Source organism: Pantherophis guttatus, chromosome 2 (genome assembly GCF_059756535.1).
Source record: "Pantherophis guttatus breed Tessera chromosome 2, ASM5975653v1, whole genome shotgun sequence".
In the NCBI taxonomy this organism is placed as follows: Eukaryota; Metazoa; Chordata; class Lepidosauria; order Squamata; family Colubridae; genus Pantherophis; species Pantherophis guttatus.
In genome coordinates this window covers 192,647,356-192,791,534 of record NC_142064.1, presented here as the reverse complement: position 1 = coordinate 192,791,534, position 144,179 = coordinate 192,647,356, and the positions used below count along the sequence as shown (strand labels likewise).

General features: G+C 38.7%; 4 protein-coding genes across 9 annotated transcripts; all 4 read right to left on the bottom strand.

Moving 5' to 3' along the window:
• Nucleotides 1–53,434: 53,434 nt before the first annotated feature.
• CATSPER3 (cation channel sperm associated 3) lies at nucleotides 53,435–69,047 on the bottom strand. 2 transcript variants are annotated; one of them, XM_060688547.2, is made up of 8 exons: nucleotides 68,886–69,047; nucleotides 65,688–65,841; nucleotides 61,443–61,682; nucleotides 58,740–58,922; nucleotides 56,903–57,043; nucleotides 54,884–55,003; nucleotides 53,882–54,039; nucleotides 53,435–53,638 (listed from the first exon to the last, which is right to left on the bottom strand). In XM_060688547.2, the coding sequence occupies exons 1-8, from the start codon at nucleotides 68,993–68,995 to the stop codon at nucleotides 53,530–53,532; spliced, it is 1,215 nt and encodes a 404-aa protein (XP_060544530.1). In that variant the 5' UTR covers nucleotides 68,996–69,047; the 3' UTR covers nucleotides 53,435–53,529. The 2 variants fall into 2 exon arrangements, with proteins under 2 accessions (XP_060544530.1, XP_060544531.1); XM_060688548.2 differs by lacking the exon at nucleotides 68,886–69,047 and adding an exon at nucleotides 68,306–68,509.
• Nucleotides 69,048–72,174: 3,127 nt separating this feature from the next.
• PCBD2 (pterin-4 alpha-carbinolamine dehydratase 2) lies at nucleotides 72,175–108,021 on the bottom strand. Its single transcript, XM_034403789.2, has 4 exons — nucleotides 107,849–108,021; nucleotides 100,536–100,667; nucleotides 76,855–76,935; nucleotides 72,175–74,567 (listed from the first exon to the last, which is right to left on the bottom strand). The coding sequence occupies exons 1-4, from the start codon at nucleotides 107,960–107,962 to the stop codon at nucleotides 74,457–74,459; spliced, it is 438 nt and encodes a 145-aa protein (XP_034259680.1). The 5' UTR covers nucleotides 107,963–108,021; the 3' UTR covers nucleotides 72,175–74,456.
• A 755-nt stretch (nucleotides 108,022–108,776) lies between these two features.
• TXNDC15 (thioredoxin domain containing 15) lies at nucleotides 108,777–113,743 on the bottom strand. 2 transcript variants are annotated; one of them, XM_034403780.3, is made up of 5 exons: nucleotides 113,548–113,743; nucleotides 112,469–112,950; nucleotides 111,198–111,361; nucleotides 110,794–110,924; nucleotides 108,777–109,755 (listed from the first exon to the last, which is right to left on the bottom strand). In XM_034403780.3, the coding sequence occupies exons 1-5, from the start codon at nucleotides 113,615–113,617 to the stop codon at nucleotides 109,559–109,561; spliced, it is 1,044 nt and encodes a 347-aa protein (XP_034259671.2). In that variant the 5' UTR covers nucleotides 113,618–113,743; the 3' UTR covers nucleotides 108,777–109,558. The 2 variants fall into 2 exon arrangements, with proteins under 2 accessions (XP_034259671.2, XP_087743577.1); XM_087887451.1 differs by lacking the exon at nucleotides 113,548–113,743 and adding an exon at nucleotides 113,341–113,514.
• A 9,175-nt stretch (nucleotides 113,744–122,918) lies between these two features.
• On the bottom strand, nucleotides 122,919–138,092 carry C2H5orf24 (chromosome 2 C5orf24 homolog). Of its 4 annotated transcripts, none has more exons than XM_034403812.2 (3): nucleotides 136,688–138,092; nucleotides 136,106–136,208; nucleotides 122,919–127,327 (listed from the first exon to the last, which is right to left on the bottom strand). In XM_034403812.2, exons 1-3 carry the CDS (start codon nucleotides 136,771–136,773, stop codon nucleotides 126,758–126,760), a joined length of 759 nt encoding a protein of 252 aa, XP_034259703.2. In that variant the 5' UTR covers nucleotides 136,774–138,092; the 3' UTR covers nucleotides 122,919–126,757. The 4 variants fall into 4 exon arrangements, with proteins under 4 accessions (XP_034259703.2, XP_034259708.2, XP_034259719.2 ...); XM_034403817.2 differs by having other exon boundaries at nucleotides 137,616–137,966; XM_034403828.2 differs by having other exon boundaries at nucleotides 136,106–136,149; nucleotides 137,616–137,890.
• Nucleotides 138,093–144,179: the final 6,087 nt, after the last annotated feature.

Here is a 144,179-nt window from a genome sequence, read left to right as displayed (position 1 = left end):
TGGAGGAGATAATTTAGGACCCTCCTGCTGTTGTGGGAGGACAGTTGAGACACCAACAGCACATCGATGAACAATTGGCTGTGTTACATCTTTTGTGAAGTCCCCTGTCTGAGCTTTGGGCCTCCATCGCTGCATTTTGGAGATGTATACGACTGCAGATCTTCTTGCGCTGCGAGATTCCCCCTTCTCGCAGATGTGGCCCTCCTCACTATCGAGGGCCCACCTCAAGGAAGGGTTTTGGGACCCAGAGAGGTGGCATGTGAAAACGAGGGGATTGAGGGGTTTTTTAACAAAATTTTTAGTCAAATTTTTAAGGGGTCCTAGGGAGGGGGAGGGTCAGATTGGAATTCGGGCTGTGGGTATGGGGGATAACCCACAAGGGGGAGGGTCGGGTCTGGCAGTGAAGCGTGGTGTGGGGGATGGAGGGCCCGGGATCGAGGGGGGGTTAGAGCTTGTCCGGATAGTTTTTTGAACATCAGTACTGTAGGTGGGAGGGGTAGATATGGCGGGAGCAGGGGGCCATATCGTGTTAGGGGAGTGCGCACTCGCTGTCTACGAGCGGTGGCGTGCTCCGGCCCCCAAGGCTCTACTCGCTCCTCAGGTTGCATAGACCCTCAGGACCCAGGCCTTCGGCTGATGCTGTGCAATGCCAGGTCCGTAGTAAATAAAGCCCCCCTCATCTGTGATCTTGTTCAGGAGGGGGGTGCGGACCTGGCAGGTATTACGGAGACCTGGTTGGGTCAGGAGGGGGGGGTTCCCCTCGTTGAAATGTGCCCGCCAGGTTTCCAAGCATTCCATCAGCCGAGGTCACAGGGGAGGGGCGGGGGGGTAGCGGTTATCATTAAAGAAGGTCTGAGACCGAGGGAGGCCACTGTTCCTCAGACGGCCGGCTGTGAATCCCTTTTTGTGAAATGGGGTCATGGGGTTCAGATGGGTTTGCTGATCACGTACCTGGCTCCCTGCCACGTGGCAACAGCCCTGCCCGAGCTACTCAACGTCATCGCCGCGGTGGCGGTTGATACCCCTAAGCTTATGGTTATGGGGGATTTCAACCTGCCGTCCGTGGGTGAGACGTCAGAGATGGCTCGGGAGTTCATGGCTTCCATGACAGCTATGGACCTGACCCAGTTAATTCATGGCCCTACCCACACAGGGGGAAACATGCTGGATCTGGTTTTTGTCTCTGGACAGTGGTTGAGGGATCTTGATATAGGGGATATAGTTACTGAACCCTTGTCATGGTCAGATCACTCTCTCCTTCGTCTCGACTTTCAAACCGCTGCACCCCGCCGCAGGGAGGCGGAGCCGGTCAGATGGTTCCGCCCCAGGCGCCTGATGGAACCTGACAGATTCCAGACGGAGCTTGGGCCATTTCCTGAGGTTCTGGCACACGCCTCGACTGGAGACCTGGTGGCCGCCTGGGATAGGGCGGCTGCTGGTGCTCTGGATCGGGTCGTGCCTTTGCGGCCTCTGACCCGGCGCCGATCTCAATTGGCTCCTTGGTTTACCGAGGAGCTGAGGGAGTTGAAGCGCCGGAAAAGACGCCTAGAGAGTAGTTGGAGGGCCAGTCTTCTTGAATCTGACCGGACACTAGTAAGATCCCACATTAGGAATTACTTAGTGGCGATAAAAGCAGCGAAATGTAGTTATTTTGCTGCTCTTATTGCGTCATCAGATAATCGCCCGGCCGCCCTCTTTAGGGTGACCCGCTCCCTGCTCCACCAGGAAGCGCGGGAGGACCCCTTGGAGGGTAGAGCCGAGGATTTTGTTCAGTATCTGTATGACAAAATCACTCAGATTCGGGAAGATTTGGACTCCGACTGGGTAGTCTCAGGGGGAGACAGGGGCAGGTCTTGAGAATGTTATCTGGGATGAGTTTGATCCTGTGACCCCTGAGGACGTGGACAGGATTCTGGGTAGACTGAACGCGACCACTTGTTTATTGGACCCGTGTCCTTCCTGGTTAGTACTGGCTTCCCGGGAAGTGACACGAGGCTGGCTCCAGGGGATTATAAACGCTTCGCTGAGTGAGGGTGACTTTCCCGCCGCCTTGAAAGAGGCGGTGGTGAGGCCTCTCCTCAAGAAGCCTTCCCTGGACCCGGCAATGTTGGTAAATTATCGTCCGGTCTCCAATCTTCGCTTTGTTGCGAAGGTTGTTGAGAGTGTGGTCGCACAACAGCTCCCCCAGCACCTGGATGAAACGACGTATCTGGATCCGTTCCAGTCGGGCTTCAGGCCCGGGTACAGCACGGAAACGGCATTGGTCGCGTTGGTTGATGATCTCTGGAGGGCTCGGGACAGGGGGTGCTCCTCTGTCCTGGTCCTGTTAGATCTCTCAGCGGCTTTTGATACCATCGGCCATGGTATCATGCTGCACCGGTTGGAAGAGTTGGGGGTGGGAGGCACTGTGTTGCGGTGGTTCTCCTCCTTTCTCTCTGACCGGTCGCAGTCTGTGTTGACAGGGGGACAGAGGTCGACCCCGAGGCCCCTCATATGTGGGGTGCCGCAAGGGTCGGTCCTCTCGCCTCTCCTGTTCAACATTTATGTGAAACCGCTGGGCGAGATCATCCGTGGTTTCGGGGTGGAGTACCATCAGTACGCTGACGACACCCAGCTGTACATCTCCACCCCGGATCACCCCAACGATGCCCTTGAAGTGATGTCCCGGTGCCTGGAGGCCGTACGGATCTGGATGGGGAGGAACAGGCTCAGGCTCAACCCATCCAAGACTGAGTGGCTGTGGTTTCCGACGTCCCGATATAGTCAGTTGACGCCATCACTGACTATTGGGGGCGAATCATTGGCCCCCACGGAGAGGGCTCGCAACTTGGGCGTCCTCCTGGACTCACGGCTGTCTTTAGAAGAGCACTTGACGGCCGTGACCGGGAGGATTTTTCATCAGGTTCGCCTGATTCGCCAGTTGCGTCCCTTTCTGGATCGGGACTCTTTACGCACGGTCACTCATGCCCTTGTCACCTCCCGCCTGGACTATTGCAACGCTCTCTACATGGGGCTCCCCTTGAGGAGCACCCGGAGGCTCCAACTGGCGCAGAGTGCGGCCGCGCGGGTGGTAATGGGAGCGACATGGCGTTCCCATGTAACACCTTTCCTGCGCGAGCTGCACTGGCTCCCGGTGGTCTTCCGGGTGCGCTTCAAGGTTTTGGTTACCACCTTTAAAGCGCTCCATGGCTTAGGACCCGGGTACTTGCGGGACCGCCTACTACCACCAATAGCCTCCCACCGGCCGGTACGCTCCCATAGAGAGGGGCTCCTCCGGGTGCCGTCAGCCAAACAATGCCGACTGGCGGCCCCCAGGGGGAGAGCCTTCTCTGTGGGGGCACCTACTATCTGGAACGAGCTCCCCCCAGAGATACGGAGGATCCCGGATCTGCGCACCTTCCGCCGCGCCTTAAAGACCTTACTATTTCACCAGGCCGGCCTGGCCTAATTTTCCCCCTCTTTTATAAAAGATTTTTAAAATTTTAAATATTTTTTAGTATTTATATATTCAATTTTAAATTGGTTTTAAAAGTTTGGGGTTTTAAATTTGTCGGGGCCAAAATTATTTAATTTGATTTTATTCTATTTTTTAAATTTTGTATTGTATGTGTTTTTATTGTTTGGCTGTGCACCGCCCTGAGTCCTTCGGGAGTAGGGCGGTATAGAAATCTAATAAATAATAATAATAATAATTGTTTAACATAATTGAGAATAATGTTTTTCTTCAGGGGGTTGGACTAGAAGACCTCCAACTCTGTTATTTTGTTATGCTTTGCAGTACATAAGCTTTTCTTTAAGTAAAATCCTAAATTGTATTTTTTTTCAATACAACTTTTATCAGCAACAAATGTCTTTACTCACTAGCACATGGCAAAACAAAATGCAATGGAAGAAAGAAATATTGTGTAGCAAACAACCAAGAAATATTTACATTTTTAAAAGTAAGGGAACTTGAAGACATTCCTGCTTCTCTCAATGCCAGATTGACATATAATAATTATGGTAAAAGTTCAGATAAATTAGCGTTTCAGAAATCCTTAAAAACTTGTGTGTTCCCTCAGGCGTATGTCTTGCCTTTCACTGTAAGTTTGTCTTTTTAATGATTGGACTTTTGTTTTTGACCATTTTATATATTTATGTATGTTTGTCTGGTATTAACTCTGCATGCACTACCCAAAGTTACTATTGTGAGATGGGGGGCTACATAAATTGATATCACAAAGAATAAAAAATAAACTGATGTTTACCTTTGTAAAAAAAAAAAAAAAGAATTGTATTGGTTTACAGTAGATTTCCAGAACTTGGTTTGGTTGATCACTCTCTCTCATCCCTAGGAAGCAAGCAATGGCAAACCACTTCTGAAATCTTACCAAGAAAACTGTAGGGATTTGTCCAGGCAGTTGCCAGAAGTCAACACGGACTCAAAGGCATACATACATACATGCATGACTTAGTAGTACCTAAGTACAGTATCTTCAAGATTGCCTTGCCCAAATGAAATCTGCCCATCTGGTGTAATCCAGTTGGTATTTGCCATGAATCCGGACCCCCTGAGAATGTTGTCAACAGAGACCTTAAGGACAAGTCTTCTCTATGGCTTCTTCCAGTCCTCTTTTGGGAAGGATAAGATAAGATAAGATAAGATAAGATAAGATAAGATAAGATAAGATAAGATAAGATAAGATAAGATAATTTTATTTCTATACCGCCCCTCTCCCGAAGGACTCAGGGCGGTGCACAGCCAAGTAAAAACACAATACAAACATCATAATTAAATTTAAAAATTATTAAAATTCGTACATTTGCGGCCGAAATTCGTTAAAAACCCAAAAATTTAAACATTCCAAATTTAAAACTCCATTACAAAGATAGTCCTGCCTGTCAGAAGAGCAGGGTCTTGAGGGCACAGCAAAAAACTCGGAGGTCAGAGATTGTGTGTATTTCCGGGGGCAGTTCATTCCAAAGGGCAGGGGCTCCCACAGAGAAGGCTCTCCCCCTGGGTGTTGCCAGCCGACATAATTTGGCCGACGGCACCCTGAGGAGTCCTTCTCTGTGGGAGCGAACTGGTCAGTGGGAGGCTATTGGTGGCAGAAGGCGGTCTCATAGGTACCCAGGTCCTGAACCATGGAGCGCTTTAAAGATGGTAACCAACACCTTGAATCGCACCCGAAAGACCACTGGGAGCCAGTGCAGTTTGCGCAGGAGAGGTGTTAAATGAGCACAACGGGTTGCACCCATAATCACCCGTATGGCTGCATTCTGGACCAGTTGGAGCCTCTGAGTGCTCTTCAGGGGGAGCCCCATGTAGAGAGCATTACAGTAGTGCAGCCGAGAGGTAACAAGGGCTTGAGTGACCATGCGCAAGGCGTCCCGGTCCAGAAAGGGACGCAATTGGCAAATCAGGCGAACCTGATAGAAGGCCCCCCTGGCCACGGCTGTCATATGCTCTTCTAAAGACAGCCGTGCGTCCAGGAGGATGCCCAGATTGCGAGCCCTCTCTGTGGGAGCTAAAGATTCACCCCCTATAGACAGCGATGGCGTCAGCTGACTATACTGGGACGCCGGGAGCCACAGCCACTTGGTCTTGGAAGGGTTGAGTCTGAGCCTATTTCTCCCCATCCAGACCCGTAGGCCTCCAGGCAGCGGGATATCACGTCAAGGGCATCATTGGGGTGGTCTGGGGTGGAGATGTACAGCTGAGTGTCATCAGTGTACTGATGTACCCTCACCCCAAAACCATGGATGATCTCGCCCAGCGGCTTCACATAAATGTTGAACAGAAGGGGCGAGAGGACCGACCCTTGCGGCACCTCCCAGGCGAGGTGCCTCGAGGTCGACCTCTGCCCCCCTGCCAACACAAATTGCGAGTGGTCAGAGAGGAAGGAGGAGAACCACCGCAACAAGTTGCCCCCTATTCCTAACCCCCCCAACCGCTGAAGCATGATACCATGGCCGATGGTATCAAAAGCCACTGAGAGATCTAACAGCACCAGGACAGAGGAACAACCCCTGTCCCGAGCCCTCCAGAGATCATCAACCAATGCGACCAATGCCGTTTCTGTGCTGTACCCCTGCCTGAAGCCCGACTGGTATGGGTCTAGATCAACAGCTTTATCCAGGTACCGGGGGAGCTGTCGTGCCACCACACTCTCAACAACCTTCTCCACAAACCGAAGGTTGGAGACCAGATGATAATTTGCTAATTCAGCCGAGTCCAGGGAAGGCTTCTTGAGGAGAGGCCTCACCACTGCCTCTTTCAAGGCAGCAGGAAAGGCACCCTAACTCAAAGAACCATTTGTAATCCCCTGGAGCCAGCCTCGTGTAACCTCCCGAGTGGCCAATACCAACCAGGAGGGACACGGATCCAGTAAACATGTGGCAGCACTAAGCCTACCCAGAATCCTGTCCATGTCCTTGGGAGCCACATGGTCAAACTCTTCCCAGATAATATTCTCAAGACCTACCCCCATCCCCCCCCGGACTCATCCAATCAAAGTCCAAGCCTTCCTGAATCTAAGCGACTTTATCATGCAGGAATTGCGCAAAATCCTCAGCTCGACCTTGAAAGGGATCTTCCCGCACTCCCTCCTGAAGAAGGGAGCGGGTCACCCTAAACAGAGCAGCTGGGCAATTCTCTGCAGATGCGATAAGAGCGGAAAAATAATTGGATTTTGCCGCTTTTATCGCCACTAGGTAGGTCTTGATATAAGACCTCACCTGTGTTCGGTCAGAATCAGATTGACTAGTCCTCCAGATGCTCTCTAGGTGTCTTTTCCGATGCTTCATCTCTCTCAGCTCCTCGGAGAACCAAGGAGCCAATTGAGATCGGCATTGGGTCAGAGGCCACAAAGGCATGACACAGTCCAAAGCTCTGGCGGCCGCCCTCTCCCAGGTGGCCACCAGGCCTTCAGCCGAGTCATGTGCCAGGTAATGACCCAAGCTCCGTCAGGAACCTGTCAGACCACCTAGTCGGTTCCGTCTCCCTGTGGCGGAGGGTAGCGGCTCAAAAGTCTAAGTGAAGGAGAGAATGATCTGTCCATGACAAGGGCTTGACATCTAGATCCCCTGTTCCTAGATCATTCAGCCACTGACCAGAGACAAAAATCAAGTCCAGAGTGTGTCCCCCCATGTGAGTGGGGCCTTGAACTAATTGGGTCAGGTCCATGGCCATCATGGAAGTCATGAACTCCCGAGCTGCCTCTGATGCGTCACCGGTGGATGGCAGGTTGATATCCCCCATGACTATAAGTCTGGGGGTGTCCACTGCCACCCCAGCAATGACATCGAGTAGCTTGGCAGAGAGCCAGGTACGCAGTCAGCAAGCCCATCTGCACCCCACAACCCCACTTCACAAACAGGGACTCACATCCGGCTATCTGAGGAACAGTGGCCTCCCTCGGACAAAGACTTTCCCTAATAACCGCCGCCACTCCCCCGCCCCTCCCCTGAGCCCTTGGCTGATGAAATGCACGGAAACCTGGTGGACACATTTCAACAAGGGGAACCCCCATTCATGGCCCGACCAGGTCTCTGTAATCACTGCCAGGTCCACACCCTCCTCTATAATGAGATTGCAAATGAGGGGGGCTTTGTTAACCACCGACCTGGCATTACACAACATCAGCCGAGGACTCAGGGCCTGAGACTCTGTGCAACCCAGGGGATGAGCTGCGCATTGGGGGCTGGCGTGCGGAATCGCTCGCAAGCAGCGTGAGCGCACTCCCAAAGCTTGATATGGCCCCCTGCGCCCGCCATACCTGCCCTTCCCGCTCACTGTCTCAATTAAGCTGCCCTTCATTTCGCCCCCCCGGCACCCCAATCAACCTTCTATTCCCATCCCCTCCGCTGCACCCATCTGACCACCACCCCGTTCAGTGGCTATATGGACCCCCACAGATCCACCTCTACAGCACCCTCCCCCCCTCCCGGGTCCCCTTAAAATTTTCGTTAAAAATTTTGATAAAAAACCCCTCAACCCCCTCTTTGCCGCATGCCATCTCTCGGGGTTCCAAAACCTGTCATCAAGATAGGCCCTCGATAGCGTGGAGGGCCAGGCCTCCGAGAGGGGAGAGTCTCACAGCGCTAGAAGATCAGTTGTAGAATACATCCATACAGGACCAGAACTCTGGGATGGTGTTAAGATATGGCTTGGGAGTCAGCCATGCTGGTATAAAAGAAGAGAGAAGCAACCCCTGGTGTAACTGAAAATTCAAAGAGTCTCAAAAAGTCTCCACTGTCCTCTCACAACAGTGGGCAGGAGTCATGGCATATCGACCAACCGGGGACAGGCCTCCAACAGCCACCCTCTCACGGCGGTTGGCCACACCTGGCCATGGAGTAGATGGAACGGTCCACCGGTGATGAAAATGCAGCTCTGAACCCACTCCTTCAGTACACCCTCACAGTTGCCCCGCTCTATGCGGTAAGCGAACAATGATAGTTAAGATGGTAAATAAGTAAATAACGCCAGTCCTATGCCCAGGAAAAAGTCAGTCCACGTTTACCTCTATCCCTGCTCTTGTTCCACAAAAGAATCATAACCTTACTTGCCAGATAGTGGATGGTTTCTGAAAAAACTGTGTCAGATTATAAAAAGAACTGCATGAACAGTATGGTAAGAGATTATTTGATTGTGTGCTATTTTATTCCTGTACTTTTCTTGTTACTGTTTTGTTTTTAACCATGTTGTTGTACTGAAGAGTTATTCTGATTGCAGCACTCCTAGTAAATAAAGAAAACAACACTGAAAGGCTTGTGCAAGTCATATCAAACTGCCCACAGAGGGCAGTACCCTATAATCGGATGGGAAGGCGGAATGGTCACGGCAGATCTAAGCAGCCAGAAGTGCAAGAGACTCCTGTCCACGTCACACACACCCCAGCCTTGTCACTGTGGCATCAAACATTGTTTATGTAGCAAGTATTGGTAAAAGTTAACAGAAGAGCTAAATTTATTTAACAGCTAAATATTAATACTGTTGCAGCAAATTGGGGAATGAAATGGAGATGACATCATGAGGATATGTCCTTTATCAAGATCATCGGAATAGAAGGATGAGCCCCTTAACCAGATCTTATGGAATCGTAGTGCAGTAGAATTCCATTGGCTACCTAGACCATTAGGTCCAAGCAAAGTATAAACCTAAAGTATATTTGGCAAATGTGATTCCAGCCTCCTCTAGGAAGACAGCAGTGGAGAGGAGTAGGATTAGTTGGGCTGGTTAAATAATGTTGCAATGTCACTTTGCTAATAGGCTTTCTTTCTATATAAAAAAAATGCAAAACCAATGAAGCCTTGCCAAGTTTCCTCATTTATCCTTAGATTAAGTTACTGTGCTGCACTGGTTTCTTCGTCCCTTTATTCTCATAGTCAGTTGTTCACTACAGATCTTGGAAAATGGGACACGTGCTCAGATGTCTTCTCTCATTCAGTGCCTCATTAGGCACAAATTGCAGAGCTGACACTATCCCTGACTAAGGAAGTGTTGACACCTGTGGTTTACCTAAGAGTCAAAAAATATTTGGCAGCCATTCTCAACCCTTATGTTGTCGGAAAACAGAGACTTTCTGTGGTAAAATTTTCAATGTCAGCATAGTCTGAATATAAAGGCAGCAACTGATATACTTTCTAAACGCTGTGGTAGCCTACACACTGTCCTTGGGAGAGTTATGAAGTAGTGCTGGGGAAGAGATCAATATAGTGAGCATTTGGCCATGCAATTACCAGGATTGGGGTCCCCCTAACTAACTGGAACCATAACTAACTAAATGTGTTAGAGCACTTAATACCTTCTCCATCCCCCTATTCAAGAATGTCAAAACCACACTTGCTTAGAGGGAGTTGTGTCTTTCAGACCTGATACTTAATACCTAGCAGCTGGCTCCTGGCTAATAGCAGGACAAAATTTAGGAACTTAACATGTGGGAACAATCCCAGCTAGAGTGAACAAGAAGGGGAGGAAAAAAACATTGGAACTAGTTAATCAAGCTTTGTATAGGATCCTTTGGAATGGGAAGAGGAAAAACTACATTGCCTGTTAATCTGCTGAAGGATTTCTTGCCATATTCTAATCTCTTGACTGTCTCCTGAAATTACAAAATCCTTGGAATGAGATGAGATTAGCACTGCCTGATGAATTAGATTTCAGATCTCTATTTTATGAGGTTAAAATGCAGTGCTGTATTTAACTTGCTAAGGGGAGAGAGAAAGTTCACATTGAGACATTGATTTGCACTTACAAAATATAATAGTGACCACAATGAAAAAGTAACTGGAAAATCTCTTCTAACTTTCTTTCGTCTATATTTTTTTATAACTATAACTATCCCTATTCTATACTTTTTAAAAATTGATCACCATAATCGGTGTTTTTCAAGATACAATTATTTCTTTCATATGCAACTTTTTCAAACTTTTGCCCTAGAAATCAGTGCTAGCAGTACCATTGCTTAATAGTTCTTTGTCACAATTCAGTGGCCTAATTTATGAAGCAGTAAGGCTCCAAAAAAGATTCAAGGAGTTTGAGAAACTTCACGCAGCTCTCAAATTGCATGTTGCTCACCCTCATTTTCCAAGAGTCACTAAAAAAATTGTTTTTCCCCCTGCTGAAATTAAAAGCAAAACGTTTAGTCTTGAACTACATCAAGTCCAAAATTATAAGATACTGTATAATCTGATCAATAGTATATAAAATGTTTACTTTAATTTTAATTCAGTCATGTCTACAACTAATAATATTGAGCAGTCTTCATTTACCAAGTGTAACGTAACCCCCAGGTTAAACCTGGAAAATCATGAACATTTCTTTGAAAGCTCATATGTAATTTAATTTTAGGGAAGAAGTTTTCTTTAATGAATCAAAACATGATATAAATCTGACTTTTGAATGGTTCCATGAAGCATCTATCTCTCTTAGTTTTTAAGCATGTTAGCCAACACTTATTTAAAATACTCAGGTAGGTTGTTGTTAACACATTTAAACATGCTAGTTTAATCTCAGATATAATCCTTTTTATAGGATTATATCCTATAGAAGCCTTCCTATAGGATTATACTATAGCATATAGCATTATGAATATTCATTTTAGGAGTTTCCATACAAATATCTATAGCTGGCTGAAGAATCCAATGCATGTGAGTATTATGTGTGTAATTCCTGCCCAAATTGTTTGCCAAAATGTAAAACAATAGGTGAAGAGCACTAGGCTCTTGGTTATTTCAGAATGGCTCTTCTCAATTCATTTTTATTTTTGTCTTGTTTGCAGAATTGCAAAGAGCCTTGCACATATTTTTTGTGTGTGTGTGTGTTTTATTGGACCACCCATACCAGTAAACAGATCATGATGCAATGTGCTTGGAGGTCTATATAACTATCCCATTTATGTCACCTTCTTTTTCCTTCCAATCATCGCTTACACTGCGGTTGTGGTTAACAAGCGTGTAGAGCTTCAATATAGTCCCATTTAATAACTCATTAAAAACAACCAGCATTTGTGTTTTCAAACTCATCAGATATTCATTGTCATGATTTCTCTGGGTTTCTGTAATGATGGGGAAAAATCCTATGATCTTCAGTGCTGATTAATCTAAGAGAATATATAATTTGAAAAAAGAAGCCTTTCAAACATTTTATGATAAAACGAGAACAGGTATTCAAGAATGAATCTTTTTTTTAAAAAATCTGCAGCTGAGAGCCAGAGAGAATGGGCTGATCATTTATTGACATCATAAGAAGTCACAAGGGAGGGATGGTCAGGCTAGGTTCCTCCTAACTTTCAAGGTCTGTTATGCCAATTTGAGGTTTAATACACTCTTTCCTTCCTCCCTTTCTCCCTTTCTCCCTGTCACTGCGTTATTTTATTTACCAGCTGAGCTCATTATTTCTGGACTGTCAGACTCTCCGTAGCTTTGCCAACTTCTTATCAGTAAGCTACGTGTTTCCGTATCCACCCACATTCCTTCACTTGCTCTTCTCACATCTTTTTCCTTTGTTCTCTTTCCAGAAAGGTCCGGCTAAGAGATAGCCGGCCCGAATTACCTTCAAAAATGTAACAATTAACTTTTCTTAGTTAGTGAGGTGTTTTATTTTCTTTATAACAAATAAATGAGTTTTATTAGAAACCTTCCTTCGCGTTTCTTTTCGGAATATTGCAACAAGGAATAAGCCTCGATTCATCTCCTCCTCTAAACCAGGGTAATTAGTCCCAGAGCCAAACATGGGATTAATAAATGCCCTGACATTCTGATAGCACGAGGATGGTTTGATTTATGGCTTTTTCCCTTGTTTTTGTTACTTCTGATAAGAGCGCATAGGCAATTAGTTTTTAGCTACTGAGGTACGCTAATTATATTGCTGAGATGCCGAAACAGAAGTAAAACAAATACAAAATGTATTTTGCTGAGAAGGTGGCAGAAAGGAGGTTTCCAGATTTCCACCCCCTTACTACAGCCACACGCCTGGAACAAGAAAAAGCCGTGGGAACAGAAATGGAGACAGATAAGACAGAAGCTGTTTTTGAAGATGATGATTTACGACTGAGGTCAGTAACATTTTCTTCTGGTCTTCCAAGCTCTGAAAAAGTCTTCCCAGAACCTTCTGAATTTGTAACGCTCGATGCAAGGCCAAAGCACACTGCTGAGCAAAATTCCTCCCACACAGAGAGAGAAACAATTCATTACTCTTCTCAAAGCCCTGAGCTCACCCAGCGTGAGATGGCTATGAAAGCCTATCGTGACCGTATAAAACTCTATGAACAGCAGCTATCCCAGGCAAAAATGGCTATATCTATGCTTGAGCAATATATGGGAGATAACTTAAATTTTTCAAAAAGCGCCATATTGTCTTCTTGCTCAGAGCCAAAGACACTCCCCCTGGTGGATTCTGTGTCAGGCCAATTAAGGCAAAGAGCACTGCATACGTCACATGAAAGTCTCCCTGATCAAGTTACATATAAACCTGCCACGCAATCATTTCTTGAAACAAAGCTGCCCAAAGCTAAAGGTGCAGCACCATCTGCTGGCAAAAGTAATTTACTACAAGAAGCTGAAATGCCACAAGTGTTTCCACAGGCCCAAACTCAAACACCCCCTGGCAGTGTTGGTGTCTTTTTAGATGGAACACAGCAAAGGCAAATGACTGCATCTCCAGCAGGTCATGCCAATATTGCAGCTCAAGCACAAATGGCAACTGGATTACAGCAGATTCCAGTGCATCAGCCACAGCAGCTACAAATGCCTGCATATGTGCCCCAGCCACAAGTGCAAATAGGGCCACCTCCTGGCCCACCTCCAATGGCACAACCAAGACCATTTTTAGGTCCACAACAGGCACAACAAATACCACAGGCATTCCTGTAAGCACAGCCAGCATACCAAGTGCAGGCTCCTCACCAGGCATTTTCTGTCTCTCCACTAACTGGTGAGTCAAAACTAAAAATGTCAGGACACAATTACAAAGCCTGGGTCAGTGAGATTACACTATTGCTTCTTAGAGAAGGCAGTCACTGTATGGTATTTAACCCACCTGCTCAACCATGGGACTTTGCAATAAGAGATTTAGAGATAAGGGCTCGCACAACATTATTGATGTCCATGGATACTGAACTGCAGGTCACTTTTCCACCAAATACAACAGCCCGACAAATTTGGGCTGAATTGGAAAATTGCTACAGGCCTATCTCAATTGAATCTTCATGTTTACTCATGTCTGAACTCCACGGTTCGAGATTGAAACCTGGTGAACAAATTGGAGGACATTTGACCAAACTGAAAGGTCTGAGAACAGAATTGAGAGAAAGAGGCCATAACATTGAAGATATTCAAATGATCAGCATCATTATTAACTCTTTGAATTATGAATGGAAAGATGCTGTTACAAAAATTAACCAAGTCCCAATTGCTCAACGCACAGTGGACAATGTCTGTAGACTTTTAATTGAAGAAGAGGCATTCATGTTGGCCACGCCACATTTGAGAGGACCACCCGCATCAAGAGCTCCAGCTAGGCGCCCCTTCCGAGGAAGGACCTACGCTCCAAGGATGCCAAGATGCAACACCTGCAATCGTGTGGGACATGCCACCCGGGATTGTCCCCAACGAGTTCCAGCTCCCGTCACGTACCAGCCCAGAGGAACAGATTCCAGAGGCAGAGGCAGAGGCGGAAGACAAGGTCGTCGTGGTCCCAGGCGTGATCCACAAACTCCACTCGCCACACTGGCTTTAACCAATGATCCACAACCTCAACCAGAGTACGACAGACGACTCCTGTGGACTTTGGACAGTGGTGCAGCATTGCATGTTACCTACAGAAAGGAACTTTTCACAGAAATGCACGAGCCTGAACCAGAACTACGTGAACTTTTTTCTTTTTCAAATCATCCTTGTCAGGTCAAAGGAAAAGGAACTGTTTATGTTGAAGAGCTCGATGCATTCATTCCTGATGTTTATTACATACCAACAGCAACCAGTAATTTGCTTAGTCAGAGTCACTTGTCTAGAACATTAAATTTTCAGGTTCACCACCTTGAAAAAGCAAGTTACATAGTTAAAGATGGCGATATTGTTGCTGAAACCATATTAATTGGTGGTGTTTATTACTTAAAGCCAAAGCCTAAAACACAAACACAGGCAAGTATGCAAACTCCAAAAAGGGGAGGCACAGGCCCAGATAGAGATGCTCCAGAGAGAGATCCTGTTGCTACCCCTAAGGCTCCTAAAGCCAACAAAAATAGAATTGGTAAACAGGTTGCTCAGAGCAAGCCTGAGGTTCCGCATAAAAATGTTAATGTTGAGAATTCACTAACAGGTAAACCTTTGCATTCCAGGTGTATCCACAAATGGCATAGAAGATTGAGGCATGCCAGTTTCCGTGTTCTTAGGAAGATGCCGGAGTTCGCAAAAGGTTTGGATCTAAAGGGGTGTAAGGTGTTTTTGGATTGCGCTGTATGCAAGAAGGCCAAATCCAAAGCAGCAGCCATTCCCAAACGCGCTACACGCCTGTCAACACGCATTTTTGATTTGGTTCACATTGACATAGTTGGTCCATTCCCGCCATCATTTGGTGGTAGAAAATATTTTCTAACAATTGTTGATAATTACTCTAGATATGGATATCCTATGAAAGAAAAATCAGAGACCTTTCAGATCTTTAAAGACTTTGCAACCCTTGTTTCTACCTAACACCAAGTTCGCATCGCCAGAATCCAGAGTGATCGTGGTGCCGAGTTCATGTCTCAGCGTTTCCAGGACTGGATGCGTAAGAATAGAATTATTCATCAGACTTCACTCCCTGACACATCGGCTCACAACGGAGAGGTACTGCAAACCATGATGTGTTGTCTCCTAGAAGACGCCAACCTTGATATGATATACTGGGGTGAAGCTATCAAGTATGCAAATTACATTGTAAATCGTACTTGGAGCAGTGTAACAAATCAGACTCCTTTCTTCATGTTGTATGGCTACAAGCCTGATCTTAAAAACATCCATATTTTTGGTTCATATGCTATGGTGAACATTCCCTTAGCTCAAAGAAGAAAAGGAAGTCCAGCAGCAAAAAGACTGAGATTTATGGGTATTGATGATAACTCAAAGTGGAGCAAATTTATTGACTATAAACATGTAATTGTGATTTCCCAATCTGCTAATTTTGAAGAAGATATTGACTGGTCCAGGATTCATTCCAATGATCCTGGAGTTTATTTTCCCAGAGATGATACTGCTGATGCCACACAGATTGATGATCAAGATTCCACTGATTCTTCTCAACCCGATGTTCCGTCTTCGCAAGCCGCGGATGCTGACGCTAGCGACGAAAGTGAGGACGAGGACGAAGCAGAAGAAGATTGGACAGTTGTTCCGAGACGTTCCAAGAGGGCCACAAAAGGAATCCCTCCACAACGATATTCTTGGCAACTGACAAAAGCACCCTTGCCTTTGATTTGCAATGTTACACTTCCACCTGATAATTTCACGCAAATCAAGCAGCTCCCTGATTCAGAGCAAGACAAATGGTATGAAGCAATGCAGGTTGAAATGGACAGTCTAAAGAAACTTAAAGTATTTACACCTGCAAAACCTCCAGCAAACAAAAAGGTCATTGGCACTCGATGGGTCTACAGAATCAAAAAGAAACCAAATGGTGAGTCACTGTACAAGGCCAGACTTGTAGCTCAGGGTTTCGCTCAACGTTATCCTGAGGACTACACAAATACTTACTCACCGACAGTCAGAACTGAGAGTGTAAAAATTGCTTTAGCAACTGCAACTATCCTTGGTTTAGAAGTTTTCCAATTTGATGTTGACACGGCTTATCTACATGCAGACCTAGACGAAGAGATCTACGTGAGAAGTCCTCCAGGATTCCGACAGCAAGAAGGGGATACCTGGTTCCTAAACAAAAGTCTCTATGGTCTGAAACAATCTGGTTTAATGTGGTATTTATGTCTTACTGACAAACTAAATTCAATGGGCTTTATTAAGTCCGAAACTGATGAGTGCGTGTTCACAAAAGGATCTAACAATGCATATAAGATAGTTCTTGTTTATGTTGATGATATTGTTTATATTGGTCCAAATAAGCAAATGAGTGAAATTTTTGCCAAAGCTTTGCAGAGATACTTCACATTGAAATCATTAGGTCACATTAGCACTTATTTAGGTGTTCAGATTGAAAAAACACAGAAGGGGTTTAGTCTTTCACAAGAAGATAAAATTGAACAAGTTTTGCATCATTGCAACATGAAAGATGCTAACACAACAAAGACACCCATGCAAACAGATTTTCACAACTTGACACAAGAAGAAAGTCCTGAGTTCGAGGATCAAACACTTTACCGTTCAGTCATAGGGTCACTATTGTACATTAGTAGTTGGACCAGACCCGACATTGCACTTAGTGTTAATCTCTTATCACGACACGTAGGTAAAGCAAAACAGTTTCACTGGACATGTATTAAGAAATTATTGAGATACCTAAAATACACTAAACACATGAAATTATTGTTAGAACCAACACATACTGATTATGCAGAATTATGTTGTTATGCAGATTCTGATTGGGCAAGTGATAAGAAATCACGTAAAAGTACTTCAGGTTATATGATGTTCTTAAATGGATGTCCTGTTTATTGGCAAGTACGTAAACAGAATTTTGTTTCTTGTTCATCTACTGAAGCTGAATATGCTTGTGTTTCAGATGCATGTAATTCCCTAACTTGGTTTGATGCTTTAGTCACAGATATCTGGACACACCCAATCAGACCGATCACCGTGATGGAAGACAATGAATCGGTGGTTTATATTTCTGAATCTCATTTTACAGGTTCTAGGTCCAGACACATTGACATCCGTTATCAAAACATAAAACATTTAGTAAAAAAAGGTTTTGTCAAAATGCAATATGTATCTACACATGATCAAATTGCTGATATGCTCAACAAACCACTTCCAGCAGCTCAACATGAGTATCTGCGTGAGAAGATGTGCCTTATTTGATGATGTACTGATATTCGCTCAACTGGCAAAGAAGGGGAATGTCACTGCGTTATTTTATTTACCAGCTGAGCTCATTATTTCTGGACTGTCAGACTCTCCGTAGCTTTGCCAACTTCTTATCAGTAAGCTACGTGTTTCCGTATCCACCCACATTCCTTCACTTGCTCTTCTCACATCTTTTTCCTTTGTTCTCTTTCCAGAAAGGTCCGGCTAAGAGATAGCCGGCCCGAATTACCTTCAAAAATGTAACAATTAACTTTTCTTAGTTAGTGAGGTGTTTTATTTTCTTTATAACAAATAAATGAGTTTTATTAGAAACCTTCCTTCGCGTTTCTTTTCGGAATATTGCAACAAGGAATAAGCCTCGATTCATCTCCTCCTCTAAACCAGGGTAATTAGTCCCAGAGCCAAACATGGGATTAATAAATGCCCTGACACTCCCTTTCTCCCTCCCTCCCTCCCTTCCTTCTTCCATTTCCACTTAGGAGTAGTGGGAAAGTTCTCTGCAGTGTGCTACAGGTAGACTTCGACTTACAACTATTTTTTAATGACTATTAGAAGGTATAATGGCACAGAAAAAAATGACTTATGACTGTTTTCCATATTTATGACCATTGCAGCATCCCTGCGGTCATGTAATCCAAATTCAGACACTTAGCAACTGGCATGTGTTTGTGACAGTTGCAGTGCCCCAGGGTTTTGGGGTCACTTTTTACAACCTTCTGGCAAGCAAAGTCAATGAGGAAACAAATTCACTTAACAACTATCTTAACAAACTTAATAACTGCAGAGATTCACTCAGTAACTGTGGCAAGAAAGGTTGTAAAATGGGGCAAAATTCACTTAACAACTGTCTTGCTTAACAATGGAAATTTTGGGCTCAATGGTGGTCGTACATTGAGGACTACCTGTATTAAATCTTGGCAGCAATCCAGGAAGAGAGTACGCAGACTCCTAAAAAGATAGAGTGTGGGAGTCAATGCATGCAGGCCAGAAGTCAAACATGCATGCTCACAAGGACCAATCTGAATGAGTGATGATCATTTCATCTGATCAGGATCACCCTGCTTCTTTCCTACCCTCCAGAAAGAAAAGAAGATTCTAAAAAAGAAAAAAAAATCTTCCAACACATTTCTGGAGCATTGTACTTCTGTGTTGGGTCTTTAGGTCTAAATGGATTATCCAGATTATAGGATAATGGCTGAAAGTGAGACAAAACATAAGATGAGAAGTAAAGGGTGAATCGTCCAGTTGGACGATTCCGACCAGACACTGGTGAGGTCTTATATCAAGACCTACCTAGTGGCGATAAAAGCGGCAAAATCTAACTATTTTTCCACTCTTATCGCATCTGTAGAGTACCGTCCAGCTGCTCTGTTTAGGGTGACCCACTCCCTTCTTCGAGGGGGAGTGCAGGAAGATCCCTTGCAGGGTCGAGCTGAGGATTTTGTGCAATTCGTACGTGATAAAGTCACTCGGATTCGGAAAGGCTTGACTCCGACTGGGTGAGTCCAGGGGAGGAGACGAGGGTAGGTCTTGAGAACATTATCTGGGAGGAGTTTGATCCTGTGGCTCCCGAGGATGTGGACAGGGTTCTGGGTAAGATTAGTGGTGCCACATGTTTATTGGACCCATGTCCCTCCTGGTTGGTACTGGCCTCCTGGAGGTTACACGAGGCTGGCTCCAGGGGATTATAAGTGCTTCTCTGAGTGAGGGTGCCTTTCCTGCTGCCTTGAAAGAGGCGGTGGTGAGGCCCCTCCTCAAGAAGCCTTCCCTGGACCCGGCTGAATTAGCAAATTATCATCCTTCGTTTTGTGGCGAAGGTTGTTGAGAGTGTGGTGGCACGACAACTGCCCCGGCACCTGGATGAAGCTATCTATCTGGACCCATACCAGTCAGGCAGGGGTACAGCACAGAAATGGCATTGGTCGCGTTGGTGGATGATCTCTGGAGGGCTCGGGACAGGGGTTGTTCCTCTGTCCTGGTCCTGTTAGATCTCTCAGCGGCTTTTGATACCATCGACCATGGTACCATGCTGCAGCGGTTGAGGGGGTTAGGAATAGGGGGCACCTTGTTGCGGGGGTTCTCCTCCTTCCTCTCTGACTGCTCGCAATTCATGTTGACAGGGGGGCAGAGGTCAACTTCAAGGCACCTCACATGGGGAGTGCTGCAGGGGTCGGTCCTCTCACCCCTTCTGTTCAACATTTATGTGAAGCCGCTGGGTGAGGTCATCCATGGTTTTGGGGTGAGAGTCCACCTGTACACTGATGATACTCAGCTATACATCTCAACCCCAGACCATCCCAACGATGCCCTTGATGTGATGTCTTGCTGCCTGAAGGCCGTGTGGGTCTGGATGGGGAGAAATAGGCTCAGACTCAACCCCTCCAAGACTGAGTGGCTGTGGTTCCCGGGGTCACGATATAGTCAGCTGGTGCCATCACTGACTATTGGGGGTGAGTCTTTGCCCCCCACAGAGAGGGCTCGCAATCTGGGCATCCTCCTGGACGCACGGCTGTCTTTAGAAGAACATATGATGGCCGTGGCCAGGGGAGCTTTCTATCAGGTTCACCTGATTCACCAGTTGCAGCCCTTTCTGGATCGCGACGCCTTGTGCACGGTCACTCACGCCCTTCTCACCTCCCGACTGGACTACTGTAATGCTTTCTACATGCAGCTCCCCTTGAAAAGCACCCGGAGGCTCCAACTGGTCCAGAATGCAGCCGCACAGGTGATTATGGGCGCAACTCGTTGTGCCCATGTGACACCCCTCCTGCGCGAGCTGCACCGGCTTCCAGTGGTCTTCCAGGTGCGATTCAACGTGTTGGTTACCACCTTTAAAGCGCTCCATGGCATTGGACCTGGGTACCTTCGAGACCGTCTTCTATCACCAGTAGCCTCCCACCAGCCAGTCCGCTCCTACAGAGAGGTTCTCCTCAGGGTGCCATCGGCCAAATTATGTTGGCTGGCGACACCCAGGGGGAGGGCCTTCTCTGTGGGAGCCCCTGCCCTTTGGAATGAACTGCCCCCAGAAATGCGTAAGATCTCCGACCTCCGTATATTTCGCTGTGCCCTCAAAACCTTGTTGTTCCGCCAGGCTGGGCTATCAATGTAAAGATTTTAATTGGTTTTAAATATGGGATTTTAAATTTGGGGGTTTTATAATTGACCCAATTATTTAATAATTTTAATAATTTTTAATTTTTGTTTGTCTTTGTGCTTTTAATTAGGCTGTACACCACCCTGAGTCCTTCGGGAGAAGGGCGGTATAGAAATAAAATTATTATTATTATTATTATTATCATTATTATTATCATTATTATTATTATTATTATTATTATTATTATTATTATTATTATTATTATTGTTTTCATTTGGGCACTCAGTAGATATAACACAATGAACTCCTATTTAGGATTATATTATCTGGACCTGAGAATTAATGCTACTTGGTTTGGCTTCTAGTTTTTGTGTTTAAATCTAGTACAACAAGTTACATTATCTCCAAGGATCTTCATATAAATGTTATCTAGTTTCCCACAATTTCTGTTTTTCACTTACCCAAGAATTTATGTTTCACTGAAGGAACTGAGCAGGATTGAATAAACAGGTAGAATTTATATTTTCAGAAATAGAAAATAGAAAGATCCTAACTTCAACCAAAATCATTTTTTAATCTGATAAGAGCCATTGTGCAAGTTTCCAGTCCACTTCAAGAGTTGATATGTATATAAGTTCATAAGTCATATTTGTTCATAAGTTATATTTTCCTTTTCCCTCCCTCTCACTTGTTTTCTCTCCCTTTTTAAACCTATCACCCTTGGTGAAAATGTCTTGGGAAAACTGACATTGCAAATTACTTCATCATTTTGATTTAACCTTTACAAAACATCACAGAATAACAGACCTGGAAAGGAGCTCAAGCAGGAGACCCTATACCATTCCAGACAAATGGCTGTCCAATCTCTTCTTAAAAACCTCCAATTTTGGAACACCCACAACTTCTGGAGGCAAGTCATTCCACTGATTAATAGCAATAGCACTTAGATTTATATACCACTTCACAGTGCTTTATAGCCCTCCCTAAGCGATTTACAGAGTCAGCACATTGCCCCCAATAATCTGGGGCCTCATTTTACCGACCTCGGAAGGAAGGAAGGCTGAGTCAGCCTTGAGCCTGATACCTATATTAATAACCTAATATGATGTTGCTTTTATACAGATTTTGGATTTTCTTTCTTACAACCACTACTGCTTTTTTTAAAAAAGGAAAAATGATAGAAATGAGCTTTTTTCTTTTTAAAGTACTATGCTTCTAAAAGTTATAGCTAAAGTGAGGCTCATTCAATAGAAGGCAGGTTTTTCAATATAATTCCCATGGTAAATACAATGCACATTGTGTTCAAATTTTGCCGTACAGTCATATGGAAGCAATTCAAATCTGTAGTTTTTCACAAGCAATATGTCTACAATATATGGAAATAGGATCTGTCTATCATCTCAATCATCTATCTATCTATCTTCTATCTATCTATCTATCTATCTATCTCTATATCATATCTATCTACATCTATCTATCATCTATCACTATCTATTTATCTTTATCTTATGCTTCATAATTGGCATTCTTCTAAAAATAATCACAAATCCTCTACACAAATGTAAATATAGTTCTATCAGTTTAGTTCAAGGGAACTATTTTTTTATGTTGAACATCACTATTGTCTTCTCCAAAACAGCCAAACCTATTCATAAACAAAGAGCATTAGAATTCCATGAAAGTAAGCTAACTGGACTTTGCCTGAAGGCCAGGTAAGATAAGAGAAGAAACATCCTTCAATAATGGGGAGATGTTAATGTTTAAAAAAATGGGACATGGTAGGATAATTTGTTTGACAAGCTTTGTGTTGGTGAAGTAACTAAGATCAAGGGCAAAGGGTAAAAACTTCAAAGAAGGAGAGCAGATATGGTAGTTTCAAGGCACATTTAAGCAGCTTTATTCTACTCACTGAGTACTACCGTAATACGATTTTTCAGCACAGGAGAGATACTAGCTCTGGATTGCAAATACCCAGATGATCACTAGATGATCATGCTACCAACTAGATATAGAAAACTGGCTTTTTTAACAGTCCCAATTCAAAGAGATATGTCCATTCCATCTCAGTTATCTTTGCAATAATCTCATCTTGTAGGCTGATGCTACTGGATTGCAAAGAGGGCTAAAGTTTTTTAAAAATGCTAAATTCATGCCTGAAAGTAGGGGAAAACCTACTGACTTCTCAACCCATACTAAATTTTAAACAGTAAGACAGAACAACTTCAATGAGTGTTTCCACATAACAGAATAACAGAGTTGGAAGGAACTTTGGTAAGGACTTCTAGTCCAATCCAAGGCTCAGGCAGGAAACCCTATACCAGTGATGGCTAACCTTTTCCAGATCAAGTGCCCAAAGCATACACGTGTGTGCAGGAATGCATGTGTGTGTGCCCCAACCCCCAAAATGCAATGTGTGTACGGCCTCCCGTGCATGCGCCCCATCTCCAGTGCATGTGCTCATGACCCCCCACATGCTCCCCGCCCTCTGCGCATGCGCACTTCACAAACTTTCTAATAGTATTTTTTTATTTATTTAAGTGATTTATATATCTAGTTATGACAGTATATCTCTGGGCAGCATAGCAAGATTAAAACTAAAAAGGAAAACCAACTATACAAATATTAAATCGTTACAAGTACAAAAAGTACAAGAAGAACTAATCAACTAACAGAGCTTGCTCTACCTACCTGCCAAATGCTTTGGGGAACAGCCAGGTCTTTATAACCTTACCAAGGGCTAACAGGTTGGGTCATCTGGAAGAGTGCTGTTCCACAGGTCAGGTTTTGCAATAGAGAAGGAATGACTCCTGGCTCCAGGAAGGCAATATTGCTTAGGAGAAAAGGCCCAGAGCTTTCCCATCTTCTCAGTTCTGCCTGGGCAAGGAGAAACAATTGAAGGCAGGTAGTCCTCAAAATACCCCAACCCTGCCCATAGTGAGCTTTATAGGTAATAACCACACCTTGAATCACACTTGGAAGCCCATTAGGAGTCAATGCAGCTTAAAAAGCCTCATAGCACTCTCTCATAGCAAGCAATTACAAGGAAGAACCTTACTTAGACATGGAGTCCAGCAGAGAGTTCTCCTTAGATAACAACTCAGGGAGAAATTCTTAGGAATTGACCTGAGCAATCTCAACCCGGATGCTGGACAAATTTCCCTCCAGAGTACATTGTGGCTAAAACTGTTATTTCTTTATGCATCCCTTGCTTTTACAATAAACTCCCATTAAATACATATAGATCATGACTTACACACATGAGGAGACACTGGAGAGAAGGTTAGAGGCCATCATTAAGAACATCTTTCTTAGTTTCTTCCTCCAGCTGTGCTCTAAAGTAAATAATAATACAATACAATACAATACAATACAATACAATACAATACAATACAATACAATACAATACAATACAATACAATACAATACAATATAATACAATAATATTTGAAAAAAACATTCTCAGAGACTCTTCCCATCCTGCTTATAATCTTTTTGGACTGTTGCCTTCTGGCAGAAGATACAGAACAATTAAAACTTGGACCACAAGTTTTTATCCCAGAGCTATAATTGCACTCAACAATGAACTAAAGGGCCACCATCAGCGAGCTGTTGGACAGCATTACTTGGTCTGTTGTGTGGATGTTTGGGTGGTTTAGGGGTGGAGAATTTGTGGTGGGTGGAGGGGTGTTTGGGGATTGTTATGTGTGTTGGACCTGGTCTTTGGCTGTTAAGTGAATCTTGTTGTATGGGTATACTGTGTATACACGTACAATGACAATAAAGTTATTATTGTTGTTGTTGTTGTTGTTGTTATTATTATTATTATTATTTTATATAATATAATAATAGTATGCATATAATCATGAGGAATCAAGTAGAAATTTAAGGCTTGGAATTCATAAATTGGTATAGGCCATTGAAACTTGCCTACTGTTACATGGTGCATTATTTCTTTATTTTAGTTTTTTGGAGTTCTTACTGTCAACTTTTCACTAAAGAGCAAAATTCTGCTGTCTAATGAACTTTCTCTCTTCATTTTTTTTCATTCAGGCATTCACTCTCCCATACACAAAGCAAGTAGAAACCAAAACCCATCAGGTCTCACAGGAAGCTTCTACTTTGAAGCCTATTGTCAGCTGCAAGATTTACCCTGATCTTCAATATAGATATGGGGGAGGGGGGGAGGCACTGAGAAGAGGTGCATTGTTAGACCTTTAACTTGACAAACATGGGACAAGTTAATGGGAATAATTGTTTGAATCTCCTAGTGTCAATTTATCTGCCAACAAGTGTCAGCAGGAAAAACATCCACCAGTCACACTTCTTAATACGGGGATTGGGGGGGGGGCTAGAGTAGGTGGATGTTTGGAATGAAGAGCTGAGCCCTCTTTCAAAATGCTTGAGTGACAGAAGCTCCTAAGCCCAGAAGCACTGTTTAAAAGAAGGACCTAACACTCCACTGGATGACAGTGGAAAAACAGCCAAATCAATTCCAAAAATAGCCAACTGTCACTGGTATGGCAGAGGACTTTCAAGGCGAACTGGGGGAGCACCCTCTCACTTCACCCATCAGCCATGGACTATTTCTGGCAGGAATTCAGCAGTGATTTATTAGGAATATGTACATGCAGATGAACATGTAACTGGACATCTCACGTTATTCTGCAGGTTTCTGCAAGTTGCAATGCTGACAGAGAGATGCTGAGTTCTGACCTTGTATCTAGCAGCACTATGTATTAAGCAACACATTACCCATAAAAATGGGTAACCATGTGAAATACCTCTTAGGCCAAAACAGCAGAAAATTTGTAATGTGCTCATTTGCAGAACCAACACCACGCATCTGGGTGAATCCAGCTCCCATTCTTACTTTAAATTTCCGTGCATTTCATCAGCCAAGGGCCCAGGGGAGGGGTGGGGGAGTGGCGGTGATTATTAGGGAAAGTCTTTGTCCGAGGGAGACCACTGTTCCTCAGATAGCCGGATGTGAGTCCCTTTGTGTGAAGTGGGGCCGTGGGGTGCAGATGGGTTTGCTGACTACGTACCTGGCTCCCTGCCACGTGGCAGCGACCCTGCCCGAGCTACTCGACGTCATTGCCGGGGTGGCGGTTGATACCCCCAGACTTATTGTCATGGGGGATTTCAACCTTCCATCCGCGGGTGAGGCGTCAGAGGCGGTTCGGGAGTTCATGGCTTCCATGATGGCCATGGACCTGACCCAGTTAGTTCAAGGCCCAACTCACATAGGGGGACACACTCTGGACCTGATTTTTGTCTCTGGTCAGTGGTTGAATGATCTTGGTATAGGGGACCTAGATATTAAACCCTTGTCATGGACAGATCATTCGCTCCTCCAACTAGACTTTCCTACCGCCTTCCCCCGCCGCAGGGAGACAGAGCCAACTAGATGGTTCCGTCCCAGGCGCCTGATGAACCCCGAAAGGTTCCTGACGGAGCTTGGGCCGTTCCCTGAGACCCTGACACACGACTCGACTGAAGGGTGAGATCATCCGTGGTTTTGGGGTGAAGTGTCATCTGTACGCTAACGATACGCAGCTGTACATCTCCACTCCAGACCACCCCAACGATGCCCTTGATGTGATGTCCCGCTGCCTGGAGGCCGTGCGGGCCTGGATGGGGAGGAACAGGCTCAGACTCAACCCCTCCAAGACCGAGTGGCTGTGGTTTCCGGCGCCCCGATATAGTCAGCAGGTGCCATCACTGACTATTGGGGGTGAATCTTTGCCCCCCACAGAGAGGGCTCGCAATCTGGGTGTCCTCCTGGACGCACGGCTGTCTTTAGAAGAGCACATGACAGCCGTGGCCAGGGGGCCTTTTATCAGGTTCGCCTGATTCGCCAGTTGCAGCCCTTTCTGGATCGGGACGCCTTGCGCACGGTCACTCATGCCCTTGTCACCTCCCGGTTGGACTACTGTAATGCTCTCTACATGGGGCTCCCCTTGAAGAGCATTCGGAGGCTCCAACTGGTCCAGAATGCAGCCGCGCGGGTGGTTATGGGTACAACTCGTTGCGCCCACGTGACACCCCTCCTGCGCGAGCTGCACTGGCTCCCAGTGGCCTTCCGGGTGCGATTCAAGGTGTTGGTTACCACCTTTAAAGCGCTCCATAGCATAGGACCCGGGTACCTTCGAGACTGACTTCTGCCACCAATAGCCTCCCACCGACCAGTCCGCTCCCACAGAGAGGGTCTCCTCAGGGTGCCATCGGCCAAGTTATGTCGGCTGGCGACACCCAGGGGGAGGGCCTTCTCTGTGGGAGCCCCAGCCCTGTGGAATGAACTGCCCCCGGAAATACGTAAGATCTCCGACCTCCGGGTGTTTCGCTGCGCTCTGAAGACCCTGTTGTTCCGCCAGGCCGGGCTATTAACATAACGTTTTAAATTGGGGTATTTTAAATTTCTGGGATTTTAATTGGAGCCTAATTATTTAATGATTTTAAATTTTAATTGTTGTTTTGTTTCTGTGTTTTTAAATAGGCTGTACACCGCCCTGAGTCCTTCGGGAGAAGGGCGGTATAGAAATAGAAATAATAAATAAATAATAATAAATAAATAAATAAATCAACACTCTATGCAGCACTGTGGTTTTTTCATAGATATACACAGTTTGTATAATGACTGGCTGGTGCTCTGCTATGGGATGCTCAGGGATAACAAGCTCCTCTTTTGATTTTTATTTCATTTTATTTATGAATCTTATGCCACCCATCTCATTAGTCAAAGTGACTCTGGACACCTTACAATAAATTAACTTTTCAAATTAATTGCAAACACAATCTTTGCATCCAATATAAAAAAAGTGTTTGAAAGTTAATTTTGTAAGCCTAGTATTAATAATGCGATATAAAAATTGTGAGTCAGGCTTTTAAATATGATGAGAAAAATTAAATCAGTATTTTAAAACTAAATGTTTTTCTCCTTTCAAATTTACCTAGTATCTAAATTTACATTATTTAAGGAACCCTGAAGTAGTATTTTACAAGTTTTTCTTGGAAGATTAATTTAGCATTTAGAATAAAATGCATAAGCCCTCTGAATTTAAATCGATGGGTGTTTAAAACAGCTGGGTCAAAATGGACTTTGATTTTTTAAAATAATTTTAGAAGCAAAAGTAATTTATGATATACAGATATTACAGTGATGGAAGAAATATTACAGATTGATTACATTCCAATCCTCTATCAACATGTAAAAATGCTTTTAAACCAGAAGTTGGAAAAACTGTCTTAATGAGAAAATGTAACATTAGCAATTACAGTAGTGGTGATGGGCAGTCTATCTTCTTGTCCTCCAGCCATTTTGTTATCCACAATTAATTAGCCAAACAAACTCCCGTGTTGATTTAAAATGACACTGGAATAGCAGAGTTATCAGGCATAAACGTAAGGAGTTTAGTATTTTCCTGGATATTTGCTTATACGAATATTGTACACATCAAAGAGAAGAACTGATTTCACTCTTAACTATATTTTTCTATGTCCCACGAACATTTTCACAGTAGTTCTTTCCTGCGGTTCCATACAAATTGCAATAACATCAACATGATGACATGTGGGTGATTACATCATCTTGCAAACGCCACAAATATGCACCATATTTGTGTCAAAAATCTGATGCAAGTTACAGCATTTTCTTGATGTCATAAAATACAGTATGTATTCTCACATATGATGATATCATATATGATAGCAATGTTCCAATATTTGAGGAGCTGCCACAAAGGAAGAGGGGGTCTACCTATTTTCCAAAGCACCAGAAGGCAAGACAAGAAACAATGGATGGAAATTAATCAAGGAGAGAAGCAACCTAGAACTTAGGAGAAATTTCCTAACAGAACAATTAACCAGTAGAATGGCTTGTGGATGTTCCATCACTGGAGGCTTTTAATAAGAAACTGGACAGCAATTTGTCTGGAATGGCATAGGGTCTCCTATTTGAGCAGGGGTTTGGACTAGAAAACCTCCAAGAAGACCTCCAAGGTCCCTTCCAATTCTATTATTCTGTTATCATTGTTCTTCTTCGTCTCTCCTGTCAGACATCCATGGATTTCTTTCAAATAAATTATTCCCTGATAAAAACTGTGAATTTAGAACTATTACATGTGAAGACTGCAGTCCTTGTTTCGGTGTATCAACTGTCACTCACTTCACAAAGGGTTCTGTGTTTGGTTTTTCTTGTTACAAAGCCCACATTTTAGACCATGGGTGGCAAATTCGATTGTGTGACCTGATATATCGTGACATATCATGACTTTTTTGCCTTTGCGGACCTGGGGTGGGCGTGGCCTGTGTGTGATGCATCCGGCCCATGGGCTGCCATTTGACAGGCCTGTCATTTAGACCTTTCACCTTGCTGAAGTCCTAAATGCTTTTTTAACGGTTATCCCAGCACAGTTCATTAACTCAGAAACAAGAACTAAGACCAACTCCCAGGTTATATCTTCTGCTAATTTACCCCTTGGTTCATAGCAGCTCTTCATCTAAATTTTTTAACAAATCATGAATTGATTTCATGATTTCTGTGAGTATTTTCTAAGATGGAAGACAGTGTAGGCTATGCTTAAGGAACTATCTCTTGAACTAAAAATGCTATTTAGATGTCCTGTAAAAAAAAACAATTATTAAATCTGCTTTTTTCGCTTGTTGTGTTTTCTTTTAGCGTTCTATGTCTGTGAGATCATTAATGAATAGAAAGGACTTTTGCTGTTTGCTGATTTCTTTATAGCACTCAACTCAAGAGCCTGTTTAAATTGCTACTTTAAAAACCATTTATCAGAGGCTCATGTCTTTCAAACTTCAAAAATCATTGGTGGAAGTTCTTACACTTTTATAAAAATACTGGTTGTTATCAAAATAGAAGTAGATAAAATAGAAAAATTGAGTAGGAAAGCAAGAAAGAAAAGTAAATGCATTTCTGAAGGCCTAATCTAGGGTTACCAGATGTCCAGCAAAAGGAGGACATGTCCTTTTATCCTCATGTCTTCCATTTTACAGGCATAGGCTAAAAATCAAATATTTCCAGGCTTTATTAGTATCCTCTGGGATTTGGGGAACTGTTTTCAAAACAGTAATAATTGAAACACTTGTGCATTCTGACCTTGTAAATTGTCTGCTTCTTTCTTTCTCTCATGTAGTCAAGCTCCAGGGAAATCAGGAAATCCAGGCAGTTCAGATGAGCATAAAGTTTTATTGCAAACTTAAGCTCTCTACAAGAATCTGAGCAGAGGTGGTATTCAGCAGATTCTGACCAGTTCTGGAGAATCAGCAGCAGAAATTTTGAGTAGTTTGGAGAACTGGTAAATACCACCTCTGACTGGCCCCACCGCCATCTATTGTCTGCCTCCCGAGTCCCAGCTGATCGGGAGGAAATGGGGATTATGCAGAAACCTTCCCCTGGAGTGGGGTGGGAATGGAGATTTTACAGTATCCTTCCCCTGCCACACCCACCAAGCCAAGCCCATCAAGCTATGCCACGCCCACCAAACTACGCCCACAGAACCGGTAGTAAAAAAAATTTGAATTCCACCACTGAATCTGAGGTACTGACTGTCAAAGCAAATTGGCGGTAGATGAGAGTCAAAGGAATTCAAGGTGGGGTGGACTTAGATCTCTTGTGGGCGTGCAGGGACTCATGACTGATGATGTATTTGACCCCTCTCTCGGGTTCAACCTGGTCATATCCTACTCATCTGTTGACAAACATAACAGCATAAATTTACATTGTGTAATTTATTTCCCAATTCTATGAATTGGCTTCAATCAAGTCCCTTCAAATCTATAATCCCTGTAGTTTATAAATCAGATTCCCTCTCATAATTTTCTATGGAGAAATTTGAAGAGTGGCATCATCAATTCTAAATATAGGAGGGAGAGGGAGAGAGAGAGAGAGGGAGGGAGGAAGAGAGGGAGGGAGGGAGGGAGGGAGGGAGGGAGGGGGAGAGGGAGAAGTTTAAAGTTGCCAAGTTTTGAAAAACACTGGATTATATCAACATTTTTTCATCCATGCTGGTAGCTATTTTCATTCTCCATCCCTCAAATCATTCCCTTCATGCTACAAGAAATCACTTGGTGTCCTCTGTTCTGCTGCTGTTATATAAATAAAAGGATTAAAGCTGAATCATCAAAAGGGCCCCTCCCTTTGGGATTTTTCCATGCTAATTGCCCACAATATTGTTTCCAGTGACTCTGGAAAGTTTTGTATCCTTTTGATATATAAATAATGTAAATTTTTTCCTGTTTTTCCTTGTCTTTTTCTTCTTTCTTTTGCCTTTCTCCCCTGCTTTGCTAATCAACTGCCTTTGTTTGATTTTGTTTCTTTTTTTTCTAATGTTTTATAAATAAATATCAAGTTACATAAACGTTGCTACCTGATCTGAATATCATGTGTGCTTGCTCTGATCTCTAGATATAGGGAATATAGGATCAAATGAGAGTGTGCTGGATGCAATATAATTTGGAAATTATCCATAATAATTGCCTGACACTATTGAAATATTGTAAGTTTATGAAGTAATTAATAATGTTTCCTCAGGTTTTTCTTCCCTTTTGGTATTAATTATTAAATCTCTCTGAAACTTGTAAGCATGTACTTTGTTTTAGGATGCTTGAAATTAAAAATATTATACAGATTTGAATGTTTCTTTCTAGCTCTGTTTCCAATAAGGCTAGTCTCTGATTGTACTTTGAACAACCAATAATAAGCTTTTTAAAAACATATAATTCATCTGTGATATTTGGTACCCTTTTAAGCAAATATTTTCCAAATTGCCTTCTTTTTCCCTTTGGCACTTAAAAGTACTTTTCTTTGCTTTGTTTTTTGTTTTTGCAAGCACAAATTAACTAGAAGATTCCTTAGTTTAATCAAATTCATGATAATAACTTCATATAAAATTGACCAACTATTAATGCATGATATCTTCTGTGTAATCTACCATGCTGACATATCACTTTGAACTGAAAGTGTCAGAGTTTGCTATATACTTCGATTTTAAAAAAAACACAACCTCGACATCATTAAGCACTCTATTACACAGAGTGCTTTTAAGGAAAACTCATTGGTACTAGTAAGTAAACAAGTAATACCTGTTAGTTTACAGACCTATTAATGCAATCTTTTTAAATCTGGGGCCCTTGAAATATTGGGGCCAACTCCCATATTTTCCTAACACTTGGAAGGAAGCAAATACATCTGAAGATCACGAGACTAGTAGGGAAGACTGCATTGATGCAATGAGATGTCAGGTTGTTATTAATACCTCATTCTACTATCAGAAGGCTTCCTACTGCCTAAAGAAGTCACATGAACTTCACATATCAAAAGAACTTGATGCTGAGAATCTGTAGAATATTTGCTTTATCCCCTGCCTCGGTGATAGGGAGAAAAGTTGTTTTTCAGTATAAGGGAGGCACATTGTGGATGAGACTTTCTCAGTAGAACTGATTTCAAAGATTTTGTGACAAACTCACATATGAGTGTTTCAGGGGTGGGTTCTAAATTTTTTTACTACCGGTTCTGTGGGCATGGCTTATTTTGTGGGCGTGGCTTGGAGGTCATGTGACTGGGTCGGCGTGGCTAGCTGGTCATGTGACTGGGTGGCCATGGCTATGTGTATAGGGACTACTCAGAGGGCTGAAAAAAGTCATTTATGACAGGTCCTCGCACTTTTGACTGGTCCTCACACTTATGACCATCCTCACATTTATGCCCATGCAGTATTCTTAACAACCATGTCACTCATTTCACAACTGCTTCTCTTCACCATGGTGACAAGATAGGGCGAAAAACATAAAATGTGAGGACAGTCGTAAGTTTGAGGACTGGTCAAAAGTGTGAGGACCAGTCAAAAATAACTTTTTCAGCCCTCTGAGTAGTCCATATGCACAAAAGGATTCAATTATTTCTTCAAAGTGCTGATGATTGCACCCTGGCTGGAAGAACTCCAACAGGGGAGTATTTCCTCCCAACAGCGGTGTAAAAAGCTTAAAACAACCCTTCCCCTTTAAGAAAGTCAAGCAAAATAATAGCCTCTGAGAACCTCCGGAACCAGAAGTGACAGTAAGTCTAGTTTCTGTAATAAAGATTAGGCTAGGAAACAACACCAAATGTAATTAATCCTTACAGGATTAACCCTGTAAAGTGGAAAAAAACAAACGAGATTTCTTTTAACAACTGGTTCTCCGAACTACTTAACTACTTAACTATTAGTTCTACCGAAGTAGAATCCCACCACTGGGTCTACCCATTTATTTTTGCAGGCACCGGTCTATTCATTTGTTTTCTTTTAACACTGATCAGCTGTAGGGCGGCCCTTTGAAGCCCCGCGGCAAGAGTTTAAACAGTTTTTTTCCCTCTAGCCATCAGCTGGGACTCAGGAGGCAGCAGTAGATTGGGGATGGGGCCAAATAAAAGGTAAGAATAACCCGGGGGGTGGGGGAGGGGCGGGGGGGCAGAACTGGTTCGGTGATGTCATATCGTCACCGCTACCGGCTCGGCCGAACCGGGCCAAACCGGGAGGAACCCACCACTGGTGTGTGCAATAAGTTCAAATTTTTGAACAGTAGGAATTTTTGCAGGCATAGTCTTTTGCACTGGCATTGATTTATAACTAAATTGCAAATAAGCTAGGTTCCCCACTAAGAACTTAAAAATCTTAAGACAATTACAAAAACAAAACAAAACAAAACAATACAATACCATCTATCTCTTCATATTGTGGTTCCTAAACTGTTTGACCCAATGACCAAATATATAGTTTGCCTTCCAAAATTCTGGGTGTTCCTTTGCTGAAAAGACTAGACAGCTATTTGTCAGCTTAAATAGATACAGTAGCTAAAAAATGAAAACCTTAAAAATCCCACAGCCATTTTTTCCCATACAAATAACTAATGGTTATTAGGGATATGTACAGGCCACAGCTTCTTCAGGCTCTGGTTCAGAATCACTAAAACTGTCCAGCCATTGTATTATTCCTAATAGTTCTCCTTGGGGCCAAGTCCGGCTTTATCAAGAGTACTTTGTGAGCCACAGGAAATAAGAAGCTCAGGTCAAGGACCAAATTGTCTGGCATGGAGCACAGCAAGACTACTGCATCAACAGCTAAGTTGCAGCTGAGCAGCTTAATGGGCAACGATCTTGCTATTCTCTTCCCGGTTTGCAATATTTTATTTATTTTTATTTTATTTTATTATCTCACCTATTTTATTATTTTTTGTAAATAATTCAAGGCCTTCTTCCTATGTCTTCTTCCTATTTTCCCAATTTACAACAATCCTATGAAGTGAGTTGGGTTAAGAAAGAATAACTGGCCCAAAGTCACCCAACTGACTTCCATGCTTAAGGCAGGATTAGAACTCACAATCTCCCAGTTTCTAGCCTAGGTGCCTTAACTATTAATTTTATTTATTTATTTATTTATTGGTTCGATTTATATGCCGCCCTTCTCTGGAGACTCAGGGCGGCTTACAATGCGTTAAGCAATAGCCTTCATACTTTTGTATATATCTGCTTAGTAGGGCTTTCGGGGCCCCCTAAGCAGTGTTCTTTTTTATACAAAGTCAGCTTATTGCCCCCACCAACTGGGTCCTCATTTTATCTACCTCAAAAGGATGGAAGGCTGAGTCAACCTTGAGCCTGGTGAGATTTGAACTTACAGTAATTGCAGGCAGCTGGTGTTACTTAACAGTGCTTTAGTCTGCTGCACCACCAAGGCCCCTATTTAATTGCATGCTTCATCCTTATTAGTAGGAAGAGGATTTGTTTCTACCTAGGTTCACCCCTTGGATTATCTAAACCTTTGCTCCTGTAGTTCTAGATATAATAGGTAGATCAGATAAATATATCCCATTGTTCAATTTCACTCTTCTAATATTTTGACCTCAGTGAGTCATTCTCCTCCCTCATGAACATCTCTTTACTGCACCTTCTTATTTCTCTTGATTTCTTCCTATTCTGCAGAGATTCTGTTCCTCCTCCAAGAACTCACCCAGGGTAATAATAGTTGGAGAATGATAAGGCATTATACCAATTTGCACATCACCCATGAGCCGAGGTTTTACAATTCCCATTACCTATTGTGCTTCTATTGTTTATACTTTTTACCAATGTTCAATCATACCAGGAGTTGAATTTTTCAGCTTGAGGAGTTGAGCCTGCTACATTGTAAAGGAACAAGTCTAGAAGTTCTAGTGTTACAGATTCTTTATAACTGAGTTTTAAAAACACTTGTGATATTATTTTTGTTCTATCAAACATAGTTGCCTCTGATTGACACCCTATTTTGATTAAATTAAGCCTTGTTAATTACATTCCAAATAAATTCTATAAGGCTATGTGTAAATTTGATGTCCAGCTCTTGATGGTTAAAAATAAACCTATAGAAAGATATCAATCTGATTTAGGAACTATTTTCATAGTTGGAATGTCAAATTTTGTGATGAATTCCACTCCATCTGGTTATTTATTCAAATAGGTATCATGAATACCCTACAGCACCAGGATTTACCAGATGAAAAGCACCTTGGATGTAATGTCCTCATTCATAATTACCCTTGCCATTTGTTTTATATAAATTTTTTCAATCTTTTCAAATTTTGTCCCAAATTCCATGAATTTCAATTGGTTTATCATAAATTTCCAATTCAAATTATCGAATGCCTTTTGAGCATCAAGGAAAACCAGTGAAGCTTGTTTTTCCGAGTGTGTTTCATAGAATTCTAGAGTATTTATTATTTTTCTCATGTTATTTTTAATTTGTCAGCCTGTCAAAAATCCATTTTGATCCGGCTGTATATATTTGTTCAGAATTTTATTAATTCTCTCGGCTATGATTGACGTAAATATCTTGTAATCGGTTTTTAGTAATGAGATTGGTCTGTAGTTTTGTATTTGTTGATGGTCCGTGTCTTCTTTGGGTATAAGAGTAATTATTGCTTCTGTCCATGTTTTCGGTATATTTGCCTGTTCCAGAGCCTCATTAAATATTTCCAACATCATCCCTTCCAGCATTTCTTGGGTGTTTTTGTATATCTCCACTGGTAGTCCATCTGGGCCTGGTGTTTTGTGGTTTTGTTGTTTTTTCAATGCCATTTCAAATTCTGTCGCCGTTATCAGCCTGTTTAATATTTCTTGTTGTTCCTCTGTAATTTTATTCAAGTTTGTTCCCTCCATGTAATTTTTGACTTTTTTTTTTAAATTTGATTTATATGCCGCCCTTCTCCGGAGACTCAGGGCAGCTTACAATGCGTTAAGCAATAGCCTTCATACTTTTGTATATTTATACGAAGTCAGCTTATTGCCTCCACAAACTGGGTCCTCATTTTACCTACCTTAGAAAGGATGGAAGGCTGAGTCAACCTGACTCAGCCTGATGAGATTTGAACTTGCAGTAATTGCAGACAGCTGGTGTTACCCTTGCCAGGTGTCCACTATTTGAGTGGACAGTTCGTTTTTTTCACATTATGTTCACTATTTTTTTTCACAAAATAGTGAACATTTTTTTTATTCAAAAGCTTTATGATGAAATGGCATGTAATCTAAAGCTGTACAGTCTAAGAGAATAAGGATAGGAGAATTGTGTTTTGTCTTTTTTTTCATAAGTTACAATGAGACAAAGATCGAATATCCATTGAACTCGATTCTCCGAAAAAATTAATGATGAGATTAAAATAAAAATATATTATAAAATTATGTACAGTTCACATTTTTAAAATGTATTGTAGCTTGTGTCGACTGACCTAAAATGGCGTCGAGTGATGAGAGTGACAGCGGCGAGATTTCGAATTCTTTAAAACGAAAGAGAGGAGTGTGCAAATACACCAAAGACTGGGAAGCTACTTTTGCATGGATTACCAACAACGAAACCAACAGAACAAATATGACGGCCTACTGTAAATTGTGTCAGAAATCGTTCACAATTGAATATAATGGTATAAAAGCTGTCACATAGCATGCAAGCACAAAAAATCATTTAGATAAGGAGAAAATAGCTTCCAGCAACAAGTGAATAATCAATTCATTTTTCATTGTTAAAGACTCCTCTTTCAGTGAGAAAGTGACTATAGCTGAAATGGCTAAAACTTACCATGGGATCAAACACCATATTTCTTTCCTGGCTCAAGATTGTGGTATTAAGTTAATGAAGCAAATTTTTGATGATTCAGAAATTGTAAACAAGATGTCTTGTGGAAGAACCAAATAATCAGCTATTGTCAATGAGGTTTTGTATCCTTTTTCTATTGAGTTGGTTCTCAATGATCTTAAAACTGGAATTCCATTTTCTCTCTCCACTGACGCATCAAAGAAGGGAAATCGCAAAATGTATCCCATTGTTGCACAATATTTTACTTGTGAAGAAGGACTGTGAAAATTTTAGACTTTATGAGGATTCTTTCGAAGATTCTACATCAATAAAAAATCAGCTGTGTCGAGTTCTTAGTGATAACAAATTGGAAATAAATAATGTTTCAGCTTACTCAGCAGATAATGCATCGGTCAATTATGGAGTGAACAAATCTGTTTACCAAAAATTATTGCTGGAAAATGACAATATTGTAGCTGCTGATTGCAATAATCACATTTTACACAACAACGCAAAAAATGCATTAAAGCAGTTATCTTTTGATATCGAAAATGTAGTGCTGAGGTTTTTGCCGAATTTTCGAATTCTGTGAAGAAACGAGAAGAGTTGAAATCATTTTTTGAGTTTTCGAGTCAGAATTCCATGAAGTTTTGTGCCATGTTCCAAAACGTTGGTTAAGTTTGTTTAAAGCGGTCGAAAGACTTCTTTTAAACTGGATACCTCTAAAATCGTATTTTATTTCTCTTGGATCTGATGAGTGCCATAAGGTTATCTGGAACCTTATTTCAGATCAGGAAAATGAACTCGCAAAGGACGATGAACCAACAATTTCAGAATTGTATTTATATTTCACGCACTTCTTCATGTCAATAATGCAAGACACTCTACTGAAGCTGGAAAGCAAGAAAATTCTTGCATGTGATCTTCACATTATCATGTGTAAGCTGCGTGATTCTTTGCAAAAAAAATACGATGAGCAGTTTTTTGGAATGAAAGTTTTATTTGCCTTACGTAAAAAAACATTTGCCTGAGAATGCCGTGCAAAAGTTCAAGAAAGAAGCCATCAACGTGTATCAAAGAGCCATTGCGTACCTAGAAAAGTGGTATAATTTCACCGATTCAGTATATGAGACGCTAAGTTGTTTCAATCTAATTGATCGCCATAATCCTCCAACTTTAGAAGAAATGACGAACATCTGGTTATTATCACCATGGCGAGAAGAACTTCCACCCAACCCTCTCTTCGATGAAATTTCTGCCTTAGAAGAAGTTTATGTTCATCTGCAGGGCGATTCATCCCTTGATAAGTGGACGTACTTTTTCAAGAAAGAGCCAGCTCCGAGTTTACTGAAACTGTTCCAGTATTGTGCATCAATTCCGGTATCAAATGCAAACGTTGAACAAATTTTCAGCGTCATGGGAAATTTGTGGACTGATGAACGTAACCGACTGCTTGTACCATCAGTTCGAAGTGAACTTTGTATATTTTTTAATATTTCTCAACGTTGTACTGAAATTAAAGAATTATTCCTCAAACACAAAGAATTGATCAAAGCTGCGCAGTCAAATAAAAAATACACACGACAGCAAAGTAAAATGTAATTTAATATTTTACATATTATTATAATATATTTGATATTTTGAATTTTAAGTAAAGTTTTGAAGTGATTATTTTAATACATGTTAAAATATTTGTAAGAAAATATATAATTTAATTGTAAATTTTTTTTTATTTTTTTACTACTTAACCCCCCCCCATTCCTCCCCTGCTTGTCCGCTATTTTTTGGAAGCAGACCTGGCAACCCTAGCTGGTGTTAATCACAATGCTTTTAGTCTGCTGAGCCACCAGGCCCTTCTTTTTTCTTCTACTATATCTTCCTGATAATATAAATTTGAAAAGAACTTTTGAATGATTTTCTTTTTATCCTCCCTTCTATATTGCATTGTCCCATTTTCGTCTTTTAATTGGTATATCATTCTTTTATCTTTTTCTTTTTTTAATTTATAAGCCAACCATCTACCGGTTTTGTTCGCATGTTCAAAATAGTTTTGTTTTGACATCTTTATTTTCTGGGTTATTTCCTTTTGAATTGTGAAATTTATTTTATGTTTAATTATATTCCATTCCTCTTTTGATTGTTTATTTTGGGGGTCTTCCTGTAATTTACATTCTGCCTTTTTAAGTTCTTCTTGTAATTTTTCTTGTTGACATTTCCTTTCCTTCTTTTTCCTCGCGTTATAAGCCATTGTTAATCCTCTGATATATGCTTTTACAGTGTCCCAGAGGTTTTGTATTGAGGTATCCTTTTTTTTTATTTAGGCTAAAGAATATATTCAACTCATTTTCTAGCATCTGTTTGTATTCTTTGTCTCTACATATATTTTGATTTATTGTCCATCTTTTAAACCTTTTTTGTCCTTTCCATTTTATAATTATTGGATTATGGTCTGCCCACTCATTTACTCCTATTTCTACCTCTTCTAGCCCTGTCTGAATTTCAGTTGTCATCCAGGCCATATCAATCCTGGACCAGGATCGATATGGGTGTGAATAAAATGTATATTGCGTCTCTCCACTATGCATTTCTCTCCATACATCTCACAATTTTAATTCTGATGCCATATTAAAGAATTCTTTTGGTAATATATCTTTCTTCTTTTTGTTTTTCTTGTTATTCTTATAATCTTTTTTAATAGCAGCTATTGCATTATAATCCCCAATTAAACAAATGTTATCATATTCTAGTTCTATTATTTTATTATGCACTTTAAAAAAAATTGTGTTGATTTTTGTTGGGGGCATATATTACTGTTAATAACTATTGTTTTTGTTCAACTTCTAATTCTTCCATTAATATTGTACCCTCTTTGTCCGAATGGATTAATTTTGATTTTATTCTTTCTTTTACATATATAGTGATTCCTCTTTTCTTTTTTTGTATTAATGATGTGTATAATTTCCCTAATTTTGTGTTCTCTAATAATTTTTGATATCCCTTTTTAATGTGTACTTCTTGTAGACATATCATGTCCACTTCAAGCTTTCATAGTTTAGTAAGTATTTGTGTTCACTTTCTTGGTGCATTTAAGCCATTTATATTCACAGAGAAGAGTTTTACTGCCTCTTCCATTTCTTACTGAAGTTGTTTTTTTGTGTTTCTTGTCTCTCTTCTTACTCTCCCTTTTGCTCCCTTTCTTCTCGTTCTTTTTCCTGAATCTTTCTTATTTCTCTTTCTTCCATTTGACCTTCGTCCTGGCTTTTGCTCTCCGATTCTTCCTTACTTTCTTGTTCTTCTTCCTGTGAGAAATAAAGTTTATAAAATTCTTGTGCTTTCTCTACTGGGTCCACTTTATATTTCTTCTCTTGCCATGTTATGAGTATGCCATCTGGTATCAACCATCTAAACATCACTTTGTATTTTGTTAGTTGAGTTGTCAAGAATTGGTATTGTTGTAGCTGGTTCTGAATCCTTCATGGTATCGGCTTCAAAATTATGATTTCTTTACCTTTGTATGTTAACATTTCTTCTTTTGATTTTTTATATATTTCATCCCTCACTGTTCATTTTGTAAATCTTATGTGTACCTCCCTCACCAACCGATGTCTTCGTATATAATTGGTGTGCACACGATAAATTTAATCTATCTGTCCTCTTATTTCTGTCTTATCTCTTTGTACTAATTCCACCAGAATTTCCACCATGTTTTCTCCCAACTCTTCCTCTTTTTCTTCCGCAATATTTTGGAACCGTAGGAAATATGAAACTTTCTCCATTTCTAAAAACGCAATTGACTCTGTCAGCTCCTTATTTAGTTGCAATGACTTCTGTTCCATTGTTTCTATTTTTACATCTACTTGGTCCATTTTTGTTTCCAACATTGCTTTTTGTATATTCTCTATTTTATCGTTCATATTTTTGATATCTTCTTTTACTTCTCCAATTTCATTCTTAATTTCTTTATAGTGTAATTTTGTCTCTTCATGATTATCAGCAATTTTCTCTTGTGTTTTCATTAATGTTTCCTGTATCATCTGCAACATATTCTGCATACTATTTACTGTCAATTCTGATTTTTCTTTTTCTTTTCCTAGCATATTTTCTATTCTTCTCTGGTTTGATGGAGAAGCAGCTATAAATGGAGGATTTGTAGCTGTTTTTTTCCCTGTTTTAGTTATAGTTGCCATGTTTGACATTTTTAACACTCAGGTAAAATTGTTCCATAATATCATACAATCAGTGATCTCTAATTTATATATACATATATACATATACATATACATATACATATACATATACATATACATATACATATACATACATACATACATACATATATATATACACCCACATACAGTATATGCACACGTACTTCTATATTTCTTATTTATTATATCCACACTCTTCAGAAGAGATCTCTCTTATTATCTTTATCTAATATAATATTAATTTGTATTTTCTATATGTCAACTTACTCTTTGATTATCTATTACACACAACATAATTATTAATACTAAATATATACTTGTTCTCTCACTTAATCTTAATCCTTATCTTATGTTTATATTTATATTTATCCTTATATAAGTTTGTAAATCACTTTAATTCATTCATTTAATCTATTCATTACTTCATTAATCATTTACAATCTTTTACATTTCACTCTCTCAGTAACAATAACTAAATATATTGATTTACTTTTTCTTACTTTCACAATATATATATATATATATATATATTTGTTTTATTCTTCCTCAGTCGTTTCCTTCTATTGCTTAGTCTCTAGTTGTAAATATATGCAGCAATATTGCATCAGTCTCCTTCAATCCTTTGGCTCTACCCTCAAGTCCATCTATTAACCTCTCTTCTTTCTTCTTTCTGTGCCTCTATATTTTCAATATTACAATTCCACAGTTGCAATTATATTTCCAGTCACAAATCGCTGTTAAAGTTTTTTCCAAGCTTATAAATCCCTTAGAATAGCCTCCAATTTACTATCCTCGTTGTTTCCACTCTCTTCTCCGCTCACCACTCTCCGTTTCTTTTCGTCTTACAGGTCTTATCTCCATTCCTGTTATTCCTCTCATTCTATTAAGTTCACTTTTCAGGATCTTCCTTCTTTCGCACTAACCTCTTTTCCAATCCATCTCTTTGTTCTGCACTCTAATTCCTTTTAGTCGTCGCTTTTCCGGGCCTTTTTCGCCCTTCTCCTCAGTGCCTGTCTCCTCCCGTGTCTCTGATTCAGCAAAATGTCACCTCTCCTACTTCCAGATTCTCCTCGACCACCATACAAAACTGTCTTTTTCAACTCTCTGCTTCCACACTATATGGCCGCCATCACTCTTGGTCTGTCTTAAAGGCCAACTCTCCGGTGGATTTAAGAGGCTTGTCTTTATCCTCCCGGTCAATTGCTTTTTGTCTGGGGTCTTCAGACCTTCCTCTTTTGTTTCTCAATCTCTACGGGATTGGAACTGCTCATAAAGAGTTCCTAGTGAAGAATATTCGGGATTTTGAGGATGGCGTTTCATTCCCTCTCCCGCTTCACAAAGACATCACCGCCAGAACAATTCGATATAACAAAAGGGGTGAGACAAGGATGACCTCTCTTTCCATTTCTATTTATATTAACTTTAGAAATGCTTCTGAAGAAAGTTAGAGAAGATCAAGAAATAAAAGGGTTAAAAATAAAGAAAGAAGAATATAAGGTACAAGCTTTTGTTGATGTTCTGGTGTTTATAGTGGAGGAACCATTAGAATCAGGACCAAAATTGATTAAGAAATAGAAGAATTTGGTGAGGTAGTGGGACTCAAAATCAATAAAAATAAATCTAAATTATTAACCAAAAATCTTACAAAGAAACAAGAGAAAGAATTAGAATGTAGTACAAAAATACAAATAACCAAGAAAATAAAATATTTAGGGATCTGGCTTATTGCAAAATGTTCCTCAATTAAGGAGGATAATTACGATAAATTGCTACATCAAATCAAAAATGATTTAGAAAATTGGAAAAACCTACAGATCTCACTATTGGGGAGGATCACCATGATTAAAATGAATATTTTGCCAAAAATACTATTTCTATTCCAAATTATACCAGTAAAATTAGAGAAAAACTTTTTTGAAGCCTTAAATAAAATAGTTACCAAATTTATATGGCAGGGAAAAAGACCGAGAATTAGACTTAAATTTCTACAAGACACAAAAGATAAAGGAAGAGTGGCACTCCCAGAATGGGAAATATACTATCAAGCCTCTTGCATAACCTGGCTAAAAGAGTGGATAGAGTTAAGGGATAAAAGAACACTAGCAATTGAGAGACATGACCTACAAGCAGGATGGCATGCATTCCTTTGAGATGAAAAACATAAAACACATAGCTATTTTAGAAGTCATATACTAAGGAATGCATTGCTACTAATTTGGTTAAAAATTAAAAAAAAACAGCATTACACAAAAATACCAATTTGGATCTCACCTATAGAAGCATTAAAACATCCAAATTTAACTGAATGGGATAAAATAATAAGATATAGAGATATACTAAAAGAACAAGGAAATTTGAAATCAAAACAGGAATTGGAACATGATGTTAATAGAGGAATTGATTGGTGGACATACATGAAAATTCAGTCTAAATATAAAGAAGATACAAAATTATATGAAGCACAAAACGAGTAACACGAATTGGATAAAATTATACAAGGGACAGAGGAGAAATTAATTAGTAGGATATACAAATTTTTACTGCAATATAAGATGGAAGAGGAAGTAGTTAAAGATACAATGATCAAATGGGCAAAACTTTTTAATCATACAATAGAATTGGAGCGATTGGGAAACAATGTGGCAAATAAATACAAAATTAACCATGTCCACGGCATACAAGGAAAACCAGTTGAAGATGTTCTATAGATGGCATCTCCCCCCAGCTAGACTTGCGAAGATGTTTCCGAATAACTCTCCAGTATGTTGGAAATGCAATAAGAGCTACGGAACATATTATCATCTTTGGTGGACGTTCTGGACTAAGATTAAGAAATGGTTAGAAAAATTACAGAGCAACTATTGATGGAAAACCAGAGATATTCTTACTGGGAATATTTACCAAAAAAATACATCAAAGAAATAAAATATTTGATTTTACATATTATAACAGCCGCATGCATATCATACGCACAAAATTGGAAAAGGGAAAATATACCAACATAAGAAGAATTGATTAAAAAAATACTAGAATGTGCAAAGATGGACAAATTAACAAAAGAGCTCAAAGAAAAGGAAGATACAGAATATTATATAATCTGGAACAAATGGTATAATTGCAGTGGTGGGTTCTGCCCGGTTCCGCCGAGCCAATAGCGGTGACAATATGACATTACTGAACCGGTTCTGCACCCCGACCCCGACCCCCCATCCACCCCCCAAGTTATTCTACTGTTGAGTGTCAGAAAACCCCTCGAAACAAGACCCTGGGGAATGTGACTTACCTGAACATGAGCAACTGCATAAGGCACGATGAGCCAGAAGAACAAAGACACGGTGAAGGGGGGTGTTGTAGCGTTTAGAAGGGCACGGTGATATCAGGTGGTGGACGGAATAGGGGAACACGGGAGGGGGGTCAGTAGTCATAACGACGTAAGTAGAAAGCAGATACCAATAATACAAGGAACAGCGAAATCCGGAAGTAGATGGCCATTTGCAACGAACTTGAATGGGATAGATAGCGCGGTTACTTTAAATTCATGATAGAGCGAGGGCGGGACGCTTAAATAGCGTTCCATAAAGCCAGATAAACAGCGGAACCAGCCATCTCCGACTTTATTTCTCATTGAAGAACTTCAGCGCTTACTGTATGGCCACCGTGTAAGCTACGATTAAACCAGATATCCTCACCTTTGAGCGTGTGTGTGTGGTGTTTGTCCGGCGAAGCACAGGCGGTTCAAGAGGAAGCTGACACTTACCTTCTATTTGGCCCCACCCCCAATCTATTGCTGCCTCCTGAGTCCCAGCTGATGGCTAGAGGGAAAAAAACTGTTTAAACTCTTGCCGTGGGGCATCAAAGGGCCACCCTACAGCTGATCAGTGTTAAAAGAAAACAAATGAGTAGACCGGTGTCTGCAAAAATACATGAGTAGATCAGTGCCTGCAAAAATACATGAGTATATCAGTGCCTGCAAAAATACATGAGTAGACCAGTGCCTGCAAAAATAAATGGGTAGATTGGTACAGCCTGGTAGATCAGTACCTCTGCTAAATCCTAAATAATTGTCACATGACCATCAAGCCATGCCCAAAAAATAAGCCACGCACCAAATAAACCTCGCCCACAGAACTGGTAGTAAAAAATTTAGAACCCACCCCTGTATAATTGGCTAGAGACTAGAAATAATGGATAATAGAAATAGGGGTGAAGTTGAAAATGGAAAGAACGAATATGATAATATATAGAATGTATTGATAAAAATCAATATGATTGTTAAGAACTATAATGTAATTAAAAGAGAAAGGGACAAGAAGAAAATGAATAGTATAAAGGGAATCGGGGGAGAATGTAAATATTAGAAGATGACAAAATAGCTGTAAAAAAAGAGTATATATATATATATATTCTGTGTTTGTCATATTGTGTTATAATAAAAAAAAAAGAAAAAAGAAAAACACCTTAGATGATAGTCCTGATGCATTTAGTGATGTCCACTTAGCAATATAACTAAAGTATAGGAGAATGGAAGATTTGCCAGAGAGATGTTACACATTGAATCTGAGAAGTGGCATCCTCCTATGATACGTTTGCCCCACTGTGTTTGGAGTAGAAAGTAAAAGCCATTTTTTTCTCCCTAGCTGCAATTTTCATTTGATTATTGCATTAATTTTGCTTTTGCTTTTGCTCTGTGGTGGGTTAGTTTAGATTTAATGCTATATTTTGTTTTCATTGTGTGTTTTCATTATGCGGCACAGCAATGCCTTAAGTAAATTATAATTCTTCATTTTAAAAAAAAATTGCTTCATTCACATATTCTAGTCTAGAATTCAAAGGGAATAGCTTGAGGACTATTTGGAATAAGGTTAAGAGGAAGGGAGAGCCTCAATCAGTCTATTTGCAGCTGAAGAAATATGAACTCCCTACCCTACCCTGCTGATTGAATGGCCATCTGTTACAAGTATTTGTGCACACCTTGATCAGAAGACTCAGAACCAGTTTTACCAGTCTATTGCACAGCAAGTTCTTTCACTTCTAAGTCTGTAGCTAATTACTTCCAATATTGGCAAGGTTAATGTTGATTTTTGTCCATCTATTTTTCAAAGTGTTTGGAGGAAGACTAGGAAGAGATATGATAGCACTCATCCAATATTTAAGAAAGTGATTACATAGGATAAAAGCTCTTTCTTTGCTGCCCCAGAACACAAGATTAAGGGCTCATCTCTAAGGCCTCAATGTACATTCCGCCAGGAGCCTGTCGAAAAGTCTATGGGCACATTTTTCATTGCTGTTACCAACCGAGTCTATTCTGTCTCAGTAACAAGACTAACAGGCGGTGGTAGACTTAGTGTTTTACTGCGAATCAAGTTATGGAAACAGATCAGTAGATTCCTTTGGCTTTGGTTCCACTTCCACCAAGCTTTAGCTATACCTCATATACGTATATACGAGACCGCCTTCTGCCATCGACAGCCTCCCACCGGCCAATTTGCTCCCACAGAGAGGGGCTCCTCAGGGTGCCGTTGGCCAAACAATGTCGACTGGCGACACCCAGGGGGAGAGCCTTCTCTGTGGGGGTACCAGCCCTCTGGAATGAGCTGCCCCTAAATGTGCGTATGATCCCCGACCTGCGCACCTTTCACCACACCCTGAAGACCCTCTTGTTTCAACAAGCCAGGCTGGCCTAACATGAATATGAATTTTAAATAGGTGTATGTTAGTTTTTAATTTGTGGGCCAAATTTTTGTATATTTGATTTTAATGGTTTTTAAATTTTGTAAATTATATGTGTTTTAATATGGCTGTACACCGCCCTGAGTCCTTCGGGAGAAGGGCGGTATAGAAATCTAATAAAAGTAAGGTAAAGTAAAGTACCTGCAGGAAAACCACCCACCAACCAATAGAAGAAAAGACTGTAGCTGAGTGCTCTGAAGGGTGGTATAGCCCATTGCCAGATTGCCTAATGTTGTAGGCACTGACTTCCCTCTGCTCTCCTCCAGACCTGTGACCTGTCCCTCGGGCCGTTTTCAGGTTACAAGTTACCTCATCTGTCAAAAGATTATTAGACTGCTATTCACAGTTGACAGTTCCCAGGCACAAAGGATGGCACAAGCGAAGCATCTCTCCTGCTTCATCGTACATCCCTCCTCTGTGCTGGTTAATCTGATGTGGAGGAGAAACAGAGAGTGGAGTAGAAGGAAATGGCTGAGAATGAGCAAGCCCTGTCTTTGATTCTGCTGCAAAGGAATTGCGGAGCTGGCAGTGAGTGACTACAGTGAGTGAAGCGGACAAAGTAGAGCAGGACCATGCAGAAGAGTAATATAATAAAAACAATAACTTTTTGTTGACAAAGATCTGAAAAACACTTATTGGTGTATTACAACAAAAGACCTATAATACCTATAATATTGGTGACCAAAATGTCCTTGATCAATCATGTCCAAGACAAAAGTGTTGGTAGAAGCAGAGAAGACACTGGATTAAATTGGAGAAGGTTGAGTTGACTAATCAATGGCATGAGGACATGTCATTTCGACCTGTTTAGCAAGGTTTATTCATCTCACAATTAATGGATGTGAGGATGAGCCCTAATGAGTTGTCTGAACAGAAAGAGAGATTACTTAATTATAAGAGCAGTTTAAACAGGGAAATTGATTGATGGCTATTTTGTGAAGGATTGAGGATGCCCTGCATTTCTTGCACTGAATAAAGCAGGGGTGGGCAACTAAAGGCCTTTATAACCTGTGGACTTCAACTCCCATGCTGGCTCAGGAATTCTGGGAGTTGAAGTCCACAGATCGTAAAGGGACCATACTTGGCCTCCCCTGGAGTTGAATGTTGGTTGAATTTTCAAATAATAGTTGATGGTGCACACAAGCCTATTTGAATGGTGCTCCTGTACAAAGTTTCCACCTCTGCATATTTGTAAATTCATAATAGGCAAAGCGTAACTGATTTGAGTTAAGTACACTTAAGTATGTTTAATGTTGCTTAATCTAATAAGAGGGTTTTTTGGATCCCATCAAGATTAATGCACTTTTCTTGGAACCATCTTCTGCAATGTGTTCCTTGGGATAATTGTCAGTATTTCATCAGTAATTTATGCTTAGCTTTATTTTTACAAGGTAGATTTCATTTATTAGACTGGTGAGAAAGAGTGTGGGTGTTTGATGGGCAGCAAATGAAACATAGATTGGGAAGATAGTGAGGAACAATTTTAATAGGAGTGCTTATAAATATTTCCTACAAAATTTTGATCAGTTGCACTGTTTTTAAACAGTAATAAAATTCTTTAGAACATTTGATTTTACTGATTAATTTATTATTTTAATTTCTCAACCAATTAAATTAATCTCAAATTATTCCTTAATTTTCTAAACAAACATGTCATACTGATAATTGTTTTTAAAAAACTACACTTGAAGTTACTTTTTCTTCAGTAAGTGTTACTTTTATGTCTATTTGGCAAATATGCATTTTATGTTTATTATTGGTCTGATTCCAGACACTCCATAACAAATTCAGAGAATTCTTGTCCTTGTCAATACTTAAACACTGATTTTTCAAATTAAAACCAAAATGTTAGTATTTTACTTTTTTTATTATCACTGTAAATGCTAAATTAAGTTTTTTTAAAAAGTTGCTGGTGCATTTTAAAATAAAATAAGTATTTGAGAAATTAGTTTACTTCTTTCAATATTGTGTTTGTCTCAGATGCTTTCCATTTTCTTTTAAGTTTTGTACTGCTTTTGTGCATATTCAGTTTTGCAGCCATGCTCATCTTGTTAATCCATTGTTTCAACTGCTTTCTTAAAAGTATTAAAATTGTCTAAAAAAGGAACTGATATGATGACAGCTCAGTAGTTCATAACAAGCTGAGAATTTTTGTGAGATGCTTCATTTTCTTGCTAAATTCTTTCTTACAACTGAATCACATGACAGTTTTTCACCCTGCAGCAGAAAAAAAAGCCCTGCCAGTTGTATGATTGATTAGAAACCAGTACTGATCTCCAGTTCTTCACAATCCTCATCTCTCTATCTGTAAATTTATATTCCAGCAGACCCATATTTGTCTTTTTTTCAACCACCATCACTGCTGATTTGAAATCAATCTGTAATCATCTATTATTCCAAGATGTATTCCAACAATACCAAGCAGGCCCCTCCAATTTCTACCTCTGCATTTGATTATCTTTTTTCCTAAACGAAGAATTTTGTAATTGTCTCTTAATTTCAGCCCATTACTCTAATCATCAGGGTCAATTTGAATTTTTATTCTGTCTCCTAAAGTATTGGATTTCTACCCAATTTTTTTCCAGCTGCAAATTTGATAAGGAGTTTTTTCCATCATTAAAGTTACTAAAAAAATATTGAAGAGCAAAGGGCCCAATACAGCATCTTCTGGTATTCTGCTACATATCTCTTTCTAGTTTGAAGTATCTTTAATGAACAATCTTTGATTGCTTAATACCAATGACAAGGCAGCTTTCCATAATTTGAAGCAAAATTAAAAGTAATGTGGTAATGTACTATAACTCCTAAAATAGGCATATCACAATTACAAAAAAACCCCACTTGAAATACCACTTCAAAATCTTTTTTTTTTTCAGCCCCATATACTAGTACCACTCATCTGCCCAAAATGGTCAAGAATGGCTTTTGATCATCAGAAGATTGTCCTCACGCACTAATTACCACCACCTGTTTTGAATCATTTGCACATCACCAATTCTTCAGGATCCCTCAAAAGTTATAAAGTTTCAGACAATCGGTTCACAACTTCCTTTAACAGCCTAGGATGCAATTCATCAGCTCCTTGGAAATTTAAATCATTCAAAGTAAGGAGATTAATCTCTAATCATACTTCTATCAATTGCATGCTTTAGTTCTGTCCTCTTCTTTATAATTTATTTGGGGAACATACACTTTCCTGCTGGAGAAGACAGAACCAAAATAGTAGCTCCACCCTTTCTTTTTACCTATTAGCATGTTGCTGTCTTCATTGCATAGTTTGTATATCTAACTTTATGTCTCGTATTTACTTCGAGTCAGGGGTGAAATCCAGCAATTCTGACAGGTTCTGGAGAACCGGTAGCGGAAATTTTGAGCAGTTCAGAGAACCGGTAGTGGAAATTTTGAGTAGTTCGGAGAACCGGCAAAGACCACCTCTGGTTAGCCCCAGAATGGGATAGGAATGGAGATTTTGCAATATCCTTCCCCTGGAGTGGGGTGGGAATGGAGATTTTGCAGTATCCTTCCCTTGGAATGGGGTGGAAATGGAGATTTTGCAGTATTCTTCCCCTGCCATACCCACCAAGCCACACCACACCCACCAAGCCACGCCCACAGAACCGGTAGTAAAAAAAAATTGGATTTCACCACTGCTTTGAGTATATATGATTGTAGCCTTTTCATTTTGAGCACTCTTCACTGATTTCTGTTTATTTTGAACTTTAGCCTTTCTGACATGCAATAAAGAGTAATAATTGAAGATACTACCAGAGCTTCTAAATTTGGGGCATCCAGAGTTATATTGAAAAATTATATTTGTAATAAGTAGGAAAACCAATTCTGCATTTGAATGTAGGTATTCTTTGTAGATGGAGCCAAGCACTTGATTCCTTGAGCCAAGCTGAACTACATATGTAGTTTTCTTGACAGCAATAAAATACAGTTTGCCATTGCCTTCTTCCAGAATGTTTTATTATTTTTTAATCCACTCTCCATCCCTGGGATTATTCTGGTGGTCTCCCATCCAAGTTATAACCACCTCCAACTTCACTTAGCTTTTCTGAGATTAGTCAAGGTGAGGAACATGCTGCCATCTACTGTACAGCTAACATACAAACCATATTGTGTCTAATGTAGAATAGTCACATGCTATTAGAATTAATGCTCTACGAAATATGTCTACAATAGAACTATATGCAAAGAAAGATGTTACTGAAAGTGAGGGTCTCAACTCAGAATTTACTGTTGCAAACCAACATTTAATGTAATTTTTATTCCCTCAAAATATATGCAGCATGATAAATGAACTTGTTCTGTTTTTTTAAAAATAGTATGTTTCTCTGTTAGAAAGTGTCAATAATTATGCTTTATAGCATCATTTTTCAAATGTTTAAGAGCCTAGAATCAGATACTGTTTAGGTCTGTTTCAAATTTATTTCACTGCTAAAAAGTCAGCAACTGACCCAGACTAACCGCTTACTATTAAACAGGACATTTTTCAAGTGTTTCTTTATGTAATATTATACACCAGTTCACTATATATAATCACAAAGGATTTCACAGCTATAATGTAAAAATATGTGAGCCAGAAAATTCAGCACCAATTGTGAGAATCCTTTCTGTTCCTTTAGGAGTGGAATTTAATATGCATAGTTCTTAAAAGAACTTCAAGAGCTGATGATTTATTTCTCCATTCTGTTTCATATAAAGTATTAGTCCTTTTTCATACTTTGGCAATAATTCAGGAATGGTGTATGCTCCTGATGGTTTATTCTCTGTGAATGGGCAATGCCTTCTGGCCAGAATAATGAATTTGTCTACTAAAAAGGTCATAACAAATGGTCTGGCTTGAATTTTTCATGACATTCATCAATTTTGGCGAAGGTTGTTGAGATTGTGGTGGCGCAACAGCTCCCGCAGTACCTGGATGAAACCGTCTATCTAGATCCATTCCAGTCCGGCTTCAGGCCCGAGTACAGCATGGAAACGGCATTGGTCGTGTTGGTTGATGATCTCTGGAGGGCTCAGGACAGGGGTTGCTCCTCTGTTCTGGTCCTATTAGACCTCTCAGCAGCTTTTGATACCATCGACCATGGTATCATGCTGTGCCGGCTGGAGGAGTTGGGAATGGGAGGCACTGTTTTACGGTGATTCTCCTCCTATCTCTCCGACCGGTCGCAGTCTGTGTTGGCTGGGGGGCAGTGGTCGACCTCAAGGCACCTGGTTTGTGGGGTGCCACAAGGGTCGGTCCTCTCACCTCTCCTGTTCAACATTTATGTGAAGCCGCTGGGTGAGATCATCCATGGTTTTGGGGTGCAGTGCCATCTGTATGCTGACAACACCCAGCTGTACATCTCCACCCCAGACCATCCCAATGATGCCCTTGAAGTGATGTCCCGGTGCCTGGAGGCCGTGCGGGTCTGGATGGGGAGGAACAGGCTCCGACTCAACCTCTCCAAGACTGAGTGGCTGTGGTTGCCGGCGTCCCGATATAGCCAGCCGGTGCCATCGCTGGCTATTGGGGGCGAGACATTGGCCCCCACGGAGAGGGCGCGTAACTTGGGTGTCCTCCTGGATGCACGGCTGTCTTTAGAAGAGCATATGACGGCCGTGGCCAGGGGGGCTTTCTATCAGGTTCGCCTGATATGCCAATTGCGCCCCTTTCTGGATCGGGACTTCTTATGCACAGTCACTCATGCCCTCGTTACTTCCCGCCTGGACTACTGCAATGCTCTCTACATGGGGCTCCCCTTGAGGAGCACCCGGAGGCTCCAGCTGGTGCAGAATGCAGCTGTGCGGGTACTTATGGCGGCGACATGGTGCTCCCACGTAACACCTCTCCTGCGTGAGCTGCATTGGCTTCCGGTGGTCTTCCGGGTGCGCTTCAAGGTATTGGTTCTCATCTTCAAAGCGCTCCATGGCTTAGGGCCCGGTTATTTACGAGACCACCTTCTGCCACCGATAACCTCCCACTGGCCAATACGCTCCCACAGAGAGGGTCTCCTCAGGGTGCTGTCAGTCAGGCAATGTCGGCTGGCGACCCCCAGGGGAAGAGCCTTCTCTGTGGAGGCACCTGCCCTCTGGAATGAGCTACCCCCAGGGATATGACTGATCCCGGACCTCCGGACCTTTCGCCGGGCTCTGAAGACTTTTTTATTTCAGCAAGCCGGGCTGGCTTAAAATGTTTAATTGGTTAATTTTATGGGTAAGGGGTTTTAAATTGGGGGAAGCCAATATAGATTTAATTATGTTTTAAAGTATTTTAATGTTTATATTGTATGTTTTTTAATCCTGGCTGTTCACCGCCCCAAGTCCTTCGGGAGAGGGGCGGTATAAAAATTTAATAAATGAATGAATGAATGAATGAATGAATGAATGAATGAATGAATGAATGAATGAATTTTGGGAAGTTTCATGTAAATATCAATTCCAACTCTTCTCTCACATGAAGAATAAGAACACTCTCAGATAGACAGATGTGTATGTATACATAAATCTATTATGAATATTTTGTGTAGGTGTGGAGGGGAGATAGATAGATAGATGATAGATAGGATAAATCGATAGGATAGAATAGGTAGGTAGGTAGGTAGGCAGACAGACAGACAGACAGACAGACAGACAGATAGAAAATGTGTGTATGTGTGTGTATGCTTTGCCATAAGCCTATGAAAAATGAAAGAAATATCACCACCAACACCAAGGTACATTAGCCAAGCAGTCAGATTATGTTTGCATTTTCCAAAAAAGAAATAAAATCAAAAATATCTTAGCTCCTAGGAGTTTTGCATTACTCTGACCAGTTGTAAAACTTAAGTTTCTATTCTACTTTATTTTTCAAATGCAAAGAAAATATTTTTGGCACCTTAATGACAGCAATGTCCTACATTACTTTGGTGACAATGGACTACTTAGATCTTCCCCTAAAGCACTGCAGAGACTGCAAACACTTTTCCTGGGAATGGTATAGCAGGGTACTCAAAATGGCAACCATTTCGTAGTAGAGATCTTGCAGCCTGAAATTAAACATATGCAGTTATTGTATCAGTATTGAAAGACAAAAAAAAAAAGCCATTTGGCTATGCCATCTCTAAACACATTCCTTAACTACAGCGTTCAGGGTAACCATTTCAGATGCTTTAAAAAGAAGGTTTTCGATTTGGTTTTAGGATTGGAGATAGTGAAGCATTTGATCATTGCTGAATGTTAGCATGTGAGAGGCTCTAAATCCCAGAGTCTATTTAAGAAAAGTTACACACTTGTACACAGTGGCATCCTGACGATCAAGGGATGCCAAATAGAGGTCAATGAATGGCAGGCTGGCACAGAAGTCTTCCAAGATCATAGGATCTGAATGAAGTAGGTTCTTTTTAAAGCTTTCCACCATTTCATCGAAGGTTTTGTACTCGGTTGATTTCTAGGGTGAAAAGAGAGGTGGTAAGGTTAATTACTCATTCAGAACTCATTCAGAAGCCAGTTTTGGTTTCACAGAACCAAAAGTCACTTCTCCAAATAGCCACAATGGCAAGTAAGGAGTGGGTCATCAGATTTAAAATTTGCCTCATGAATAACCTCTTTAATGTTTACAAATTTTGTCCCATCTCAATATTTAAGGATGAGGGTCCCTTTAAATTATGCTATGCTAGCTCAATATGGAGGGGAGAGGGTGTTTCTGTGGGAGAGAAGAATGAAGAACATTGGGAACGGAAGTTAAGTATCTGTAATGACATTAGAGTTACTCAAGGCATGATGATCATCCCAGTTCCCTAGCTAAAACAAATAACACCTGCAGCATATGGGGCAGCAGCAACATAGAAAGATGATAGAAGTGGATTTTAGTGACAATGGCAAAGGCTTCGATTCAGACTGAGGTGGGATGGGGAGAGCCAAGAGACAAGAAAGTGGTGAACCATTCTTGTATTTTACCAAGGAAACCACATAAATGAAGTGATTGACAAGATAATGCCAGATGATGGGTTCCCTAAGTTCAGATGGCACTCAAACTGATATTGAGGAACAGCTGAGAACTTTCAGAATACTAATGATGTTTATGATGGATTAAAGCTTTTTGAAATTTCTGGTTGCTGTTGTTGCCCTGACAAAAAAAATCCCAAAGCAACAAAGACAGAATTTCAGCAAGAACAGGGAACATAAGATGTGTGAATTTGAGAAAGCTCAAGTGAAAAATGAGATGAATCAACTATAATAAATGAATGGGAGACTTATCTATTGAAAAACATTATATAAAATACAATGCCTACCTGCAGATTAAACAATTCAAATATTTCTTCCTGTTGCCTTTTTAAGATGGTCTGCTTCTTTGCAATCAAAGTAACCTGCCTTTCTTCTTTCAGTTTTTGCTCATATTGCTCAGTTGAGTTCTACATAAATCAAAGGATGTTGAGACAAAGGCCCCATTTGGTTCTAATTTCCTACTATGAATCTCCTCACTGGCTGGAGATGACAGAACAAAACTACAGTGCAGAAATGACCAGTTGGAGTAATTCATTTACCATAATCTACAACCATACTGGTTAAGCCAATTCTGAGTAACAGTAGTTTAAAATCAATTGCTGCATTGGCCAATGGCCATATCTCAAATGATAAATTGTTTTCACTTTGCAGCTTTAAGGAATTTCTCTCCATTGTATACTCTCTCTCCTCCCACTTCCTCAGTTTTAGGTTACCTAGCTTATCATTTTCACACTTTTAACTTGTGTCAAACTGGCGGCCCGCAGACCGGTTGTGTCATGCGCAGGCCATACCCACCCCAGCTCCGTGAAGTGAAAAAACATCATGAAATGTGTGCCGTCGGCCAAACAGTGTCAACTGGTGGCCCCCAGGGGGAGAGCCTTCTCTGTGGGGGCACCTACCATCTGGAACGAGCTCCCCCCAGAGATACGGAAGATCCCGGACCTGCGCACGTTTCGCCGTGCTCTCAAAACTTTTCTATTTCAGCAAGCTGGCCTGGCCTAACTCCCCTCTTTTAAATTCTTAAATTTTAAATTTTTTAATTCGTGATTTTCGAAATTGGGTGTTTTAATCTGTGTTTCGGCCGAAATATTTAATAATTTTAAGGGATTTTTAATATTTGTATTGTCTGTATTTTATCTTGGCTGTTCACCGCCCTGAGTCCTTCGGGAGTAGGGCGGTATAGAAATTTGATTAATAAATAAATAAAATAAATAAATGTCATGTGACGGCAACATGACCCTGCAAGTTTGACACCCATGATCTAAGCACTCTGAAATTATAACATTGTTTCTGATTACAGGTAGTGTTTGTTTAGCGACCTCAACTGAGGCTTGCAATTTGGTTGTTAAGTGAAAGAATCCCTAAGTAAAATCACAATTATATTTAAAATCTTACTTCAGCTGTCCTTTACACACCTGCTACACATTGTAAATGTGAGGATTGGTCATGCAGTTATTTTCCCATAATCATTATAATGGTGAATAGTCAGATCAAATGAGTCAGTCAGTAACAAGGGTTATTTTTTATGCCTTTCAGTCAGCGTGGTCTCCTGATGACTGCTTGGACAAGTTCCTATAGCTTTCTTGCCAAGATTTCTTGGAAGTGGTTTGCCATTGTCTCTTTCCTAGGGCTGAGAGAGAGGGACTGGCCCAAATTCACCCAGCTGCCTTTGTGTTGAAGATGGAATTAGAACTCACTCTCTCACTGATTTCTAGCTTGATGTATTAACAGTACACCAAACTGATTGTATAAACAAGGTTTACTTATACTATTATTTTGACACAATCATGATTGGATGACTGTAGAAGGCACTGTAATTTACTGGTGGGAAAACAACCTCTGAAATGGCTTACCGTTAGTGGATAAAACTTATCCAATCTCATACAATGTTTAAAACACTGTGTTTTCATTCAGATTTGAGATTCAAAAATCTGAAAAACCAATAGATGGCTGCAAATGTGTGTATGTATGCCATTCATCTAGCTTTGAGTTTACTCTAATTTTTTGTTCCTATCTATTGGTTGCCTGAAGTTCTACAGACCAGGTTTAGTAAACCTAACAAACACTTTTCAGCTAAGGTAAACCAGAATCAAGCAGGGGATTATATACAGCCCAAGTTATGTTAAAAAGCTCAAAATTTAAAATATAGAAAAATAATATATACTGTATATCCCAAAAGAGATTTCTACTGAACAGATTAAAGTTCTGTAACCCTGCAATAGTTGACACTATTTTTATACCCAATGACAATTTCTAATAATTGGATTTGAGTAGAAATTTTAAAATGCCATATAAAGGTCACTTACCTGGATATCCATAATGACAACTCCAATAAACATATTGAAAAATACAAAAAATCCTAGGAGAATGAATACTATTGTGAATGTTCGGCTTGTAACAAACTTTTTATTATCCAATTCATCCTGCAAGTCTGTCCATCCATCAACCTGAAATTTATCAATTGAAGATTACAATCAAAAGATACCTTTTGTCAAGTATCTGATAAATTATTTCTCTAGTCCAGAGATGGAACACTATGGCCCCTTTATGACTTTATGACATGGCTGGCACAGGAATTATGCGAGTTGAAGTCAAGTCATAAAAGGGCTATACTTCCTCCACCTCTGCTCTAGTCCAATGCATTCCCCCTACCCCCCAATACACAAACATACCTAATCAAACTATAAATGAACTGCACTTGTTCACATGTAATAAAAATTACTTATCTGGTCATAAAAATGTTTCACTGCACTGTTGCATTTATGCAGTTGTGAAATCCTCCGCAGTTTGGCGCCGATTCGCTGTCCGCGCATGCGCAGTGCACACCAAATGCACACTTTGTGTGGAAAAAGAAGGCTTAAGAATGTAAGTAGAACAGTGAGGGGGGGGACAGTTGTGTCGTGCGATTTGGATTCACTAGAAAGCAGGATTTCCTGCTTTCTAGCGAATATAAATCGCACAGCACAGCTGACCGTCAGAAATACCGGTTCGGACAAATTGATAGCCCGAACCGGTGTGAACCGGTAGCATTTCACCCCTGCATTTATGCCATTTCAGTCATTTTGGTGTTTGTTTTATCTGTTATCTCCTATTGTGTTAAACAAAAAAAAGATTATGCAAGATAAAGGCTACAGTATTAAACAGAAGCTGGGGAACATGAGAAAGTAGAAATCTTCCAATGCTAGGAGTGCTTGAGGGAAGCAGGCCAAAAAATCAAGATAGGGTCCACAACCAAAATATTACAAAGCATGTAAAAAAGGGATAGAGCCTGGACGCATTATTGTGGTTGCTGTCTTGATGTTCTTTTTGACCTCCTGGCCTATGTCCCACTTTGGGGCCTTCTATTAATGTGTGATTGAGCCTTCTGAAAAGAAAAGGGTAGACTAAATCAATTTGGCCTGATCCAGAGAGATCATGGTTACTCCTACATGGGTATTAGTGTACTCACTTTACACATGCTGAAAAGCACCATTTTTTTCAAGCCAAACTAATAATGTTCACAAAGGCTACTTAGACATTATGATGATACTTGCAGGGGAGTATCTTCTTGCAATGCAAATTAAATCAAATAGTTCTAGCAACTTACACCAGCTTGATTTAATCCTAAAAAAGCAATTAGTGATATTATAGTCTGAATTTTCAGCAAAACAAGCAATTCCATAATAGGTTTTCAAATTGTGACCCGCTGGAGCGTCAGAGATAACATAAAGAAGGGTCACATTTAAAAAAAAAAAAAGCCTAGTCATGCATGATAGGCAAAGTTTGAGCACTGTCAAAGCTCACCCTGGGCTTTGGACCTTGTTTATCTATATAAGTCTACAAAGCTCGAATGATATCTAGATTAAAATTTAGTTCTTGAAAATGGCTTAAATCAAAGCAAACAGGATTGGAGAAAATACTAAGTGCAATCCTGACAAGTTACTAACCTTGATCTAAATAAACAAGGTCTTGCCTTTGTTTCCCCTTTTATAAACACTCAGATGCTCTGTATTCCCTCTTGCTGTATTCCGAATTTTGTCTACCTAGTTTCATTTTGCTGGAGAACTAGCCTGGAGAAACCAAGTCTTCAATTTTGGTTCCTATTCTAAAACAATAACGTTAGTCTAGCAGAGTTGAGTATCATGTGAAATGTATGAAAATTACCGTTACTAAGCTGAAGAGTGTAAAAAAGGCAGCTGCTAAACTTCCCCAGTTCTGAGGATCTCCCTGTTGCGGGTCTCCATACAAACCATGTCCCAGAATAGCAAAGATAAATATTAGCAAGAACAACAAGACAAGGACATAGATTACATTTTTCACAGTCTGGCCCATAGCTGCCAATAGATTCTGTAGAAGGGAGGAACAAAAGGAAGAAAAACCAAGTGAATACAATTTATGTGGTTTTATGTCGATCTCTTCCAACCTGATGGTCTCCAGGTGTGTGATGACAACAATTTTCAGAGCTGCCAGCCAGCTCTGGAGGACACCAGGACAGGAAGGATGATTTACAGCTAGTCCTTAGTTTAAGACCGTTCGTTTAGTGACTGAAGTTATGATAGTGCTAAAAAGTGACTTATAACCAGTCATTGCATGAACAACTGTGGCAGCATCCCTGTGGTCAGGTAATCATGTGCTGAGTAATTGGCAGGTATAAGGCATAATGGCTGCAGTGTCCTATCATGTGACTGCCATTTGTGGCCTTCTCAGCCGGCTTCTAACAAACAAAGTCAATAGGGAAGTGGGGAGGGAAGGTCACAAATCACAATCACATGATGTTTCACATAATGACTGTGGCAAAAAAGGTGGCCAAAGTGGGTTTGGACATATGGTACCTCACACTGACCATACCGCTTAATACAGAGTTTTCCTTTCCCAAATGTGGTGTACGTTGAGGACTATCGCTACATGAGGGGCGGGGGAAGCTCTAAACTAAAAATAATGGAACAATAGGTTATCGAGTGGGATCTTTGCCCATCTGAAGCAAAGTTGCCATCTTACACAATGATCAACAATAACATGCTTAATTGTGGAAAAAGAAATCACAATAAACCAGCAGCCCCGTAGGCTACTTCAGAGAAAGCAATTTAGGAAAAGCATATAGATCACAGCTTCTTGAATTCTTTCCATCCCTTAATAATAGTTCCATTTTGAATCACATGCCTGGGAGGGAGGACTTAAAATGTCAGCAACATTGTGTGCCACTGTTCAGTGCTTGTTGTAATGTATAGGGATACATTGGGAAATTTTTTCTGAGTGTTTTTTTCTCTACAGTCCCCAGCGTGATTTAGTCCTTTTTTCTTTCTTTCTTTCTTTTGTTGGATTCTCCTCCCACACCAAATTTAGTTCCATTCTATTCTCTTTTCTGAGAATTAGTGGAATGATAGGTAGAATTCTGCCTCCTTTCCGTAATTTCTTTCCAATATTCTGTTGAGTTGGAAATTATTTTTTTAAAACAGCATGGATGAATGAAGGCTTCTCAGTTGCGCGCAAGTTGGTCTTTGCCTTTTCCAGTCGTTGATTTTATTTATTTGGCCAGCACATGTGAAGATTATCATCATCATAATGAATAAATAGTACCATGTGCTTGTGTTTAGAACTTAGAAGTGGATTCTGAAGTACAAAAAGTCATGTGCAAATATATCTGAAATGACGGCATGTGGAGTAACTGTTTCAATACTAAAAGGCATGGGAGCTGCTAAACTGGTAACTTCTTTGATCTGACATCACAAAATAATTTCTTTGCTATCTCCAGAGGTACCAATGAGCATCTTATCCTGGATTTGCAGAAATCCATTAACTTTTTATCCATTAAACACCCAAATAGTCCAACAAATGGATTTGGGATTTGAAGTGTGAGATATTTTTAGCACTCACAGATGTTTGTTCTGAAAGAGCTAGCAGATTGCATAGGCTCCCTCTGGCATCTGTATTTGGCATCTGTATGCTTATAGTAAAGGAAAGGCTGCAAGCCTATTCTTTAGTCAATCCCTAGAGTAAAATAGTGTTCAGGCTGCATGGGCTTTTCTGCAATGTTAGCCAAAATCCATGACCAACACAATGAACTCAAGCAAAGTTCTCAAGTCGGAATTCACATCTGTTCCTGAAGAATCTACTCTACTGTACTGATGTCATTTCAGTTCTTTATAAGAATTAGTTCTGTTTGGAGTTCTTAACCGATGACCCTGTGTTTTTCAGTATTTCCTCTAAGGGCTTATTAAGTAAGAATTATTACACTGAAAAATGACATGTAATAGATAGTCCTGAAGAGTCGGAACAACAGTACTGTATTGTAGCAACTTTGTTTAAAAAGTAGAGGCTCTATAGAAATTACTATTTCTGTGAGGTCCTTGGTGCTCCTTGAGCATGGCTATTTTCTTGCAGACATTTAATTACCAAACTAGGTAACATCATCAGTGCTAGATGTTACCTAGTTTAGTAATGAAATATTGGATGAAATAGTGACCCCCACAAGGCCCATCACAAGATCCTCACTTGACACGAACCTCACCTGACAGGACCTCCCCATTGCAAGGCCTAATGACCACACAAAGCCCTTGTAAACAGAAGAGCACCAGCACTGACATCCCCTAAACTCTCTTAAACATGTTACCTAACTTGGTAATGAAACATTCAGAAACCAACTCACAAGCATGGAAAATGAACCTCCACCCACATCCTCCACCCAAGCTACAGATAGTTGCCACTATTGCAGAGAGAAAGGCATTCCAATATGTGATCCCTTCCCAAAGCCTACAGGTAAATCCTGCATTAATACCGACCACAACAAATGCACCATCACGCATGTCTATAAGACAGATGAGAGGTCCCTTCTGAACAGAAAAAGGGAAGTTGTATCTGATTACTTACGGTTATCCCTGGACTATAGTAGAGCAGCTTGAGGACTCGGAGAGCTTGGAATCCTTTCAGCATGCTTTCAATATGGTGCTTTTCTGGGTTGCTATGGTCAATGGTATATGGGAGGTAAGCAAGGAAAAGGACAATAGCATCAAAACGCTTATAACCATCCTTCCAATAATTAACCGGGTCCAAGTAAAGGCTCATTAGAAATTCTGTGGTATAGATCGCTAAAATGATCAGATCTGCAACCTAAAAAAGAAATTTTATGTGATATTGTTCAAAAGGAATATGCTTGCATATATGTGTATGTTTGTATACACACACACACACACACACACACAATGTATGTATACATTATATACACAGCATTCTTTTTCAAACTTAATAAAGTTAGCCATTTCTTCAGGTTTGTCTCCTTAGCTATCGTCCAGTTTAAACATTTACAACTAGATTATTTAATTTTATTGCTGTTCTGCCAAACTATACAGTTTGAAGCAAGCAATTTAAGAATGGTGGACATTCTGTAAGCTATCCTTGACAGTTGTGCCATCTGACTTCATTTTTAACCATTATTATTTTAATGAAAAATAAATAAATGAGAAGTTGCATTAACAAAGCAGAGCAGCCTTTAACTTCTTGATCCCAGTGCTTCTAGACCTCCCAAATAAGGCTTTACCTTGGAAGATAAATACTGAGCATGTGCAGCTTACTCCTTCCTTTAGGAGTGGAGTTTCCTGTTTAGAAACACACAAAACTGGGGAGGCAGACCAGGAATGAAATGCTCCTGGTTCGGACCGGATCACTCGATCCGGTAGCGATGGCGGCGGCGGGAACCGGTAGCAAAAATCCCTGCCCGCCCCCCCATGCCCAGCTGAGCCATGCGATCATCAGAGGCTTTTTTTTTACTTTTAAAAGCATTTTTTCTACAACCTCTTCAGTCAAAAAAATGCTTTTAAAAGTAAAAAAAAAAAGCCTCTGATGATTGCGCGGCTCAGCTGGGATTGTCAGAGCCTTTTAAAAGCATTTTTTCTACAACCTCTTCGGCCAAAGAGGTTATAGAAAAAATGTTTTTAAAAGGAAAAAAAAAAGTTGGCCATGCCCACCCAGTCAAATTACCCTCCCCACCAAGCCACACTCACAGAACCAGTAGTAACAAATTTTACATTTCACCACTGAGGTAGACAACACATAGGAGGGAAGCTAGAGAAAGGTAGGACACAACCTCAACAATTTGTAATAATCTGGTGGCCATCCAGATTATTACAGCCTAGATCTGGCAACTCTAACCATGAGGGGAGAGCAAACAGGGAAAGGCTGAATTTTATGAGTTCTTCAATGAGAGGTATGTAATAATTAGGCCTCTTAAGAATAACACTGGTTGCATACCAATGTGAGCCAATCAATCTTTCAATCAGTGAATCTTCAGGTTTCAGAGCTGAGACTGAAATTCTGGCTCTTTCAGTTTTTGTTTTTTTTAAAAAAAAGACCTCCTAAGAAGACAAGTTTTGCATAGGAAATAATATCCACCCAATGTCTGGTTGTCTAATATACTGTTAAACTTTAATGTAGTTCCATGCCTCTTGAAGAGTGATATGTTAATGTATGAAAGGATGCAGGTCTATCCGTTCTCATTTTTATTTTTAATCTACTGGAGGGTGATAGTATTGTATAAGGATCTGGGTTTAATAAATAAGCAAAACTACATGACTCACATTTTCAAAGCCCTTAACACATTATTTATTAAAAAACAAAACAATGAATGGACTTCTTGACATTAGCCAGGCTTTTCCCTTGGCTTCTGTGCCAGCAAAATATAATTAAAGCCAAGAGGTTTGTGTCTATTAGCGCCCATCAAGTAAGTTAAGAGATTCAAGGTATGTAAAAGATCAGTCCTTCTCAAGAGGAAGGCTAAATCAGGACAAAAGAGGTTATTGTAGTGCAAACATTTTCAAGTTCATATTCTTGGAGCTTGCAAGCAAAACACATTCAGTTCCAAAAAGATTTCTCGGTAAAAAGAAAACTATATTCATTACTAGAATGGAAAATCAGTCAAGATAAACCAATCTCTATCATACTGAGAATGCAGAGTAATATTTTCCAAGCTTTATAGAATATTTGGGAGGGGGAGAAGGAATATGTTGAATATCTGGATTCAAAATGCAGGCAATTGCTCAGGAATATATCTTAAATTATTACCAATTTTTCTAGTTGGCTATAAAGGCTAATAGTTATGGGCGTGCATGGCCTGAACAAAGAAGTCTCAATGTCCTCAATTAGCAAGCCACAGACCCAGTGCTGGTTATCAATGTGATTAGATGTATACTAGATTGATTTGTGGGTTGAATTTGGATTCAGTTTTCAGCTTGATGTCCTACCAGGTTGAATCTTTGCTTGCATTTGGATCACTGTTTTATGCAGGAGAAGACAACAATGGCTTTACATCAGTGGTGGGTTGCCCCTGGTTCAGACTGGTTCACAGGAACCGGTAGTAAAACTGGCAGGAGGCTCCACCCACTGACCCGGATGTCATCATAGGTGATCTGCGCATGCGCGCGTGCCGGCATGATGCAAATCAGTAGTAAAGGTAAGTAGAACCCACCCCTGCTTTACATCAGGGGTATCCAATCTTGGCAACTTTAAGACTTGTGGACTTCAGCTCCAGAATTGCTGGCTGGAAAACTCTGGCAGCTGAAGTCCACAAGTCTTAAAAGTTGCCATGATTGGACACCCCTGCTTTACATATTTGCTACTAATAATACTGCTTTTGCTGGAGATCTTCCTGCTGTTGAAGAACCCCTAGGCCTACTTTAGAAATTAGCATAAATAGTACAATCCAAAGAGAAGAAAGGTGTTTCATGGTATGCAAGAGGGCTCTAACAATTTCTATCAACATCTTCTTAAAGCAGCTGTATTTTTTTCCCAGAATTGCATCTCTGTCGTCTATAGCTGTACCCCAAACCAGGGAAAGCATTCAGCAAAATTGCCTATGCCTCAGTCACTATGCATCTCTTTATTGGGCAGCATTGCTTAAAGAGGACTTATCCTTGTGTTGTAGATGATATTATGAAAGTTGTTCTTTAAAGTTTGAACATAAAAGCACAGAAGCCTTGCTAACCAAAAGCCCACCTAGGTTAGCTAATTAGAAGTGGCTAACTTCTAGTTAGCTAATCTAACTTGATGGCTAACTAGAAGTTCCTCATAAGCTTCCAAATAGCCCCTGGGCTTAAGACCTCTATTATGTTCCATTATGACTAAGTTTACAGGTAGTCCTTGAACTATGATTACAGTACAGCCCAAAATTTCTATTGCTAAGCAAGGCAATTGTTGAGGGAATTTTTCCCTATTTTACGAATACTTGTCCTTCAGTTGTTAAGTGATAATCATGCCATTATTAAATGAACCTGCTTCCCTCATTGATTTTGCTTGTCGGAGACTGGGAAGGTTACAAATGGCGATCACATGACCTGGGAGCAGTGGTGGGTTCCTCTCGGTTCGGTCCGGTTCAGCCGAGCCGGTAGCGGTCACGATATGACGTCACCGAACCGGTTCTCCCCCCCCGCCCTCCCACGCCCCCACGTTATTCTTACCTTTTATTTGGCCCCACCCCCAATCTATTGCTGCCTCCTGAGTCCCAGCTGATGACTAGAGGAAAAAAAACTGTTTAAACACTTGCCGCGGGGCTTCAAAGAGTGGTCCTACAGCTGATCAGTTTTAAAAGCAAACAAATGAGTTGGGTCATAAGTGTGAGGACTGGTCGTAAGTGCGAGGACCTTCCAGAAATGACTCTGACCAGCTAGCCATGCCCACCTAGTCACATGACCTACAAGCCACACCCACAAAATAAGCCACGCCCACAGGACCGGTAGTAAAAATATTTAGAACCCACCCCTGCCTGGGAGACTGCAATTCTCATAAATCCATGCCAGTTGCCAAGCAGTCAAATTTTGATTACATGACCACAGGATGATGCAACAATCGTAAGTGTGAAAAACTGTCATGAGTCACTTTTTTCAGGGCTGTTGTAAATGAAAGGTTGTTAAGTCAAGGACTACCTGTATAGTCATAATTGCCTTGCTAGGGATAAAATGTAGCTATCACATACTGATAGCCTTTTTGCTCAATGAGTTGGTTGAAATCTCTTTAAAAACTTGATTTCTCCTCATCTTCCTTGTCTTTTCTTCTGCGGGGGAAAAAAAAGTCTTCAGAACAATCAAGTGAGAAATTGTGGCCACGTCAGTCAGCAGTTTTCATTACCTGCAGGAACAAATATGACTCATAATAAACTTTATAATCAGTTTCTAAAGACAAGAATATCGCATTGAGCGTAATGCTGCTGATCATAACAGACTTGAATAGAGGATGATAGAATAAATTTTCCACAAACATATACAGGTCGGGATCTCTCCTCCTGGAAAGAAAAAAAAAAAAGGACAGAATTGAACCTGAAAGAAATCCTCTTTTCTTAAGCTACTGCTTGTTCAAACAAAAACAAATTCGTATCATGCAGAAGGTGTGGTTATATACGAAAGACTTTGGATTAGGTAGAAGCAGTCAGATACTTAAAACAACTAACTGCAAGTATAGACTCATTGGATTACCTTTCAATTGTGATGAAATAGCAAGAAAAGAATTCAGATGTCAAGTCAACGGGAGAGTAAGACTTAACATTTCCTTTCCTGGGAAGGGCCAAATGCTTTTAGAAGCAATTCTACACAGCCACCAGCCTCACACCTTAAATGCCCAGAAGCAGCTTTGGATAACTGCAGAAGGGTCCCTATAGCTGTACCCCATCTTTCTATAGAGCTGGCCAGCTGACTCAGAGAAAGATTGGATGGGCGGGGGCGGGGGGGAGGGAATGCCTCACCTCTGTTCAGCTCTAACAAAATTTGCTTTCCTCTCCCCTCTGCCCACTAATAAAAAAACCTGGTTACTGTGCAGTAGCAATGGCAAAGCTAGACCTCCGGGTCCTTGGAGGTCACAAATATCAACAGCATTTTGACTACATGCAGTGGAGCTAATGAAATTCCAGTGGAAAACTACCCGCCCCGCTATTTTAGCCTCTCTTAGAGAGGCCCTGGAGGCTGAGGACAGCGAAAAATGTCACTTCCTATCCCACCGGGGGTTGGGAAATGGGCCCTTTCAGGCCTCCGGAGGGCCTCCGAGGGAGTGGGAAAGGCTGTTTTCTCCCTTCCCAGATGCATAGAGAGGATCTGGAGCCAGGTAAAAAAGAAAAACGGGCCTACCGGGCCATCACACCATTGCCATCGTGTGCCAGGAGGGAGGGGAGGGGGGGTTGCACGCGCAGGGCAGGGCACATAGAATTATGGGTGTGGGCAAGCGGCACACGCAAGCCTCCCCCACCCCCCGCCCCCTCCTGGCACACGATGGCAAAAAGGTTAGCCTAGGAGAACACTTTTATCTTTCTTCCAAAAGAAAAGCCATTGTAGAGGAAGGGAATTTCGAAGAAAGCAACAACTAAAGTGAATTGACCATTTTGAATCCCGTAATGGAAAAGAGCCAGAAGAAGTGATTAAGAGAGGAGTGAAAGGATAAAGCACCCTAGCCCCTGTGTAGATTTTCGTTTTTTTTTAAAAAAAGGCAAAAGTATTGTAGACTATAAGATAAAGGTAAAGGTTCCTCTTGCACATATGTGCTAGACGTTCCTGACTTTTGCTCATCTCTGTTTCAAAGGCGAAGAGCCAGCGCTGTCCAAAGACGTCTCCATGGTCATGTGGCCAGCATGACTAAACGGCAAAGACACACGGAGCTCTGTTACTTTCCCACCAAAGGTGATCCCTATTTTTTCTACTTGCATTTTTTACGTGCTTTCGAACTGCTAAGTTGGCAGAAGCTGGAACAAGTAACAGGACCTCACCCTGTTATGCGGCACTAGGGATTTGAACCGCTGAACTGCCGACCTTTTGATCGACAAGCTCAGCATCTTAGCCACTGAGCCACCATGTCCCTATATTATAGCCTATATAATTTGGTGTTTAAGACTATGTCATGCTTTAGTCCCTTCTCCCAGGATTCATGTTCCAATTACTGCCATTGTGGCTCTCTTTCTAAAAAACTGAAACTTACTTCAAAGTCTACTTTCAAGTTCCTACATAAGTGAACCATGATTTGATTTTCTCCACTATCAGGCTCTTTTAACCAGAATACAGAATAATAGAGTTGGAAGGCTCCTTGGAAGTTTTCTATTCCAAACCGTTTAAGCAGAAGACCCTATACCTGTGATGGCGAACCTATGGCACGAGTGCCACAGGTGGCACGCGGAGCCATATCTGTGGGCACACGAACGTTGCTCTAGCTCAGGTCCAGTGTGCATGGGCACGCCAGCCAGCCGATTTTCGGGCCTTCCAGGTCCACCGGAAGTTGGGAAATGGGCTGTTTCCGGCCTCCTGAGGGCCTCCGGGGGGGGTGGGAAGGCTGTTTTCGCCCTCCCCAGGCTCCAAGAAAACCTCTGGAGCCTGGGGAGGGCGAAAAACAGGCCTTCTGGGCCCACCAGTAACTTTTTTGCCATTGCGTGCCAAAAGCAGGGAGAGCATGGGGGGGTTGCGCATGCATACGAAAGGGGTGGGTGAGGCACGGGGGGCATTGAATTATGAGTGTGGGCACACATGCACGTGACCCCCCCCATGCTCCCCTAGCTTTTGGCACGCGACGGCAAAAAGGTTAGCCATCTCTGCCCTATACCATTCCAGAAAAATGGCTATCCAATTTGTTCTTAAAAACTTCTGAATAATTATCCTAATGTCAGGAAATTTCTCCTTATTTCAAGGTCGGAAGTCTCTTAATTAGTTTCCATCCATTGCTTCTTGTTTAATTTTGTCTAAAGTTTTCCTCCTTCTGAAAAAGCAGTTTTTTACCTTTGTCTTCAGGTGCTTGATAATTTATTCCAAATTTTTCTTGTTGGTGCTTCTGAACTTTTTTTTTAGTGCTGTAGACAACAGTCTCCTACTGCCCGCTGCTGCCCTTTTCCATTATGTGCCTTCCCACTACTCTGAAGCCTCTCTGGCTGCCTACTATGTTTGAAAAAGCCCAATTGGAGAAGATCAACATCATGCCTTACCTAGAGAATTAAACAAAGTATGAAAATCCAGGAAGGCTGGAAGCTGCTGGAGAAAGGATTCTACAGCATAATGCAGTATTCACATACAGAACTAAGAAAAATGTTTCATTTTGACCTGTTTTCATTAAATTCATTAAAAATTGATTAAAAAATCTCTTTTAAAAGAAATTTTGAAAGAAAAATGGACTCTATCAAATTAAAAGCCTTTTTTTTAATGTAGGCTACAAAATAGTGAGAAGTACATAATTCCATCAACATGGCTTTCAAAATTATAATAAATTATTAAAATATAGTTTTGAGTAATGTATGATTCAAAATTTCAGGAAACAGTTTCTAGATGTAATATAAAACTAAAAAAATCCTTGCTGAAATCTTACCGGTATCCATACACATAGCGTGACACTTCAATTTCAGATCCAGACTTAAATGGCTCAAATGAGAGCTTCTCAATCAGTCGCGATTTTTCAGGTAATTCCTCAGAATCCATAGCTATGCTTCCCAGAATATGAACTGTGCTTATCTTTCCATAACCAGCATTGTAAACCTGGAGAAGAATGAAAGTGCCAATATGACCTCGCTTACTTTGTGACCTCACTATGTTAGAATAGCATATGCAAAATCTAAAATCTGCTGCTTGGGCTTTTGACAGTTTAGAGTGGGACAGTTTAGGGGTGTCAAACTCGTGGTGTCATGTCGTCACATGATGTAACATGGCTTTTTTCCCCTTTGCCAAAACAGGAGTGGGCGTGGCCAGCAGGCCACGAGTTTGATACCCCTAGTTTAGCAGAAAGCTCATTAAATGTTCCTATCATTTTGATAGTGCTGTAATTTTTTTTTATTTCTAGTGTGAATACTGCAGAGGAAATGATTCAGCTATCAATGTATAGAGGAAAATGATTAAGTACAATTGTTTACACAAAACAATTTACCTGCTTTTTAGAATTTGCAGTTCCTACTTTGAAATTAATAAATTGTTCCAAGATTTCATTTCATTTCATTTCATTTGTATACCGCCCTACTCCCGAAGGACTCAGGGCGGTGAACAGGCACAGAATAAAAGACGTAAAGTACAAAAATTAAGAACAGAAGTAAAATCGAATTAAATCAATTTTGCCCGAGACAAATTTAAAACCCCAGATGTTATGTTATGGTTCCATGTATGTTCCATGACTGAAGTGCCATGACTAAGATGTAACTAGGTTATAACCTTCTCAAGGTTACGCTTTTGTCTAGTTACCAGTTGCATGAAAAGTGCAAGAGGCAACTAAGAAACTTCTTGGCTTAATTGAAGGCAATTGTAAGCAGGCACGTCTGCCTTCTAATACAAACTGTTAAAAGGACAGATTTGTCAGATAAAACACGTCTGTTTGTGTTGTGTGTGCCTTTCTTGGATGGAGGTATTAAGCATTTATAAAGGGCAATTGAATAGTTAGAGCAGGGGTGTCAAACTCGTGGCCCGGATGCATCACACGTTGTGCACTCCCACGCCCAGTTTAGCAAAGGGGGGAAAAGTCACAATATGTCACATGACGACACCATGACAACACGAGTGTGACACCCCCGAGTTAGAGGATCCTCAGAGGAAGGAGGACCGTGTAATTGATAACCCAGCAGAAGCAAGTAGGAGCAGAAACAAAAATCTGTAGAGTGGATTGGCTTGTGAAAAAACTAGACCCCCATTGGGAAAAACAGAAGGAAAGTGGAAAAATTCAACCAAGGTGCTGGCTTTGCAGAAGGCTTGGAAAAGGTTTCCCTCTTCCTCCTCCTCTCCAGGAAAAGAGACGGAAAGTAAAAATAAATATTATGAAGAGTTAACAAAGGAGTGGTAAAGTTTAACAACCCACTGTAACCAGTATAGCTTTCAGAGTAACAGTGTAATATATTAATAATGACATTGTTCAATAAGTACAAGGCCCACACTTTGTCCTAACTAAAGTTTGCAAGTAGTCCTTAAAATCAGCTTAATGTAAAGCAAATTATAGGTAGTCATTAACTTATCACCACAGTTGAGACCAGAATTTCCATCACTAAGGAAGGTAGTTAAGTGAGTCACATCCAATTTTATGACCTCTTTGCCAGTTAAGCCAATCAGGGCAGTGTCAGCCCTAGAAGCCATCTTTTTCTTTGGATCTTCAGAGCTGCCACATTTAGTGCTGTGGGAAACTGGAAGGGGGGATTGTATGGAGTTGGGGAGATATCTAGACATAATAACATTTTTTTCTCTGAGAGTCAAGGACATCTTGCCCTGCACCTGGAGTGGTGTGACAGGGAGGTATCTCCAGCTGGGACAGTGCATTGATTGGGCCATGTGATGGACATGTGGGTGCAGGGGAAGGGACTTGGACTTTCTTTTGGGTGGAGGAAACCTGGAGGCTTTCAGAATTGGGTTTTCCCAGATGTGTCAATATGACATCTCTAATAAAATGGAACTATGAGGAACTTCTAGCCTCAGAGTCTTCTTTCAGTGAGGTGTTACTTGGAACCTTGACAGGCAGTTGTTAAGTGAATCATGTGGTCATTAAACAAATTCAGCTTCTCCCATTGACTTTGTTTGTCAGAAGCCAGCTGGGTAGGTTGCAAATGGCAATCACATGACCCTGCGTTGCTGCAACTGTCATATATATGGGAATTCTGGAAGTTGAGAAACATTGACTTAGGTAGTAATTAAAACATACAATTAGACCAGGAATGCCCAAATCCGGCCATAATTATTGGTACCTCTAACATATTTTGCAAAATATTGTGTTTTGAGGCACTAATTGCAATCAATCCCTTTCTGTAGCTTCAAATAAGACTTCCATACTTCTTATCTAAAGGTTGGGTTCAATTTCTTTATTAATTCAGAAAAGCAACCGAATAATGTACCTTGGAAGTCATCCTTCCATTACTATTTTTTAAAAAAACTCTTTTGTCATTTGAATAAAAAGTATTAAGCAATTAGAGGAACGTTTATTTGCATTTTTAACTTCAAATATTGACATGATTTTTCCACATGTAAAATGAAATTCTGAGAGATTTTAAAATCCACACAAATATCTTTGACAAGTGCTTTAAACAAATTATTGGAAGTACTTGATTTCTTAAAGAGTGCAATATTAACACACATCTTTTCAAAAGAATAAATCTAAAGCTTTTATTCAGGTCTTGACTTGGACACTTGAAGGGCTAAAAGTGGAGAGGGGAGCATGTATGCAAGCACCAATATTTAATTTATTCATCCATTCCTACAAGGATAGGTTTCAGTCTGACCTTTGCAGATTCAGGGCATTATTCTGAAAAGGATTTCTGGGTAGAAACTGACTTCTCAGTTATTGAAGGATACTTAGCTAAAATCTATTTTCAAGGCCTTTATGTTGAATACATCAAAATTCGTAAAGAAGGCTGCGTGTTGAATTATTCTCCAGTACACCTTTAATTTATCCATGTTCTAACTACAGTGGGTTTTATTTCTAGGGGAGCATGTGCAGAAGTGTGTGATTTTTCACCAAAAATAGTCTTTCAGCTAAAAGAATTAATAGTCTTATAGCACCCATTAAAACATGGACCATGTGTCATTTGTATTGGGGACCACTTAGAAATGTCAATCAAAATACTTTCACAGACTTTTATCATTATGGAAAATAGGCACCATAAGGAATTAACAGAATCAGAAACCAGAGACAAGCGTTTAAAAAGAGTAGTATGAATTGTTTATTCAAATTAAAATATAGAAAATTATACAAGGTAAGGATGGCAATTACATGAACTGGGCAATATCAAATCCGGCCAGTAACAGTGACATCCATCCCTGGATGAAGATTCTGTAGCATCAGGAGCTTCGACTTTACTAAGGATGTATCCTCTTCAGACTCTAACTGAAATTATCCAGTTTGATTTCCATTTTTGACTTGCTACCAAAAATATATTTAATTTTGTCAACCGAAATATGCAAAACTGGTCAATCTTTATATCTATCAAGGAACCTGTGTATTTTGCCTGAGAACTTATTCTATTAAATCTATAATTAAACAGCAACATACTGCTTCAAGACTCACCTATGTTTTTCTTCTGCAAACCTTCTTACTTGACAAAGAGCTTGAGAACTCAACACTTACAAGCTATTTTGTTACTCAATGTGGTCTCATGAATATATTGCCCTAATACGGCATAGTCAGCATAGCATAGTGAATGGTCAAACTGTCATTCATTCATTCATTCACTCACTCACTCATTCATTCATTCATTCACTCAGCTGGCCCTTTCCTCCCCCACATTTACCCAGACTTTCCCAATCTAGGCTATCTACACAAGCAGTGGTGGGATTCAAATAATTTAACAACCGGTTCTCTGCCCTAATGACCGGCTGAGTGGGTGTGGCCAGGCTGGTTGACAGGCAGCACTTGGCCTCCTGCACTCCCTGGGAACAAAAACGGGCTGTGGGGGGAACGCGCCAACCCCTTGCACCCCGTTTTGGGCCTGGTAGGACTTAGAATTCATGCATGTGAATGAATAATCAGGGGGAGAAACCCATAGCCCAGATAATTCCCATTAATGCAAGGCTAACTACATTGAACTAAAAGGTTTGGTTCACTGAAAAGTGCTGCATTTTCCATAGCATTTTTCATCCAAAGTAGGGCAAAATACACAGATTATGAGACTGAACAATATCATTTTTCTTTCCATGTTCTCTTCTGATGCCATTGAGAAAAGCAATGTAACTTCTTCACAGAAATGCCCCAAGTGACTTCCTCTGGATGGAGACATGTAGGAATAAAAAATGGCATTCGTTGTGTCAGAGAGGTTAAGAATCTCTTCTTCCAGTATCAATCTTCGGCTGTAAACTGCCTTTTTAATAGTTGAATTTTGGCTTAAAAGCACAGCAATAAACATCTCCCTGTTATTTAGCCATATTAATAAGATTTCTGTTTAGTTTTAATTATAAATGTGTGTGCCTATAATAAACGTGAAAAATAGTCTTTTTTCATCCTCTTTCTCCTCTAGATCTGTAGGTTGTTGAGTAAGTCATTCTTTTGGTCTACTCTTAAGCCTTGTTTCTACTACTCCTGTCTCTGAGCCTCAAAGTTGGCTCAGACCAACTTCCTCTGACTGTTGCCCTCAAGGAGATTGGAACACAGTATGATCAATGGCCAAGAAAATGAACAAATTCGGGAAGAGTCTGACTTTTTACCCCAATACGCTGCACCAAGACTCTTGTTTGTCTAGAAAGAGCCAGATTTGTGCTCAGGAAACAGGAGAGTGGGAATCCCTTTGGATCTAGCCTAAAAGTTGAAAGCACATGGAATCAATCTGACAAATATGCTTAGCTCAATATAAAGTACCAGGCTTGTTTTTTTAAAAAACATTCATTGTGATTATTGTATTAAGTTGACCAAGATTTCCAAGAACATAACATGATTTTTTGTCACACAATCAATTGCGGTCATTTTATTCCAGAGAATACCTGAAAGTTTAAACAAGTGAAAAGTGCATCTGAATACCTACAGCAAGGGAGATTTTCTCTCGGCTATATTCCTTGCAACTATACATGTTAATATAGGATCACCTGACCCCCCCCCACGCACACATTAATTATTGAGTAAAAATTCAGATGATAGCATTGAACTGTGCCTCTGTCATTGTGTATAGAATCTAAAAGATAAAAGGGTAGATAACAGGGTACTAAGATGCAAACCCTACTAGTCAGCCCAAATCATTCTTCTTTAGAGGAACTCCTGGCCAAATGGTCAGTGTTACTGAAGACAGATGACCACAGGGGAATTGTCACTGATACACAGAATAAACAACTCAACTTTTTAATGCAGCAATTCTAGTGTTTTATATACTTGATAAAAAAAATTTATGTATCTCTGCAAAAGCTTCTGCAAGAATGGGGAAATTTAAGGATTAATTATTTTTACCGTAAGAGAAAAGACTAAATAAACAAATTATAGAATTTGTTTATGATTACTTTAGCACCCAGTTGTTAGACAAGAAGCAGCAGCTTTGTCAATAAATTGAGCCAGCTTGACATCTCGCTTTGTCAGGCCACCACAGTCATGGGAAATGAGTGTTATCTGGACCTTTGAACAAGAAAGATAAAAGTTCATCACACACACAAAAATTGCAACTAAATACATTTTTAAAAAAGAACATAACCATTCATAAATTAATGTATTTCCTTGCAGACTAGATTTAGTATGAAAATCTCAAGTACATCTTAATTTGTATCTTTAGTTTAAAAAGCACCTGTCTGTTGTTCGAAAACTGGAATGATGTTGATATATATATATATATATCTCAGCAGACAGAACTTGAAGACAGTTGTACAACAAACATGTTTGCAAAACGTTTCTCTGGGGGGGGGGAAGTCAATTTATTTATTTTCATTATTCATAGCATGCCCCAAACATAATGGACCCTGGGTGGGGTATAACTAGGCCATATACAATACAAAAATTAAAATTATCAATAATCAAAGATCAAAGATACTAAATAAATGAGGGTTCAAACTCATATCAGAGCATGGCTATTTTAAACTATTTACAGAAAAATATCAGGCTTGATATCTCAATATCTCTCAGGGGGAGAATATTCAATAAAGTGGGGCTGCTACTGAGATTTGTTATAGCTGTTGTCTCCAAGTCAGAACCATGTTGATTGTATTACAATAGTCCAGGTAATTAGTGATCAACAAGAGTTACTGTTGCCAGGCAATTCATTCCAGGTAGAAATGCAATTGATATGTCAGCCAAAGTTGGGAGAAAATTCCCCTGGCCACAGCTTCCATCTACTGTTTAAGGAAGAACTGGGAATCCAGAAGAAATCCAAGGTACACAAACCAACTTGGTTTGGAGGATGGGGAGTGTGAATTGCCTAGCCAACGTTGTCAAAGTATCTATTGATAACTAACAATTCCACCATAGTAGAATTTAACCTAAGGTTATTTTACCCAATTGTCACAGCATCCAGGCACCAGTTAAAGATTACTATGACATGTTCAATTAGCAATGCATAACTGGGTATCAGCAGCATATTGGTGACATCTTTCTTCAAACTGATAAATGACCCATGGTTATATGTATATGTGTAGATGGAACTGGCCACTTGGGAGGGAGAGGAATTAGCAGTTTCCAGTTTCCCAATCCATACAGACAGTTCCAAAGGGTACCAGAGTTGATGGCACTCAATGCCATTGAGGGTCCCAACAAAAAGCACTGACCAATGCTCTTTTGGTTCTGAATCCTGACCAAAATCCTATGTCATTTAGGATTCTCTGTAGATAATTTGCTGTCACCTTCTAAACCAATTTTACAAGGAAGGACAGATTGGAAACTTGGTGAATATTGTGAAAGATAGCCAGATCTAAGGAAGGCCTCTTCAAGAGAAGACAAGACTACTGCTCTTTCAAAGCAAGAGGCATTATGTCTAAATCCAAAGAGATACTGATTATCTCCTGGAGCCTGCTGCTCATGCCCTCTCCCCCAATCCAAAGAAGCCAGGAGATCAAACCCACAAGTGGCAGAATTCATACTATCAAGGACCCAATTTACTTCTTTGGGCTTCAGAAGATCAAAGGTATCCCAGATATAATGCAAACGGTGCCTTGCTCAACAGTGGATTCTGTCCAATTGACATTATATTTTCTTTAAAAAGTACTTGTACATATTCATTGCATAAGAAAATTGGATTATAACCAATTGGTAGTGAGAAACTGTTCAGATTAAAGTAAAGGTGAAGAGCTGGGCAACACTTTGCTCTGATGTTTCTTCCAAGGGATTATTTACATATCTCTAGCAGAACACTATGTTTTACTTTGTTAAATTTCTTTGTATTATCCAGCTACTGGGGGAGGAGAAAAAGATTAAGTCTAATTCTCAGAAATTAAAACTGTATCAGGAATATCAAGAAACACACACACAATGTTAGAATAGAAATTGTTATCAAAACTCCTGAATGCACATGTTGCCACAAAAATATCTTGTTTAAAATCATGTTAAGTACAGATTTAAAAGCAAGAATTTCTCCTTAAGAAGTGAGAACTGTTAATAAAACGAAAGATATAGAACCAGTAGTAAAACCGGCGGGAGGCTCTGCCCACCGACCCTGACATCATCAAAACGCTTGCGCGTGCGCGGCCCTGCTACAAACCAGTAATAAAGGTAAGTAAGTAAAACCCACCCCTGAACCAAATAATCATTGCAAAAAAGTGGGGAACGAAAGTGAAATAATTTGAAAAAGATTCCAACAAAGAGACTGAACAATGCTCTGGTTTTTAATCTATTTGGGGGAGTTTAAAAATATAATTAGAGCCTGGTAGTCACCAATGAAAAGAGATAAACTACTAGTTCATTAATATTAATTCAGTACCTTATTGTATACATTAAACCACTCAGGATGATGATTCATCTTTTCAGCCTGAAGAGCTACCCGAGTCATAAAACCAAAGGCCTGCATAAAGAAAAAAAAATTAAATGCATCTGTAATTCTTAAAATAAAGCATTTTATTATATTCTGCATATGCCAGAAGGGAAAAGTGTCAAAATGTAACAGAAAAAAAAAAAAAAGCAAACATGTATAGGCCTGATACAGTACATGCAGTTCTGAAAAAAAAAAAAATCCTGATTAAATTTTACTAGTAATGGAGAATAATACCAAGAAAGTGCATCACAGAGATTATTTCAGAAATTGTTACAGAAGTCTGATGAAAATCAAACAAAGCAAAATTGTATGTCACCCACTTTATCCTATGCAAAACTATCCACTATTTCACCCACTTTATCTTGTGCAAAACAAATTCTACAGTTTACATACATCCACACAGTACATGAGTGCTTAAAGTATCAAGAATCCAATCTTATGCAGTGATTTTCTCTTGCCAAAACCAAACAAACTGCTCTCAAAATAAGACTAAAAACCTAATTGAAAGATTATTTTAACAGCAATAAATCTGTGAGACATTAAGTATGATCTTTCAAAGTCCACATATCTATCAAATGTACTAAAGTCTTGTTATAAAAATTTGCAGGGGAAAAACCATGTTCAACCCTTTGACAGCAATTTTGACTAAACATATAATCAAGAAGTAGTATAATAGTTGATAATAGTTTCAGTATTGTTTTCTTCTACCTCTGCTGAAGTATGACTGCAAATCACTTCTCCAGTCAGATGAATGCAATCATTACAATCAGAGCAAATTATTCCAACCAAGTTTTTCGTGTACAAATTATCAAAATGTTGGCAATTGAAATTATTTGCTCTCAAGTGAATCACAGAATTGCAGCCATTGTTTCACTTGATTTTGAATTAAATTTCAAAGTCAAACCACTGAAAAAAGCAGCTTTGAAACTTAAAAGTTCTGAAACTATTTTTGAAACACTACGAGCTTTAGTTTTTAATAGTGATAAAATAAGACATTTTCTACAATTTAATGAATGGCATGATTTAGAGTATTTACTTTATTACTCTTTGAAAGAAATTTACTAATGTTTCCATTGTGATTATTTATTTACTAGAATGTGTATGTAATCTCACTTCCAGGTTACAGTAGTACAATACAATACAATCCAAAAAAAGATAACATCAAAATAATCAGTAATTCTCAGTATAATTAACTACATCAACTTCCATGTTGCAAAAAACTCTAATGAACACAGTAAGTAAACAAAGCAGGCATCAGATTGGCTGTCCCTTTCTCACTGAGATTATACATGAAGTTAATCCCTGCATTTTGAAGTTATATTGTCTTTATTCTACAAAGAGATGGAAGGAAGCCAGCTCTAATAGATAGGGCACAATTATCGTTTCTTCGCTGGAGAGATCACCAAGAAAATCCACAGCTGTAATCGTTGGGAAAAAAAAAAAAACAACCAACCAACACAGAAGTTGACAACAGTAAATTACAACTATAAACTACAGCTACATGGATGTGTCCATGAAGTCATCAAACCTCATTCTTGATTTGAGGGACTCTTCCTTTAACTTGGACTTGAAAATGTTCTAACATTTGGGCAATACCATTAAATCCTTACCTATAGCTGTGGGTATCAAATTTTTTTCTCTATTCAAATTCCATAAACAGAAATTTATCACACGAATAGTCACAAAATGGAGGGGGGGTTTTCCTCAGCCATTTAACTAACTACCCCTGATTTCAATTATGAATTTTGTCCACTGAATCAATATTTAATTCAATCCCTAAAACATTACTAATGACCCATAAAATGATAATTATGATGCAAACACTATATAGTTTAATAGAATACACACCTATTTGCTTTCCCAGCAATAAAAATGTGTTTAAAAATATAAAATTTGGGAATAATCTCTACTGGAATTATCTGAACATTTGCTATGGTCAGCAACAAATCTAGTCTGCCAATAGCCCGAACACTAAATCTTGCTTAACCCTGGGATTTATGGGCAAAATGATTAGGTAGCAAGTGATAAAAAATTATATCTGCTTGAGACACTGGAAAGATACTGCCAACAACAATACAAGTCAGGTTCTTTCCCCCCCCCCCCCAATGCTCTTTGGATTGAAGACAATGCACCTTTAGTTCCTGTCCAGGGAGGATTAATCAATATTCTTCTGCCTTAAAGATCCCCACTGATATTGCTGAAGATAGATACTACAGAATAGTCTCCATTTACTTTGTTTATTTTTGTCTGTCTGTCTGTTTGTCAAATAAATAAATTTACTTAGTTTACTTTAATATGGACTACCAATTATGAGTTATACAAAAGGAAAACTTTATTCAAAAGACCAATGGTGGTACATTTAATTCAGGGTGATCAACAAAGGCAACACTGTTAGCCGCTAGTATATGCATCCAAAAATAATAAAGAGCAAAAATATAATGGGATTATTAAATCTCCCTAGGTTTTGGGGTTCCAATTGATATGAGATTTTGGATAAGAATGCCAAACAAACTGCAAGATCCTGAAAGTTCTGAGCTACTTATTTTTTTCAATCCTATGTTTAGATCCCAATATTGCTCTGAAAATCATGCATGTCGTGCTGTCCACAGACCCATGTTGCAAATTCTAGATCATATCATGGTCCTCAAAAAAAAAAAGAAAGAAAGAAAGATTGGAAATTGTTGAGGTAAACCACAATAAGCAAACCAAAGGTTAAACGGTAGTAGCCTAACAAGTGGAGTATTTTGTTTGTTTTTTTAGTATTAGGAGTTTGATTATCCTTGTGTTTGGGTATTTAATTTTATAGATCATTGAATGCAAGCTAAAAACAAGTCTCAATGAACAATGAAAAACAATAGTCTCAATGAAACTATTAATGTCACTCAATTTATTAACTACAACAGTTTTTGAAGGAATTCTTGTTTAAAAGGTTCTATGACATTTTAAAATATTTTATGGATCCTTTAGAATTATTTTTCTAACAGAGCAAAAATTTACCTTGCTGCAGTCAGGTTATCTGTATATCTAAGAGACTCATACCTTTATGGTCCATTTTAAACCTGTACAGCTGTCTCCTCCTTACATATATTTTTTACCAAGAAAATGAAAAGCAGGTCTGTTGAAGCAATTTCGGCAGAGCAATCTCCATTAAGCCTTCTAAATACTTCCCTTGCTAATTAAATGAAATCAGAACTTTATTGTTTATGGACCACCTTTTGTATCTGTAGGCTTATAACCTTCTTTTTTTATAAAATACAATTGGGAATGGGGGGAAAAGCTATTTAGGATTGATTATATATGAAAACATTATTACATAATCAGTTTGGACATTTCTTCACGTCTTGAAACATAATCAGTAATTGGGTGTAATTGGTGATCAAGGAAACTATCTGGTGATCAATTAAAGTAATTACCAGATTCCGGCAACACAACCAATCTTAATTTGAGCAAGAGTCTGCAATTCTTCAACTTTAATTTAAAATAATGAATATTATTAAGCAGTCTGTGAGCCAAGATCATGGTCAAGCCTACATTGTACGTAGTAGTCAAATTAGTTTTGGTAAGTTTTTGTTTACCAGCAAGCCAAACACTTCATGTTAGAAAGTGTTTTGTTTATTTTGAAAAAAAAATCCAATGTGGTCTTGACCTTCATATCAGCACTATTGTTAAGCTTACCACCGCAAGGATATTTTAACATCTGGAATTTTTTTTCCAACTCATTGAGCAGGTCTTAAAATAATTCAATAGAAAAAGAGCATGCATTGTAGTGAATAAGCTTAAAGACCATTTTTTCCCCTAAGAATCAAAAATTGTCTTTCTGAGAACATTCTGGGACAATCTTATTACAGTAGGAAAGGTATAGGATGTATACAAAAAAAAATACAATTTGCACATTTGTATTATACAATTTGTATTTAATTACATTTTTCTCAGGAAGTGTGACCAACACAACTACTATACTTTTTCAGCTTAGTAGTTTATTTCCAATATTAATCTCTCATCAGAACAAACCTTTTCTCCTCCTCAAAGAATTCCTTCTGATGAGAAAAGTTCTCCCTTAAACTTTACATATTACAGCTTGCATCTTTCCTACATTCTTTTACATTTCTGCATTGCTACTCTCATGTCTTCCTCACTTCTTTTGATCCTAATATTTTCATTACAATTACCTAATAACTCAGCTAAAGTGCTATGTGATTTCTTTAATAGAAAGAATTCTCAAAGAAAAATAGTAACAATATAAATATTTATTCATTATTCATTCCTTGACATTCTTTAAGCATTCAATAGGCAAAAAAATACATTAACCCCATGTTACTATTGCATTGCTGTAGCTTGCAATAGATCAATATTCCATTGGTTGTTGTATTAAGTTTGACAGCAAAAATTAAATTTCTTGATAATTTTCTAAATAATTAAAGTTGCTGGTATATTATCATGAGTTTTTAGGCATACTATGTCAGAATAATTTTTACTTAAAAGTATGCTCTATCATGCTACATCTACTATTATATTAGAATTATTGCACCACTTTATATATAATTAAATATGAAACACACATACTAATCAATCTCAGGATTAATAACGTTTCTGAGAAAATATCACAAATCTTCTGAAGGTTATGCTACGTTTAGAAAGTTACTTATTTCATTGTTATCTTTCATAAAACTGGATTCAATTAACTTCACATTCTAGAATACAAATGTTCTTTTTATATTAACAACTATTGTGATTAAATATATTGCTGGAATTACGCTTAATTAAAATCAATATTAAATGTGTTTCTATGTAAATGGTAGATAGACTGTAAAATATCAGTATTTTACAATGTTCTTAATATCAGTACTAGGAATAAATGTACTACATTGATTGTACTATATATCTTTTATAACTAATAATCAGATGCAACTTGAATGTGTCAGTGAGATTTAGCAGTCTCACTGCTACTCAATGACCACATCCAGAAAATAAGAGGAAACATATTAGACAGAAATGAATTATTAATGAATTATGCAGAGCAAAGGTTCAGATTGTCCATTATTTTCTTCTGGGCAGGGACTTTAGGCAATTATCAAGAAAAATATGGAAGATGCAGAAATACCCTATTTTCTACGCAAATCTCTAGACAGGAATTTTCCTTAAACTATTCAGGCAGTACCAGGTCTGCATCTAGATACAAGTGGGCTGCCTATTACTAAAAATGGCAGATTCTGGATATGTTTGAACAACACAAAAGACAAAGGAAATAGGCGGGAAATGACAATAATATAGATCAGTGTTTCTTAAAGAGCAGTCAAGGACCCATGTGGGTCTCCCAAGATCCTCTTAGGGAGCCGAGAAATCAAAAGGATTTGCCCAATATTGAAAATATTTGCAAGAATTTAAAACGTTAATGCTCTTCTACTTAAAATTTTCACTTATGAAAAATAAAGCTTTCATGAAAATATTTTATTTTATGTTAATATCTAATAGGTTTGACATTATGCTATTTTAATATTCTTGCATTATGTTAATATGTGATTTTACTAGCTATGCTAAATCATATGTCACGTGTTGAGATGGGCAGTCATATACATTGAATAAATAAATATTCCAAGAATGCATCTATTATAATGTGGTAAATATTGATAAATATAAAATAATACAAATAAAAAGACCTCTTTTCTGGTCCTCCATAATTTTAAAAGTGGAAAGGGGTCTTAATGCTGTAGCTAACAGTTTAAGAAACACTGATCTAGACAACTAACCTACTGTGGAAACATGGGCTCTGCAGGCTTCCGTGCAGATTACATTTTATGGTAAATTGTTCACTTTCAGGTACAGGATAAAGGTAAAGGAGTCCCTGCAGATTTTACTCTGCTAGTCTCTGCCCACTATAGGTGGCAGTGCTTAACTCCATTTCACTTTCAGAAGAACATACAAATTATTCATAAATTCACTGTATTTTAACTTATTGTATCTATTAAATCATTCTGAACTCTAAATATAGTTTCTTTCATTCTAATGGTGACTTTATTTTCATAACTTATTCATATACTATATAAGAGAGATTTTATGAATTAAAGTCCAATGAATGTCAGACAGAACCTAACCTAATTTCATCTAAAATAACCTAAACTCTATTTCTATATTCTTCCAAGAACTTACATAAGAAAAGCTTTACCCTTTTTACTACAACTACTATAGGCTATAGTTTACAATTTACAATACTTGTTTACAATTATTATGGTGAAGAAACTAGCTAGTCAGCTCTGTATCAAACATTTCGACAGCAAAAGCACAAACTCTGATCTATTTTAAGTACTTTGCCACTCTGTGAAATCTTGTAAAAGCCATTCTTGCCTTTGATATTTAGAATGTTTACACTTCATACGTTATTCAAACAATGTTTTACATATTAACAAATAATGTGAACAAAACTTCATGTTAGATCAAATTCTTCAACAAGTGTCTTGCCAAAATGCTGTGATTTTCCTATAAAATTATTCCAATTTGTTGATCTTACATTGGATGAAACATACTGTAACAATCTTCATAATTTCTGTCCTTTTGGGACACTGTGATTTAAAGTAACATAATACAGACCAGCACTACTGCTAATCTAAACCACCTGACCAGATAAACAACAGTTTCCCCTTTTCTCTTCACTGAAGACATTTCTGTTTATTGTCATATGATTTGCTAATTTTCAAGAAATAAAGAATAAATGCAGCCAAGTCAAACTGTGGTAAAAAGAATTGGCTATTACACACTGGAATATCTTTACATTTAGGTATTAACATAATGTCAAAAGTTTCAGGAGTTTCAAGAAAAAGTAAGTTAAATGGTTACAAGTATTTATGCAAAAATATCAGTAACTGAAGAATAAAATAGTTTAAATCAATATAATTTAATCTCAGTTAGTTTTAGGAGCTACATATTTCAAAGGCCATCCAAACAATGACATTCCCATAAGGCATTTTCACCAGGTCCTTCAGTGATTTAAAACAGTGGACCAGAAATTAGGTGGAAACATGTATTTAAAGCAATAAAATTAGCACACAATTGGCATTAGGTAGAGTGCAAATGAATAGCAATTTTATATCAGAGTAATGGAGAGAACGGTCAAGAGGGAAGAAATATATTTAAGAATGTTTTGCAATTATAACTTTATTTTTTATTATTATTGCAAAGAATTTTGGTTCCATTTTAGACCATAAGAAGAGTTGTAAATTCCTTTTATTTATCACCAGAAAAAAACAATTGGTGAATGGAATATTTTACTTTATAAAATAGAATGCCATAAATTAATGTATATATACCTATTAAATAGGTATGGATTTTCACAATAATTTAGATATACCTGATATAAAACATCACCTGAACAAAAAAAAAAGGAATTTGCAAAGTATGAATAATTTCAATTAAAAGATAAATCAAACATCATATGCAGTTAGTCTTTGAATACAAAAGAAGCTCAAACTTGCTTTATTCAGACAACATTCCTTTTTCTCCATCTCCAACCAATAATGTCAAATGGTCTTTAATAAAACTCAGACAAGTTATAGCATGATTTGAAGGTCAGCTGTCTGCTAATACATTTGAATGAATCTAAAGGGAGGGGTTGTGTTTTCCGGCCCACATTTTAAACTCCTAAACTCTGCTGTTATTAAGATGAGTTGTGAAGACATGGCTCTTTCGCTAGGATTTTGGCAAGGAAGAATGAAGCCCCTTTGTTCGTTTCTCAACTTCTATCTTTTTTCTTAACTGATTTTATTGTAATTTTCTTGTTTTGATTGTTGAGAGTCACACAGAGTTGGAACTCAGGAGGGCATCCAAGCTAAATAAATGAATAGATTTTCTAGAATACTATTTTCACATAACATATTCATCTTTAAGTTTATTGCCCAAATACATCTTAAAAGATGATTTGCATTTCTTCAAAACAAGACATTTTCCAGATTCAAGGATAGGGGTTTTTTTCCCAGTTTTTTTTCTTATTTAAAGCATTTAAAATAAACCTTCTAATAGAAAAATAGTGGAAACACCATATGAAGCTTTTAAAAAAAACTAAAGTCAAACATTTGATGTTCCAGGTTTGATCACAGAATATCACTTGCCAATCAACATTTCATTTCTCCATATGTTAGTTATCATGCATTACACTTAGAATCAGAAAATAAAGATACCTTTTTCTTTGGAAGTACAAGAAATTGGAGAATGTTTGTATTTTTGTTACAATAAATGGACTTTTCAGTTTCTAACCAAAATACTGTACCTCAGAGTTTGCCAATATAAATTTCCACGTTCTAAGCAGGAAAGCACCTGTTCACGTAATGAGTTGCTTAACATAATGAAGTCTGTGTTAAATTTAAAAAAAATACAGTTCAAAGTTTACTGGATAGTTAACTCCAAGGGATGCTTTGTCACATCTTTCCAAGAAAAATAATACAGTTGAAATCTTTTTCTGATTACACTATAAGCTTTTGAACAAAGCTTTTGCATGACTTATTTACCAGAATATTCTATTTGTTACAACAAAATATTATTTTATGTTGCTTTTAATTAAGTCCTTTTTGATAGTGGCATATAAAATATTTCAAATTATCAGCTATTCTGACATTACTGGAAATGTTCCAAAACTATTCCAATCATTCCAGACATATTCTGAGGTCAATCTTAAGACTCCAGGTATAAATTCAGATAGTTTTACATTATAAGATATTTCATTATTGAACTCTGAGAAAAATAGAATGTAATTTTATTTATTTATTCAATTAATATAGTCATCAATCTCACATACATGACACTAGGAGTTAAACTTAACTTACTTAAGGTACAGTATTCTCAGTGTCCTTGCCCTTCCTCCATAAAAAAACATTGAAAAGATCATACAAAAATTATGATAGGTACTAATATGCAGACAAAAATACAAAGAGATGGATATAAAAACACATTCAATCCATCTGGATTTATATAAAAAGCTTTTGAAAAATATCAAGCATATCATTCAAGAAAATAAATAGACAATAAACATATTTTGGGGCAAATTATTCATGCAAATACCTTTGGGCTACTTCCATTCCATCTGGCCAGGAGATAAGGTGAGGGGTTGCAGAATTTCCATTCAGATAGCATACTCCCAATCACAATTCTGAATTCTAAACACAAATTTTCCAATATTCTATATCCACCTTTTATTATCCAAAACTTATTCCAATCCATAAATTAGTAGAACATGTAAGCGCGATGACCTTTCCACACTTACAGACTAAGGCTGTCTTGAAGCTGCAAAGTGTAAATTCCTTCCATTAGTTTCCTATGTGCAAAAAGATTATATTATGTTTTGAAACCAGGGTGCTCTCAACAGAGACTTGGATTCATCTTTATGGCCACTGGTTAGAACTGGTTTTCGTTCCAATTGATTGAACTGTTAATCCTGGCTGACTATTTCAAATTGAAGTGAAAGGAAATTCTATCAGACAAACTCTCCAGATTTTGAAATGAACTGAAGCTCAATTCAGAAAAGCTGAAAAGATATTGTTAGTAGATAGTTTCTCTGTCAGAGGAGTAGGATTCAATTTGCTCTAGATGGGACCCATTCCCCCAAAACACGGGTGTCAAACTTGCCACGTTACGTTGCTGTCACTTGACGTATCACAATGTTTTTTTCTTTTGCAGAGCTGGGGTGGGCATGGCCTCCACGGGCTGCCAGTTTGACACCCCTGCCCCAAAACAATCTGATTCATAGAAGAAATGCATTATTTTAATTTTAATTTAATTTTTAAAAATACTTTTATGTAGTGGTTATGGTTTGGGTTTTGGATTTTGACCCCAAAACCAGGAGACTATCAGTTCTAGTCTCATTTTAGACATGAACACAACTGGGTGCTTTGAGGCCAGACACTTTCTCTCATTGTGGGGAAAAAGAGGAGGAAGGAGTATTATGTATGTTTGCCAGCTTGAGTTACTTATAAAGTAATATATGTGGAATAAAAATCTATTCAATAAATAAATAATAAATTGTTTGCCAAGATATTTTTATTTTTCCAAGTATCTTAACAATTTTGTTCTTCTAATGCTAGTTTTATCATTGTTTTATTTTATTTCTTATTATACGTTACACATTTTATATCATGTTTTAATTTATATTTTAACTGTAGTAAATTGAGAATTAAGTGCTGATTTCTTAACTCTGAAGTACTGTGAGATTTTTAAAATAAGAATCTTTAATCAATCTTTACTCCTGATGGCTATAGTCTTTACAGTTTTCTTGGCAACTTTTTCAGAACTGAGTTGCCATTACTTTCTTCCTAGGGCTGAAAGTAAGTAGCCCAAAGACAACCAGAACTCACAATGTCTCAGTTTCTAGGCCAGTTTTAATCAGTACACCAAGCCAGCTGTCTCTTTAATAAGTAACAAATTCAATCTCACTCAGTCTTAAGAAGGCAAGATAACTATAAAAAATATGGAATTCTGATCTAGAGTTATTTAAGTACTGTCTGTAAGTAATATCTACACCTGGGAATAAATAATGTTTTAATCCAGCTGCTTGTCTATAGCCTGTCATACTGCACAGATTTTTCACACAAGTTGAGTTCATAATTTTGTATGTGATAATATCTGTGAGGGCAGATTCATGAGTCATGACTGGGGTTTGTGGCCAAAGAAGAAACTGAAACAATGGAAAACATCTTCCTTTGCTACTCCCCTATTCTTAAAAACCTGACAAACTAATTTCATGGTCCTTTACTTAGTAATAGATAATACTGTGAGAATGTAAGAATGATCAAAGCTTGTGTGGCTGCCAACTCTGTAGGCACGGTATGAAGAAATCATCGGAGGCATTCTTTAAAACTATACAGAATTTTTACATGTTACAAAAACGTATTTTCTTACTTTGTAGACCCTTTTTAGTGAGTGGTCAAAAAAAAATTTGTGAACTTTTAATTTTCAAAAATTTACTTGTAGATGGATAGTACTAGTAACATTTGTGTTTCTACAAGTATTTTATACTCTGGCTGCTTATCCTCTCTTTTATGTTTTTGTTATGCTATTTGCTACTCTGAAGACAAGTACTAAACAATCATTCATATGAATGCACTCACCAATCGTACCAAACTAATATTATTTGAAACAAGATTAAAAATACAAATGTTGCGATAGTTACAACTTGTACCAGCCAAAGATTACTTTGAAAACTTTTATTCCAAATATATTTTAACTACTGTTATTACCACTGCTTTTTAAAACGAATTGCCTGAGAAATGCCATCTTTCTTAAGACAGTTAAGTCATTAACTCTTTTAAATTAATTCACTTGTGATAAAATCATTATTTAGCTACCAGGTCATAACAGATCTCAGGTCTGTTTAGGGCAGGTTTGTCCAAAATTACCTGCTTTTGGAATTCAGCTCAAGTAATTAAAAAAAAACCCAAACTTAGACTGCAATTCATTTTCCAGCGTGAGATTATCCCTATAATATACAACCAATCCTTGGCTTAGATCCTTCAAACATTCTCACACTTATATAGAATAACTAGTTTAGATTGCTTCCTGAAAAATGGGAGAAATTATAAGTGCTGTGTCACAACTTGCTGAGATGGTACATTGAACCTTGGTGGCACAGCAGACTAAAGTGCTATTAACTAGCACCAGCTGCCTGCAATTACTGCAAGTTCAAATCTCACCAGGCTCAAGGTTGACTCAGCCTTCCATCCTTTCGAGGTAGGTAAAATGAGGACCCGGATTGTGGGAGCAATAAGCTGACTTTATATAAAAAAAGAACACCTTGGGGGGGGGGGCGAAAGCCCTACTAAGCAGGTATATACAAAAGTATGAAGGCGATTGCTTAATGCATTGTAAGCCGCCCTGAGTCTCCGGAGAAGGGCGGCATATAAATCAAACCAATAAATAAATAAATAAATAAATAAATAAATAAATAAATAAATAAATAAATAAATAGGTCATTCGATGTGAATAGAAATGGTACTAGAATCTATCTGGAGTGTAGATTATTTTTTCACAACAATAGTCTCCTAGTGAATAGCTTATATATAACTGACAGAACCTACATTCAAAGCTGGACCACTCCAACACACTAAATCATAATATAGTTTGTTTGGCTTTGTCTTACTGTATCTTGTAAACTCAGCCACTATAGTTTTGTAATATATAAATAATAGTTTATCATTCAGTGTGGCAAATTAACATAGACAAAAAAACTTAGTAAAAAAATCATACCATTATGTTGTGCGAATCTATTTGTGACTATACTTGGGTTAGACTGATTGAAATACATTCTAATAAAATTGTTTATAAGCAACTTAAATCATATTAATTTCAATGGACGTGTTTGCCTGTAAGTATGGATGCAACTCAATATTTAATCAATTCATGGAATATATGAGTTATATTTCAGAATAAATGAGACCTTAGATCAAATAAAATAAGCAACCAGGAAAGGCAAAGTTAAATGAACCCAGCATTGTGTGTGTAGTTTTCCTTCTTTAGTATCCATAAAAATATTCAGTGAAATCAATTTATCTATCTATCTATCCATCCATCCATCCATCCATCCATCTATCTATCTAATTAACTATCTATTTAATTATAGTCTATCTATCTCAGGATGCTGCTTTATACAGTTTTTTAACATCCTATCTAAATTTAAATGAAATTTTCATTTAATGTGTCCTGAGTAATACAAGGTAAACAGAAGGAGAGTCTGACAAGCCTTATTTTGAGAATGTAAGGTGGAAAGAAGCATCTAAACAAAGATATTTGATTTCATTTCATTATCTTTGCAGATTTTTTTATTAGATTCAAAGATACAGGCATTTAGTTCACTAAAATCAATCACACTTAAGCAAGTTTTACCAATTTTCTTGGGACTTAACTATAACTAATTCATTTTGTGTTCTACATATTATCAGTTTGATTACTCAAGTAAAGTATTTAAGGTGTGGTTCTATCACTATTGACTAGAAAATCAGCCCTGCTGATACTTACTGTCTTCAATCCTATCTGAGTAACATAACAGATAAACAAAAATTCACATATTTGGAATCTTTAACAAATTGGCTAAACAGCAAATATTTTGCATGATATACTGCTTCTCTTTTATGTTGATGAAACTAAAAAGAAAAAAACTACAATTGTTCAGGAATCTAAAAGGGACCATTTGAGATTCAAAATATCTCAAATTAAATATATTTAATTGAATAAGTGAATATAATTAATCACATTTATAGCAAGCCATATAAAACAAATAAATACGAATTAAATTAAAGGATATCACCAGATAAAGAAATACCAGTATGTTGTTTTGAGAAGCAAACAACTCTAATTCACCTCTAGTTGTCCAACCTGAATCCATTTCTAACTATTAAAGTAGGATTTTCTTCAAGGAAATAGAACCAAACCATAAGTAATAAAGCCTCTTAAAAACTGGAAATGGTACGGAAGTATTTTGTATTTATTTACTATGCTGCTCTACTCCCAACACCTCGAATCAGCACACAAAGAAAAACATCCAAAAATTAAAATTAGCAACAAAACAACACATAAGAGTATGTTAAATGCAATGGCACTGATCAGCATAGGTGGATATTAGTTATACTATTTATAGACTTTATAATATTAAAAACAAAATCAAGGAACTAGAGTTGTAATTTATTAGATTTGGATTATCTCATAATTATAATAGTATAACTATAACTTTGAATCAGTTTCAAGAGAAAAAAAAATAATACAATCCATCTCACCACCATCACCCCCAATTTTAGACATTTGTATGTTACTTTGACATAGCAGCAAGTTGTCTTTCTTGGTCTTGCCAAAACAAATATATCAAAACACAAAAGGGCAGGAAACAACAAAAATTGTGAGCTCTAGCAAACATATCTAAGGCTGATTTACAGCTTTCTGAAAACACCAAATAAAAAAAAAACTGCACTTGATCTCCACTGATAAACTGTGGTGCTGCCAGTGGTTTTGCAGAGCAGATGTAACATTTTAGCAAACGTGATTGTTTGTGAAAGAAATAATTTTGATCAAAAACAAAATTGCAGCCAGCAGAAGTTCTGCACTTTGTCATTGTAATCTGCTCTGACAGGAAGCTGTAAGTGGAGATTCCTACCGTGAAAGCAGCAGATGTGAAAGGTCAGCCTTGGCCTGGAACTTCAAAACCGTTAACGTGTAAAACAGTGTGCATTAAAGCCTGAAACAGCTAACCACTGGATTAACGGATGTCCGCTAAGTGGGTTTGATGTTCTTTTTGGCAAGTAATGGTTAATTTTTAAAATAGGTATAATTGTAGTTTTCTCTCTCTCCCTCCTCTCCTCCCTCCCAATATCTTTTTACTGGCCAGAATCCCTTTAATTACAAAGTAAGGTTTTTGAAATAATGTTTTTAGGAAGAAAGGGAAAAAATCTACATAATCTATATTAACTTGTTCATGACAACCGTTTCAAAGTAAGTGAAAGAGATTTAAAGAAAATTTAGACACAGCATTTGCATTAAATGATATATCCAAAACATCAGATATTTAACAAACAAGTGCTTGTTAAATCTAACGTTTAACATCTAACATCTAATATTTAACTTTGTTTAAATATCCAGTTGAGATACAGCTGGGAAACAGAGACAATGGAAGTATTAATTATTCAATCTTACACAGATTGAATATAACGCACAGAAAGATGGAAGAAACACTGATGGGTTTTTTCAGACATGGCAGAACTCCAAATTTTAGTTAGTTAATCAAGACATCTTACAAGTATTCAGCAGCTCAAATTAAGAATAATTAGCTGCCTTCATTCTGCAACTGACTCAACCATATGTGCCTTCTTCTGAATGTAATGAGGAATGGTAAGGAAGCAACTACTGAGATATCTGCAAACTTCTGTCAGAAGCTGAAAGGGGAAATTTAAAATAAATAACTGTTAAATTTCTCTGTTAAATCCAGAACATTAAATCTATCATTCAGATTCCTAATCCTTTAAAATAAACTGAGAATGAAAAACTATTTCAACAGGCAGCTTGAAGGACTTTTTCCTCATTTAAACAAAAACAAAATGCCAAGTTCAAAATTCCCGCAAATGTCAAAAAGCAGTGTGGCATATAGAATGGAGGTTTTCAGGTCATTTATTCTAATTTCCTGCATTGCTATCAAGTTGTTCTTCTAAAAACCATTGATTTATCTTTACATAAAGCTTGTGAATACTTTAGGCTGCTAATGAGCTTTATGGTAAAATTGGGATTTCACCTTTTTCCACTCTTTTCCAATCATTTATTCTTACTGATTTTCCAAAGGAAACAATTTTTTTAATGGATGCTGTTCTTTAAAAAAAACTCTTCAAATTTGATTAATATTTTACTTGTTAAATGCATATTAAATATGCATTTAATAAGCATTTATGAAATAATTAATAATCTATAACATCTTTATAATGTGTGCTTGGTTAAACCAGGTACAAAAGCCTGATTAACATAAGATAACATAATTATCTTTTAATGTGATTTTATTTGGTTTTGTTTAATGAGAAGAACCATCCCAAGAAAAAAGCCACAGTTTATAAACCATTATAAATCAGTTCCTGGGTCACACTAAGCAAAAACAAACTGTGTAAGTCCTGGGCCATATAAATAGGACATGAATATGTTTACATACTACACATAAGATTTCAATCACTGTTCTGATACAAAACTCTCAAAGGTACCCTGTGTAAGATACTATATCTAAGATTAATCTTAAAATAAAGTTTATATCATAACATAATGGTATAAGAGAACAATTTCTTCAGAGAGAATATAAATTGATATACACTGCTCAAAAAAATAAAGGGAACACAAGCAGAAGACATCCGAGATCTGAATGAATGAAATAGCCTTAATAAATACTTTGTTCATTACATACAGTAGTTTTGTGTTCCCTTTAGTTGTTTGAGCAGTGTATAAACTACTGTATGTAAAGAACAAAGTATTTAATAAGGCTATTTCATTCATTCAGATCTCCGATGTCTTCTGCTTGTGTTCCCTTTATTTTTTTGAGCAGTATATTTGAGCCACATTAAAATTGCACATTATCAATTTTAATTTGCAGCTTTCCCCTCTTTTTATATCTTTTGATGGAGTGGTATCACATGGAAACAATCTCTGCTTGGCATGCCTTAGAATTTTGCTGTAGATTTCAAAAAGGTTTTCCTAGATCAATTGCCCTCTGCATGAAATTTTTCTCAACAACTATCACTTATTAGCCAAGAAAGAATTCACAGAGTCTCCTTTTCCAGTCAGGATTCCAACCCAGGTATTGGATAGAAATCATGCTGGTTGTTTATACAAATGACACACTTGGATAGGAAGAGTGCAATCTCTTTGCTCCTGCAGTTTCCAACTGTGATATCCCGGGCCACCTACAAGGTTAGGAATTGACACACTGTTCTGCCGTTGTTTTACTTCTTCCACAGCAGGCACTTCCAAACAATGGCAATTGGGATTGTGGGGTAGGGGAGGAGAGAAAGTCCTTGACATTTCAGTGCAGGGTGCTACAGAACTCATTCTTTTCACTCAATGTTCAACACTTACATGAAGCTGCTGGGAGAGGCATCATCTGTATACTGATGATATGCAGTACTTTATCTCCATCCCAGGTCAAGTAGGAGATGAGGCAGAAGTCTCATCTCAGTGCTTGGAAGTTGCTACCATCTGCTTAAGAAGAAATTAACTCAGGCTTCACCCCAGCAAGATAGAATGGCTCCTCTTTCAAAAGTCATCTAATTCCAAGATAATTTGTATTTGGTTAGGTCTAAGAATGACATGAAGGACAAGGGATGACATGATATCAGTGTTCCAATTATCTAAGAGACTGCCACAAAGAAGGAGGGGGGGATCAATCTATTCCCAAAGCACCAGAAGGCAAGACAAGAATCAATGGATAGAAACTGATCAAGAAGAGAAGCAACCTAGAATTAAGGAAACATTTTCTGACAGTTAGAACAATTAATCAGTGGACCAGCTTACCTTCAGAAGTTGTGGGTGCTCCAACACAGGAGGTTTTTAAGAAGAGATTGGCCAATCATTTGTCTAAAATGGCATAGGGTCTCTGTCTATGGAGATTCTCAATCATCCAGAACATGGCTGACCCAAAGGTAACTCGACTTTCTTGGGTTTTTTGTTTTTTTTTTGAAAACATCTGAATTCTCATCTTCAGAACTGAAGAAGCTTCTTTGATGGGAAGCAAAATGGTTTCAAAGGAAAAAAAGGAAAGTCCAGTTGCCTTTTGGAAAAGCACCTGTGTGTATAGGGTCTCCTGCTTGAGCAGGGGGTTGGACTAGAACCATGATGGCAAACCTATGGCACGCGTGGAGCCATATCAGTGGGAACGCCAGCTCAGCTCTGGGGCGCATGCACGCACTGGCCAGCTGATTTTCGGGCCTTCTGGGCCCACTAGAAGTAGGGAAATAGGCTGTTTCCTGCCTCTGGAGGGCCTGGAGGCAGGGGGGAAGGCCCGTTTTTCTTTCTTACCTGGCTCCAGATCCTCTCTATTTATCTGGGAAGGACAAAAACAGCCTTTCCCAGTCCCTCTGAGACCTGAAAGGACCCATTTCCCAACTCCCGGTGGAACAGGAAGTGACTTTTTTGCTGTCCCCAGCTTCCAGAGACTCCTAGAGAGGCTCCTAGACACTCCTAGAGAGGCTCTGGAGGCTGGGGACAGCAAAAAAGTCACTTCCTGTCCCACTGGGAGTAGGGAAATGGGCCGTTTCAGGCCTTTGGAGGGCCTCCGAGAGAGTGAGAAAGGCTGTTTTCACCCTTCCCAGATAAATAGAGAGGATCTGGAACCAGGTAAGAAAGAAAAACGGGCCTACCGGGCCATCATGTGCCAGGAGCGGGGGGCGGGGGTTGCGTGCGCATGCGCATGAGCACGTGCGTGCGCAACTCTTCCCCGCCCTCCCTTTCCTGGCACGCGATGGCAAAAAGGTTAGCCATCACTGGACTAGAAGATCTCCAAGGTCCCGTCCAACTCTTTTGTCTATGGAGATTCTCAGTCATCCAAATCCAAAAAAGCACCTTTGGGACTTTCAACTTTGTTATTCTATTCTGTTCTGGTTCTGGATGTGATGGCATTCCTTCTGCATATACCTGGAGGTGTTTCTGGGTTTACAGTTCCTGCAGGAATAGCAAATAAAAGCTGCAGGCAAGAAAGACTTTGCTAGTTTTGGCTGCCCTGATAGTTGCAATGTTGCCTGGTCCACATGTCCACATGTCATTATGAGCCAAGGTGGCGCAGTGTTCTGCCCCAGCTCCGGATTTCCGAGGTCCTTATCAAATTTATTAAGTAGCAAGAATAAACAAGACCGGCAAAGGTTGGCAACCAGCCCAGAAAGCAAGATATGATAAACCAAAATACTCTGATTATAAATATGAATTGTTTTCAGCAAAAAAGCACTAGCTGCGTGTGATTTAAATAGGTTAAGGGAGTGGCCAATTATCCTCAAGCCCTACTCTCGAGTAGACCTCCTTCTCCTGAGTAGCCACTCCTGCCTTTTGGCAGCCCTGCATGCTCGAGCATTGAGGAGAGGCTCCTCCACTTCGCTTTCTCCACTTGAAGGAGCCTCTGGAGGTTCTGAAGGCCCTGGCTGAGTCTCTGCCTCTGGCACCACACCCTCTTCAGCCTCCTCACTGTCTGACGCGAGCGCTGGCTGTGCAGACTGCTGGCATGACATCACACCAGCCTCCTCTTCATTGGGATCATCCACGATGCGTGCAGGCTGCTGGCGGGCCACAACACGCAATGGTTAGAGTGCAGTACTGCAGCTACTTCAGCTGACTGCTAGTTCAGCAGATCAGCAGATCAAATCTCACCGGCTCAAGCTTGACTCAGCCTTCCATCCTTCTGAGGTGGGTAAAATGAGGACCCAGATTGTTGGGGGCAATATGCTACTGCTACTGCTAATGCAATATGCTAATATGCAATGTTCTATATGCTAACTTTGTAAACCGCTTAGAGTCGGCTGTAAAGCACTATGAAGCGGTATAGAAGTCTAAATAAAAAAAAATTATCAAGATTCACTCATGTACTTGTCACCTTATGACTACACTATTCTATCTGACTCTAATGAGGGTGTTCTTAAAATATTTGGAAGTTGCAAACCGAAGTGGCCCATCTGATAATGAGAGCCATTAACATCATATAACACTTCTACTGTAAGAGTTGCATAGGTGGCCTCTGAGTGAAACATGAAGTTCTGATTGTTACCTATAAAGACCTTTATGGCTTGGAACATGAATATATTTGAGGCTGTCTACTCCAGGTAGAAACTGCTCACCTAATATAATCTAGTAAACAGAACATGCTGTGATCTCTGCCAACTGGGCTTTTGGAAACAAGTATTCTCTATTATGGCTCCTCTTCTTTGGAACAGCTCGTCTCCTGGGGTGAGAATGGTATTCAAGAAAATTGTGTTGGTTATTACCATTTAAGTAGTGGGTGTATTTTGCAGGGATATTGCTTCCGGTAATTAGAGGAGGAGGATGTTGCTATGAATGGTATACCATTAGGCATTTCTTTTCATTTCATCTAGAGGGCATCTGTAATTTTCTTATGTTACTTACTCTATGTTATTGCAATTTGTAAGTTCAATTGCTGAGTTGCAATATTAGACAGCATCATTCTATCAAACACTTTTCCACATCTATGCGAAGCAAGAATGTGTTTTCCACAAAAAAAATGAATGCAAATATTTTCAAGGAAACTGTATTCTATTTAAATTAAGAATATAGTAGTATTGTTAGTAAAAAAAAAGACCTATGTTTATAAAAATCAGGAGATTCCCACATAGGAGAAAATTATCTAATAGATAATTAAATATCTTTTGTGATAGAATAAGCTAGATAGGATATTAAGTTATTGAATGTAGATAACACAGAGAAAATTATTTATTTTAGTCTTATGAATCTTATAGCTACTTAAAATACTTTAAAATATATGATTTGCTACCAAGTACATGTTTTACATCATGTCATGAATAAGTGTGAAAGAACATTGACTATCATTTCAGGATTTTTAAATAATTATTTAAATAATAATTCAGGATATTTAAAACAATATTTTTAAATAATTGTCGATGAAGGCAACAATCTTTTAAAGTGAACTCTATTCACTTAAGCAGAATTTCCCACAGGTATTATTTTGTTATGTTTTATTATTAGGAATCTACACTTGTTCTGTTTTATTAGGAATCTTTCCCTAAGCCTATTCTTTTATTGAAAAAGAGCTAGTTGGTGTAATAGTTAAAAGCACCAAATTAGAAATTAGAAGACTCTGAGTTCAAGTCCTACCTTGAAGTGTGCTGTATGATTTTCGGCCACTCACTCTCTCCCAGCTCTAGGAAGAAGCAGTGAAAAGCCAAAATGTTGCAAGAAAACTGAATAGATTTGTCAAGTCAGTTGTCAGGAACCAAGACGGCCTTGAATATTCACATATACACATATGTAACATAATCATACATTTTAAAAGTCAAGCTGGCAACCTTGAAAAGATGTTCCAGTTTTAGATGCAGCCCTGATACCCATGTAGAGTTTACTTTCTCACTTTTAGATATAAGAGCTTGAAAAGTTGCACAGAAAACTAAGTCAAGTATTTAACTTGAAGCCTTTATTTAATAAACATAGCAGTTTTGTAAACAGCTTTCAAGTACTCCAGCCAGTCCTGTAATTCTTCAACATGAAGAATTTCTAAATATCCTTGTCTCTTTTATTGCCATTTGGCCAAAATAAACAGGAAACCCAGCTGATCACACAGCAGAAAAAAAGGAAACTTCCTAAGAACACACAAAAATAAGGAATATCATGTCTTTGACCTTTCAACTATATACTTTATTGTTCCACCTAAAAAAGCCAAAAGAATATTGGTGACAGTGAGTGAATGACAGGCCATTGAATGTCTTTCTTGTCTTGACTTGGAAGTGGGTGCCGCCTTCTTGGTTTTCCAAGTTTTCACAATTGGTCTGCTAGGGTGTCTCTTAGGATTTGGCAATATAACTTTGAGTTTAGAATTATTTTTTATTATTATTTTTATCAGGATTTTTCAACAGTATTCTGCCTTGAGCAGGGGTTTGGATTAGAAGATCTCCAAGGTCTCTTCCAGCCCTATGATTCTATCTTCTGTATTTTAATACAAGAAACTCTGAACCCTGAAATAAGCGCTTGGCCTTATTTTCAGAGAGGCCTTATTATTTTGGGGCGCATGGAGCAAGACGGGGCTCCTCTTGCCTTCTTACCCGATTTCCAGCTCTGTCTCCCTAACCCTAAGCAGAGGAAATGGTGGGGACTGGCTGTGCATGCAAATATTTTGGGGGAGAGCTTATTTTCGAGGAGGGGCTTAATTTAACTCATGCGCTCAAACGCCGATTGGGCTTATCAGGGGATGTCTTATTTTAGGGGAAACAGGGTACCTGTATATAATACACTAGCATTCCAACTCCCTATTTAATTTCTTATCTCAGAGTGGGATTAATGAATGCTGCACTGCCAAATTTTACTATTAAACTGAGATGCCTAATGTTTTATAAAATATGGATTTAAAAGATCTCTAAAGAATAGTGCACTCAACTTACATTCATATTACATAATTGCCAATGCAGAGCTATATCACATCAACTAAGGAACATGATATATTATATTTTTCCCCTTAACAACTATTTCTGTGTCTTTTTTTTTCCTGTCTGAAGACAAGGCTTTTTAAAATGCTAACCATAAGAACAATGTGCTTCCATTTTTCCATCTAAGAAAGAAAACAGAACTATATTTTCCACTTTCTACAAATCACCTTTCCTAACAGGGATTAGGCTGAACTCTTCTGGTCCAATAATCTTTGTACTACAAGAGTTAGTCGGATATTTTCCAAAACTTCACCAAAAATTGATGAAAAAATGATAGCCCCCATTTTTTTACCACTTTCTTGGCAGGTAGCATTTAACTCATGCTCCACTGATTTCAGAAGTAGAGAAAAGTATCAGAACTAGTAGCCACTGATAGCCTAATTCTTCATGAATTTTTCCATGTTCTTTTAAACCTATTTAATACTCGATGACAATGAATTCCACAAAATAGGACTAGAACTAATATATCACTTTTTAAGTGATATGTTTTCAACTGTGATATTAATAAATACAGACCTCTTTGCATTGTGCTAACATGCTGAGTAAATGAATCAGGAAGTCCCTAAACCTTGCTTCCCCACAGGTCTCCATAGTAGGGGAAAAGTTGAGAAGGTGACAGAATAGGTTAAGATGTTGCAATGCATACTCCATCACTTCTGCACTTGCAAGCGATGCTGCAATTCAAGTACAAATGGGGTAGCTTACAACACTTGTTTTATCATATTGGCATCATCCTGGTTAGGAACAGATGCTTATGTAGCCTGTATCATAAGCTCACTAGATAGCTTTAGGCAAATTATTTCTAAATATGCCCACATGTCAAGCTAATGCAATGTGGTTTATAAAACAATATAGAGGATAATCTGTATATAAACCAAATCACCATGGTTTCCTCAGCAAGATTGTTAAAATCATCCATGCTTGACATGATAGGATAAACCAGGTGATCTCGATTTCAAATTCCATTCATATACAATACATCGTAATGGAGAATACAAATCTGACTTAGCAGATAGGCTGTTTTAAGGATTACAGCTAAAAATGAAAATTAATATTCTTAGAAATTACCAGAAAATTCTATAAATCTATAACAGGGCCTACTCAATGCTGTTTTTTTCCTAAATGTACAATGGTTCAAGTAGAACAACCATGAATTAACGGACAAGATTCATTAAATGTGCATTTAAACAAATCATCAAAGAGAACATTAGGGTAAGTGGAATATGATAATTTTGTGCAGATACACAAAATTAAAATATAAAGTCTTTATCCTAGCTTCCCAAATAAAATATCTATACAGTCTTGAATTTAGGTGTGAATATAAGTCTCTACAATTCAGTTTTTAAATACCATTAATTAATATTATTCAGTTTTTAAATGAAGATTAGATGTACCGTCATCCACTAAACCAGAGGTCTTCAAACTTGGCAGCTTTAAGACTTGTGGACTTTAACTCCCAGAATTCTCCAGCCAGCTATGCTATGAAGCTCCAGGTATGTTGGCTGAAGAATTCTGGGAGTTGAAATCCACAAGTCTTAAAGCTGCCAAGTTTGAAGACCTCTGCACTAAATTGTCAATTTAAAGACTCCTCATTAGCACTTTAAACCAAATTAACTATTTCTAAATCAGGCGTGTCCAACCCACAACCCACAAGCCACATGTGGACCCAGACAGTAATGCAGCCCCACAAGATCATAATTTTTTGACATTTTCAACGTACAGTTTAACTTCTGAAGAACAATTAAATACTGTAAAGTTCCAATCAAATATATATGTAAATTGGGTCTTATTTAGTACAAAGTTCTACCATCATTTTAAAAATGTATCACTTTTCAAGAAAAATCATTTTTAAAGAAAAATCATCATCATCATAAAGTTGTAAAACTTTCAATAACAGGGTCTGATAGCATATGGGGTTTTTCAAGTACAGCGGAGAATCAAGACAAATGTATTTCCTTTAAATCAAGAATATTAATTAACAGTATTTACCTGATTAAAGGTTTTGAATACGAATTCTCTGAATATAGCATCTCTTTCAGTGAGCTCAGACCAGCCAGCAGCTTTAAGATCATATAAAGCTTGGTTCCTTTCTTCGGTGCTCAACCAGCTAGATTGTGAAGACTATGATGGCAAAGAAAGAGGAAAAAGGCACCATAAATCTACGCTAAACATACAGATGCTTATTAGATTAAAAAGACCACATTGCATTAATTATTTGCAAACATACTGGTTGTGTCTTCACAAATAGAATTGTATAGGTTGATTCTGCTCCTTCCCTTTAAAAAATCATATCTGGATTAATTATATTTAGAATATGAAGTTAAGTAGCATCTAAATTAAAAGATCTTAGGCAGCATCTTAGGTAGAAAACAAACAACATTGATACTTGCATCTGAGTAAACATGGTACATGATAACTTTGCACTGTCCTAGGGTAGAGGAGATGGGAGCAGATGCTGCTCTTTAAAATTAGCAAACATAATCCACTACAATTGAAAATACTTTTATATTATGTCCAACAGAAGAGAAGCATACTCTTAAGAATCTCCCAATAACAAATAAAAATATCTTCAGTTTTACTACCAATAAGTGACTTTTAATCACTCGAATATAGTTTTATTTTTATATATGCCTAACACTGGAAATTAACTTCATGATCTTTTAATCCATTTAGTGGATCAACATAGAATTTTTGGACATATTAAGGATATAAAAATATTGTTACCTACATTTTCATCGACAAAAGCTATTTCATCTCAGTCCAATGCTAAACATACTATTCTTTTATAAGATTTAATCTCTCGGATCTTTTAACCATGGGCTCCTTCTCCTAATTTATTTACTAAATTTATATGCCGCCCATCTTACTATGCAAAGCAACTCTGGGAAAGATAATATTAAACACTGTTGAATTTAGAGCAATACTAATCTAACTACATTTAATCATTTTAATTTGAAAGTCTTATTTTTCAAAAGTACATTTTCTGGACCAGCAAGGAAAAACAAAGAGGAACTAAAGCATTACTTTTGCAGAGGCCCTAAATACTACTTAGACTATGTTTGTTAATCTTTTTGCCTTAATTAAGTATGAGTTTTAAAAGAAAACCTCAATTGACAGAATTCTCAGCTATTCAGGATGCTCAATGAACATCTGAGAAGCAAAATTATTATGTACCATTACTTGGCAAAATATGTTGAAACATTGATTTAATTGAGAAATGCTGGATGAAATTTAGTGGTAGCTAGGCTGTTTTATGTCCCTTTATTCTCATATCTCTGTAATACCGAAATATAAGCAATTACCAATATAAAGTCAAATGCAGGGGAAATGCCTGCCCTTACATAAACCATCAGCAGTATCAATGGGAAACTGAAAGGCATATTGAGACAGACCTCTGAAATTTGCAAAACTAATTTTTTTAGAGAAAAAAAATCCCCTAAGGAAGGAGATCTCCCAAAGTCCCTTAAGGACTCTGTATTACAAAAGTTTGAAACTCTGAGAGAGAGAATTCTGGAAAAAGAACAAAGAGATTAACTAACTAGAAAGGAAGAATAGGTTGGTAAAAAGTTAAAAAGAGAATGTTGTCTGGAGAGGTGATTACTTGGTTCAGGTTATTTTGCTATGGTTCCAGTGGGACAAAAGTAAAAGATATTTTTGGAATGAGAAAACCACTTTACACATAATGCAGCATACTCTGCTCTGATAAACACATACCTTTGTATTATATTTTAGGTAAGCAAAACCTTTTAAAATCTGGCTGACTGTTTCATCTATATTATATGGATGGTTTTTACATCATCTGCATGATAGAAGCAGATTTACAAATATTTCTCTCTTGGCAGTTTACCATATTCTGGAATATCCAATCTCTGCAGCTTGACACCACCTGCTGACTGTAACTCTCCAATTGTAAAGCATAGTAATACAGCATAAAATCTAAAGTACTATGTTTCTTTGGCATGTTTTTAAAATCAAGTTTTCTCTATCCCTTCTCTAGCTATTGTAGGCGAATCCACATAGGCATCTGGTTTCCGATTGGACAGACTGCCCATCATCCTGCTTTATTTCTCATTTTTCCCCTAATCCAGTATGGAGATATCAATAAATTTAACCAGATGCAATGAACAATGCATTTACAATATAAACTGCCAAAGTTTTGTTCAACAGTACTAAGAATTCCACAAAACTGGTCCAAGCACTCTCTTTACACTCCCTTCACATCTTTTAATAAGTAATCTTTTACTGTATCAATGCAGAGGGTGAAACAAACAACATGTTAAAAAGGTATGATATTTATGTCGTTACTTACCAAGCACATCTAAATTATATTAAAGTAACCAAAATATCTTTACAATCCCCAAAGAATGTCACAACTTTTGAGCAGACCTAATTTTCGAAATTGAAAGTTGGAAAATTTGACACACCCTAGTTATATTCTTCATTAACAAGAACAACGATGATCACAATCCCATACACTTATCCAAATCCTTACATCTGGATGAGCCACAAGACATATTTATTGAAGTTAGAATGATGAACAAAGTTTGTGCTTTTTAGGTGGCATTCCAATATAATGCCCCTGCATATTTCTATATAATCGTAGATTTTCTGTTTTCCAGAAACTAAAACAGCAGATGTTGTGGTCTAAGTGTGAAAACTATGAATGTTGCCAACACATAAAATTTGAAAGAAAATATAGGCAGGTTGAACTGCCATTTTTTTCTCAGCTACTAGATAGCGGGAACGGAGTGATGCCTGAAAGCATTCTTGGTACGTCCTTGGCAAAAAAAAATGGCAGTTATTTGCAAAGAACAATTTATTGGCAAAAAGAATATTAAGTATCCTTGCCAGTCATGCAGAATAAAAACAATGATTATGAAGACATGCATATCTTGAGAGATGCTTTGCACATGGGGTGGAATTATGGAGTAGCAGAATTCACAGTCTGCAACTCAACAGAGAGGGCCTGCTGGAGTTTACTTCTGAGCGGAAGGAAATAAAACTGTAATGTTAGAAACCAATAGAAACCAAGAAAAAACAAATCTAAGTTCCTAAATTACAGAAGAAAATTTTATTCTGAACTGGCTTTTGAAGTCAAACTAAACATTTGGGGGGGGGAGGGAAGGATTAGGTTGTTTAATGTAGTTAAAAATAAAATAATAAAACAAACTAGAATTCATATTCAGATGAATTTAAAAATGATTTAAGAAAAATGCCTGGAGTACTTTGATTTAATATGTATTCTTATTTGTTTTTAACATTTCATTTTACATAATTCACTACCTTCTATTTCTACAGTTTATAAAAACACTAAACTTCCCATCAGTCAATTTCCTCAAAGGAAAAAACTAACAGCACTACTTCAGGACAATCTGGCATTCAAACAAATTAAACATTTCAAATAAATCAATTAAACATCACAAATCTCTGAAATTCAATTGAAACTTCAGATATACATGTAAAGTGGACAATTTTTGAAACTCCAGACCTATGAATTTGAATAATTACATTTGTTATACACAAAGAGCATTTTGTCCACTAGGTGACACTATATTTCAAATTTACTACTTATTCAAGGTGAGGTACAATTTAAACTTTCTAAACAAGAAATAATAGAGATGTTAAATTATATAGGCAAAAATTAGGAATAATCATGTGGTAAACAGTATAACAAAAAAGAAAGCAGCAGTTAACATAATTATATATCAAGTAAATTCTTTATTTATCTTTACTGAAAAGACATTTATATAATTAATAATATTTTACTGATTATGTAATGTCAATATCCCACATTCATATTTGCAATTATTATTTACTGATCAATAGAAAGCTTCATATTATGTTTGAAAAATTAAAATATTCAATTGTTTTTACATGAGTAAAATATTATAGGTGCCTGAGAGGCAGCCTGGGAAGCCTAGCCCAGGCCCCAGGCCTCCCAAAGCCTCCCTACCTTGATGCACCTCATGCTCCATTTCCTGCCTCTCTGAGACCCTGCAGGCCTTGCGCCTGCTTCCCATCCCACAGAGTCCCATATCCATCTTCTCTCTTTTCAAAAGCTCTGGAGCTCAGATCAGAGAAAGTGGACAGGGTACTCCTTGCTGAACTGGGTGGCACAATCCGGAAGCAGCCACACTGAATTGTGGCCACTAGGAAAATGGCATCAGATTCCCAAATGCTTCCCTAACATGAACTACTTTCCTCCAGAAATTGTGAATGCTCCAGCACTGGGAGTTTTTAAGAAGAGATTATACAACCATTTGTCTGAAATGGTATAGGGTTTCTTGCCTAAGCAGGGGGTTGGACTAGAAGACCTCCAAGGTACCTTCCAACTCTTGTTATTCTCTTCTATGAGCATTCTGCAGCACTGTGGAATGCTGTGAAGCTTCATTAGCATTCATCAGAACAAACAAGTTGTTCTGCAGCTTGTCCCTTTTCCTTAACTCCAACTCTTAGAAAAGTGAGAAGGAGGAAGTGGAGCCCAGTGAGGGGAGGTAAGCGGTCGGTCATAAGGGGACTCCGCAGCAGCCATAACTTCAGGATCAGATTCTAAGCAACTTTTGAGGGAGGGAGGGAGTCTGCCATAACTCCAAATGTTCACTAAGCAACCAATAAGTAGAGAACTATCTGTGGTCCATGTTTTTCCTGCATATAAATAATATCACACATTATCACTTTCAATAAAGGGTTTTATAATAAAGACAAAATAATGATAATAAATTGTTAAGAATGTAGAGATAATTCGGAAAGGAAGATATGGCCATTATCTCTTTTTAATTTTTTCAGACATATTGTCTGCATGCCATTTAATATTAACTACTAATTCTACATGAGTAACCGATAATGGAGATAGAATCGATTGGCCCATGGAGCTGTTTTATTTTTCTTGGATGACTTCAAATGTCTACTTTTATTTACTTACCATCTTTAACCAGTTATGTGGTAGGATGCAATCACAGATCATGGGTCATATATGGCTTTTTGTTAATGGTTGACATTTCAATGTCCACTCACCATTCCTTTTTTATGTTGTACAATTCCCATTTCCTCTTTAGCAGTTCTTTCCTGGAAAACCATGTCAAACTGTTTTGGGTCTATGGTTATTCGAAATTTTTCTCCTATATATATTTTTAGAAGTCATTAATAAAATATATTTTGCAAAATGTGAATTAAGAAAGCAGTATTTCCTTTTCAAGAATAATCTGGTATATGATATAGAGCAAATTCAGGTTTTTGACAGTTTGAAATATGTAACTCAGATTAACAGATCAAATAACCCATGAGTCTTATTAGAGTTCAGAACCACCAATTGCAAGCCTTAGATTCACATTCTGAGAATATATCTAAGAACATGTATTAGAGATTCTTGGTTTTGTATGTTAGCTATTATGTACTATTATTAATAGCTTCCTACATTGTCATTACTTCGATGTCTGCTGTTCAATGCATGCCTGAACTTCATTCTTAAATTTCAACACTAATGCTCTGCTTGTTTGCCAGCTGAGTACACATAGGCTTGCAATCTGTTCCTGAATTCAAGGTTACTTAAAGTAACTATTGGGCCATTAATACACAAAGTGTCATATCGCAACCACCATTTCTATTCAGCTGTTTGGAAAACGAGCTGTGAGCATTCCAGTTAAAGTTCATCACATTACTTGATGCACATTCCTCTCAGGATGTCTGATGAGACAATTACCTAAGGTGTGGGTGTCTAAAATAGACAAGGAACAATATACTGAAAGAACAAAAAAAATCACCTTGATTACATTAACCATATAATAATTTAGATGAATAAGCAAATTATATGGCCACATGTGAGAAGGCTGCATCCATCTAACACAGAGACCCCCAACCTTTTGGGCACCAGGGACCAGTTTCGTGGAGACAGATTTTTCCACAGACCAGAGGGGCATGGTTCGTGTGCTGCCTGCATCCCACAAATGGGGCTCTGCTTGTTTGTGCAGTCCGGTTTCTGGCCTGGTGCCGAGCCACAGACCAGGGGTTGGGAACCCCAATCTAACAGACAGACTCTTAAAGATGTGATTCATAAGAATGTAGACATATAAAGGTTACTTTTAAATAATTTTATTTGGAAATATATTCCATTTTTTTAGCACATACTAGATTGCAAATTGTGTGCATTGCCAGAGATGCTTACTTGAGAATTAGCTGAGTAGGATTTCATTTTGTATAAACAAGCACTAGATCACTATGTAAAAAAATTCTCATTAGTTTCCCAAAGTAGAACAAATTTACACTTGCCTAATCTGTTACTATGCATAACTTGCCATAATAAGCAAAGCAATTGGTAGTCACTTGATTGTAGGAAAACTGACCCATCATAGATGAGAAGCCACAGATACAGGTAATAGTATCTGTAGCACTAGTCCACTGTTTAGTACAAGCCTTTATTAACCAATGTACAAAATCCATAAGGAAAAAAGAATCAATGTGTCATTTAAAAGAGTTTTTTTTTTAATCATAATTTTCTCTGGATTATTTTCCACAAAAACATTCTTAATAAAGGTGTTCATTTAAGATGCTCCAATATATTTTGCTGCAACAAACAATGATTATCCCTATGAAAGCTGTTGCAAGATCAAAGAACTATTGTCCAGGCAGAGAAATATTGGGAGCCATGCAACAGCACAAAGACTTTGTGAAGATAGTATTTTTGCCCTGCCTTTTTTTATAGGTAACTGGTGAACATACCTAAATTATTAATATTATGTATTAAATTTGTACACTGCTGGCTCCCCGACGACTCTGCATCGTTTCACCCGGAGGCCCAGGAGCAGAACCTGAAAGCCGATCTAAGAATTAAGCTGGTAGGATAATTCTTAAGGGCAACTGAGCTACCTACTTCCTGTATTTAGATGTAGGATCCTCCTGCCCCGAATCTGAAGCAGCCCCAGCCAGATCCAGGTTTAATGCAAAAGGACTTCCCCAAGGGAAAAAGCCCCAATTGCAAAGCCCCAATTGCAAACTTGATCTTCGAATTACACGTGCGAGGAACATTTAACTTTCCCTTTGAACCTCTCTCCCTTGCAAAAAAAAAAAGCCCAGAGGTCCAAATATGGATTTCCAGGTCAGCCTTCCCTAAACCATCCTTGTAAAAGCTTAAAACCGCAATTAAGAGCTTCAAAAAAAAAAAAAAAAACCCCAAACCAATATGAGTAAAGATTACCGGGCCACATTTTTTACGCGGACGATCCCGATTCCCCACCCTCCCGCCGCCCGCCCCCATCTGTCAAATCGTTCGGAGGGCGATTTTTCTCCTTTGCTGCTCAGCCGCTCACCATAGCTGAGAAGTTGCTCCAGCCGCCACCGCAGCCCCGGCCTCCCACAGCCACTAGGCCCCCTCGCAGCAGCTGCAGCAGCCGCCCCAACCCTGTCCCGCGGGGTATCAGCATGGTTCAGGCGGGCATCTCCGCCCCCTCCATCCAGCGCCTGCGCCGCGGCCGCCCCAAAGTGTTTGGCGGCCGCCAGGGGGAGCCTCTCGTCGCGATTCCGCGCCAGTGCTCCCTGACCTGCGCAGCCTTTTTTGCTGGGAGGCGCAAGTTGATTCTCCCAGGCTGGGGTCCGAAAGTGTAGCTTGGGTTCATCAGATCAAGGGCTCCGGCCTTTGGGTATTCTCAGTTGGTAGAGGTTGAAAAGCGCCTGCATCTCTTTGGGTCTTTACACTAATTCGGGTGAGGGATCAGAGTTGGCACCTTCCCCAGCCATTTGTCACTCCAGGCGGCAGCAGCTACAGGTGGCGCTTTTACTGAACTTGCAAGGAAAGTTCATAGAAAAGGATGGGAAGTTGTATTGTCTGAGGCAAGGAAAATATAATTTATCTAGTACTCTACTGTTTGTACTAAATGCTGCTGAGTTAAGAAACACAGTATTCTCCAGGAGAGCAAGGAGACAGTAACCACTTTTACAAGCTACATTCTGTCAGCTCATGATCATGAGTAAACAGCAGTTCAGTTGTTAAATGTAAGAGGACAATAAAATATGCCTATCATCTCTTCCAGATCTTGATTCACTTTTGATTCTGTTTTCTATGTCTTGTGTGCATTTGTGGTATTTTATATTGGTCTCTTATGCTGGCTTTCCAATGAAGCTTTTAAAAGTTGAAATATTCTACCATGAATGGATTTATTATGATATAACAGCTCTAAAGATCCAGCTGTATTTAATATAGCCACAATGCCATATCACAATGCCATATCACAACCCATGTGATAGGTTATTCTTTTAATTTCTGTTGACTCAAATTCTTACAAACACCAAAACAAAAAAAAATACCATTAAAAAGGCAGCATCCATGAAATTATACATACATTTACACCCATACTTAAGTATCACAGTATTGTGCATGAAATTATATTTCTTCTTTCCAACCTACTGCGACATTGTTTTATGTCCTTTTAAAATACTAAACTATGTCTGTTTCCAGTATAAATGACATGAAGATTAGGATTCATTAAGATTAAATGTTTTCTTAATTCTAACCACTTTCATCAAATACTGTGATCAAAGCACAAATGTGAAGGTGTCCGTAACTTATACATTTATCAAATTTCATTCAATTTTCAAAAAGTGTACCTCATTAAAGCTAAGGAGAAATTGTTTCTAAACCCAATTAACGCTTAAATCTATTATTTTCATTCTACAATCTTACACGCCTGCGATTATTTTCAAGGTTTGTAAGAATTTATACAATAGGAAGCAGAGATGTTCACTCTATCAAAATTATCAGCACACACACACACACACATATATATAATTTTTCCATTAAAAATGAATTCTGCAGAGTATAGATTCTATAGGGTAAAGCTGTCCCATCACCATTTAATTATCCAACTACAGTGTTCATTGTTGTACGTTCAGAAATTTCTTCTGAATGATAATGTACCATTTTAAATATGCAATAAACATAACAGGCCTCGAGTTTACAAGACATTGAGGGATTCACAAGTTTATCAACTTATTCTGAAAGCAGACAGTACTCAAATCACATATCACTCCTGATGCTCCTGATCGTGTCCAGGTATTAACCAACGGATGCTCTCTGTCCGAATAGTAGCATACATGATGAAACTGATAAGAAACAATAAAGAAAACAAAAGGAGCCAATCTATTCCTTTACTCTGTGTGCTAGGCAGGGGACCAACGTGATCTTCCATGCTCACCATCACATCAGATTTAGGTTGTATACCTGAAATGAAATATCAAATTATTACTTTGATGCAAGATGAAACATCGTAAATCATACTTAGCTATTTGCATGTATAAACTTCAATTTTCTAGTTTGAAAATAGCATACTGGTTATCATCCGCTAAGACTTTTACTATACTTTTAAATTTATTCACTGAAGTAAAAATATATTTCCAGTAAACTATTAATGTTGCGTATTTGATTCTTTGTGGGCTGCTCTATCTGCATTTCATTTGTTAAGAACTCTTGCAGCCTGTTTTATCTCTTCATATTACCAGGGGAAGGTGACAGAAAATAAACAGGAAAACATTATAGTCTAAAAACGTATCACTTAAGGGAATAGTGCCGTGATTTTGTCTCTCGTTCAAGAGGCAGTGAAAAAAAATATTTTGTTTATTTAAAACATTCATACAGCTGCCCATCTTTCAACCAACTCCTGATCAAAAATACTGCTTCTTTTGGTAAGTTTATTTCTACCTTACCTTTCCCAATTATTTGCTACAGCATGTAGAGATAGAACTTGATTTACTTTCTATTGTGGATAAAGGAAAGCTGAGAAAACCTGGTTTCTTTTCTTGTTAACATGAAGAGAAATATTTACAGCAAAAAAATACCTTTCTTACATTCACTCTCAGTTCTCAAATATGAAAACCCAAAATAATGCAAAGAATAATAAACAATAACTCCTGCTGTCACAGAGGAACTGGAATATATGTACATAACCAATATTAACATTGACTTTGATGCCAAGGTATGATTATATTATCCATAGAAGGCTACTGAGAAGCAAATGACAGGTTGTCAAGATCCTCAGCAGAACCAAAATCACCAGAAGTAGAATATTATTTATCTAACTAGGACTGCACCCTTATTTTGTATTCATCCAAAATCTTAGGTTTTGATCAACCATAAAACTGCTTCCCAGTACCTTCCTAACTGGAGACAAAACAATAATGTTCCTGGAAATAATAAGTATTTACTAGAGTTAGACAGGGCTATATCAGGCTATGAATTCTCCCAATTCATACTTCATCTTACCGGTCTGATTAAAAATAAATGCTTTCAGTGTTTCCAGAGTTCTATCTGTATGGTTAAATCTTGCCATTGGTTTAGCACCTTGAAAAAGGAGGATGTTAGGAACAGCCACAGTTCCAAACCGAGTTGATAAACTGCAAAGAATAAAGTAGAAGAATCAATTTTGCTAAACAAATTTCTCATTTAAATTTATAAAAACTAGCTCTCTGTTATACTAGAATCACCATGTAAAACAAAAACAAAAAAATTGAAAGTCCTGGAATAGGGAGCATGGATGGTCAGAAAGCATTTTCTGCCCTTATGTGTCATTATTACTTTATTACATTACCTAATTATTATTGTAAACTAACGTTTCAAATGTATAAATTAAATTTAACAATTATCATTCAGAAAAGAATAAAATTTACCTGCTATGTTGGGAGGCATCCAAGGCCAAAAAATGTAGTGTTGGGAACACTCGTGGCAGACAATTAAAATGAGGAGCCAAATTGGCAGAAAAACGACACCAAGGGGTATAAAATAAGACTAAGGTGCAGTCACTGCCATTTGGATTTAAAAATTCCATTAAATCCTAAAATAGAGAATAAAAGATTAATTTTAAAAAGCAAGTGCTACTCAGAAAAGCAATGAAGTACCTCTACATCACGGGTGTCAAACCTGATCGCGTCATGGGCCGGATTGTGATGTATGTGACATTTTTGCCTTTGCGGAGCCAGGGTGGGTGTAGCCTACACGTGACATATCTGGCCCGTGGGCCACCAGTCTGACAGGCCTGCTCTACATGAAAGTTCTAACTAGCCGTTCTATTATAAAACATGTTTCAAACTTAAACAATAACCATAGTATGAATTATGATTACATGCCATTAAGTCATTGTCAACTTTTAGTGACCACATAGATTTTGAGAGCTTTAATTTCCTAATTTCAAAAGTAAATATGCATACTGGCCAGTTAGTTTATTAAATATTTTAAATATCAGTTATTAAATAGTTTCCTGCAAAAACAAAGACACAATCAACCCCATAAAATCCTGTGATAGTTTGATTTTGACAATAGCTTTCAAGAGTAAACACATATCAGGAAATCTACATTCCTTAAATCCAAATAATGGAATGTAAGTGTGATGTATCAAATTAAACACTATCGAAATCCAGTAATGTCACACTGAAGGCAACAAAATGCCTTTGGAATAGCAATCAATGTGCAGAACTACATTGCTTCCAATATTGCAGATAACATTCACTTGTTTTGATACCTCGATTAAGCATTCTATGAAATAAATACTATCCTACATAGACATTTTTCTTCGTAACAATTTTAGGAACAATGCATTCCTAGAAGATTAAAGTTGGCATCAGTTGAAATACCAGTCTTCAGATTTGATAGCAAAAAGTTCATAAAAAAACAAAATAGAATCCATCGTCTTTATTTTCAGAATCAAGGTTTCTCAACCTTGGCCACTTTAAGATGTGTGGACTTCACCTCTAGAATTCCCCAGCCAGGAATGGGGAATTCTGGATGTTGAAGTCCACACATCTTAAACGTGCCAAGGTTAAGGAACATAGCTATAGTCCTATCTAAGCCCTACTTTAGCTGCACCTAAGCAAGACCAATGTTGTCAGCCCAAATTGCCAATTTTTAGCTTAAGGAGAAATACATCAGAATACTTATCACTTACTTGGGAAATATTCAAAATCTGTAATGTGAAATTTGTAATTCCTGTAACGTTTCTTTCTTCACAGTTCACTTTTGGGGTTTTCATACCATCTGTGTTATTTGAGTCCTCTGCTGATGAAGGATGCACTGCTTCCAGCACTACTGCTGGATGTACTATTGGCTCTTGTGCATGAGACACTTCCTGAGCTACAGATGCCATGTTCTTCGTACGGCATTCACCATCTGCTGATGCATCGCAAGTACCAGTGTCTGCTTCAGAGAGATGTGTCTCCTTTGTGTCACTTGGAATAACCGACAATACAACATGATGGTCCGCAAGAAGGCTACCACTCATCATAGCATCAGCCATTTCTGCAGTCCTATACTGTACCGATTCTCTGTGTCCATCGCTGCTTGAATGGGCAGAAGTGCTTTCTGGATTTACTGGTAGGGAAGTTTCACTTAGCTCTTCTGATAGCAGGTCAGAAGTTTCATCTGTTTCTGCTGCAAAATACACATACATACAGGTGTGAAATACACATCATTTACAATTTCCTGCAGCATAAACACACATTCTTAAGCAGCAGAACCACACATCCTTAATTTGCTCTACGTGAGAATCCAGCCATAACTATAATTAACTTACTAATCCTTAATGGTTAAAGCTTTCCATTTTGTGCCCATCTCTGCTAAATGCATGATTCAACAGCATTTAAAGAGAGCAAGAGGAGTCTGATTAGACACTTTCACCTTGCCTTTACTCTCTTTAACATCAGATATGAAAACAGCCTTTATTTCAGGAGAGAGAACAACAATGCAACCTGAAAAACCACTGAAACGCAGAGTGAGGGGAAATACATTTTTGCTATCTGGTTCACCCCACCCGCCTCCTACTTCGGAGAGACGCAGAGGAAGGGGCTCCTTTGCCTCTTTCCCCACCCACGGGGGGAAAAAAAAACCCCCAGGAAAGCCACGACACGCGTTCAACCAAACAGGCCGTCGGGACGACAAGGTACGTCTAAAAGGCAGCTCTTCCTCCAGGCTATTCGCTCCTTCCCCCCCCACCACTCAGTATTGCCATGGCAACTGAACCCTCCTCACCTGCCGCAAGGGAGGCGAGTAGCCAGACCACCCCGAGGTGCCGCCCCCACCCGCGCGAGGCCAAGAGCATCCTCCTCGCAAGGGAGGGGGGCCGGCCGCTCTCCCCCCCGCCAAGAAAAACAAACACCGGTAAAGCACCCGGCAAAAGGAACCTAGCCACTAAACGAGAGCTTCCGGTTACACTTCCGCTTCCGGTTTTGCGCCGCCAACGAAAGCCTGCGTGAAAGCTCTTCTTTTGTCCGCAACCCGGATACGGTAGCCGCGGAGGAAGCAAAGGTGGAATTCTGTGCCGTTGTCTCCGCGATGTTTTGGGAGCTCGTGCGCTTCCCCTCCCCGAAGGAATTTTAATAAAAATTAGCATCCACTTATTTTCCTCGTGAAAAACACTTCTTTTCCCAATTAATCTTATAATTGCTATGGCTCTATATTATAAACCCTGCAGTCAGTGAATCTAGTTCCTTATTTTCATTCTGCGGGATGTGGGGACAGAAATGTGATCTAAGGGCCCGCCTTGTAGCTACTCATGTTGATCTTTGCCCTTCCATCTTTCAATCAATCAATCAATCGGAATAGAGCTGGGAGGGACCTTGGAGGTCTTCTAATCCACCCCTCTGCTCAAGCAGGAGACCCTATACAATTTGAGACAAGTGGCTGTCCAGTCTCTTCTTAAAAAACTTTTATCAAAAGGATATTGTAATACTGAAGAGCGCTAGGGTTAGATCACACAATATTTTTTCTTAGGAATATAAAAATCAACATAGATAGATATCAAAGTTGACCAGTTGTTGGCTTGTTTGTTTAAATCCCACTTGTCCCAAGCAAAAATTAACAAAAACACAACTTTCTTTCACTTACCGGTGATTCAGTTTCAAATCAATTTCAAACCTCTTATTGTCAGGATACAACATATGTACAATGAGATTGGCTGAGCCTCCCTTTGTGCAACCCCACCAACCCAATACAACTCACAGTGAAAGTTTCTTGCCGTTCATAAAGAGAACTCTTTTTAGAGATAACTTTCAAGAATGGTAAAGAAGTCCAGCTGTGATCACATTATATAAGTCTGGCGGTGGTTGCTACAGGTTGCCACACATTCATTCATTCATTCATTTATTTATTTATTTACATACACATACCATCAACTCTCCAAATGAATAAAAATTTTAAAATGGGCCTGCCCCTGAGATGCACCCGGAGACTCCAGCTGATCCAGAATGCAGCTGCACGGGTTGTTATGGGAGGCCCTTGTTACTCCCATATAACATCCCTCCTGCGTGAGCTGCACTGGTTACCAGTGGTTCTCCGGGTCCGCTTCAAGGTGCTAGTCCTCATCTATAAGGCCCTTCATGACTTAGGTCCAGGATATTTGCATGACCTTCTCCTGCCTGCCTCTCACCGTCCTGTTCGCTCACATAGAGCCGCTCTCCTCAGGGTTCCGACGGCGAGCCAATGTCACCTTGCTATGCCCAGGGGTAGGGCGTTCTCTGTAGGTGCTCCCACCCTCTGGAATGAATTATCTACTGAGCTCCGGACGACTCCTGATCTCCGCTCCTTCCGTCGGGACTTGAAGACTTGGCTTTTCAAACAAATAGGCTGAGACTGATTCCGGGCTTTATTATTTACTACTAATTAATTATTTGGATTAAATTATGATTTTATTGTACTTGTTTCTTAACTTGTGTTTGCCGCCCTGAGTCCTTCGGGAGAATGGCGGCATATAAATACATGTAATAAATAAATAAATTAAATAATGAGCATAAAACTTTGAATATTTTCAAAAATTAATCCCACATCACTCTGCAACCCTATAAACTGCAGATGGCGTCACTGCTCAGTTAGTACGTCATAGAATAATTTGCTCATACACCAAAGTTGTTGTTTTACCCAAAAAAAGAAAGAAAGAAAAGAAAATGCATTTGGAAATAGTATCTTATACTGAGTTTGTAGAAATAGTAGTTCTCAACATATAAATCATTCAGCAACAGTTCAAAGTTATAATAGCACTGAAATAAGTGACTTACAATCGATGCTTGTACTTAAGATTGTCACAGCAGCCCTACAGTCACATGTTCAAAATTCGGGTTCTTGGCAACCAGCCTGTATTTATAATGGTTGCAGTTTCCCATGGTCAGGCAAACACCATTTGCGACCTTCCCACTGGGTTTCTGACAAACAAATTAATGGGGCAAGCCAGATTCACTCAATAACTGCATGATTCAGTTAACAAAGTGATTTCTCAACAACCATAGCAAAATAGGTCATAAAATCAGCTATGACTCAGCTGCCATGCTCAGCAATGGAAATTCTGTTTCATTTGTGATCGCAAGTCGAAGACTACCTGTAACTATGTACTTACTTTGTGTTTGACAACCTTCACTTATTTAAAACCCACTACCACCTTTATACAGTTTGAGTGCTTAGTAAATTGATGTGGTGATCAGTATTTGCTATATTATCATAATACGAAAAAAAAATGTAAAATTGGATTTCATTGATTGAAACAAAATCGTTCAGGGCGGAAACTTCAGTATGTGCCATAAAAGAAAAAAAAAGGAAAATAATTGGTAATATTCATGTGCAACCTATTTTTTAAAGCATTTTTTTCTATAAGCCATGCTTCCACAATGTGATAATACAAGTCTCAAATTATCAAGAGGGACACTTGAGGACTGCTTCATTAGTCTGAGGGCTGCAACACTTATCATACAACGATAGAAAATTTTGAAATGAATAAAAACTGAAGAAATGAAAATGAAATAAAAAGTATAACAAAATCATATTAAGAAATATCTTTAAAAATATTAAATAGAGTTTTTAATTGAGCACTTTGACTATTTCTCTGACAGCATTTTTCATTAACTGAAACATTTAAATTTGGTTTTATATCTAGATACAAAATTGTCAGCTAGGTAGTCCAGACCAGGAATCAACTCCACAGGAACGCTAATACTATTTTTACTGGGAATGGCTATTATAACAGAATCCAAATATTGCTAGGATTCTTGTGGAAGCAATAAGTAACTTGGAGAATCTTTTTTTAGTAACTTGTAAACACTTCCATTTCCTTTTGCTTCAAAATGATGTCACACTGAAATTCCATTAACTTCATCTATACTTCCTTTGCAACACTGCCAATATCCACAGCAAATGGTGATGCTACTAATTTAAATTACAAAGGCTAAACTTCAATAACAAAGCACATTCTAGTTTAATGTGCATAAGACCTTGAGTGTATGTCCATGCAGTAATTCCATGGAATGCAGCACTACTAAATAAGCATCCTATGGTTAATTCCTTGGAAGTAAATCAGGGGTGAAATGCTACCGGTTCGCTCCAGTTCGGGCAAACCGGTAGTGATAAAAACTATCAGTTCAGGCGAACTAGTAGTAAAAAAATGCTTTTAAAAAGTTTTTTTTAAAGTTGGCCATGCCCACCCAGTCACATGACTCACCACCACCGAGCCATGCCCACCAAGCCACGCCCACAGAACCTGTAGCAACAAATTTTACATTTCACCACTGAAGTAAATGTAATTGAGCATAATAGGGGCTCCATCTTGTGTAGACATTCATAGTATATCAGAGTTTATGGTATGACATTTCCTAATTCTATTCCCCTATCAAAAGTAAACTAATGCTCCATTTCCTTTTAAACAACTTTCCTCAATTGGTTGTCTTTCATCTATATTGACTGCCGCTCTGAGAATTCTGATCATGTTGGTTCACTTCTGGAAATTAAAGTCCAAGGCAACTAGAGAGCACCAATAAGAAGGCTACTACTAAGGAAGTATGGCTATTAATCTACTCCATTTTTGTTGCATTGGGCTACAACTCATGTGTTCCTCACCCGTTGCAGAGTATAAAACTGACCCAAATTTAGGATGGAATCTAAATTCCTTTCTGCTTGCAAAATAAATAAGTAAGTCAGTTTTTTCTCTTGCACTAAATGCCTTTCCACACTCTTTGGGTACTGTACACTTCAACTGATCTGCAGAAACTACCCCAGAAAGCTCCTCCTCCAAAATGCACTTTAAAGAGTCTATTTTGGCAAGAACTGTATTATGCGGTTTTCCCAAGTGCTTGGCTCAGATTGCTAACAAGTTGGGGAAAACAATCTGCTTCCTAATAAGTCCAGGATTAGAGTTCCCAGGAAGCAATGGGATCATCTGGCTAAAGGGTGTTCCCTACTTTGCAAGTCACAGCAACAAAGATGACCATTTTCAAACAAGAAAAAGTGATAGGTGTCTTTTTACATTTATATTATAGACTTTCCAATAAATAGCGTTTTCACATAGCTACAAATGCTATCATAACCTCTACTCAGTGCATTTGTGTTTCTAGAAAGGTATATCCATTAAATATATTCAGTTTTGAACATTGTATTACTTGTCAGCTGACCTCAGCATCACCACCTCCGCTTGCTATCAGCAGTCAGCTCATGGGGATCTGGGTTGGTTGGTGCAGTAGTAAATGTGTCCTTAAGAGAGGGCATAATATATAAGCATAATATGTAATAACCTCTTCCTTGAAAGTGGCAGTAATGTGCCATTATTTGATCCAGTTGCCCTGGACAATTATTGACATGTGTCCAGTGGTTCTTTCTGTAAAGGAATTGAATGGACTAGAATTAAAATGGCCTGGGAGGAAATGAAAGTTACCTGTATGTTTTAGTACAGTGTCAGGCCGATGTTCAGCAGAGAAACAGCATTGACTGCACCTATAGGAAAAGTACAACCTTCCTGGTCTTGCTTAATATTTCAGTGGCTTTCAGTGCCATTGGTCATGATATTCTTTCAAGTCTTCTCAAAATTCTAAAATCAGGGAACACTCTATTATACTAGTTGTCTTTTCTGAAGAAAGGGTTCCAATCATGGGGTGAGATTCAAGTCTTGGAGAATGGTGAAACCACTGGATGAGATCAGATATTGGCATAACGAGGTTTCACCTGTGTGCTAATGTTAATTAACATGCCCATTTGGTGATATCCAGTTGTATATCTTAACTTCTAAGTTCATGATGCTGTCCAAGAGATTGTTCACTCTCCTCAGTAGTTAGTTTGGAATTTGGGGTTCTCCTTGGATTTATAGCTCCAGCTTGGGGAGCAGGTGGCACCTATGGCCAAAACATCTTGTATACCAATCACAAACTTTCCTGCAATGATAAATATTACTCACTGCAACTTGGGCCTTAATCACATCTTTATTGCACTACATTTGGCTGCTCTTGAAGAACATTCAGAAACTACAGTTGGTCCAGAATGCAACAGCTCAGGTAGTGATGTGCGCAACCTAAGGGATTCACATAACAGATCTGTTCATATGTGTTGCTGGTTGGCTTCTGTAAGTCCATGGTTCAGCTGCTGAGCAGTGGAGTGGATCAGTGGTGGGTTCCAACCGGTTTTACCACCGGTTCACTTTGTGCATGCACTTTGCACGTGATTGGCGTGCATGTGCACGCTTTGCTTGCACGCATGCCAAACTTGCATTTTGCGCAAGCACATTGCATTGCAGAGCAACTGAGGCATGGCAATCCGCTCTTCCGTGCCTTTCAGCTGGGCTAAAAATGAAGGAATAAAGGTAGGTATAGCGCAGGGGTGGGCGGGAGGGCCCAGCTGACGGTCAGAACAAACCGGTTCACTCTCACATCAACATTTCCACTACCAGCTCTCCTGAACCAGTAGCAACACACCACTGGAGTGGATGTATGGGGTTAGGTATCATCAATATGCCAATGATACCAGTTGTATATCTCAATCCCTAGCCAATTAACTGATGCTGTCAAACTAATAAGACTAAGTATCTGTGCGTTCATGACATGAGCTGTCTGTTTCCAGGGATTTTCCAATTTTAGTTCTGGATGGATATCAGTACTGCTATTATGTTAATGCTCTATAAACCATCCAGAACCACTTGGTGAGCGTAGGTACAGCATTAGAATTTGAATGAATAAATGACTGAACAAACAAACATTAGGCAAACATAAAGCTAAAAGTAATACTTGACTCATTAAATAAGCAACTATTGCTACTAATAAAGCACCCAAGTAATTACCTACCAAAGCCTCCCAGGCCTCCCAACCAGCTCTTTGGTCAACAGAATAATGGTTGTCATGAACAGTATAAAAATGCGTGGCAGATCTAGGGTTTGTCCCATAAATAAGTTATATAGTAGTTCTTCATTGAGCAGAAGTCCCTGTCTAGAAACCAAAGGAACATATTGCCATTCATTCAGAATGTGGCCAAGAGGTTTTCACCACCAGCTGAACAGTCTGCTATGGTGTTTCCAGTGGACAACTCTTCCTTTGTATATACCAGAGCTAAGCTTGCAGTGTTTCTTTCAAAGGCAGTGTCTCAACATATGCAAAGAAAAATATATTTTAGTTAACCCTGTTGGGCATTACCTATTTTGGATTAGGTATTTCTGTTATGGGTTGGGAAAGGATCATAACCCTTATACCGAGTTGTGACAGCATAAATATTTGTGCATACTGAGAACAAAATTGTTTATTGATTTAGTGTTATTTTGGTATCGGCTTTAGAGTTTAAATTTTCCAATCATTTCTGTATAGATATTGAAATAATACAACATTTGTAAGTAGCATTGCTTCAGTAAAAATATTTAAAATCTACCTAAAAGTATTATTTCTTCAGGGTTGTCAAAAGCATCTATCTCAGGATTCTTACCCTCCACAAACATACACTCCTGCTAATATAACAGTATGCTGTAAATCTTAGTATTTGAGCCTGTACGTTTATTGCTGACTTAACTTGGAAATTGGGATTGAGTCATTTGAAATTTCTATATTATTCCTATCTATAAACATTTTAGGGGACGCGGTAGCTCAGTGACTAAGATGCTGAGCTTATCGGTCAGAAAGGTCAGCAGTTCAGCGGTTCAAATCCCTAGTGCCGCATAACGGAGTGAGCTCCCATTACTTGCCCCAGCTTCTGCCAACCTAGCAGTTCAAAAGCATGTAAAAATGCAAGTAGAAAAATAGGAGCCACCTTGGTGGGAAGGTAACAGCGTTCCGTGAGCCTTCGGCATTTAGTCATCCCAGCCACATGACCACGGAATTGTCATCAGACAGCGCTGGTTCTTCGGTTTAGAAACAGAGATGAACACCGCCCTCTAGAGTTGGGAACGACTAGCACGTATGTGCGAGGGGAACCTTTACCTTTACTATAAACATTTTAGTGAAGGGTTATGCCAGAAGTCTCTACACCAGGGGTCCCCAAAACCCAAGTCTGTGGACTGGCACCAGGCTGCGGCATACCAAAAACCGGGCCGTGCAAACAAGTAAAGTCCCATCTGCGTGTTGCAGGTAGCATACAAAACCACACCTCCTCCGGTCTGTGGAAAAACCACTCTCTACAGAATCAGTCCCTGGTGCCCAAAAGGTTGGGGGCTGCTGCTCTACACCAATCGTAAAAAAGTGGGAAGGAAAGAGGAAAGAAAATGTGTAACCTTAAGATTAAGGAAAGCATGGCTACTGCAACTTGGTCTGCAAATTGTTCATTATACAAGGTTGCTGGCGGGGAGGGGGGGGCGGAAAGGTCCCAATTGCAAGTTAAAATAAAAGTTCAAAAGCTGCTTAGCATGGAAGAGAAATACAATATTTTGAACATTTGAAACTATTTTTTTAGTGGGGAGGGAATTAAGTGTCTATAGAGATTCTCAATCATGCAGGTCATGGTTGTCCCAAAGCTACTTTTTTCAAGAGGCAACTTGAAAGTCCAGTTGCCTCTTGGGGAAAAAAAAGCACCTTTGGGAGGGGATTAAGTGAAATTCTGTACAAGAGCACCTTGTATGCAGCAGTAGCCCCGATAGAATGCCAAATTTTGTGGATCTTGATTAGCCTCTTAAATGATAAGAGTGGCAAATAGGTATCAGTTTACAGGGATTGCTTATTTTGACCCCCTGCAAATGTCCCTTGGGCAAACAAACATTATGAGCTATATTCAACTGATGAGACACCTCAATTATTCCATTAAATGACGCACATAGTACTTTATGAGACAGAGTATCAATAAAGAAGATATTCTCTTATAAGAAAAGCTTGAAATTTTATTTTCTGAATTCCAATTTTCAGGTCTAGTCAACCTTAAGTATACAAATGCATGCAACTTAATACATGTCTGCACTATTTCTCTGCTCTAGTAGAAGAAAGAGCTTACACATACCGATTACCAAATGGTTTCTGAATCCAATTCAAAACATAATTAAACAGGTAATCAAAATCAAAAAATCTTATAAGGGTTTTTTTCTTAGGATTGTGTAACAAATCAAACAATAGTGTATCTATTTTAGGGCACTTACTGAGCAGTTATCCGGAATTTTGGGTAGTAGGGTTATCCAGTCTTAAATGAAACTGCCAGGGATAAAACCCAGGATGTTCTCCATGCAAATAATGTATTCGAGCAAACTAAGCCAGGGATGGGATTCAACCAGTTCGTACCGATTCGGGCAAAGTGGTAATTGTGACCTGTGGCCCCGGCACTATGCCATCCTATTTACCCGCATTTTTTAAGCAGCATGCATGGAGGCAAGCAAAGCGCATGCGCGGAAGGTGCGCAGGCTCATATTTTCAGTGCTGGGGCGAACCGGTTGTTAAATTATGTGAAGCCCACCTCTGAACTAGGCCTCTTTTCTTCAAAGGATGTAATGCGTCTCTAAAAGTTACAGGGCCCATCTACTGCTATAAGACATAAAGACACAAAAAATTAAATTAAAAATTATCCATCTTATTCTAATGAAGAATCTAAAAAGAAATACCACTAAAAACTCTCTGTTGTGATATTTTAATATTTCTGAAAGGGTTTCAGTAAAGGAACAGTGCACATGTTTTTTTAAGCAAAAGGTTCGCAAAAGGTTCATATTGGCCATAGAACTGACAATTGACAGCCTATTCAAAATATTTTTTAAAAAGGATTTAAAATGAAAGATTTTAAATTAAATTTTAATTTTAAATTAAATATTGATCCATTACTTTTAAATAATCAACTATTACATTTTTTATCACAAATTCACCATGGTACTCAGACCCTCACCACTCATTCACATTTTTACTATCATGCATACCTAGCCTCACACGTGTGCATACAAATATTATTAATCAGATGGTCACCAAAATCAATAGCCGATAACATTGGTGGACATTGTCCTTCTATTAGACTTTGTAAGAATACATGAAGAGCAGAAGAAAAACTTAAAAGAATTTAGTTCAATATTTTTATGGATAAAAGAAAGAAAATATCAAGAGATTAACAGTTCTTCATTTTGTTAAGTAGGCTAGTATTGCATTATTTTATAAATTTAAGGCGTTTATGAAATTTATGAAAGACAGATGCAATAAATGGCAAGAAATGAAACATTATTTTGTGTTTAAAGTAATTACTTTATTAATAAATATACATCCAAATGATGACATAAGTACAGTTCATGAATACTACTCCATTCCCATACAGACAATTGCACATGAGTAGCTGAGGTTCATGGATGTAAGAACAAACACAGTTATCTAATCAGACTTTTTACACCAGAAGACAGGATGATGATATTAATGATTTTTTTCTAATAAAATAACCTGTCCATGGAAAAGCAAGTTGTGAAAGTGAAAATCTTAAAATAGCCTACAGTATTTAAATATATATTTTTTAAAAAATTGTTATGCTATCATAATTTTCAAGATGAAATTGATTACACATTGCAGAACTTAAATTTATCTATTTGGGAGAGGAGACCAAAAGGAAGGGCTTGTTCTAATATTTTCATTATAATAATGAACTATATTTAATATATGTATAATAAAAAGCATTTGAGTATAAGCAAGACTAGAAGCTTTGATTGCAAGTAACTGTAGTTAGTGAACTACATGATGTTGCACTGTATGTATAGTGATATAAAGTAGAATGACAACTTAGGGAATAATTGTAGAGTTCTCATTCTGAAAGTTTTTGCTTTTAAAATTCTTTTAATGCCCTGACTGTAATCCCTCCTGCCTCATTGGTCATGGAATTTCCCATCCCATATACATTACTTTTCTGGATTTCTTCTGAAACCAAAAAAAAATGTTTAATTTCTTTAAAAAATGGCCCATTGCAGAACAAAGCTCCTGATCAGTATTAAGTAACTTTAAAAAGTTATGAAACAAAAGTGATTCTTGATGTAGTAGACAAAGCTGTATTTAGAAAGTACTACTTATACAATAATTTTGAACATATCCAGTGCAAGACTTAAAAAATAGTAGTAAAGTTATTTGGTTCTATAGTTTATGTAAAGTTAGTTAGAAAGTAAACAGCATTTTTTCTGTCTTTTAAGTAGTATAGGTCCCTATTAATGCTTAATTATTTATCAAAAGATACAACAAATATCTATATTTAACCAAAAGAAAGATAAAGCACAACATGTAGATGTTTTGAGCAGTGTGAATACACATTAACAATCCTAGCTTATGTAGAGTACAATTTATAGAATATAAAATTATCATTTGCTTTACAAATCATGTATCAATACTATCGAAAGAAAGGACACTCTTCCTTCCCAGTAATAACAAAGCATAGGAATTAACATGCTGTTGCAGTGTTTATCATGACAAGAGATAGTGTACCAAAAAAAGCACAATGTATTCAGAAGATTATATACAGCAGTAGCAAAAATATTTGAATTTATCATTCAAACATCTCAAATCGCTGACTTCTGTTTTCTCTATAGCAAGGCCCTTATGAACTGCAGTAGAAGGTAAAATCAATTGGAATCAAGAAATGTCCAACAGCGCTCTCCTGGCCTGGTTAATAAATCCAATGAGTATATAACTACCCTTTCTGCCTATTTTAACTGTATTAGTCTTTTTAATGGATGTGTTTTCCATTTTATAGATGAGCATAAATTGCTTATGTTCTCAGCATATATTTTCTCAGAATACATAATTCATCACATTAGAACAATAATGCATCTGCCTTACCTCCCAATACACTGTTTGGCATCATCAAACAAACTCATTTGTGAGAAGTTAAAAAAAAAAGGGAGTATGAGAAAAACAGGAGGTAAGAAATACAGTTGATTAAAAATACACTTCTGGCATGAGATAAATTTGTATCTTGCCGTAAGAGTATGCCGTTTGTTTAGATTTTACATTCAGTTTCTTTCCAAGCAGCTTTTGGGAAGGGGGGGGGAGTGTAACAAAACAGACAGTACAATATATGTCCTGAGGGAGAATTAGCTCACATTAGCACTGTGTCAAAAGTTGCACCTCTGTGAAAAAAAGTAAAAAACTGATAATTCCAAAGTTTTTCAAGGAAACTTAGCTTGAGCAAAAATAAGACTAAACATTTAGTAGCAGTTTAGCTGCCTTAGTTTACATGACTAAAAAGCCTTCCAGTATTGTTGAGGTTCATGGTTGCCAGTGCATACAAAGTCCCCTCAAAGCAATTCAATACTCTGTTATAAAATATAGGATAAAGTCCAGCTCATTATGAGTTAGGCATCACTGGAACACCTGAAGGCTTGCTGCTTTTTTCCTGATAAAAAAGGCATGAAATGACACCCATTTCTTAAGTTGTCATTACTGGAATCAGAGCTGTCATCAAAACGTCAGCAGGCTACAACATTGATCTTACAAAGAAAAAATTCAATACTGTTAATTTTCACTTGTACGTAATGTGAAAGAGGTCTATTCCAAATGAAAGCTGTAAATATTTACAACCTCTCTCAAGTGAATCTGAAGATAAAACATTTTAAAAATTAACAAAATGTAAACTTAGTTTTGGAATAACAATTATGAAATCTATTTAATATTGAGTGTTTTCTGGTCAATTATAATGCAATTTGTGTAATACTGTAGATACAGTCTATCTTTTTCTGTCTTTCCCCCTTTTTCTCACACACATACATACATACGTACACACTCATATACAATCTTAAAAATAATAACACATACCCAGCTCAAAGCAGAACATTTATTTTAGGCGCACAAAAATCAGAAATTTTATTTATCATTCTGCACCTCCATGCATAGATATATTCCTAAAGTCTGTTATATATCTGGGTGTCTATAAACACATCAAATCACAACTTGCTTGTGCATCATCTGTATCATTTCCAATTATGAACCATGAAATGTCTTCCTTTGGTAAATATATGCTCACTTAGCTCCAGAAGTTTTGTATTGACAAAATTATTTTAAAAATGGGAAATCACATATCTGAAAAGTATAATTTTCAATTATACCATTTTTTTTTCTTTTTTAAAAAAGGCTGCCAGCTATGGAGATATTATAAAGTCATTTTGAACTTGTATGTTTTCTGGACAAATTTTGAAAAATACAGGGCAATTCTACAACTTTGCTTATGCTATGTATCAGTCAAATTAATTGGACTTATAAGGGAACAAAATCTCAGAGATAACCTTCATTGTGCCCATTAAATGCATATTTGATAGCACTTTTTAAGATTTATAAAAAATTCTGATATTTCATTATTTATAATTTGGTGTGTATAGTCTTAGGCTTTATAAACCGTAACTCAGTGTACAATAGTTAGCACTTCCAAGAGAGAGATACCATACTGTAATGGAAAAGTAGCACTTAGACTATAGATCAGGTGCTGCATACAAACTATTTCTTTAACAAAGTATTTGAATTACTTGTAAATGATAGCAGTTCAATGAATGGCTGCCTGGAATGATAACTTCCTAAAAATATAGCTTCAAAGTTTTGACATATCTACAAGTTCTGAGGTCCGTGTTAAATTCCAGCAATTGTGGAAAAAATTCATTTCTACTCATTCCTATTTAAAGAGGAAAGAAAAAAAGAATCATATACATTGCAAAATTTATAGAACTACTGTTACTTATAAGACAATCCTGAATGATTGGTTTCTATTAGTCTATTCTGATGTGTTTTAATCAAGTCTGTTGCAATTTTCAAAAATCAGGGAGCTGGAAATCTGCTATTTGAATTAACAGCTCCTCAACTAAAATGACTAGGCAATAATTTTTGTCGCTCATAATATTTGCAATTACTTTTTGAAAATACACAAGTGCATCACTGGGGATTCCACTTGTAAACAAAAAAACATTATATGGTTATGATATGCCATCTTTAAAAAAAAATAAGAAAGGAAGTTGTGAAAAAGTTACAAAAGAAGTGAAAAAACATGCCACAACTCAGATAATTTAAAAAGGATTACTGAAGAAATATTTATCGACCTATACATATTATTCAGTGGGTTGTTTGATTTTGCTACTTGTTTCACCAGTAGCATGTACTCCTCTGTTATGCACCACAGAGTAAGGAAAAGCTGCAGTGCTACAAGTATAACTTAGATTTGGAAGCCGTGATAGAGCTTTAATGCTGCCAGGAGGTCTCCCCGGGCTCACTTTGTAACCTGCAGCTTTAGTTGTGCCCAAGGGTCTACCTGGACTTGTCTTAAATCCAGCTGCTTTGGTGGTCCCGAGTGGTCTACCTGTGCTCGTTCTGTATCCCGCTGATTTTGTCGTCCCCGAAGGCCTTCCACGTTTTCCAGATCTGTTGAGATTTTTCTTTTTTTTAAGTTCATCTTTCGCCTCTAAATTTCTGCTACTTGTGGTCTGCAAATGTGGTTCATTTAATGCATCTTGTCTCTGGCATGGTATTGGCTTGTGCCCGACTGTGTGGCTATACTTGGTTTGCTGTGTGGAATATAAATCAAACTGATCGGTGGGTGTCCCATTGTCATCATTAAGGCAAGATGTTTTTCCAGTCCCGCAGAAAGGGGAGTTGCTACTGGCAACAGGATGCATCATTTTCTGTTAAAAAAAATGAAATAAAAGTTTAAAACCAAAATAACATTAAAAAAAAAAAACTTAAGTTTTGCATTAAATTGTGTTTATTGCCTTATAAATGCTTTCCAATGTTAAGGAGCTTCACATAGGACACAAAGCAGCCCAACACATTATTTAAAATAAAAACCATTTCAAATCATTGCCAGTGTATACTTGCAATTTGTATTTGTGTTCATTTCACATGTTTGTACTACATGAACTCAACCTTTTATATTGAAAATACTTTTAAATTCACAGCAAAATTCTCAATCAAAATAAGCTTCACAGATGCGAAGTTCTTTTCGGCACTATAAAATGCAAACAGTAATTCATAATCAAGCAATTGCTTCTTATGGACACTACTGGTAAATTATTATGTGATTCCTCTGAAATCCTGCCAAGGGCTTGGGTTCCTTTGTTAGTCAAATTTCTACAGTTTCCAGTGCTAAAAATTGAACGTTTGGAAGATGCCAGGTGAGAAGTACTGTTATAATATTGATCTTTACTAATATTATGGGGTTCTAACTTACACTTTGGTTAATCCTAGTCTGAAAATGGCAGGTAATTTTTTTTCAATTGTGAGCAGGGCTATTAACACTTTATATCAGCTAATCGTCAATCATATTTTTAAACAATCTGGAAGAGGAATCAGGATTACCTCAACACACAGAATGGCAGAAGCTTCAATTAAAACATCTCATATTGTAATTTAATTCAGGTAAATTAGCAAGATCCAAAAGTCTTGAATAATGATCAACACAATATTTTGAATAGTTCTAAACCTGAAGGATTTTTATGTGCAACTGAAGTGTACTGTTAAAATGAGCACTAGTTATTTACAAGTTTTGAAATAAATCCGAAAATACAAAAATTACATTTTATAATTATAAATTATATATGTATACAACAGGGTGGATTTGATTTAAATCGAGTCGATTTAAATCATTTAAATCACTAGTAAAAAGACTTGATTTAAATCGACTCGATTTAAATCATAATTTTTAAAGAGCAACTGTCATCTCTGCTACTCCTTTGACCTGCTGTTGACTCACCGATAGTCCCAGTGTTGCAGAATATACAGCCTTGTGCTACATAACTAAGCTCCATTTCATGCTGAATAAACTAATTATTTATGTATCTTAAATAGAAAACTATCTTACAATAGATTTTTACCCCCAAAGTTTTTTATTAAAATAAATTCAATAAAAATCAAAAAAATCTGATTTAAATAAAAAAATCCGATTTAAATAAAAAAAATCTGATTTTTTTGATTTTTTTAAAAAAACCATTGATTTTTATCCACCCTGGTATACAATAATTGAATCGTATGTGTTTATAATTATATGAAATACAATACAGGTAGTCTTCAACTTACAACCATTCATTTAGTGACCGTTCGAGGTTACAACAGTTACAACAATTAACAAATGCAGTGAGTAGCTTAATAATAGCTATGGCAAAAAGGGTGTAAAATGGGGCAAAGTTCACTTAACAACTGTTTTCTTAGCAAAGAAAATTCTGGGCTCATTTACGGTTATAATTCGAGGATTACCTATAATTATATTATACTTAGAAATAAAGGAATGTACTGACAGTAAGAACAGTAAGAATTATTAAGCAATGGAACAGCTTGCCTTCTGGAGTTTGTGGGTTCTTCGTCGCTGGAGGGTTTCAAGAAAAAAAATTGGGCAACCTTTTATCCAAGATGGTATGAGGACTCTTGCCTTGGGCAAGGAATTAAGACTTGAAGATCTCCAGGGTCCCTTCAAGCCGTATGATTCTATTTATACAAAATGCTGAACCAAAACCAAGCAAACCCCACCACTAGTCCGTAGAGATTCTTTGTCATCCAGGTCATGGTTGTCTCAAAGGTGCTTTTTCAGGAGACAACTGGACTGTCTTGTTTTTTTCTTTGAAGACATTTTGCTTCTCATCCAATTGCCTCCTGAAAAAGCACCTTTGGGACAACCATGACCTGGATGACTGAGAATTTCTACCGACTTTTAGCGATACAATTTGGGATGAATATCCTTTGAATAGTATGGGAGTAGGAATGGATTTCCAGAGAAAAATTGCAGACTACTCAGGTGACCCTGAGGACACAGATAAACCCCCAAGTGCTTCAACGACCCTCTAAATTTTAGAGTCTAAAAAAATGCAAATGATCAGCTGTCTGCAAGGAATATAATCCTTCCATTCCCCACCATCCAATCAGAGCCGAAGAAGCTTCTTGGATGAGAAGTGAAACGTCTTCAAAGATAAAACAAGAAAGTCCAGTGGCCTCCTGAAAAAGCACCTTTGGGAAAACCCCACCACTGTTTGGTTTAAACATTATGGCTTAATGCAATCTAACCCCAGATTTGCATCCAGTGATGACCTTCCACAGGCAGATTTTGAACTAGTAGAAACTTCTATTACAAGAACAAGGATGAAGGTTAATTTTTTTGCCACTTATTTCCGTTCCTTTCTTTTTCCATTATCAGAAATCTCAACCAAATCAAAAAGGGCAATAGCTGGATTTAAGTCTTAGCTTTTTTATTGTTCTGAAAATAATAATTCAATTACTGAATTATTGGGATAATCAATAATTACTGATTTTTTGAGATAGAAAACACTTCTATTTTCTGAACACAAAATTCTTTCATTTCTATCTTTCTCACCCACTAAAGCAAAGTGTTTTTCAACTTTGATGAATTTAAGATGTGTGGACTTCAACTTGCATGAATTTAAGATATGTGTTCAATTCCCCAGTCAGCATTCCAGGAGTTGAAATCCACACAACTCCAAGCGGCCAAGGTTGAAAAACACTTTGCTATATTGTAGTCTACTGGAAAGTTAAGGGAAACCAATAAAAAAGCAGACATTAGCACAACTGGTCTTAATTCCCTCGAACTTAATCATCTCTGATAAATGTAAACTGCATTTAAATATAAAATAGTCTAGTCATGGCTGCAAAGAAGCATTCATTGTGCCCACAAAGTGCCACCTAGAAAAGCTATTGTTTTCATTAATCTGTCTAGTGAATCAGGTTTGACTCCATCTAGAGATTAGTATCATCTGTCTACAATGCTACTTAAGGAAATTTGAGGAAAAAGATAATCCAGAGTTGCAAACTAAGATCTAGTCAGGACAGCCAGACATAATTCCCGCTGATTTGGATGGAGCTTACTCATATTTAATGGTATACAGTAGCAGCCTTAGTGATTATCAGAGTTCATGCAATATTAAGCAGGTTGCTATAATGCAAGTATTTATATCAGAGGCCGACAACCTCAACCCCCTAATTTTATTTTTTTTACAGCTGTCTCCACTACAGTTATTCAATTCAATAAACAAAAATTGATAGTATGATTTCCTGCCATACTAAATCAGAAAACACACAGAAAAACAATACTGGTATTGTTTTTCTGTGTGTTTTCTGATTTTGACTTACGGTCAAAATTGAGCCCAGAATTTATGTTGCTAAGTGAGAAATTTGTTAAGAGAGCTTTGTCCCATTTTATGACTTTTCTTGCCACATTTGTTAAGTGCATCACTGCAGTTGTTAAATTAGTAACACAGTTGTTAAGTGAATCTGGCTTCCCATTGATTTTACTTGTCAGAAGGTGGCAAAAGATGGTCACATGACCCTGCAACCCTATCATAAATACACACCAGATGTCAAGCATCTAGATGTAAATGACATGACCATGGGGATGCTACAATGGTCATAAGTGAAAAATGGTCACTTTTTCACTTATGAAAAGTGTTACAACAGCACTTTTTCAGTGCTGTTGTAACTTCGAACTGTCCCTAAACTGTTGTAAATCGAGGACTACCTATACTGTAATCAGTAGTGGTATTCAGCTGGTTCTATCCGGTTCGGGCGAACCTGTAGTGGCGGCAGCGGGAGGCTCTGCTCACCCACCCGGACATAATCACGTCCCATTTTTGACGCTCTGCGCATGAGTGGAAGATCTTGCGGAGGCGCGCGCACTCACATTTGCGAAACGGTAAGCAAAGGTAAGTGAATGCCACCCCTGACTGTAATCCCTGAAACAGATTTGGCAGAGGCAATATGCCAAAGATAACCCTAGTGGCCTATTCCTAAAATGGAAGATTCCAAATCCATTCATGAAAATTTGGCCCTACCCAGGGGTGAAATCCAGCAGGTTCTGACAGGTTCTGGAGAACCGGTAGCGGACATTTTGAGCAGTTCAGAGAACCGGTAGCAGAAATTTTGAGTAATTTGGAGAACCAGCAAATACCACCTCTGGCTGGCCCCAGAGTGGGGTGGGAATGGAGATTTTGCAGTATCCTCCCCCTACCACGCCCACCAAGCCACGCCCATAGAACCGGTAGTAAAAAAATTTGGATTTCACCACCGGCCCTACCTATTGCCAATTCTCAATTTTCCCTCCCTCAAGTTTAAAGAACACAGACAGCGATCCAATCCGTGTTGAGCAAGACTGATTTATACAAAGTACAGCTGGTAAGCATTTTGATAAGCATTCCCTATTTTATTTAGATAACAAATAAAAGCTCTTCTAAAATTATGCCTGATACAGTGCAATGTATTTACTCAAAAGAAAAGCAACTTTCTAAATTAAGACATCCATATACAATGGGAACATTCACACACACACACAAATCATCAGTCTCTATTATGAGGTTCTCAGAAATATTATAATCAACATCCTATTTTAAAGTTAAATATTTGGGAGAAAAAAGAATTTATTTTCCTTTCTAGTAAATACAATACAGCTGCATCATCTAAAAAAAACCCTCCTCTGCACTAAATGAAGATGGATTTTTTTTCTCTTTTATTGGAAAGCACTGGATCCAACAAATTTTCCTGTTGAAAGAAGAGATGAAAGCAATCTTGACTACTGTAATCCTTTCTGCTCCAGCAATTCATTATATTATCTATTAGGCTGTTCCAAAGAGACTGTTTTCCAGAACAGCTCTTCAGAAAATGCAGCAGAGATAGTTCTTGACTTAATAACTGGTCACTTAGCAATAGAATAGAATAGAGAATAGAATTTTTTATTGGCCAAGTGTGATTGGACACACAAGGAATTTGTCTTGGTGCATATGCTCTCAGTGTACATAAAAGAAAAGATATGTTCATCAAGAATCATAAGGTACAACACTTAATGATAGTCCTAGGGTACAAATGATACAAGCAACAAAATTGCTTCCATAAGTGGAAGGAGATGGGTGGTGGGAACAATGAGAAGATTAATAGTAGTGCAGACTTAGTAACTAGTTGACAGTGCTGAGGGAATTATTTGTTTAGCAGAGTGATGGCATTCGGGAAAAAACTGTTCTTGTGTCTAGTTGTTCTGGGGTGCAGTGCTCTATAGCGTCATTTTGAGGGTAGGATGCGAGGGGTATGTAAATACTTTCACAGCCCTCTTTTTGACTCGTGCAGTTACAGATCCTCAATGGAAGGCAGGTTGGTAGCAATGGTTTTTTCTGCAGTTCTAATTATCCTCTGAAGTCAATATCTGTCTTGTTAGGTTCTGCAACTGTTTAAAGTTACAAAGGCCTCCCCAAAAAAGTTTGTATGACCCAGATTTGAATTCTGACAGCCCCTCAGGGCACATGACTGCATTCTGGGCAGTTAGGAACTGGCCCTCATTTATGGTCGTTTGCAGTATCCCCACGGTCACATGACCATGATTTACGACATTTTTGCCAGAAACCAACATTTACTTCCAGTTTAGGTCAAAAAAATGCCAGTAGTGAACGAGTTCACTTAATGACCATGACATCCATTAATGAACATCACAAAAAAGGTTGTAAAATTGGACGCAGTTCCATGTTTAATGACCAGTACAAATTATCACAGTAATTGTAGGCTCAATTACAGTCATAAGTTGAAGACTACTTGTTCGCGGAAAAGAATCTACCTATTTCCTGTCCTGCAGAAGCAGAATTTAATTAAATCATAATCTGGATCCAAAATCCACCAGAATATACTCTTTTTTTTTTTTTTGCTCCAGAACTTTGTAAACTTGTGTTATAATCTGCCTTTTTTATAGTTTAGCAATGTGATTTCTAAAAACTATTTCCTAAAAAAGAAAGGATACAATATTCCCATCTTGCCTTAGAATATTCCTATGCTGACCCTTCTATATTTGTAGATTCATGACAAGGACAAAACACTATGGCAATACAGTAGAATTCTGAATTAGCATTAGGAAACTCACTAAATTGCTCTGGAACAATTACTATCTCTCCATCATTAATCTTCTCATTGTTCCCACCACCCATCTCCTTCCACTTATGACTGTAACTTTGTTGCTTGTATCCTTATGATTTATACTGATATTGCTCCTGATTGCTTATTTGTCCCCTATGATTATCATTAAGTGTTGTACCTTATGATTCTTGATGAACGTATCATTTCTTTTATGTACATTGAGAGAATATGAACCAAGACAAATTCCTTGTGTGTCCAATCACACTTGGCCAATAAATAATTCTATTCTATTCATACATACCTTACAAGATATGATGACGAAGCTAGAATGAGAGGAAGGAATATTAATTATACTTTGAAAACGGATTACAAATAAAACTAATAATGTTGTACATGTTTGTACATATGTTTCCATTAAATCACTAAAAGCTAAGCTTGACTCAAAAGAAAAAGGAGAATACAGTGTATCACAGAAGTGAGTACACTCCCTCACATTTTGTAAATATTTAAATAGATCTTTTCATATGACAACACTGAAGAAATGACACTTGGCTACAATGTAAAGTAGTGAGTATACAGCTTGTATAACAGTGTAAATGTGCTGTCCCCTCAAAATAATGCTACACACAGCCATTAATGTCTAAACTGCTGGCAACAAAAGTGAGTACACCCCTAAGTGATAATGTCCAAATGGGGCCCAAGTAGCCGTTTTCCCTCCCTGGGAAACTGACTCGTTAGTGGTACAAGGTCTCAGGTGTGAAGGGGAAGCAGGTGTGTTAAATTTGATATTATCACTCTCTCTCTCTCATACTGGTCACTGGAAGTTCAACATGGCACCTCATGGCAATGAACACTCTGAGGATCTGAAAAAATGAATTGTTGTTCTACATAAAGTAAATTCAAATTCAAATATTGTCAGTCCACAACATATGTACAATGAGATGGCCTAGGCTATGCCAAGACCCTGAAACTTGGCACAGTGGCCAAGACCATACAGCGGTTTAACAGGACAGGTTCCACTGAGAACAGGCCTTCCCATGGTCGACCGAAGAAGTTGAGTGCCCGTGTTCAGCGTCATATCCAGAGGTTGGCTTTGGGAAATAGACGTGAGTGCTGCCAGCATTGCTGCAGAGGTTGAAGGGGTGGAGGGTCAGCCTGTCAGTGCTCAGACCATAGCCACACGCTACATCAAATTGGTCTGCAGGGCTATCGTCCCAGAAGGAAGCTTCTTCTAAAGATGATGCACAAGAAAGCTTGCAAATGGTTTGCTGCAGACAAGAAGACTTAGGACATGGATTCCTGGAACCATGTCCTGTGGTCCGATGAGACCAAGATAAACTTATTTGGTTCAGATGGTGTCAAGCGTGTGTGGCGGCAACCAGGTGAGGAGTACAAAGCCAAGTGAGTCTTGCCTACAGTCAAGCATGGTGGTGGGAATGTCATGGTCTGGGGCTGCATGAGTGCTGCCGGCACTGGGGAGTTAGTTCATTGAGGGAACCATGAATGCCAACATGTACTATGACATACTGAAGCAGAGCATGATCCCCTCCCTTCGGAGACTGAGCCGCAGGGCAGTATTCCAACATGATAACAACCCCATAAACACCTCCAAAATAACCACTGCCTTGCTAAAGAAGCTGAGGGTAAAGCTGATGGACTGGCCAAGCATGTCCCCAGACCAAAACATTACTGAGCATCTGCGGAGCGTCCTGAAATGGAAGGTGGAGGTGTGCAAGGTCTCTAACATCCACCAGCTCTGTGATGTTGTCATGGAGGTGTGGAAGAGGACTCTAGTGTCAACCTGTGAAGCTATGATGAAGTCTATGCCCAAGAGGGAGTGCTGGAAAATAATGGTGGCCGCACAAAATATTGACACTTTGGGCCCCATTTGGACATTATCATTTAGGGATGTACTTACTTTTGTTGCCACCAGTTTAAACATGAATGGCTGTGTGTTGCGTTATTTTGAAGGGACAGCACATTTACACTGTTATATAAGCTGCAGATTCACTACTTTACTTTGTAGCCAAGTGTCATTTCTTCAGTGTTGTCACATGAAAAGATATACTTAAATGTTTACAAAATGCAAGGGGGTGTACTCACTTCTGTGATACACTGTATATACATTTATACCTTCTCTTTCTTCCATAATATACTTCAAGGGGAAGAATATAAGATTCTTAAATGTCTTCCATTTAGTCATCAATTAAATCTAGATCTGTTTAGCTATATCCCGAACCCTCAGACAATATCCTAGGACTTAGATGTAGTAAAACAGGGGCTGCAATATTTGCATTAAAAAAAAATCCAAGGATGGAGATCACTTTTTCCCAACAGCTATCTTGTGACCTAGTCTATGTTTTTTTTCCTAAAAAGGTTGATCTATCTATATATGTTTTTGATTTTTATCATTATACACCACCACCACAAGAACAAGGGTGTTAGAGATAAAATAGACCTGATGCACAGTGGAATTCATATTCTGCAGATGCTACTGTCTCTTTAATTCTACAGTGAACCTGAAAAAAAGTGAAAGAAAAAGAAAAAACAGAATTGTAAAGGAAGCAAAAAGCTACCTTGAAATTTTGAGTGTTCAGGAGGGGGAAATCTGCAGCCATATCTTGAACAGAAATAAGCAGGAGTTCATTCTTTTCGTAGTACAAAGCAATACACAGCCCCCTCAATTAAAAAAAACACAACAGATACAAATTTAATGGAAAAACAACAATATAATTCTCTACATATGGGACCTATTTCTGTAATATGCCCAGGGCTATAGACTAAATATTTAAAAACAAAGACTCAGACCACATGTATAATCAAGTACAGTAAAAGCGCAACCTAGATATGAGTCAAAGCTAGAGATATGTAAATAATAGGTTTTAATAAACATGTGCTGTGTTTATTAAAACCCTTAATTAGCAAGTTAATATTCATAACCTTATTCGTGCACTTAGAGAAATATATAAAATATAAATAAGGAGAGAAAAAATATGCAGCCGTTTGTAATAGGCAAATTAAATAGGGCATTTAAGAAAATGAAATAAATTTCCGAAAGATGCTGTGTATGAGAGCTGCAAGATATGCAGCTCCCATGGCTGCTAAATGCAAAAAGCAATAAGTAACACAAAGAACTACAGCAGTTCTCTTTCACTCACCACTGCCCCCCAAAGCACCGGAGTGTCAATGGCCTTCCTAAGATATTTACAGGGAATATTGCATTGGGATATGTGAGTGCCAGCATGTGCTACGGAGAGCATTTTATTATAATCTCGAGGGAAGAATAAATCAGGAAATGGGGGCACGGGACTTAATGAGTTTTTGCTACTATTCCACCAGATCAAAACCATCAGGACTCGCCATCTGCTTTATTCAAAGCAATTTACCCAATAAACAAGTTACCTTTTTGACTTGTTCTCTCGCCCTTCCCCCCTTTTTTTTTAGCTACTTCTAATTGAATAGTTAAAACGAGGGCTGGATGGCTCTCCCTCTGTTCCCAGACTCCACTTATCAAAAACGGGGTATAAGCGATCCCGACCAATTCCTCTAAAAACGCCCGATTCAAAATAAAGGCAAGTTATTCGAAGTGTTCCGAAGTACTCCAATGGTACTTTGTCTCCCGAACCTTTGTCGGAAGAACATAACGCCCCCAAAGGAAAGGGCAGCAAGTCGCTCCGGGGCCCGGAGGTGGGAGAAAGGGGTTGGGGGAGGGGGGGGCGCAAAACCGCCTCCCTCTCCAATGCAACGGGGCGCAAACAAGAGGCTCGAAAGCTATTCCAGACGGCGGATGTCGCGGTTCCTCCCTGGAGGTGGAAGATGGGAAGAGGGGTTCACGCTCCCGGCCCCAGAGGAGGAAAGCGTCTCGCTTCCTCCTCTTCCTCGGGTTCAGCGACAAATGGAAGGGTGGGCTTGTCCCGATCTCAGGAGCTGCGCCCGCGGAAGGGAGGCAAGCAGGCAGGCAGGCAACGCCGCTCGGCCCTTTCCCTTCTTTCTCTCGCACGGAGCCAACTGGGCGAGGCTCCATCTTGCTCGCCTATGCAAAGGAGCGGGCGGAGAGGCGACGCCAGGCCCGCGGGCGACTCCTACCTGTGGGATCCGGAGAGGGGTGACGCTGGGGAAGGGGGGGGGGAATCGCTTGGTCCGGGAACCGCGAGCTCAAGCAGGGTCGGAGCCGGTCCTTGCGGGGCGCTGCGGCCCCTCCCCGCCGCCGCTTTTCCTGCCTTCCTCCCAGGCGGGAAGACCGAGAGGGAAGGCGAGACGGAAAGATCCACGGGCAGGGAAGCGGGCCTGGCCGAGCCGAGCGGGCCAAGCAGCTGCAGGGAGCCGCGGCGGCAGCGTGCGCGCTCCGGGTCTGGGTCTCTGCGCCGCGGGAGCGAGCGGGCGGGCGGGCGAGGTGGGGGGAGGCTGAGTCGGGGGAGGAGCGGCGGCGGCGGCGGCTGCTCTGAGCGGAGGAAGGGAGCGGCAGGCGGACGCCTCCGAAAGAGGCCGCTGGCTGGGGCGGTCGCTGGAGGGAACAGCCGCCCGGAGAACCTGGCCTGGCGCGTTCCAGGGGCGACGCGACGCGGCGTCACATGTGTCTAGGAGGCAAAATGACGGAGCCGGGGAGCCGCCGAGTTGTGCCCTCCGCTTTTGGGGCGGGCTCGGGCTGCCCGGGGGCCTCAGCTGGCAGGCATCTCTGTGGGGTTACGGGCGAGCGAAATGCTGGGAGACGGGACCCGGGGGAGGGGAGTGGGGGGTCAGGTGGCTTCGAGGGCGAGGGGCCACAGTCTGTGTGACCTTCAGAGGCGGACTCCAGAAGCGCGGGGGGGGGTCACTCAGCGCCGCAGAATTTGATAAGGGCTAGAAGTGATAAGGGTTGGGGTGCAGGGCTGTAGCCTCAATTACTACCCGAAAAAACATAAAGCGAATTGACTTGTACGTCTAGGTGCTTCAGTATAATTATTTTCTTGTGTGTGTTTGCTAAAGGAAACCGCATATATGCATAAATCAGTGCTTAAATATCACCACATCCTGATGCATTTTTCGTTTATGTCTTAGGATTTATGAGCTGCCCTATGGCTAAAATCTCCCTGGGTGATGGATAATAAAAACACTAAATCAAATCTGAGTAAGCCATAACAAAGGCTGCAAAAGCCAAGGTATCAGATGAAAAGATAATTAAGAACACAGAAATTAAACTGCTTAATAGCAAAACAGAGCAGAAATATATGAAAAGGCGCACTGGTCTAATAAAAAAAAAATAAAAGACCTGCTGCCAGCAGAGTAGGCTTTAAGTGGATTTCTTTTGGAGAGAGACTTCATAGCAGAGAGACTACATTCTCCTCTCAGGTGACAACAATTTCAAGGCTTGGGTAGAATTGGAAAAAAACAGGAGAGAGATTTGTCTGCAGATTTTACCATAAATACCCAACAACATTTGTCTTTCCATCCATTTGAGAGACAGTAACAATTACAGCCAGTCCTGTCAGAATTAGGCTTCAATTAAAAGCTAGAAAATCTGTTTCTATCAAAGAGTGCTTGAGCCTCATGAGCTGTCACCCCACTGGAGTATCTTGCCTAGTCAGGATTTCCTTCTTTTACTGAAATCCTTATACATGATAAAGCTGCCACTTTCAGACTCGGCTGTTGTGAGTTTGGCAGCAATATCAGTGTGTAGATGTAGGGTTAATCCAGCATGTTTCTGAAAGCCCTTCATAAATAATAAGATTTTTGTAGGTTATCATATCCCACATCCTTTCAATATAGAATCGAACAAGTATACAATTCTCATGGGCTGGTAAGGGCATTTCTGTACCATTGATAAGATGAATATGACTTAATCCAAAAGTTCAACAAATATACCAAAAAAGTTGATGCTTCCTTAGGTTGTAGAATGTTTTCTTTTCTGGAGGGGATTTGAGAACAGGTCTCTCAGATTCTATATATCACTCAGGACAGTGTTGCTTCCTTTTTCCCCTTGAAAAGGTGGGGGTCTGATTCCACCCTTCAAAAAAGCCATCAATATTTATATGTGCACACACTATTTCTGATTATTGGTGTTATATATTATAACTAATCCATCATATTACATATTATAACTAATATCGGGATCAGAACTTGTGCCCATCAGCTTTGAACCATGTCAGGTTTCTCAAGTATCCTCTAGACCAGGGGTGTCAAATTCCCGGTCTGCGGGCCAGATGTGTCAAGTGCTGGCCATGCCCACCCCCATTTTAGCCAAGGGGGAAAAAGTTGTGTTACGTCACGTGACAACGTGTCACGAGTTTGACACCCATGCTCTAGACTGATTTTATGGTAGTCTCAAACATGCAGCTCAAGTTGTTTTCTTAGGCCACACTGATGGATACTTTGTAGGTTCAATGCTATCCAGCCAGACCAGGATACCCTGGAAGATGCACAGGCTGGGCCATGGAATCGTACCAGGGGTCTGAGGGGCCTGGGGTCAGGAGTTGAGTGGTTCACCTGGATTCATCCCAGAGGGACTTCTGGCAACACTGGATTCAGAGTTGGTGCCTTGAGGCCTATTTTAAGAAAATAAGTGCTGTTTCTGAGGCTGTCCGAGGTGTTTGGGCAAGGGCAGAGGGAGGCAAGGCTTAGCCAGAAAAGATGGGATTTCACCATCCTCGTTTAATGGATTTGCTAAATTGTATCATTCATTCTGGGTAAATCTTGGGGAAAAAACAATCCAGTAATGAAACCAAGTCTAGGGTGTCTGGTTTGAAAAATATTGCTAGGTATCACACTAAGATACTTTTCATTTTTCACCCAATAGAGCAGTGTTTCTGAAACAGTGTATATAAGATGTGTGGACTTCAACTCCCAGAATTCTCCAGCCAGTATGGCATCTGAGAAATTCAGAGAGTTGAAAGCCTCACATCTTAAAGCTGCTGAGGTTGAGAAGCTCTGCTTTAGAGACTTGTAACAACATATGAAAAAGATTCAGTCTTGCAGCCTGATGAACTTCAGGCTAGTGAACTAATTTTCCTCCAGCATTTGAGTGGATTTTAGATGGACAGCCCTGCTTGATATCAATCTGCCAAGTTCTCTATAGGAAACTAATAATAGTACATCCAGGTATGTGCATCCTATGCCTCTTGGCTTGGTCAGCATATGCATATCCCCTGTACTGTGGGAGACTATTTAATTTAATTTAGGTTTTCCTGTTGAAGTAAAAATAAGAATCCTTTGTGGCAATGCTTTTTTTCAGTCAGTTCTAATGATATTAGTTCTGACTCACAAATCTGGTATTGCAATTAATTAATATTAAAAGTGCCTCTAGAATTTTTAGTTTGCCCAGTGTACATTTTTGTTATACTCAGCTTCCAGATTCTAGGCATATACCAATATGTTGATTTTTAACAGCAGCAGCTACAGACAAATTTAAAGCTAATGGATATAGCCATATGAAGGGTTAAACTCAATGGAAAACCAAACTTGGAACAACATTTGTTTTAAAGAAATCTGTTCAAAAGAAACTGCTTTTCTTGCCTTCTACAATACAATATAAATAAGCATTAAGATTATTTTAAAGCAAGTCATTGTAGGTTGATGGGGTTATTTTTTTTTAACTATCTTGTGCTTTTGAATAGAGAAGACGTCATCTGTTCCCCTGCTGCCACACATTACATTTAAGTAGCTGGATACATACAGCATGAGACAGTGGAGTCTCTGCAGCAAGCAGCAAACAAACAATTAAATATTAATCTACTGCACTTTTCATGATAATGCTTGTAGCTGAATGGAGCCAGAATGCAGTTCCTTTGCTATTTTTTTAAGAGAAGCTTGTTACAAAATGGACTCCCAGTCTTGCTCAGCTATTTAGGATAATTGGCTGAAGCACAAAATCAGTAATGCTAAACTCTTCAATTTAGTATCAAAATCTTCTTTAAGGATTATATAAATGTTAATTTCTTTATGCACATTCCTGGTGGCAGCTTCAGTTCAATATTTATGTTTCTTTAAATAAGTCTTTAATATTTATGTTTCTTCAAACAAATATTTACCTTTACAAAACTCTGTTCCTAATTTAATGACCTAGATAGAAATGTGCATGTATATAAATGATTGTTCAAAAGAATTTGGTGAGATTTACATAAATAGACAGCTATGTTAATTTATGATAGCCAAAAATCAGGACAAATCTGGTATTCCTTTTCAGACCAACATATTTTAATAAAGGGCGTAAGCTTTCATGAGCTGTGGCTCACTTCACCAGATATATGGGGTGAGTAAATTGATCAATTTTGCCACCTGCATATGATGAAATGAGCTCATGAAAGCTTATGACTTTTAATAAAATGTTATATTGAGAAAGGACTACCAGACTCCTACTGATTTTATACAAATATAGAATCCTGTACAATATACCTGTTTGCCAGAGCTAGTTTGGTGTAGTGGTTATGGCATCAGGCTAGAAACAAGGAGACTGTGAATTCTAGTCCTGCCCTACAAACAAACCCAGTTGAGTGTGTGTGTGACCTTGGGCCAGTCATTCTCTCCACTCTAGGAAGAAGGCAAAGGCAAACTGTTTCTGAAAATCTTGCCATTAAAACTGCAGGTCTAGTCCAGACAGTTCCCAGGAGTCAACACTGGATTGAATAAATAGAGACCTGTTTGCACACCAAATTGCATTTACATCAGTAGAATTTATTTCCATATAACTATGGACAATTGTAGAGGGAAGTGATTACCAACTCATAACTACATGGTATTATCAAGCCAATGCAGAAATACTTTCATACAAAAAAGAAAGGATGTAGAATCTCCAAATTTTGCAACACTTCATCTTGAATCAGCATAGTTCGTATGTAAGGCTCAGCTTGTATAAGACTAACCAGCTTCTTTAGGGCTATATTGCAAGCCAATTCAGTGGAAGACACTGGTAGGCTACCACCTCCACAAAGGTCACACAGACCAGGCTCAAGTCTAATTGGGGGGACATGCCTGGCTTCAGAATGCTCAAAGAAGTTGGTTTCTGAGAAGAAAAAAGGCCAGCAAGTGAGGGAAAGAAATCAGATCTGGCTTTCCTCTTGAGTCTGCAAGACTTCAGCTATGGATGGAGATAGAAAAAGTAGGAACTATCCAAGAAGAGGTTTTTCTTCTCATTATATATGAGATTTCTGTACTGAAGCAAAGATATTACCAATCCAGAAAATCCATTCTTCGGAAAACTGGAGGACAAACACACAAAAAGGGAACCAGAACCATTTCCATCTTCCTTTTCGTTACTTAAGAAATTTCAAGGAAGAACAGATGAATTATCAACAAGCTTATAGCTTACTGCCCCAATCAAAAATTATGACTCTGAAAATATAACCTCAGTAGATACCACTTTTGCTATATCTACTAATGTTTTACCAAGGTCCAACAATCAGTACTGCAGTTTCCAATCTTCATTTAGAAAGGTCATTCTTGTGAACCTATTAAAACCACTTGGCTTTTCTTCAAACTGGATTCTTTTCCAAGACTCCTTGTAGCTCATAAATGCACCAGTTTTACTGAGCAGAGGAATTGTTCCAGCAGTGCTTTTGACCATAATATTAAGTGTATGCATGTGTGTGTAATTGCTCTTTGTAAACCAAATACTTGATTTAAAAAATTAAGGAAGATTTGGAATAGCAATGCCATGGTTGCCTTACCTATATTGGTCCACTAAATAATAGAAGCAATATAAAATGGTTTCAGCGGAACCTACTTTTGTACTCCATAATGATTTTGTTAATTATGCATGAGATTTCTTTCTGCCTCACTGATTTTAATCTCTTATCTCTGGCGTCCATTGAAGGCTGGAGCAGAACAGCAAGTATTCAAATCATACTTCAGTTGAATGTGGAGACACACAACTGTGCCTCTTAGGAAGGTGCTTTCCCTCCCCTACAGTAAATATAAATCTGTAAGCTAAATACTTTTTTAAACTGTTTTTCCTTTCTTGTAAGACTTGGACCATCTTGCATATTATAATCACATACAGATTTCTTCCTTTTCTTAAACAAAACGTACTTTTCACTGCTTTTAAGTTTCAATAAAAAATCAATACCAGTTACTGAAAATCAAAGCAGCTTCTTTAATATATAAAAAAACAATCTTTTCATCATCCTGCAAATTTCTCTGTGGGTGGGGTCTCCTTTTTACAACCAATGTTGAATTGACCTTCAATTTACCACATTTCAATTTTAGTTTTGAACAGTTGTTTACCTACAGTAATACTGGTTATGTACCATGAAATGAGTGTTCTTTTATCCACCAGTTTCTCCAGGATTTTGTGATATTATCAAAATGCATTTTCGTCAGGAAACTCCTCTACTGTCTGCTTTTTCTTACTCAGGATTACCTTGGGATAATTAGCTACATATACTAAGTTTCATAGACAAGTTAGACTTTCCACATGAAATTTTATTTTCAGTTTCTAACTAGTAAGACAGTGCAGATGCCCAAATGTACAGAATATTTATTCATTAAATGTGAAATCCAATATATAAAGGTTCATACACGACTACACTATTAGCTGTATTTTAGGGAATATCCATATATTTTTGTATTTCATTTCAATCTATCAAGCTAAGTGACAAAAATATGGATCCAGAGTTACTATCTCCATAATTACCATTTATCTAAAAGCAATCTGAAATTATAATATATCAAATGTCCCAT

Excerpts from the sequence above, each read along its gene's own strand:
- CATSPER3 (XM_060688547.2), bottom strand. The coding sequence starts at position 68,995 with ATGGATTCTGAGGAATTACCTGAAAAATCGCGACTGATTGAGAAGCTC. Across the intron at positions 58,923-61,442 it reads ACTATAGTCCAGGGATAACC|AATCTATTGGCAGCTATGGG; the intron begins GTAAGTAATCAG and ends TCCCTTCTACAG. Across the intron at positions 55,004-56,902 it reads TTGTCATTATGGATATCCAG|AACTCAACTGAGCAATATGA; the intron begins GTAAGTGACCTT and ends TGATTTATGTAG.
- PCBD2 (XM_034403789.2), bottom strand. The coding sequence starts at position 107,962 with ATGCTGATACCCCGCGGGACAGGGTTGGGGCGGCTGCTGCAGCTGCTG. Across the intron at positions 100,668-107,848 it reads GGAGCAACTTCTCAGCTATG|TCTTCACAATCTAGCTGGTT; the intron begins GTGAGCGGCTGA and ends TTGCCATCATAG. Across the intron at positions 74,568-76,854 it reads GGTTTAATGTATACAATAAG|GTCCAGATAACACTCATTTC; the intron begins GTACTGAATTAA and ends TCTTGTTCAAAG.
- TXNDC15 (XM_034403780.3), bottom strand. The coding sequence starts at position 113,617 with ATGCTCTTGGCCTCGCGCGGGTGGGGGCGGCACCTCGGGGTGGTCTGG. Across the intron at positions 111,362-112,468 it reads AGATTTTGAATATTTCCCAA|GATTTAATGGAATTTTTAAA; the intron begins GTAAGTGATAAG and ends TCTCTATTTTAG. Across the intron at positions 110,925-111,197 it reads GATGCCTCCCAACATAGCAG|TTTATCAACTCGGTTTGGAA; the intron begins GTAAATTTTATT and ends TATTCTTTGCAG.
- C2H5orf24 (XM_034403812.2), bottom strand. The coding sequence starts at position 136,773 with ATGCTGGCACTCACATATCCCAATGCAATATTCCCTGTAAATATCTTA. Across the intron at positions 136,209-136,687 it reads CGGTGCTTTGGGGGGCAGTG|GGGGCTGTGTATTGCTTTGT; the intron begins GTGAGTGAAAGA and ends TTTTTAATTGAG. Across the intron at positions 127,328-136,105 it reads TGAACACTCAAAATTTCAAG|AAAATGATGCATCCTGTTGC; the intron begins GTAGCTTTTTGC and ends TTTTTTTAACAG.